The sequence below is a fragment of the Talpa europaea genome (genome assembly GCF_964194135.1).
Source record: "Talpa europaea genome assembly, chromosome: 5".
Lineage (NCBI taxonomy): Eukaryota > Metazoa > Chordata > Mammalia > Eulipotyphla > Talpidae > Talpa > Talpa europaea.
This window is the reverse complement of record NC_140071.1, coordinates 101,715,373-101,836,460: the sequence shown is the minus strand read 5'-3', so window position 1 is coordinate 101,836,460 and position 121,088 is coordinate 101,715,373. Positions and strand designations below refer to the sequence as shown.

The 121,088-nt window shown below is 36.2% G+C and overlaps 4 protein-coding genes across 4 annotated transcripts; all 4 read left to right on the top strand.

Annotated features, from left to right (window-relative positions):
* Positions 1-12,468: 12,468 nt before the first annotated feature.
* On the top strand, positions 12,469-26,914 carry ALB (albumin; the record flags this gene model as incomplete). Its single annotated transcript, XM_084233234.1, has 14 exons — positions 12,469-12,547; positions 13,230-13,287; positions 15,205-15,337; positions 16,121-16,332; positions 16,891-17,023; positions 17,848-17,945; positions 19,495-19,624; positions 20,926-21,140; positions 22,111-22,243; positions 22,931-23,028; positions 24,282-24,420; positions 25,003-25,226; positions 26,121-26,253; positions 26,873-26,914. 14 exons carry the CDS (start codon positions 12,469-12,471, stop codon positions 26,912-26,914), a joined length of 1,827 nt encoding a protein of 608 aa, XP_084089360.1.
* Positions 26,915-36,723: 9,809 nt separating this feature from the next.
* On the top strand, positions 36,724-58,371 carry AFP (alpha fetoprotein; the record flags this gene model as incomplete). Its single annotated transcript, XM_084234243.1, has 14 exons — positions 36,724-36,808; positions 37,237-37,288; positions 38,230-38,362; positions 42,074-42,285; positions 44,197-44,329; positions 45,828-45,925; positions 48,265-48,394; positions 50,536-50,750; positions 52,284-52,416; positions 52,928-53,025; positions 53,711-53,849; positions 55,283-55,506; positions 56,763-56,895; positions 58,327-58,371. 14 exons carry the CDS (start codon positions 36,724-36,726, stop codon positions 58,369-58,371), a joined length of 1,830 nt encoding a protein of 609 aa, XP_084090369.1.
* Positions 58,372-59,605: 1,234 nt separating this feature from the next.
* Positions 59,606-70,427, top strand: LOC311170591 (afamin-like; the record flags this gene model as incomplete). Its single annotated transcript, XM_084232984.1, is given in 13 exon segments — positions 59,606-59,630; positions 61,038-61,086; positions 61,391-61,507; positions 61,840-62,008; positions 62,227-62,413; positions 62,416-62,437; positions 64,156-64,271; positions 66,816-66,884; positions 67,666-67,783; positions 67,785-67,907; positions 68,764-68,831; positions 69,561-69,686; positions 70,225-70,427. Coding segments are annotated over 13 exon segments (1,392 nt in total).
* Positions 70,428-73,378: 2,951 nt separating this feature from the next.
* LOC311171119 (alpha-fetoprotein-like) lies at positions 73,379-113,238 on the top strand (the record flags this gene model as incomplete). Its single annotated transcript, XM_084233730.1, has 14 exons — positions 73,379-73,556; positions 74,619-74,670; positions 74,819-74,960; positions 76,781-76,992; positions 79,034-79,166; positions 82,638-82,735; positions 84,102-84,231; positions 89,991-90,205; positions 93,297-93,429; positions 95,016-95,113; positions 98,001-98,139; positions 100,048-100,274; positions 109,463-109,595; positions 113,194-113,238. Exons 1-14 carry the CDS (start codon positions 73,472-73,474, stop codon positions 113,236-113,238), a joined length of 1,842 nt encoding a protein of 613 aa, XP_084089856.1. The 5' UTR covers positions 73,379-73,471.
* Positions 113,239-121,088: the final 7,850 nt, after the last annotated feature.

Below are 121,088 nucleotides of genomic sequence, written 5' to 3'. Positions count from 1 at the left end.
AACTCATAACTGTGGTATAATCAAATTCAGAGTTAAGAAGACAATTTAGGGCCTCCTTTGGTGGTACAGCGGTTGAGCGCTGGGCTGCGAAGCTGCCGGCAGCCTGTCTAGCGCCGGTTTGTTCCCCGGCCTCTGGGGAGGGTCCCGCATGGCGCGACAGACCTCTCCTGTCCGCCCGCTGCTCCCCTTAGCAGTGTATTTCCAGTCTGCCTGTTCTGTTCCCCGCTCTGGCTCTGGTGAATTCTGTCACCCGGGCATCTCTGGCCTGTACCTCAGCTCTTGTATGCATAAATAAATAAATCTTTAAAATTAAATAAATAAAATGCCATAGTTGCCTAATCTAAGATGCACATTTGTTTTATCTTTGTAACATTACTAAAATTAGAAAGCATCTTTATTGATATGTGTCAATATTGATATTTTTTTTTTGGTGTCTCCTCCAAAAAGTCATTACTACATATCTATAATTGATGACACATGAAAATGGAGGAATAATGTAAATCAAATGGAATATGAATGATCACTTTTCATTTCAGTTTCATCAAAGATTGTATAATTAAAAATTAAAACAAATTAAGCAGAAATTTCTATGGAGTTTTTAAATTAATGAAACTGCAATAATAGTTCTTATTTCCCAAGATTTTTATGTAGACATATAAATGTATAATCAATCACATGTCACTTACTGGATTTTATGAAAACATGTTAAAAACTACCTGTTGAAAATATTTACTGTTGACTTTAATTATTTAGCGGTGGTATACTGGGAACACGGCCTTTTGCTCACACTTTTAAGTATAATGCCCAGCACTCTGCAGACACTGAGTAAGGATTTGTGGAGTGATTGACTAAAATAATGAATAATTCAAAAAATCATACTATATTTCAAAATGAACTTTTTTTTTCTAAAAATCTTAAATAGGACATATGATTAAATTCCATGAATGTATCTAAAAGTGAAATAAAAACAGAAAAACAGCAAATCCAGGTGGTCAGATTGAATCAGATATTTAACTTTCATTGTTTAAAGAAAATAACTAGTAGGAAAAGTTGAAAAAATTTATTGTATGTGCAAATGTATGTGATATTATGAGGTTACATTAAAAAAATGTTGATTTTGAGATACTGGTAATGTAACCAAAATGAAGGGGATTTTGAAAATGGCACTTACATCATGTTCTTCTGAGAACATCTGACAATAATTTATTTTTATGAAATTGTATGGATTATGAAAAAGAAAAATGAATGTAAAAATTAAATAGATTTTTAAATTATATGTGATATTGTGGGTTTTTACATGTATCCTGCATTTATGAATAATCTAACATTTGCTAAAATTTAGGGGAATATAGATCAATGTTCAAAGCAAAATTTGGTTTAGTATACTGAAATTGTCATTCCACAATGTACATATTGGTATTTTATTTTGTGGGGACAGTTTATCTTTTGTTTGTGAGTACTTGGTAACTGTCCAGTATGGTAATGTCAATCCCAAAGATTTTGAGAATCTGCATATAAAATAAGGCGATCCTGAGACATTCTTTATTGTCATATTTAGATAGAAAGTAAAGATCTTTAGAGAAATGATCTTGCTTGTGATGTTTTGGAGAATGATAAAGTAAAAATGTTTAGCAGTGGGCCTTAATTCGTTAAAAATAAATTTCAGTAGTATTGAACACCAGAAGAAACTTGTGAATAATATATAGTAGCCAATATCTCCTGCATTGGTAGCTATAAAACTAAGACAGAGGAGTAATTCACTACAAGGTTACTGCCTGTTAGTTGTAGAATAAATTAGCTGAACTGATGACAGTCCTGCTTTCATATTCATCATCTATCAGGATTCTGCTAGAGGCCTGGCAACTATTGTAGACACTTAGTATGCATATACAAAATTAAATAAAAACAAAGTTAAATTTTCTAATGGTTTTTAAATTGTTTTCCTCTTAGGGATTCAGATTAATTTTGGCTGCTTTAACTTTGCATCCTAAGAGTTTGAAACAGGGAAAATGTAAAAGAATGTGTAAGTGAACCTTAACAAATGCTCCCTAGAGTAACCTGTCCATACAGCAGTAATGAAGAATAGGACATGCGTAAATGGGCGAGGGTAATCTGTGTTTTCTCTCCTTAAAGCATTTCCTGTGTTTAACAACTTGAATTTTTCATTCCTATTTGTTTACTTGTTTTTTTAACACCATAATTTGTACATAAACATGTACCTGTGTGCTTACAATATATAATAACAATATGTGTTATTAACAGCCAACATTCATTGAGTACTTGCTATGTGCCTGGTACTTTCTAGACCCTTAACATGCTTTAAATCACAAAGTCTGGCAAAGTACTTCATATTCCTGATTTATAGTTGAGCAAACTGGGCGTAAGGAAGTTAGGAAACATGTCTACAAAATAGTAAGTGTTAGAGGAAGGATCACACCCAAGGAGTCTGTGTGCATAACTGCTGATATATAAAAGTGGCAACGGAAGATCTTCATGTTCTCTTTGTATATATTGGGTTTTTGCCAGCAGGTTAGAGAGAGAAAGAACTCCTGTAAATGAAATATAATGTCTCTGAGATAATTTTTGGAACTTGTGTATAATATGGCACCCATTGCAATATTTCTAAGAAATTTCACATTGAAAGAAGTAAAGTGATCTTTCTAGGTGTTATAAAAACTGACTTCATAATCCCTAGTTTTACTTTACCACATTGTCCCTTGGAAATCTCTCCCCACTAATATAGTACAATGGGTGCAGCTGAACATGTGAGAACCAACACAATATTTTTTATCATTTCCCCAAATTAGATCACTTTTGTATTTAAGTTAGTGTTTATTTTATTGTATTTATCACTGGAACTTTTCAGAGCTATTTGACTGTCACCTGTCTTATAGAATGTTGGGATTCATTGCTGAGCCTGTGCCCATGCATGAGAGCTCCTGGTTTCACAGCGGAAATGCAGCACTCAGCATTTCTCCTTCCAAAAACTGGGATACTCTCCGGAGGTCACTTTTTGTGTGGACTTTCTGTAATTCATTTGCCCAGAGTATACTTTTCAATGGACATAGTTCACTCTTTGTTGATTAGAGTTGTAAGGTATTTGTTATCTGCAAAGGTTTTGCAAATTATCTGTGGTAAAGGATTAAAGTGTAAACATCAGGTCATTTTGCCTTCAACATAACGCATGGTCTCATATTATAGTTTAAAATCTTTAAATTGATTCCTTATTTAATATATTGGAAGATTTCTACAAGATGCTTTGTTGTAGGTAGAAGAAATTAGCTATGGTCAGAGGTGATATTCAAGTTTAAGGGGGCATATATTTCTTCATATTAAAATTTAAAAGTTCTCTGAATGAATGGAAGTGCATATTGCCTAGATCTCTAGTAATTATGGATTATTGTCTTGTATTACAGATTTCTAACCTTATCTTTGGTTTTATTTTTTTAACTTTTCTTTTTCTATTTTCTTTCTTTTTTTTAAAGATTTATTTTATTTTTATGCATACAAGAACTGAGGTACAGGCCAGATGTGCAGGGCAGGGGGGAGGCAGTGAGAGGATTCACCAGAGACAGAGTGGGGAACAGAAAAGGCAGGTTGACTGAAATACACAGCTGAGGGGAGCAGCAGGCGAGTCAGGAGAGGTCTGCTGCGCCATGTGAGTTTCTCCCTGGCTGGGCATTGAACTTGTGCTTCAGTGGTTGTGGTTAGCTTCATAGGTTGATCTTAACCTCTTGCGCCACCAGAGAGGCCCTGTCTCTGGTTTTAAATTTGTCAAATCCTTAGGAGAAATTATTGTGCATATTCATATTTTTGTGCCTTTCAGAAAAGCCCTGCATTGTCTCTAGTACAATGTATACTATTTGGAGATATTTTGAATGAACTATTTATACAAATCAAGCACAATTATAGATTTATCTTATTCTTTGCATAAGATTAGTTTCAATATATGTAAATATGATCACCAAGATAGGTATTTATCACTAAATCAGAGAGTGCAATATGACTAAATAAAACTTGTTCACAGGGATGACCAAGTGATATCATACAGAAGCACCCACTTAGAACTCAGTAAAACTAAAAATAAATGAAAATAGAAATATATTATCTTTCCCATTAAAATCAGCTTGTTTTTTATTGTAACACATATTTGTGTAATCAATCAACAATTACATAGACAGTTTTCACCATATATTACCTCTATTTTGAACTGTTGGTGATACAGAAATGAAATGACTAGAGATTAAGGATCCTAGTGCCATCAGGGTAATTATAATATGATAGTTATAGTCCCAGCTGCCACTAACCACCATGTTTCATTGTGTTAAGTGTCTGAGTCTTCTTTACTAGATACTTTACACAGAGGTTTTTGGTTTTCCTCTTCACAGTCGACCCTTATTAGTTCCTCCACTTTTGGGCCCCTCCATGATGATATTTAGCATTCTGATCTCAGTAGTTCTTTCCTCTGTCTTTTCCTGAGTGATCAAATCTATCATTTAACCATAGCATCTATATTATCTATTTTTTTCAAATTTTTTTCCATAGCCAGGACTTCTTCCTTGAGTTCTATATTCATATTTCAAACTTAACAAGGTCATATCAAACTATTAATTACTTCACTATTATTATCATTATTATTGTTATTATTAACTACCTCTCTTAAGCCTGGTTTATCTTCTCCTACCTCCCTCTTCCCCATTCCCATAAATGGCTTCAAAATACTCTCAGACGTTTAGGTCAAAACCTAAGTGTCATTATTAGGTCCATCTTTGTCCTTCACACCTCACATCTGATTTAACAGTAAGAAATAGCAGCTCTGCTCCTAAAATGCATTCAGAATCTGACTGCCATCACCTTTATGATGCTCCCAGACCAAACACCATCATCTCTTGCCTGGGTTACCACAATAGCCTGCTGGTTTCCCTACTTCTACTGTTTCCCACTGTGGTCTATTGCATCCAGACAGTGATCTTTCTAAATTTGAAATCAGATATCATCATACTGCTGCTTAAGAATTGGTTTATGACATTGTGTATAAACCAGTAAACTTCAATCTTACTAAAGACTTAAGATCCCAGTTTCTGCCTCCCTGGGTACCTCATCTCCTTCTACTCTCCCTTGTTCACTGTGTTATAGCCATCCTAGCCTCCTTTTTATCCCCTCTTAGAGCCTCTTCACTTATTGTATATTTTATTTTGGTCTGAATAATCAGGATAGCAGAATGTCCATTTTGAATCCATATTTGAGACTTAGATTAAGTGGTACGTTAACCACCCTGCCTCACAGCACTCTGTTCGGCCCTTCCTACACAGACAACTTTAGAATCTCTAAATATCAATCTGTAGGTAACCACATGTTGTTTTGTATTCTTAGTAAAGTGGTCTTCAATGTATGTTTACAGGTGCAATTTCATTTGAATACTCTTGAGGTAAGAACATGTGCCGGTCCCAGCCTCATGATAATAATGGAATTGATATCCAAAAAAATTTTAAGTACCAATATGTGCTGGGCACTGTTTACACTTGATGTGCATTAATTAATTTAATCCTCATAGTGACTTCATGAGTCAACATTATCCCCAGTATGGAGGAGAGAAAATCAAGGCCCAGAGAAGTTGAAATAACTTGCTCAATTCCATGTAATCAGCAGAAGAACTAGAATTTAGAATTGGGAAGTACATTCCTCAGTCTGTTCTCTAAACCAGCACTTGTTTATGCCTCATATAGAACCAAGAATAGACACTAGAAATATGTGGGAAATATAGCAAACACTAGATATTCATTTGAATGAACTGAATGGATGAATAAGAGAGAAAAATGTGCAGTCACAATTCTGTGGAGTAGCTGTATATCTCACCCAGAAAACTCTAGATAATTATTACTGAAAGGATGCTCATTACTACAAGTGCCTTGTTTTTTTCTGGTTACTGCCTTTATGTGGCTTGCATTTGTATTTTTCATTCCAGTACTCTCTGCCTCTGCTTAATTCAGCAGTTTTGTATCTGAGTGCCCATCTGCCTTCAAACAAATTCCACAGATGTCTCATCTAACCTATTTAGTTTGAAAGGCAATCACCAGTACAACTAAACTGAAAACAAACTCAAACCTAATTTTCCTAAGAAGAGGTCTTTGTGTGGGTTAGAAGGACTTTGCTTTTAGAGTTATGAAAGAGTACTCTTTCCACGTCTTCCAGAATTGGCAAAGCAATCATTGAAATGAATCTTACTTGAAATATTCTAAAACAAATTTTACATAACTTTTTAAAAATAGTGAAGTAATAATAAATAGTGGAGTCTAGCTTGAACTTATTGTGAGATGCTCAGAAAATTGAAATATTCATGGAGCTTTTCATTCAAAATTCCCAATGAGGTTTCCAGTGCCTGTTTTCTTCTTAACTCACACTGCCTCCTTCTATTGACTATCTTGCTGCAACCACTGAGATTATTGCAGGAACAGTAAAGTGCCATCTCTCTGTGATACTTGGAGACCTTAATTTAGGAAAACAATAAAATAAAGCATAAAACAAAATAGATACATTCCTATGCCAGCTTCTGCAGCTCAAACCGAAGGAAAAATATTTCTACTGCCAATGCCAATGGATGTAGCTTTGTGAACGTAATGAAGTTTTTATTTATTTATTTATTTATTTTATTTTTATATTCCCCATACAATTGCAACCCCCTTATTTTGACCCCAATCCTTCCTTTCCCCGCCCCCCCACCCACCATAGTGTGTCTCAGGTTCATAGTTGTTTGCTGATTTTGATTTTTTCTTTCTTAGAGTTATTCTTTTTCCTGGTCCCTTATTTAGGTTTTCTAGATTCCTGCTATGAGTGAGACCATCCGGCATTTTTCTTTTTCTTTCTGGCTTATTTCGCTAAGCATGATCCCTTCCAGTTCCATCCATGTTGCTGCAAATTGCATGTGTTTATCTTTTTTGAATGCTGAGTAATATTCCATGGTGTATATGTACCACATCTTCTTGATCCAGTCATCTATTTTTGGGCATTTGGGTTGTTTCCAAAGCTTAGCTATTGTAAATAGTGCTGCTATAAACATAGGGGTGCAGGTGCTCTTTGGAATTGATGTTTCTGTGTCCTTTGGGTAAATATCTAGGAGTGGAATTGCTGGATCATATGGGAGCTCTATCTTTAGTAGGTTCAGGAATCTCCACACAGCTCTCCATAGTGGTTGGACCAGTTTGCACTCCCACCAGCAGGGCAGGAGAGTTCCTTTTTCTCCACATCCTTGCCAACATTTGCTGTTGCTAGTTTTTTTAATGAAGTTTTTAGAAACTATCAGTAGAGAGAATGACTACTATATATATATTTTTTGGGAAAGCATCATATATTAGCTCTATACACTCCTGATCCAAGTTCTGTGGGTTTATATCTTTGCTCTGTTGCTCACAGGCATCAAATCCTGATTTTATGTTCTTGGAGTTTGTGATAGGGATAACCATGCCCCACCCCAGCTCACCTTCCCTTTCTGCCCACCCCAGCTTCATCTGTATTATGAAGTGTCCTTATTTGTGTGCATGCGTAAACACCAACTTTTGTGTCCCAGTTTGCTCCATACCTTTCCAAGCAGCTGCCTTTTGGCGACTTCTCAGACCTAGGAGTAAATATATCAATGGTCTGGTCCTCCCATGGGAAAATGTACCCATGTGAGAGGCCCTCTCAGGAGCCCTCTCTACAGGAGAGCTTCAGGGCTGTTTGGACAGGGATTCCAGCGTTAGGATTCCTGGATCATGGTTTAAAACAAAAGGAAGACAGATTTTGGTAGGCACATACTCTTCATTTTGTGTACTTTGCCCTCTGGGGCGAAGCACAGTTGGAAGAGGCCAGAAGAAACCTGCTAAAGCAATGATTTTGGAGAATGGGATATCTTGCTCGGGTCCAACATCAGTCCAACATGCTCCTAAATATCTCTGCCCACTTCTTTCCATATATACACCATTTAGATAAGTCAATATCTCACCTTATGTTCCTAGGTCTATTGCATTTGTTGTGTGGCTGGTCTTCCTATGAGTACTCGTCTCCTGTCTAGTCTCATTCTCACACTGCAGCCTGAGTAATCTTTCTGAAGCATGACTCAATTACATTATTGAACTAATAAAAATCATTCAACTTCTCATTGTTTTTAGAATATAAAGCAAAAATATTGACTGTAGTTAAGGTGACAGAAATTTATCTATCTCATAACTCATTGCACACCGTGCTTCCCCCAGTTCTCTATCTATTTTTTCTGTTTCCTCATGCTCTTTCTTGACTCAAGCATTTGCACATTCTATCTTGTGTACCTGATAGGGTATTTTCTTCCCTCTTCATACCCATTTAAAAAAAAAAACAAACCTCTCAATTTAAGAGTCATTTTCCAAGGAATGCCCTCTCGGACATCTAGAAACAAGGTGTTGTTAGGTATGACCTGAATCAGGAACACTCTTTTATCACTGAGTATTTGGATGGCCTAGGGACTTTGTCAACCATATTAGATAAACTATTTTTCCTTGAAAGTTTTATAGCTTTCTATATATGCAATATCATTCTTTGGAGTTTTAAATAATAAAATGGCCAATCTCATCTTTACTTTTACTGGAAACCCAAGTAATTTCAAATTCTACTTTTCTTTTCTGCCTGCCAGCCTGCCCCTTTTTTCCTTCCCATTCATGCAAGAAATTCTACTGTCTTGTAAATATGGGCCTAATTCTTTATTTTCTGCATTTTTGTCTTTTATCACATATTTATAAATTACACATGTCCGTAGTCTCCTAATGTCCCTCAGTCCTCTGCCTACTCATTCCATTTCTTCAGACAAAGTTCCTTCACAAGCAAAAATGAACCCAGACCTAGAAAACGCAAATATGAAACTTTACAAACTGTTGAATTGCATAGTTAACTGAAGACATTAGGGACCACAGATCTTATTTCCGCATGATTCCCCTATTACTCTACCTTGTTTTCTACATGCACAGCAATTTACAATTTTACATTATAATTATCTTTCTCTGTGACTATCCTCCTGTTAGACTGTAGACACTTTGAAGTCAGGAACTATAGTTTACCAAACTTCTGTCTCCCCATAACCTAGCACGTACTTGGTATTAAGTAAGTTTTGAGTATGAATGAAAGACTAGGTGATGCTACTTAAGATAAGTACCAGGTAGTGTTTTCTGGATTATTCACTGTCAGCAAAAATACTGGTGTTCTTAAATAAATAGGACAATATTTGCTTTTTGATACCATCATTCTTGAAGTGCACCTTTTTTGGTGCCAATTTTCCGTGTAGCAACAGAGAAGAATTTGGACTCATCAGTAATAGTCATTTGCCTTTCAAGACATTAAATGCTGAGTCTAATTTACATAACTTTAATGAATGACTATCCAATGTAAAATCATTGGACACTTTATGGAAGACTTAGAAACTAGATTCTGCAGTCATACTTCTAACTCTTGGTTTAAATATTTGCTTTTTGGTTTTAAATATTTGCCAGAGACCTTTGATAACTAACTAAATATAGGAGTTTAAAAGCTTGCAGAACCGGATATTTAGAAATAAGTAACAAGTACATGGTTTTTATTCTTCTCATTATGGAATGTATATGCATATTAACAGAAGAAAAATGTAGGAATTCTTACTTTGGGAATCCACAAAATGCAAGTTTTCAAGGTTTACTTACTAATTTAGATGAAATTTAACAATGTAGATGTTAAGAATTAAATGTTTTACTTTCTCTAACAACTACTGATTTTTAATATTTACACACATGGAAAACATCTTATTGATACTATAAGAAATTAATTAGATGTTTTCAATTTTACATTTGAAAGCTGTAAGCTCCTCATGAAATATAGAAAAATCACTTAGTTTCTAATGTCATGATGAATTTTTCTTGACTGTTGACATTAACTATTGATTTAATATGTAATGTTACAGTGAATATTAAATGAAAAAAATATGCACAAAGTATATATATGCATGACAAAATCCTGGTTTTTTGAATTAATAATGCAAGTATATCCATTGATAAGAATTGCATGTTGATCAAGCCTCCCTTGGAACTCACAAGGAAAAGGCTAGGATTTGACATAATTCAAATGAAAGGGGTCTAATCTTTCTCAGAAGCTAAAAGGATAGCTGATATAATTTATCCACAAAGAAATTACTTTATCTTAGAAAGTTAAAAAGTTAGTATAGTTTCCTTTTTTCTTTTCTAATATAAGTATTTGGGCTTGAAAAATTATTTTCTTAAGTGGAAGTAATTCCACAGGAAGATATTCTGTTCATCTGTGGGCTGAGAAAAAACTCTGGCTCTGTTTTTCAGTACTCTATTGTGCCACTTAAAAAAAATTTGTCTACAATCTCTGTCATCTATCTATCCATCTGTTTATCTATCAAGACCTTCATCATCATCATCATTGTCATATGCTATCTATCATTTCCTGTTCCTTGCTTGATTAATTAGCACCCATTCCTGAAAATGAAATAAAATTAGAAAAAATATTGCTTCTCTTAGGTAGTGCATTATGTATTCATATATATGCTATAGGGCAACCTGAGTGACAGTTTTGCTTGCCTTTGTTATTTAATTAAGCAAAATGACTGGTTTGATAATAATTATTCTGTAGTACCAGAGATAATTGTCTTACTTGTTGAAATCTGTAATTCTTCATCTTTAGAGCAAAAGAGGAGAGAGAGAAACAGAGAGAAAGAGAATGTGAATTACTTTTTAGAGGTAGAGATCAGGAATCAGAACATTGGGGGGGAAGTAGGAAAGGTTGTTTGAAAAAATATTTTTTGAAAAATGATCTGTTTTGTTTTTAGACATAAATATAAATTTATTTGAAATTTAAAATAATATTAAAAAGGAGTATGGTATCTTTCCTTTAATTAAAAAGGAGAAAGTGTGAAACAGGAATGAAAAGGATATGATGCCTGTGAAAAAGTTCTAGAATTTTTAAACTGCTAGTGGTGTAATCACATCCTATGTGTATTAAGGTAACAAAGATCTCTGGTTTATAGTTGCTTGTTGATTTTGATATTTACTTTATTATAACTAGTCTTTTTCCTGGTCCCTTATTTAGGTTTTCTAAATTCCTGCTATGAGTGAGACCATCTGGTATTTTTCCTTTTCTTTCTGGCTTATTTTGCTGAGCATAATCCCTTCCAGCTCCATCCATTTTGTTGCAAATTGCATGAGTTTGTCTTTTTTTTTTAATAGAGGCATGTTTTTATTTATTTATTATATTTGTTTGTTTGGTTTTTTTTGTTTATACATGCACTGGGCACAGTCAGAAGCGCGGGAGGGTGAGAGAATTCACCAGAGCCAGAGTGGGGAGCAGAGCAGGCAGAAGGACTGAAGTACACTGCTGAGGGGAGCAGCGGGTGGCAGGAGAGGTCTGCGCACCATGTGGGATACTCCTCCGGTGGCCGGGGAGCAGCCGGGGATCGAACCGGCGTCGCAGAGGCCGCGGGCAGCTTCGCAACCCAGCGCTCAAGCACTGCGCCACCGGGGAGGCCAGAGTTTGTCTTTTTTGACTGCTGAGTAATATTCCATTGTACATGTGTACCACATCTTCTTGAGCCACTGCGGGGGCGGCGGGGAGGGAGTGGGAATTGTATGGGGACTATAACCAAGATGAAAATGCATACATTGTGCAAAAATGAAAAATGATGTAAAAATATATAAAATTAAAAAAAATTTAAAAAAAATGATAAAGATCATCATTACCATCATTTGTATCCACTTTCTCCCCCATGTCTCATGCCCTGAAAATCCCATGAGATCTATTCACATTGTATGAAAATTTCCTGTCACAGGACCTGAATCATATGTGGACCATAATTGGATTGGAAATGTAGAACTCCTGAATGTTCATTGCTGTTGTTTTTGCTATGGCTTTTCCTTAGTTTGCACGTGATGCAACAGCATCAGCTTTTTCACACAGAACAGTTTTAGAAGAATGAAAAGGAGAGAGAGAGAGACTGTGTATGTGTGTGTGTTGTGTAAATTTTTCATTAGTATTTGATAAAAAAATACTTGGAGTTAATAATAGATACATTTCAGAGCTTAGCTCTTTTAGTATGTCTTATCTCCAAGCTAAGTCACTGGTTTGGTTAAATTTTTGCAAATGTTGAAAACTAAAATGTTCAAATGGTTAATCTCAGATAATGGGACAAATCGTTTAAACTCTTATGTAAAATTTGATAAGATGTTTTACATAACTTTCATGAATTGACAAGATCTTGTAGAGAACACAGTTCCAGATGGCAAACATACGCAACTGATTTAGTCAAACATTTTTTTGGCAAGAATATCATGAATTTTGTAATCAGTTGGGAACCAATGAAATTCAAAGATGAGTCTAGTTAATAATCTATAATTATTGGTTAGAGAAGTATATTAGTACCAATTTTCCTCTCTTCATCCTACCTTTTCTCTTCTATCCACCTCACAAGGCTTTGGCACAATGAAGTGGGTAACCTTTATTTCCCTTCTCTTCCTCTTCAGCTCTGCTTATTCCAGGGGTCTGTTTCGTCGAGATGCACGTAAGAATTCTATTTTTCTATTATCCAAGTTTTATTTAAACTTCCCAGTAAAAGTTTCAGTAAACTCTATATCTTTAAAGAAGTAAGTTTCTGGACTGCAATGATATTTTGTATTTGTAACTCCTTAAAAAGTTATTTATTAATATATTTCTAAAGCCCTAGGTGAATGAAATGGTGATAATTGTTTAGTAACTGTAATTTCTTTTTGCACATCTAGGAATTTAGGGTGACTTAAACTTCACAGAATATAGTTGAAAAAAGTATTCATAACTCCATATTCCCAAAGCATATCCACTGTATTGATTTATGAAAAATCAAAATCTGTATTGTTAATCTTATAAAGTTTATAATTGTATTTTTCATTTTAAACTGTCCTCTTCGTAGCTATTAATAGATATTACAAGAGAAGTAGACCTTATCAAAGTTTGAATGTAAAGCTATAAATATTAAAGATTTTTCAAATAGTAACATTGGTGATTGAATAACTCCTGTTTAAATGCAAAAGAAACAGGTCACCATCATCCTAAGATTTTCTGTAGGAATCAGAGTCCAACATTTTGAAACAAATGAATACATAAGTCAGATGGAGAGAAACATAAAAAGTAATATCATAAACAATTGTTTTCTTTTAATAACTTTTTCATTTGTTTTTCCTTTTCCCAACTCCCTCCCGCCTCCCCAGACAAGAGTGAGATTGCTCACCGGTATAATGATTTGGGAGAAGAAAATTTCAAAGCCCTGTAAGTTAAAATATTGAAGAGTTAAATTTACTGTTTCTAATGTCATTGGTTATTATCTGAAGTTCCTATATTCTTATGTGATCAGACTTGACCCTAGAGCAGAACTGTCAACAGAATTTTCTGCACAGCATTGCAGCACTATAAATCAGTGCTGTCCAATATGAGCTACTGGCCTCATAAATTACTCTTGAGTTATTTAGATATGCAAATGCAATAAGAATAAAAATTTATATTTACTTTTTAGTTAAACCTGTATTATACATAAACTAATGGCTACTGTATTGGACAGTAGCTCTGGAACTAAAAAAAAATTTTATTGAAGTAACATTGGTTTGTAACATTATATAGGTTTCATGTGTATATCATCGTAAATTATCATCTATGTGGACTGAATTATGTTCATTACTAGAAGTTTAATTCCATCTTTTACCATACCATTGGCTCCTTTAACTCACTTTAGCCTCCATCCTTTCTACTTACCTTCTTGTAATTACTAATTTGATCTTATAGTTAAATGTTTGTTTTCCTTTTAGTTAATTGTTTTGTTTCTTTATGAACCACATAGGAGTGAAATCACATGGTATTTATGTTTTTCAGCTGACTTATTTTCCTACCCATAGTACCTTCTGGGTTCATCCATAATGTTGCAAGTGGCAGGTTTCTATCTTTTTTTTTAACAGCTAAATAATATTCCATTATATATATATACATATACCACATTTTGGAACTCTTATATAACCTGCATGGTGAAAATATTTTAGTGTATGTTTCCTTTTGCACATCACTTATTAAAAATTCTTTTCTCTAGTAAATAGATCTATGGTTTCTTGAGAGCATCTTGATAATTTTTAACCTAGCAAAAATGAGAAAATAGTTTATTTTCTTTTTTTTTAAGATTTATTTATTTATGCATTAAAGAACTGAGGTACAGGCCAGAGTTATGGGGAGGGGGGTGAGAGGATTCACCAGAGACAGAGCGGGGAACAGAACAGGCAGATTGACCAAAATACACTGCTGAAGGGAGCAGCTGGCCAGGCAGAAGAGGTCTGCTGCGCCTTGTGGGTTTCTCCCTGGCCTGCCGGGAATCAAATCTGCGCTGCAGAGGCTGTGGACAGCGTCACAGCTCTGTGCTCAACCGCCTGCGCCACCAGTGGAGGCCCTAGTTTATTTTTTAAAGTTAAACTTCATCCCACATTCTGATCAATTGAAATGTGTGTGATTTTTGCTTTTGGTTTTAAATCATCTAGGGCATATACAATACCTGCAGTCACAACAACTAGCTCTATTTAAAATGTCATTTTTTTGTTGTTTGCTCTTTATGTGTGCATCTCCTGCCATGCACACACTTATATTTATTTATTTTTATATTTTAATTTTTTAAAAAGATTTATTTATTTATTTATACAAGCATTGGGTACAGTCAGAGGCACGGGAGGGTGAGAGGATTCACCAGGGACAGAGCAGAGAGTAGAACAGGCAGACTGACGAAATACACTGCTGAGGGGAGCAGCGGGCGGCAGGAGAGGTCTGCGCGCCATGTGGGACCCTCCTCTGGTGGCCAGGGAGCAGCCGGGTATCTAACGGTGGTGCAGAGGCTGCGGGCAGCTTCGCAACCCAGCACTCAACTGCTGCACCACCGGGAGAGGCCCGCACACACATATATTTATACCTGATGGAAACATATATCTTCTTTCTTAAAAAGCCATAAAACGCTGGTTAGTTTTCATAAACTAGCTGATGTGATTAGACTATTATATAATAATTAGGTGTATAAGATATAGAATATACTAATATACAGTTTGTTTGCTAGCATAGAAACCTGCTTTGTAGAAAATTTTACATGAGATGAATTTATGAATTTCATGAATTTCTCAAAAAATTGTATTATGTTACATTTTTGTATGTCCTTTATTTCAGGGTGTTGGTTGCCTTTTCTCAGTATCTCCAGAAATGCCCCTTTGAAGATCATGTAAAATTAGTGACCGAAGTAACTGATTTTGCAAAGACATGTGCTACTGATGAATCAGCTGCAAATTGTGACAAACCACTTGTAAGTAACATTTGATTTTGAATATATTTCTTCTTTTAAGTAATACTGACCATTTAAAAAAAATCCCATTTTCATTTTTTCAATACTTACTAATTGACCACATTTGTAAGCAACACTCAAAGGTGGGTTTAGCCATTATTTCATCTATGATAACAACATTCTACTTCTACCCACAATTTTAGAAACATTTCATTTAAATCTATATTTCTCTTAAAATTTATTAATTTATCCTAAGGTGACATTGGTTTAAGTGGTTTGTAATTTAGTCATGTAGGTTCATATCCCTTCAGATATATGTTACTGGGCCACACCCATGTTCCAGACACCCATGGTCCTTCAACATTGTCCAGTGGGTACCCTCCACACTTTGCTGTCCTCTTTCCCTGTTCCCTTCAGATAGCCTCAGTTTTACAGTTAAATTTCTAGGGTATGTTTTGGTTGAGTTTTGTTTCTCTATATTCCACACATGATTGAAATCAATTAGTATTTGTCTTTCTTGTTCTGGTTTACTGGCTTAGCACAATCTTTCTGGTTGCATCCATGTGTTGCAAATGGCAAGAGTTCATCTATTTTTCATAACTATGTTGTATTCCATTGTGTATATTCCTTATTTAGATTACACACAGCAGTCTTACTGTATTTAGATGAAAATCTTTCATTAGTAAAAGCCTATTTTTAAAATTTGAAGTTTGATTTATTTTCATAGATACAATGTTGTAAAGCAATGTTATCTCAATAAAAAAAATACAGTAAAAATTAAAAAGATTGTTTTCTTCTATTTAGCAAACTCTTTTTGGAGATAAACTGTGTACAGTTGCATCTCTTCGTGAAAAGTATGGTGATTTGGCTGACTGCTGCGAAAAACAAGAGCCTGGGAGACATGAATGCTTCCTGCAACACAAAGACGACAACCCAGGATTCGGTCCATATACACGACCAGAGCCCGATGCATTGTGTGCTGCCTTCCAGGAAAATGAACAGAAGTTTGCAGGACAGTATGTTACCAGCTTTTTAGGCTTCAAATTTGAAAATTATGGAGTAGGTCAAGGCTCATTATAACAATTACTATGACAAAAATATTTTCAACATTAAGGTTGAGAAGCTTAAGTTCTGATAACAGTTTTCAAAGAAGTAATATTTACACTACAAATTTGACATGATAAAAACTTTGATAAAAGATTTTTGGATTTCACTGAAACTATATGATGTGTCTAAAAATTTTGAGATTGAATATTATGAAACTATGTATTTAATTATTCTCAGAATGATTTCATTTTAGTCAATTACGTATCACCAAATTGTACTAATTTAATATATTGTTTATGTATGCAAGCATATTTATTTACATATTTATATATGTAATATATTATAATTCATACACATAAACTTAACCTTTTCACTAACCTAAATAAAGGTTACCACATCCAAATTGAGTTTATTTAGTAATTAGATGTTTTTGGGTTTTAGAGGCTCTCAGGAGAATGTTGATCACAAATGTTCCTATAACACTGTCTGTTATAGATAAATGACTGTTTTTCTTTTTAAAAATTTAGTTACTTATATGAAGTTGCCAGAAGACATCCTTACTTTTATGCTCCTGAACTCCTTTACTATGCTAAGCAATACAAACAAATTTTGACAGACTGCTGCTCAGCTGCTGATAAAGGTGCCTGCCTGACACCAAAGGTATGCCTCAGAAAAAGACTAAAAAAGCCAATTCATAATCAAATCTCAGATTTTGGACATCTTATACCTAGATATAGGAAACTTTAGTCTCTGATATAAACTTCTCATGTTCAAAAAATCTTCCTGACTCTTCTCCCACCCAAAGCTCTTTGACCCTCTTTGAAGACCTCTCGTCTCTTCATCCCTCTTTCTTTAAGATTTGCCCAGTGGATCTATAGAAGGAATCATTGTGTATATATGTTAATATTCTGCCTCTTTTTATTGTGCTCATACTTATGGTGAAATAGAGAAACTCATTTGTAAAATTGCATAACAAAGGGCCACAGTTTTTGTTTATCATTTCATGATGCTTTTTCTTTTTTTAATTGGGTGGAATTCAAAATGGAGAATTTAACTTGCATTTAGGAGCCTGGTTCAGTCCATAAATATTTTTTAGGTACTGCATTCTCTTTTCTAGATATTTTATGGATCTTGTGAGAGTTGGTGTAGGAGGATTTGAAATAAAAATTAAATCAGTACTGTTTCCTGTGATGTTGGTGTATTTGTTTCTCTACTTTTCTTTTCACTTTCCTTCCCCTGCCCCTCCAGCAATGCCTCCATATTCTTGACTACTTTTCTTGACTACCTAGAGCCTTCTCTATGACCAGACTGATCTCTCTTCTTCCTACATAGTGAAATCATGAATTTCTAATAGCGAGAACCTGGCAACTTAAGTATAAGTTCTCTCTTTAAAATTTAATTTGGCTAGTCTCAGCTAAATGTATAAGGGGGTATTTCATACAGAATTTTTTCACCCTAATTTTTCAAATTCTTTCTTTTTGCAGATTGATGCTTTGAAGGAAGTAGTACTGACTTCATCTGCCAAACAGAGATTCAAGTGTGCCAGTATCCAAAAGTTTGGAGAAAGAGCTTTCAAAGCATGGTATTTTAAAACTTAGATTGTATTTTTACAGTAATATAAAGGGTGTCAGTTCAATTAACAAAATTAGACATTCATATAACATTTTACACAGGCTTTCACACACATCTTTTTGGTTGTCTTAAAGGTAGAAATATACCAGAGGTAAAATCACGCATAAATGAAAACTTGTCATTATTTTCTACTGTCTAAGCAGTCAAAGAATTTAGGGGGTGATCCTATTTTTTCTTCTAAGACTGATATTTAAACTCGTATTTATATATAAAGATTAGGGATCTTTTTCTAATATTCCACTAATTTTATAGAACAGGTGTCTTTAATTTGTATTTCCATACCCCATGCTATTATGTTAAAATATCTGCTTTTCTTTTTATGTTCTGACAATTAAATTCAGCCATTCAGGTCACTTCTCATTGCTCTAACTCTGTTCTTAGTCTCTTCTTTCTACCTGCTTTTATTTTACTTAGATAGTTCTAGGAGCATCCTTTAACATCAGAGCCAAGGAAACTTCCCCCCAACCCCATCCCCTCTTGCTAGTTAACAATAAATCAATTTGAAGAGGTGATAAAATGAGAATAATAGACATTTTGCAAGCTCTGTAGAAACTTTAAATTGAACAGTCTTTTCTTGTCATCCTTACCATCTGCACCACCAAAATCAACAAAATCAATAAGCAAAACAACTCCAGTATAAAACAATACACAATTAAATAGTCTATGATTGGCTTGGGAGAAGAAATATCTTCCATCAAATTTAGATGACACTATAATTCTAAAAGTATGTGGATATTTGCCTTTTACATTTTGTCATAGATCTTAGGATTTGTGCTAGATCAATAACTTGATAAAAGTATGTTTAATCAAAATACCTAATTCTGTAGATGTCATACAATTTCTCTTCTCAGAAACCTTTAGAATTCAGGAAGAATGTATTTTTATTGGTAAAAATGATAATTAAAGTACATATGGCATTTTTCAGTTTATAAAATGCTTTCATGTATATTGTCTAATTTAATCCTCACAACAGTCTTTAATTTGGTATGCTGTTGTGACCTGTACAGGCTGAAGCTCCAAGGGGCTAAGTAACTTGCTTAAGGTCACACTGATAATATAAATGATACAATCAGATCTGAGAGTGAGGCCTGGACTCCAGACCTGCAGCCTCTCAGCATGCTCTGCCTTATATAATCCCTCTTTGATCTCTGCTTTTATGAATGGCAGGACATATATCTAGCCTACACACTCTTACGATTAATAATTCTGCCTTAAGAAAATATTTTGCCCTGATTTGGTTCAGAACTAGCATTAAAATAAGAACCAATGAATTAATAATTTAAAAATTATTCTATGTTTCTTTGTCCAAGTTTTTTGTTTTAAGTAGCATTTTCTGAGTGCTAATTTAACCGATGGCTGAAGCCAGAAGACTGTTACAGTGACTGGTACATTATTTGAGCAGTGTCCTTGGCCGATTTTAGTGCCTCTTGCTGCCCTGTATCACTATCACATAAAATATAGCATGTTAATAATGTTTTGGTGGGGAATTTTCATTTTAGGTCAGTAAGTCGCCTGAGCCAGAAATTCCCCAAGGCTGACTTTGCAGAGATTTCCAAGATAGTGGGAGATCTTACCAAAGTCAACAAGGAATGCTGTGAAGGTGACCTGCTTGAATGTGCTGATGACAGGGTAAGGATTCCTAGTCTGCTCTTTGGTAGCTTAGATGCATACTTGGGAAGATGAATTTGCTTATCATTGATGATGATGCACAATGGGTTGAGATTGCCTTCCATGCCTAGTCTGCTCAGCCCTCTCCCTGCCTTGTAGTTCTTATATATACATTTTTTAAACTGGCTATCCTATTCACTAAATGATGTGATAAACATATTCACTAATTAGTAATCCCTTTAAGCTATATCTGAGATAAAAGGCATAAGCTGAGGGCCTCCCTGGTAGTACAGGGGTTATGACACAGTCTATGAAGCTATCCTCAGCCACTGCAGCAAGAGTTTGATCCCCAGCCAGGGAGCTACCAACATGGCACAGCAGACCTCTCTTTATTCACTTGCTGCTCCCCTCAGCAGTGTATTTCAGTCAATCTGCCTGTTCCATTCCCCACTCTGTCTCTAGTGAACCCTCTCACCCCCACACCTCTGGCCTGTACCCCCCAGTTCTTGTATGCATACATAAATAAATCTTTTTTAAAAATTAAAAAAGGGGGCCTCTCTGGTGGCACAGCAGTTGAGCGCAGGGTTGCAAAGCTGCCCACAGCCTCTGCAGCACTGGTTTGATCCCCGGCTGCCGGGCGAGGTTCCCACATGGCGTGCAGATCTCTCCTGCCGCCTGCAGCAGTGTACTTCGTCAGTCTGCCTGTTCTGTTCCTCACTCTGGCTCTGGTGAATTCTCTCACCCTCCCGCACTTCTGACTGTACCCAGTGCTTGTATACATAAATAAATAAATCTTTAAAAAAAAAATTAAAAAGGCTTACGCTGAAGTAGGACATCTACAAATGTAGATTTCTAAAATTTTTTGGAGGGTGGGTATAGCTGGAGAATGACTAATATTTGAAGAAAACTTTGGAAATTATGTACTTTCCCTCTCTATAATCTCAATTAACTTTGTGTTAAATATGCAGATAATTAGCATAAACATACACATAACTTTGTGTTAAATATACACATAGCACTGTTTCAATTTAAAAACTTCAGTCCTTAGCAGTTGAAATATAAAATCAATCAATTACTAATAGGTGTTCTATTACTGACTAGTTATTTTTTTAAACAAGTGGAAATGTTTTAGTAGTTCTAGCTGAATCTCCAGGTTAAGAAGCACAGACTGATAATAAGCTCATAGGAAACCCATTCCTTGTCTGTGTGTATGGTCTTAAACTCTGATGAACATGTTCTGTTCTGCCAACATAATGAAAATCTGGGGAGAAAGAATAGCATTGCCAATTTATACTGAACAATTTCCATCAACTTTCTTATAGGAACAGCTTGCCAAGTACATCTGTGAAAATCAAGACACAATCTCCTCTAAGCTGAAGGAATGCTGTGGGAAGCCAATGTTGGAAAAATCCCACTGCATTTCTGAGGTTGAAAGAGATGAAGCTCCTGCTGACCTGCCCCCAATAACTGCTGACTTTGTTGATGATAAGGACGTTTGCAAAAACTATCAAGAGGCAAAAGATGTCTTCCTGGGCACGTAAGTGGATAAGAAGCTATACTTACAAGGTTTCAGAATGTGGGAAGATAATACTAGGTTTTCCTTTAGAGTGCTACCATTTTCATGTAATCTGCAATGATTATCCTTCCCTTTCCCAGCCTTTAAAATATTTTTTAAAACTTAGTTAAAAAATTAATTAATATAGTTCTATCCATCCATCCATCCATCCATCCATCCATCCATCTGATGGCAGAAAAGAAGTAAAAAGTGAAGGCCAGTAGTATGGCAAGGCTGCATGCATTTAAATAACAAAATAACATCATATATATTAATACTATGTGCACTAAATAATATTTCATAAACTTTTGTACCCTTCAAAATTTCACTCACACAGATAAGAAAAAGAAAAGTTTGACTCTATCTACCTACCAACCTACCTATCAATCATAACCTTTTTGAGGTATAATCCAAATCAAACAAATTATACATAATAATGACAGGTGTCATTTATCAAACATTTAATATGTGTCAGAGATTGTGTACTTTGCATAGATTATGTCATGTATTTCTCACAACTCAACTTATGAAGTAACTCAACCTTATGAGGTAATTATTATCATCTCCATTCTACAGAGGAGGAAACTAAGGCTCTGTTAATTTTAACAAGTTGCTTAAGGTTAAATAGTAAGATAAGTGGCAGATCTAGGATTTGAAGGCAGGTAGCTAGGTGATTTTAACTCTGAATCCCAAGTCTTTTTTTTTCAATATATCTATATCTATGAATAAAGTGAATTACCATTATTTTATATCCTTGTTAATTTTTTTGCAATATAGGATTTTCTTCCCTTGCATGTGTGAATACCAAGTCATTAGACATTAAGATTCATTTCCTGGTGTTCAATCAAATTCAGACCTTTGGGATATGAGTTACTTTCGAACCTCATTATGTGACTTTTTTTTTTGTCATTTGTCCAAGTAAATCTGTTTTTTTTTCCCCCCCTGGAATTAGGTTTTTGTATGAAAACTCAAGAAGGCATCCTGAGTACTCTGTCTTAATGCTCTTGAGAATTGCCAAGGGGTATGAAGCCACACTGGAGAAGTGCTGTGCCACTGATGACCCTCCTTCATGCTATTCCAAAGTGGTAGGTTTCTTGAGGGGAAAAAAATGTAGCCTTTGACTGATGATTCCAATAACAAGGAAGAAAAATGTGCAAGATTATATAGTGCAATGTAGATCTTTTCTTGAAACATTTTTCAATTCTGTGCTCTTAAACATTATAAGAAAAATAATCTCAAGTAGAATGTTAAATTTTAGGTTGTCTAGCTTCTTTTTTTCTTTTTTGCACACTATGTTTCCATTTATTTGGAATCCATGAACAGGCAGAACTCATTGGAATATGGAGTAGGATGGTCATTGTTACCTTCTGCTTGACTAGGCTATAAACCTCATTTCCTCAATCAAACACTAACTTAGGTCTTGCTATTTTAATATGACTAGCCCATGTAGTCCATAGAGCAGTTCTCTGGAGTGAGTAACATATTTATCTCCATTTTAGAGGTACAGCTTGAAAATACATCAGATGGCCTGGCTCAAATACCAGCACTTGTTCTGCTGGCCCTGGAGTTTTTTAGCCACATATACTATAGAGTCTTGCCAATAAAATAAACAGTTCAGATGTATTGTGATGGATTTGGCATCATAAATCTATTAACATTGCACTGATTAAAAAAGAGGGAGGGTCTCATTCTATCTAGAGCTATGCAATCAACCTGCATTTGGTCCTCAGGTAGACTATTGTAAACACAATTTTTATATATATATATTTCAGCTTGATGAGCTTAAACCTCTTGTGGATGAGCCTCAGAATTTAATCAAAGAAAACTGTGCACTTTTTGACAGCCTTGGAGAGTATGGCTTCCAGAATGCGTACGTATTTTTATTCATCATTTAATATTTTTCTTGATCAGTTTGTAACCCTTTAAGACTTACTGTATAAATCACCTATCACAGGAACTTGAATCACAAAAATACTATATGTATTTCTTTCTCTATCAAGAAAGACTAGAGAAAAGAACATAAAATAAATTGATGGGATGGAGAAGCCTGTATTTGAGTACAGTTTAAAAGGTGACCTTTTGGTCCTCCTTGGTGGCTTAGAGGGTTGAGTGCAATGCTGTGAAGCTATCTGCAGCCTCTGCAGCACAGGTTTGATTCCTGGCCAGCCAGGGAGATACCCACATGGAGTGGCAGACCTCTCCTGTCTCGCCTGCTGCTCCCTTCAGCAGTGTTTCCGGTCTCTGTATCTGTTCTGCTCCCTGCTCTGTCTCTGGTGAATTCTCTCACCTTCCTGTGCCTCTGGCTTGTACCCCAGTTCTTGTATAAATAAATAAATCTTAAAAAAAAAAAGTGGCCTTTTGAAAATGTGAAGAAAAATACCAAATTTTAGGATGTAAAAACTAAGGCTGTCCCTTGAGGTTCAGAAATAGCTTATGGATGAACTAAATGAAGCAGTAAATTTACAAAGTCAAAAATTGTAGACCTTGAATAGCAGTAGCTCAAGCTATAATATACAGACTGACAGACTGATGTCTTGATCTAATAGAGCCTTCTCTATGGAGGCAAAGACAAGAAGGAACACATCATTCAGTAAGCACTTTTTTTGATCAGCTCCTACACGTTAACACTCTTCTAGCTATGAATGCTAGATGAATAACAACAATGAATAAGAGATTGACTCTTTCACTTGAGTAGATATTCAGCAGTGATTGGCATTCTTAGTGATTATTACATGTTGTACCAGGTATATTGCCTACTTTATTTATTTCATATTTTCCTTGTACCATCCTTTTGGAAATCAGGTATATTCCTTACCCTCTTCTAGATGAGAAAATTTATCCATAGCTTTCAAATTTAGAATGTTGATATAAAGCTCTCAGTAGGATTTATTGAAAGACACACTTAATAAGTATATTAATGTTATTGAATAATAATAAGGTAAGTCATTTTCCTAGGATTACACAACACAGATGAAATTCAAAGCTATACTTAACTAGTTGCTCAGGACAAGGGCTTCATAACCCCACTACCCTTTTTGTCAATTTAGACTAAGTATTCTCTGCTTTAACTACTGTGTCAAAGAGCTTGATGCCTGGTTGAAACACATGGACTTTTTGTTACAGGCTCATAGTTCGTTACACCAAGAAAATGCCCCAAGTGTCAACTCCAAGTCTCGTGGAGGTCTCCAGGAGCCTCGGGAAAGTGGGCACCAAGTGTTGTACTCGTGCTGAATCAGAGAGGATGGCCTGTGCTGAGGACTTCGTGAGTCTTTTAAATTATAACATAGTTAATAATGATGAAATTTGCCTTTAACTATTGACGAAGTTATCTTTCAGAGAAGTGGGGTGGACTAACATTTGTGTGTGTGTGTGTGTGTGTGTGTGTGGGTGGGTGGCAGTGGCAGCCAGGGCTTTGTCACTTGTTATGATTATCACAATGAGGGTTTAGATAAGATCCCAAAACTATACTGAAAAATTTTATGAGTTTTCAATGTTTCATCCTGGCCTTTTTAACTTTCTTTGGAGTCTTTTCTTTAGTGTATCAGTATAAGACTATTTCCCAATTTCCCACACATAGCAGTATTCACCTCAAGTTATTTTTATCAATTATTTTTTCAAGTGAATTATTCTTAATATGTAGATATATTTGAAAGGGAAAAAACTTGTAAAATTCCCTTATATTTTGTAGATCTAAAAGCAAGCGTATCACTGCTTCAAATCAACCTCTGATTTAAAGTTGCTAGTTAAACCATAACACTTCCTTTGGTTCATTGGAAAGTAGGAGTTCATGGGAATTTTTAAATTGTTCTTCTTTTGAACTTCTACCCTCTTGCCTGTTTTTTAGCTTTCTGTGGTCTTGAACCGGTTGTGCGTGCTGCATGAGAAGACACCAGTGAGTGAAAAAGTTACCAAATGCTGCACTGAGTCCTTGGTGGGCAGGCGACCATGCTTCTCTGCTCTGGAAGTTGATGAAACATATGTTCCGAAAGAATTTAATGCTGAAACATTCACCTTCCATGCTGATATCTGCACACTTCCCGAAGCTCAGAAACAAGTCAAGAAACAATCGTGAGGAGTATTTCATTACTACTTGAGTTTAGTCTGACTAGTGAGAACTGTAAACCGAAATAAGCCAGTTTTCCTGAAGTAGTGATTATGTTCCTTAAAAGAGAGTATTTGAGTATTGTCCTTACTAAGATGTTAAAGTGTTGAGAATAAAATAGGTGATTTTATTGCTTTTTGTTTTCTTGGGAAAAATTTATTATAACTTTTCCTATAAATTACTCAGAATAATCTTGTAGATAAAAGCTGTACTAGAATTATATTTCAGGCCAGGTCCAATAAAAAAATGCTGATCAATTAACTGAGCATTTGTGTAGACAGCAAATAATCTCATATAAATCATAGGAGAATTAATTTTTAGGGATAAATGGTAATTTTAAGTTTTTCCTATGGGCACTTATAGATGTGTCTTTTAGAATGGAACTTGGATGAATGTGAGTTCTGTGGCTTGACTCCCTATTGCTGAAACAAGGAACTAGAACTGCATGAAACTTAGCAACACAGAGTTGCTGATGTGTTTGCTGGGTTCTCATGATGGCTAGAGACTTAAAAGTAATATTGCAAAGTCTTTCATGCCTCTCTAGCACTATTATCTTAGAAGATATCAGTGAAAGAGAAGCAGCAGATCCTATGAGTTTTAATACTTGTATTTCCTTTGGTCTCCCCACGATTAACTTTGAATGGGGATATATGACAAAGACTAACTATAAGCATTCTCAGACTAACTATAAGCATGGATCATTTTTAGTTATAAATTTAATATGACATAACTTCTAAATCTGAATAGTGTATAAATGCAAGAAATAATCATTTCCATACATTTACTGAAAAGTTTACCATAACTGTCTTTACCATTCCATTTTCTTTATGTCAATAACCCTTTTATCTAATTTTATGCAGTGCACTTGTTGAGCTGTTGAAACACAAGCCCAAGGCAACAGGGGACCAACTGAAAGCTGTTATGGGAGACTTTGGAGGTTTCATTGAAAAATGCTGTGCAGCTGATGACAAAGAGGCCTGCTTCTCTACAGAGGTGCTGGAGATGACTTTATTTTAATATGTCTAATTTCCTTTGTTGTTGTATTTCATCAAGCTAGATCTTAGGAGTTTGTATATCAGAAGGACACTTCATACATGTGGGAAAGGAATCTTGTTCTACATACAATTGTTTGGCAAAATGATTTAGCTATTTTTTTTTAAATTTCCTGATGTGTTAGAGCATACTATTAAATGTTTTGTCATATTTTTTTCTGTTATGATGTTTATGAATTTAAACAAATAATTTTAAGGCCTGATGTCTTCTGGCAAAGGCATCATTAAATCAAAACATTGATTTACTTCATCATTTTCCTGAAAATTGTTAGTTTGGTTGAATCTGAGTACTTGATTTTATAGGTCAATGGGGAAGTTCATATTTTAATGTATGAATCATTTATTATTTCCACCTATGACCTAATAGGAATTTTTTATTCCTTTTGTGGACAATGGGTATCCTTGAGCTTCCTGCTAAAGATTGTAGTACTAAACTGGAATGAAATGATGTGATACATGTGAAATTACGTTGTAGTCACATATGGCTATAGAAAGGTGAATCGTTTTTCTTAATAGTGATGCTAATATTTCCCTCATATTTATCATTTCTTTGTGTTCAGGGTCCAAAACTTGTTGCTTCAGCTCAAGCCGCCTTAGCCTAAAACCAACATATTCAACAACTTCTCAGGTAAATGGATTTTTAAAAAGCAGTTATAATTGTTGTTATTAAAATAGCAAAACTCTATTTGTTTTGCCAAATGCCATGTATAACAGTCCCAACAACTGTCATAAGCATTTTATTTATAACTTATTTAGTTGTCAGAATAGTTACCTGACTGAGAACCATTATTATTGCCATTTCGCAGTTGAGAAAATGAAGGCACAGACCACAGCATACGTTAACCATTTACCCAGGTAGTGAGAGGTAGAGCTACAATTCAAAATTCGAGCCAGTACTTGAAAGTACCACTGTCCTGTTCTGACCAAATGTGGTAGAGCAGGCAGAATTATTCCACTGAACAATAGTTCAGCAGTGGGTTACCTTATGTCAGAGGCTGAATCACGTGGATGTGCATTTTTGCAAGTGAAAAAAGAGTTCAATAGCAATGACGTCACGTGACTCCACCTAATAGCTCAGTAACAAATTCATTTTATTGGAGAATCTGATACTTTATGTAAACTTCTACTTGCAGTGAATAATTTACTATTAAGTCTGTAATGTGTCAGCTTGCTGAGCTTTGATAGAATTTCTCTTCTTAAAACACCACCACACACTTAAAGATTTAAATTTTTCAACATAAGCATGGTTCACTTATTTTGGTTGAGGGAAATTAATAAAAATAGAATGAACTTTCTTCTTCAAAACTAGTTGTCCATCTATTTTTTAGCATGGATTATTTTCATGTTTTCCAAACTGGCTGTGATGTCTATTCCACTCCTAGTTTTAACTTACTCTTTGCCCAAATGATAATATCTACATATTGTGCATTCAATCAAGAAAGTAGCTTTGTATCTCTGCAAATGTAGTCATTTCAAGAAGTGATTTCTTTTAGTCTGAATTGGCAAGATTTTCTACCCAGAGGTCTAACTTTGAGAAACACTTTTTTTTTGTTTGCAATTAAGTACTTCTTACTTAGGTAAGAAGTAGGTGTTAAGTAAATGACTCTGAGGAGTGATGATGCAAATTCTGTGACTTTGCAGCCTGAGGGGTCTGATGATACCTGGTGTTGAAGAGAGGGCTTTATAATACAAGACCTCCCTCCTGCCTAACAGATATCAGCAGTCATGAGTTTAAGACAGACTTGAATGTGTTATCATTGGTGGAATTTTCAGAAAATCTAAGCAATTTGGCATTCATATAAATATATTTGGAAAACACATGATATTTAACAAACAGTACTTATATTTTTCCTTTTGTTTTTCAGCCTACCCTGTGAATGAGAAAGGGAAATGAAGATGCAGAACTTATTCATGTTTTCCTTCCCTGTTGGTATAAAACACCTTGTCTGAAGAACACAAATTTCTTTAAACATTTTACTTCCTTTCTCTGTACTGCAATTAATAAAAAGCAGAAAATAATCTAACATAATGGCCAAAGAGTGTTATTTTTTTTAAGATATATTGTTCTCTTGAAAATTTTGTGGGTTTTGTGGAAGTCCCACTTTTCTCACTCTCTCCTCACTTCATTGGATGACTTCTAGTTCCTTTCGGGCTAATTACTTTAAAGAGACAGTTAGTTCTCTTAGTTATGAATTATAAGCATTCAATGTACTACATCATTATGACAGTTCTGAAAAAAAATACTGTGGTATAAGTAAGGTATCTGAAATACGGCTTTTTCTTACTACTAGAACTGTAGAAGAAATAGTAAGGGAAAAGGAAAATAGAGATGATTATTAGGATTATTAATTGAATTGAAATGGGGCAAAACATCCAGTCCTAGAAGAGATTCAAGTCAATTTAGGATGACAGTACATGAAGAGTACAAGAAGTTTATCAAGTTTGAATATAGATTATTGAAAGAGGGAGTTAGGAGACATGAACATAGGTATAGTAACAAGTTACTAAGGTATATTGAGTTGAGGAAGGGTAAATTTGTCGAAAAATATTTAAAATGTTATACTCGATCCCAGGCCTTGTTTCCCTGTCCCCAGAGGTAGTCACTGATATGAGACCAATGGCTAGAATACCAATGTCTTAGAAGCCATTTGTAGCCTTATCAGTTTGTATATTTTTCATTTTAATAGAATTGGTTTCATACTGTACAGGCTACTCCACAACCTGCTTTTGTCCTTAATAATAATGTTTTGTAGTTTCATTTTTAAGTGATGCTTGCAAAATATTTTGCTACCAAGTTATAAAAAGTCCCTTCCACTTCTGGAATGTTATGCTTCGCACTCTCTACCATCCTTCTATATCCACTCAACCACTACTTTGACCTCCTATTGACTACATTAAATATTTTTCTTCCTTTGTAGGAATCATTGCAAAGGTCAGGGACCCCCAAAGGGGAGAAATGCATATAGTGGGCTCTGGCTTGCTGAAGATTCCAGAGACAATCCCAGAAACTTTTGAATAAGGCATTTCCATATAACTGGACCCATATGGAAATAGATCTGGGCACCCTGTCTTGATGGCATTGTTGATCAGGTACCAAAAGGAAACTTAAAAATTTTCGAGGGAGACATTTTAAAATGCAGGATTTCCATAACCCAGCTTTCCCTTCTTGGAGAGTGAGGCAAAGGAGTGGGTGTTAACTAGCTTTCTAGAGGAACTGATACTTGAGCCCAAGACTAGTCCAAGAGCTCACGTCCATGCTGGTTCTGAAAGGGTGGCCTGACAGTTGCGTTGCTGTGACTGACTGGCTGTGACACTATGTCTTTCGCTGCACAGAATGTCACTTCTTTCTCTGATGCCTTTTTTCTCTTTGAAGCTAATTTTTTTCTATTTGTATAATAGTTGTCAATTTATGTATACATTTTAAATATACAAAGTCTGACTCTAAGAGATGGAATTTGAACACATATGTTCTGACTTGGAAAGCAGGCTCACTTTTGGTATCAGTTCTTTCTGTTCAACTAAATTGCTTCTCACCAGAAGGGACCATGACTTAACCCCATGTATCTCCATTGACACTTAGTATACTTGGTACATAATGGGTAATCAATAAAAATTAGATGAATGTATTGACTTAAACCGTGAGCTATAAATATTCTAAACTACTCATTACCTATATTAATTTCCTGAACTTCCCAAACCATAACTATGGTAAATAGAATTTTATGTAAATTTGAAACATGCAAGTTTGTGCTTTAAGATAATAGTAATGACTCATTTTATTAAAAAAATGTGAAATAATGAAAATTCCCCCAAATTAAATTACATTGATAACTGCATATTCACAAATGATAGAGCATTTGAGTAATATTTTGTATGTGATGTCACTTTAGCATCAGTCCAATTAATCTAAACATCCAAATTATCTCTCTTGTGTGAGTTACTGGTGAAAAAATACATAATATTTGCATGTCACGCAAACAAAGGAAGTGCTGTAACATTAAGAAGCAAAGCTTTTGGAAAAGGAAGAATTTTTCCTGTTGAAAGGTTTTAAACAAGTAAAATGTAACACGTGATCATTGATATACATGGGTGCATTAATAACCATTTTGTCCAAGGTTATTTAATTGATGTGAAACATCTATAATTTTTTCACTGCTAAGATATAAGTATCTGGACAATCTGAAAAATACTGTATGAAAAAGAACAGATCACTTTTTCATATCTGCTTTTTAATACCACTTAGTTCTGTAGGTTGCAAATTTCTTCATTTATTCACTTAGTCACTTGATATCTGGAGACTAAGGAATGGTTCCTCAGAAAGTTGGTCTTAAGACTCTCTAGTGAAGAACTGTATTAAAGAGCATAATCACTGGAGAAGAAGGAGCCATATCACTGGGGGTATTGAAAGTGGCAGAGGACACCGAACTTACTTGGGTGGGTGAAGGTGCTCACCACCTCAGGAGGAGAAATTTGTTTTGTGAATTGAGGAACCACTCAGTTGAGTATCAGGAATCACAAACGTCTTACAGTGAGGGAAGGGGCTATCAACAAGGCTGATAAACCTTCCAAAAGTTCAGATAAGGTTAACTTCTGTCTTAAAGCTTGCCTTAGGGCAAGAAGCTATTCAAGGAAACAGAGTACTGAGTTAGCCCCAGTGATTATCAAGAAGAATATGTGCCAAAATTAAAATACCTCTACACTATGGAAAAGATCTCCCTTGTCTGCTTTTTAAAATCATAATAAGAAAACTATGTACACCACAAACAACATTCAGATATTCACGCCACTGTGTCTTGCCTCTGAAGATTGGCTGTTCTGAATATGGAACTTAATTTTATGACAGGGTGGATAACAGGTATATTGCCTGAGCTAAAACTGACAAAGATGATCCTGAAGTATTGAGGTTGAGAATGGAGATGAGATTTTTCTCATTTTATTACTCTTTTCTTGACAGAAATTGTGAGGCCACAGTGTAATCCACTCACAAATATTTTACCTCCCACAGAATACTGGAGAGAACATATGTTTTTATTCTTTTTTTTAGGAACATCCAAAGCAAACAACATTTTTCTAAATACAGACAACTTGTTCAGAAATATATAGTCCATGCTCTGGGAAGCAACATGATTTTTTTTAAAAACAATAGATAATAATTCTAGTATTATATTTCATATGTTTCCTATGAGAAAATAAGTAAATCCACATTTTTACAGGGATGTATGTAGGTGTATGTGTGCTAGTCAACCTGACACCAGAATAAAATACCATGGGCTTGGTAGCTTAAACAAAAAAAAAAATAATTTTCTCACATTTCTGGAGTTTGCAAAGTCCAAGTTAGGTTTGTGGCAGAGTCACTGCTTCAAGTCACTGCTCCCTTCCTGGTAGGTGACTGCCTTATCATTATGTCCTCATATGGTAAACTAGAGATAAGGAGAGAGAGAGAGAGAGAGAGAGAGAGAGAGAGAGAGAGAGAGAGAGAGAGAGAGAGAGCACATTCTGCTATCTCCTCCTCTAAGAATACTGACACCATCATGAGGGCCCTACCATCAGGACTTCATTGAAACTCAATTGCATTACATAGTTTCTATCTCCAAATACTGTTCAGTTGGGGTCTAAGGCTTCAGCATAAGAAAGTTTGATGGGATACAAACATTCAATCCATACAGTGTGAAATCTCTGGACCACATAAGGGATTTCTCTGAATCTTCTATGTCAATGAACCATCTCTCAACCTTACTAAGGAAAGGGAGCGTCCAGCAAGTATACTAATGATGGCATAAGACCAGAGACTCCCCTTACTATTTCCCATACTCTGTCCTTGCTATAGAAGCCGGAAAGAGAGGGATATTAAGTAATTCTCATCAGAGAATGTATATGTCATTACAAAGAAATATTTAGATGGTACTTTTCCTGGGCAAGTTAATTTTGTAGGACTTTTAGGAAATGCTCTCAAAGCATGGTTGTTTCTTTGAAGTACTTTATAATCTGCTTGCATATATAGATGGGATCTGTTGTTTTAAGGGTTCAGGCCTAGCCTGACAGGAGCATCCAAACGTATAAGGAGAAATGCTGTTGGTGAACTTAGACTGTTGTGAAATTTCTGTTTGACTAGTATTGATGTCTTTCTTTACCTTGCTGTCCTTGCAGCATTTTAAACCTTTCAAGTTTGGTAGGGAAATTGATTGCTTTTTCTAACTCTGACCCCTCTAACTTTGGTATAGAAGAGAGGGAAGACACACCACCCTAAAAATCAGAGTAAATATTCCTATGATGAAGGAAAAACTGCCTAACAGTTTTAGATAGAGCATGCAATTTGGATAGGCTCACATTAAAGAAAATTGATGGCTTGCTCCACTTGAAAGCAGTAAGTGGAAGGGGTGTCTAAGAGCCTGGGCTTGATGAAAAAAGATAAGAAAGGAAGAGGGGGAGAGACAAAGAAAGGAGGAAGTTGGTTAAGGCTGACATGAGGTGAGTCAGATGGTTTTGACATAAGTCTAAAAGCCTTTTTTTACCCTATTTGATTTCAAGTTCCTTGTTCCAAACTTGTATTAGGGGTTCTTTGAAAAAGTGATTGAAGAGATCCGATATGGGGTTCAGGATAGGGAAGAGATAACATGTATGAGACAGAAGATAAAGCACAAGTAAAGAGAATTCAGCAGCATCAGGAAATCAGAGCCAGAGGTGTCAAGGATATGTGAAAATAGTCCCCCCTTACTCCGAGTTCTTAAAAAGGTAGAGAAGGTGGTGGTGGCAATCCTGGTTGCTTTCCATAGGTGGGATCAGCATTGGGTTATATACACTGAAATCTAAGGGGCAAGATGAGTCCACTGAGCTAGAAAACTTTGGGAACACTCATACTGCTAGAATTCGGGTTGTATCTACTGTATATGGAGTTTCCTTTAATCTCTACAACTTGCAGCCAGACTCATCACTTTTTCCCAAGACCCTAAGTACTGTCCTCAGATCTGTCCCAGGACCTCTCAATCCTTAACAGAGAAAATATAAACATTTCAGTAATGCTCTTTGGTGACAGGAGTATGATGGTTGTGGTGTTCATGATGAATGGGGATAGTTAGTGCATAAATCCTGCCCACGACAATTTGATTTCATCTTATTCATCTTCTGCTTATAAAGATTCTTCTTTGTGTCAGACATTGTGCTAGGAGTCATGAAGATGAGTCCTCGAATAGTCAACTATCTAGGAAGAATTGCGTATGTTTACAAATTGATACAATGTTTATAAATTGATAAATGAGAAATATCTGGGAAAACAATCTAAAAGCTCTTTTAAGTGTCAAAGAGAAAAGGGTTTTCTCTAGGAAGGGCATAACAGAGATACAATCATAGAGAATTATTTGATATAGATCTTAAAAGGTAAATAAGTTTTCACAAGCATTAATGGAGAAGGAGAAGAGAAACTAAAAACAAAAAGAAAAACAACTTTCAACTAACATACCACTCAAACCAACCAACCAACCAACCAACCAACCAACCAGCCAACCAAACACTGATTCCCAGAAAGAATAAGTAGTCCAGTATCATGTGAGGGGAAGGCATTTTCTAGCATCCATATACATAGCTTAACTCCTTTGAGAAGTGTACATCTAAAATTTAACACCAATAACAAAGGTAATTGTGATAATCATTAGGTTACTTTTTTAAAAAGTCTGTTGCCAGACATGTAATACATTATTCTGTCTAGTCACACAAAACAAAAAACTTCAGGAGAAATATAATTTTGATTTTATATTTAAGAAAATTAGGAATATGAGAGATTAATTAGTTGCCTAATGTCATATGGCTAATAATTGGCATGGTCAAGGTTAGAATGTATCTGATACCAAAGTCCAGTTTACCATGCTATGTGGCTTATATGTAGTTTCAAAGATTTATCAAAAAGTCAACAGTGAAAATTAGAGTAATGGAAAAGCATTTGATGTGAACTATGAACTTAGGACAAAACTTTGAGTAAAGACACACATTGATCAAGGATTGTTTGCAGTAAGTAGACAAACTCTGGTTCAAAGCTCCTCTTTATTTTTTGTCTTCAATATTGGTGTTCCTCAAGGTAACTCTGTTCAACATCATCCCTCTCTCATCCATTCACATAGCTGTAATAATCCTCCACAAATTGATGATTTCTGAATCTCACCTCTAGCCCAAATCTTGTTCCAAAGGATAAAAAGTACTATTCAACTACCTACCCACTACTATACTTGGCGATCTTAAAGATACTTCTGCATGCAAATGAGCATATTCTGCTTAGTAATTAAGTAATTAACAAAATAGGCATATACAAGGAGTGTTGGAATAAACTGATCATTGTATCTTAAGGTCAATATGTCCAAACTTGAGCACATATTAAGTAGATCTTTTTGATTTTTCCCACCCATACTACTTCCCATACTACTGTTCTCATACGGGCCCTTTCCTGGACTATATTATTGCAAAACTTCTAATTGGACCATATTATTGCAAAAACTTCTAAGAAATCTTTTTGTAGGCTTCCTTTGTCTAAGGATGAGATATAAACTTGATTTTAAAAGGTTTTGAGATGTCACACTTATCAGCTTGTTGGAAATTCCCTTTACAGAGCAATATACACATAAATCCATATCTCTATGTATACATATATAAATTTTTATTTGTAAAGTTTATTTTGTAACTTTTGCAAAGTTTTAAACTTGTGACATCATAAAGATTTCAGAGTTTAGAAGTTGTGGGATTTGCCAAATGTAACCTCTTGCTTTACCTTAAATTGCTGTTCTTAAGTTAAAACATTCATAATTTATTCAGCAAATGTTATTGAGTGCTGATTAGGGACCAGGCTCTATAATAGGTTTTTGGATATTTTGTTGATGCTTCAATAAACTGTGTATAGTTCACTCCATAAAATGGGTTCAGTTCTTAGTAACTAAAGCCTTTGTTTTTATGTCATTTGAGTAAAGAGCCTATCTAGGGGTAGTAGAATTAATACCCAAGTGAGAAGACAAGACCAGCAATGCCTCTCATTGTGGAGTGAGGAAGAAGACCTGTTCTTTTTAGCTTGCTTCTTTGGAGATAAAACCTACCATGGCCACGTGCAGCAGAAAACAAAAATTACCAAATGATGTGAATTTTATTTAACAAGCATTGAAGAATCTCTAAATGCTATAATAAATCTTTGTATCTTTGAAATCTTTGTATTTCCTACATGTACTAAAATTTATATAAAGTGGTAGAATTTTGTTTAAATGTGCACCCCAGGACTTGCAGTATAATCTATTTTAAAAAAATAATTTCAACTTATTTTTTTTAATTTTACCTTTTAAAATTATATATCACCCTTTCATTGTATAAGTTTTAAAAAGAGAACAAAGGAGAGCAAGAATGGGAAATTCACTTGTAATCCTACCATACAGAGAAACTCAACGTTAATATTTTGTGGTCTATTATTTCTGTCTTTCAGTCTACACAATTTTTTGCCGGGAGGGAAAGAGGAGGTACCAGATCTGACCATTCTGTTTATATTATTTCCCCGTTTTCACTAAGTGATATATTATGAATATATTTCTGTATCAATAAATATTCTTTGACATAATTATTTTGGTGGATGCATATTACTCTATTTTATGAATGTACTGTATTTATTCTAGAATCAGGTGGCATTTGTTTAAGTGCCCTTTACTTAATATTAACATAATCATTTCTAGTTGCCAAATCAACTCCCAGGGTCAGTTTGGCTGACCTTTGCAATTTAACAAAGATACAAAAACATTTTGCAACAAATAAAATTATTATAGGATTTGGTTCATCTCCAGTGTTTGTGATCTAAGTTCTCTATGTTAAGCCAAACACAGTATACTTATACTTAAAAATGGGCTATTGACATACAAATCATGTGAAAAGTATTTTTGAGCTAAACAGCCAAATAATACTAAGGGAACATCTTCTTCAATGAAAGTCTGAGTTAGTAAAACAATATATACAATGCCTGGCATATGATAGATTTGCAATCAATATATTTTTTTGCAATCAATATATTTTTTAATAAATCAATGCATTTAGCATTGTTTTTTCTTTAATGCCCCATTAACTTTTTAATTTGAAAGGAATTAATTATTGTGCAATTTAGGAGAGAATCATTTCTTTGTCATTTGAGAAGACTATGTGTTATATTTGCAAAATGGAATGAATTGCAAGTTTTTTTCCCTTTTCCGCCCACAAAAAGGTCTGTGTCCTTGAACATAAAATGTAAAGAATCCCTGAGATGTTAATTATTGGCAAGTTGTCTCACTTGTAACCTAAGAAAATAATTGATGCACAAAGATTACTAGTTAACAGGATTGCTTAAAAAGGGTATAAAAGAATTTCAGTATGATATTCCGTATTCTATCTCCTACCATTGACATCAACAAAATAGCTACCAACCATGAAGTGGTTGATATCATTTTTTTTAATTTTCCTACTAAATTTTACTGAATCCAGAACAATGCATAGAAATGCATATGGAATAGGTAAGATATTGTTTTTATTTTTTCTCTATCAAAATTCTTAAATTTTCATGCATTCATTTGTCTTGATTTATTGATCATGTTTCCTATACCGTATAGAAGGTAATATTTAATTGGTGAATATCTAAATAAATGACAACCTTTTAACTCTACAAGAGGCTTACAAAAGTATGGTAGAGCTTAATATTATCCATAAATGGTTTAATTGCTCCATGTTGAATTCTTTTTTGTATATTACTAGGTCATAATCCTGGCTCCTTCATAAACAGACTGATAAAATAAGGAATCTCTCTCTCTCTCTCTCTCTATATATATATATATATACACATATATATATACACATATATATATAAATTTTTTTTTTTACTTCAGAAAAAAGTGTCATTATGTGAAGAGGAAACATTTTTCATGATTTTTTTTTCACTTTCCAGCTTCGATATTGGACTCTTCCAAATGTTCTGCAAAGGTGAATTTAGCTGACATGTAAGTTTTGCTTATATAAATGTATTTTAATACACAAAGCAATGATTATTTAATTCTGGTAATTAAAAGAAATTAGATAGCCTTATCCCTTTTTAAAAGTACTAAAGCAAATTGAATAATGTCAAAAAAAAGTTATTAATTGATATCGAGGAGATAGAATTATTAGCTTTTGTCTTTGATGTTAGCCTCTAGATTCCTTGAAACTCCATGGGACAAACCAAATCAGATTGTAAGAATTGAAGATTAGTGTCTCTTAAGTGGTAACCATATATGAGTTCAGTAATTTTTCCTTTCAATTCCAATAGAATAATAGTACTGTATTTTCTGCTCTGAATATTCTTTTAATCCTAGAAGCAAATAATGGAAGGTAAAATATGCTGTTTTCTGTTATTATAGAGGGTGTATTGTACCCTTGGATGCAATCTTTCTTCCCATTCCATGCTTCTGAAGTTGCCAATAAGTCATTTAAAATAATGTATTTCTACTACTACTTCTTGCACACAGAAACTTACTAGGCAATAGATTGGTTCAATCCAAAGCACTGCAGTCTTGAATTAAATCTTGATCATACTGGGAGTAGATACAGGCAGACGTCTAGTGAACAAGTCTTTCCTTAAATTTAATGGAGATATAAAGAACACAGGGAAACTCAATTATGGGTGCATTACAGTGGTGACCACAAAAGGAAGAAGCCCTTTTGTGAGAAATCTTCTTTGACTTTTAACAAATACAGATATATTTATAGCAGATAGAGACAAGAAGAATACTTACATTTTTTTCTGGATGACTAGAACTCATTTCACATAAAATTTTAGCAAATGTCATCCACTAAGGAGGTTATAACATAATAGAAAATAAAACCAAGCAGACAAAAAATAAGTTGAGGAAAGAAACTTTATATAAATTTGTTGCTTAAGCATTCAAATATATTTTTGTTTCAGAGCTACCATAGTTTTTGCTCAGTTTGTTCAAGAAGCCACTTATGAAGAAGTAAGCAAAATGGTGAAAGATGTATTGGCTGTAATTGAGAAACCCACAGGCAGTGATCAGCCCACAGAGTGTCTAGAAAACCAGGTAAGACCTTTTTTAAAAAGCACTGTGATAGTTGACTAAAATTTAGCATGCAGCAGAGAAGATACAGGGATAGCATGAGAAATACATTTTAATATTTGAAGACCTGTTGTATGAAAGTGACATTAGATTAATTCTCAATTGCTGAATAGAGCACAAGGTGAAACAATGATTACCTATTATAGAAAGACAAAACAGTCATGGACATTAAGAGCTAAGGTTCTGAAATAAGAGTTTCTGCATGGCCATGGGCATGTTAATTAACTTCCTTGAGCTTTAGTTTCTGTTGGAGATCCTTAAGGCACGCAGTGCTGAAACAGGGAAAACATCAAGGTCATGGCTAAAAACTGATCAGCTTGGGCCGGAAGATGACCTGTATACAGACCAAGATGTTCTTTCTTATGTCTACAAAGCTATGTCTGGGGGACAAACTAGATTTAAAAAAATAAATAAGTAACCCGATGGAACAAAACCATGGAGGTAAATGTGTGCCTGGACAAGGCCAAAGGCTAAAAAAATACTTCATTGTCTAGTAACTAACCTGAGGGAGTGAGTCACAATAAAAGTGAGTTACACTGGACACTCGGGATGCTTAAACACAAATGAGAAGCCTTGCATCCTGTGACTCCCTCTTAAACTCTACTTTGTATTTATCATTTCTTGGGAATTTCCATGGCTCAAGGCACAATCAGATTCCACACTCAACCCTGTTCACCAGAGCCGGACTCCGGCAAGTTTCCGTCTATAAAATAAGGGATAATAAAAGCTTCCACTTCAAGATTGCCATGGTAATTAATATAAAAATTGTAATAAGGGTTAATTTTTAAAGTATTCAGTGACAGGCATTTTCTAGGGACTTATAGACACATTGGAAATAAAATATTTTATGACATAGAACATAGCACTGATGAATCAGAATGGATGTTCAGTGAGCCAAGAGAACTTAGATGGAACTTATTGGCAGAATAGCTGCTTTGCTTACAAATATTAAATTATTTCATCTTTACAGTAATTGTTAAAGATAGATGCTAATGGTCTAGCCAAGAAAGCTGGAACACAGAGAGGTAGAGTAACTTGGTTAAGGAACTCATAACCGAGATGTAAACCATGTGTCTCCAGGACAAATACCCTTGGAATTAGCTGGTGTATCTTGGTGTACTCAGAACTGTACCCTGACCATGTCCTACATTATAGTGTATAGTACAAATGTGGATAGCACATTTGTAGGGTTGCCTGATTTAGCAAACAAACAACATGATGCTCACTTATGTTTGCATTTCAGGTAAACCATATAAACTTTTTTAATATAAGGATGTCTTAATGTAGAAGTTCAAATAATAATAATTATCATTGTTTTTCCTCAATATTGACAGGAACTTTATAATAAAAGAACTACCCAATGATGGAACAACTTATTCAGAGAATCCTCTGTCATGGTGGGTTCGTAAAGTGGCCAAAAAGATAGGAATAGTGTAGAGGAGATGACCTGTTACAGATTCTAATACTTTGATTTTAAGTATTTTGAATCTGTAATTGATAAAAATCTGAAATTGATAGAAATCCTGGTTTTGCTCTCCATTTTTCATTTGTCCTGATAATCTTCTGAAAATCTGTATAAATTAAACAAAATGCATTCTATGCTGCAACTTTAGTTCCAGTGGGAGGTTCAAAGCAATGTTACATTGGTGATTTATCATTATAAACTTAAAGACTTGATTTTTATATAGGTTATGAACTATATAGTTTATAAACATATTGGTTATGAATCAAATATCTTTTTTTAAAAGATTTATTTATTTATGCATACAAGAGCTAGGGTACAGGCCAGAGATATGGTGGGTGAGAGGATTCACCAGAGACAGAGTGGGGAGCAGAACAGGCAAGTGACTGAAATACACTGTTGAGGGAGCAGCGGGCGAAACAGGAGAGGTCTGCTGCGCCATGTAGGTTGCTCCCTGGCGGGCCGGGGATTGAATTCATGCTGAAGAGCCTGTGGATTTCTTCCAAGTGTGGTGCTTAACCCCTTGTGCCACCAGGGAGGCCCTGAATAAAATATCTTAAGTCCTACTACAGATTTCCAGGATTCTCTAAATATTACCAGTTATAAAAGCTAAACAAAAAGTTTTCTTTTCTCTCTTTTTTTTTAACAAAAAGTTTTCTGAAATAAATGAGACACATGTATTCCTCACAAGTACACTTCAGAATATTAGTGTCATCATCTCGTTTTGTTAAAATTAAGGCAATGACTATTTCAAATTTTATTTAATTAAATATGTATGACTGCTGAAAAGTGATTGATGCTATTTTTTCTATTCCTTAAGTTATTCTGATGTGTATGTGAAAATAATAACCAATTTTCTTCATGAATTCATACATTAAAAATACTTTTATTTAAAAAAAGTATAATATTTGGGCCTCCCCGGTGGTGCAGCGGTTGAGCGCTGGGTTGCGAAGCTGCTTGCAGCCTCTGCAGCACCATTTCGATCCCCGGCTGCCTGGCGAGGGTCCCACATGGCGCGCAGACCTCTCCTGCCGCCCGCTGCTCCCCTCAGCAGTGTACTTTGGTCCTTCTGCCTGTTCTGCTCCCTGCTCTGGCTCTAGTGAATTCTCTCACCCTCCCACACTTCTGACTGTGCCCATTGCTTGTATAAATAAATAAATATATCTTTAAAAAAAAATAAAAAAGTATAATATTTTTTACTGAGGCAACATTAATTTTTACAACATTGTATGTCATTCGGAGAGATAGTTTTATACCTTTTTAGGTGTATGTTGCTATACTATGCCCACCACCAAAGTACCAATATCCAATTTTAGATCAATGTCTTATTATAGGAATTCCCCACAGAATAATTAAGTTTGAAAATGGTTTAAATAAAAAAAAATCTTTTAGAGCATGAGGGCAAATTTTTGATAAAAGGGAAAATAAAATATTTCAAAATGTTTTTTGGTTGAACAGATGAGTGGATTGAGAAGATGCGGTATATATATATATATATATATATATATATATATATATATATACACAGTGGAATACTACTCAGTAATCAAAAAAGATAAACTCATGCCATTCACAGCAACACGGATGGGGCTGCAAGGGCTTAAGCTCAGTGAAATAAGTCAGAAAGAAAAAGAGAAATATTGGATAGTTTCACTTAAAGGAGGAAAATAGAGAAACCTATGTTACAAGGGATAGGGGGAAAAAAGACAAAACTAGCAGTCAAACTATAAATCAGAGATATTCAGCAGACGAGGGGGAGTGAGAGGGATCAAAACAGGAAGGAAGAGCACAAGAGTCGATAGTGATGGTTCACAGGTGTCTTGGTGGTGAGAATTTTATGGGGACAACACCTGAGAGGAGAAATCAAACATTGTACAAAAATGAACAATCATGTAAAAACATATAAATAAAAATGGGAAAATTGTTTTTTGGTGAAACAAAATAAATATTGAATGTTCTTTTTCTTTTTAAAATGATATAAATTTGTCTGGTAGTCATATGCATTATTCAAGGTTGGAAACTAAATCTCCATTTCCAAAAGGCATCAAGGAAAGCAACCTCCTCAGGCTGAAACAAAATATATTGAAAGTTATATGGGGAATTATTTTCTTAATCTTTAGTACTTAGTGAATATCAAAAAATTTTCACATATTTTCCAAAAATTTTAGGTGAAGCTAGTTGTATTTCTTTAAAAATAATTTTTTTTCTTATAGTTACCTGTCTTTCTGGAAGAAATTTGCCATGAGAAGGAAATTCTTGAAAAATATGGACTTGCAGACTGCTGCAGCCAAAGTGAAGAGGAAAGACATAATTGTTTGCTAGCACGCAAAAAGGCTGCCCCAGCATCCATTCCACCCTTCCAAGTTCCAGAACCTGTCACGAGTTGTAAGGCATATGAGAAAAATAGCGAGGCATTCATGAATCGGTAAGGATCCAGCTGAACGGTAAATTAAGACCCCAGATAAAGAGGCATACCTAGCAGAATCCAGTACTTCTGCAAATTATAGATGTACTCTAAAACGTGGAGAAGTAGAAATAGTGTTTGGTGTTACATCTGCTGAGGTCCTGGACTAGAAAATGAGGTGGACAATGTTCATTGTATATTTTGATTGCACAGCACAATAAATTGATGCAGTAAGGCAGGTCCTTGATTAAGGTCATTCCATTCGGGTTCATTTTGTTGCAATGTTAATGAGAAGGATTAAAATGGATTCTTAGCTGGGGCTACTGTCTTTGTGGAATTGGCTCATTCTCTCCTTTTCTGTGTGGGTTTTCTTCAGATAGTAGGTTTCCTTTCATCAGATTGACCGGCATATTTCACTTGTCCTAGTCTGAGTGAGTGTGGGGGGTGTGTGTGTGACCTATGATGGAATGTGTCCTCTCTAGGACTGGTTCTTCAACTTGGACCTCGAGTTTCCAGGATAGGCTGCAGTTTCCAGTGACCCTGAACCAGACTAAGCAGGTTGGAAATTGAATGAATGAGTGAATGAATGAATGAATGAATGAATACAAATCGTTGTTTGACATTAGACATGTTTGCATTCTTTAGAAGTTTGGTCATGTTTCTATGACCACAAATGTGCCATCAGAAATGAACTCTTTTGGTATCAGAAATTAACTCTTTTTGTATCAGTTAGCCTCTGGGAAAATTAGTGTCATTACATACCATTTTACTTAAAGTTGAAATTTGCTCTTGAGAAGGACTTACCAATAGACTACACACCAAATCACCAGCATTTCCTGTAGTCTTTTGAGGTACACCTTGCTTTTTGTCTTCTAATCTTTCAATTTTAGCTTGCCCAAGAATTTACTAAAATCATACAAAATGTCTCCTTCTGGACCAAATTGCCTAGAAAATAGAAATGTTCATAACCCCAAAATGTTTAAGGTTCACAAACATGGCTTACAATTATACTTTTAGAATGTTGTAGAAACTTATGTGTATGGTATAAATGATGAAATTAATGCTTATAAGCACCGTTTGAAGTATCCTTATCAGTTTCCCATTCTTTTTCCTGTTTCTTCCCATTTTGTAGTTGAGGGAATTGAAGCTTAGATGTTAAGACAGTTGACTTAGAGAACACCAGTAATACATTCCCAATATGGGATTTGATTCCAGATTCTCTGTTGGGTTAGCTTATATCTAACTTTTTTTTAAAAGATTATTTATTTATACAAGATCTGGGGTACAGAGGTGAGAGGATTCACCAGAGACAGAGTGGGGAACAGAACAGGCAGACTGACGAAATACATTGCTGAGGGGAGCAGCGGGCGAGACAGGAGAGGTCTGCTGCGCCAGTGGGACCCTTGCTAGCTGGCTGGGATCGAACCCGGCGCTGCAGAGGCTGCGGGCAGCTTCACAGCGTGGCGCTCAACTGCCTGCGCCACCAGGGGAGGTCCTATCTAACTTTCAATCACTTCTTTTTTGCTAAGCCAGAGAAATAGAGTCTTCCTTTAGAACATCTCCACTATGGAAAATGCCAAGGTGGATAACTACATTCTGCACTGAACAGGGCAAAAGAATTTACTTCTCTGTTTTACTTGTGGAGGTCTGTCCTTGTTGCCCCTGAAACATATCTGCATAGGATTATAAAAAAAATGCTTTAATAAGAATCATAGTGAACACTTCTGCCTATTTTGTTTTCATACTAGAACATGTTATATCAGCTATCAGATTTCCCCCCACCTTGGGAATCTTCAGTGAGAAAAATTTTTGGTGACATGTAGGAAAAATACGACTTTTTGAATTTTTAAACTAATTTCAGAGTCCATTTCCAAATAGTAGTGTTCTTATTTGTATGTGTTTTTAATCTTACTGAACTATTTCATTTTACAGCTATATCTATGAGATGGCAAGAAGACACCCCTACCTGTATGCATCTACAATTCTTTCTTTGGCTGTTCACTATGACAAAATAATTCCACCTTGCTGCCAAGCTGAAAACGCAGTTGAATGCTTCCAAACGAAGGTATTATATTTGTGTGGCTATCTGAACCAATACTTTGATCTGGCTATGACTCATATAAAGCAAGTTAAATATTGCGTGTAGAGCTCCATCTTCAGAATATATTTCAGCAGCCTGATACTCTTTGGGCTGTTTTTTAATTCAGTCATTTATTCATTCATTAACCAACAATTATCTTATTAGTCAGGAAGTGAATTTGGTGAGATAAAGAAAGATGTAGAGGTGATAGTATAAATAAAACAGAGAGGAGTAAGAAGTAAAAGAGGGGTAAAAGGAGATGGAATAGGAGGAAAACAGGAAGAGCACAAGGAAAGAGAAAACAAGGAAAGAGATTTATGAAAAACGATTTGCATTTATTATTTCTTTTAGTCCTTAGAATAAATTTGAAGTGTAAGCATTATTGTCATTTAACAACAATTGATTTAGAAAAGTGAATAGCTATCTTAGGCTAAGATGGCTAGAATGATATCCACAATTAATTACTTGCAACAAGAATTTCCTAAGAATTCCCTTCATTTCCACAATGTCAGGTTGAAATACAAACTTAAGTTTTTTGTGACTGTAAAGATATTTGAGAAATTATCAGATTTTAATCTGTTATAAAGCTGTTTAAAAGTACATTTATTCATTATCCCAATTTGAAAAGCTTTAATATTTTGGTTTTAAGGTATGTTTTGTAAATCTGTTGGGCACAAATGCATATAAATGAACTTAAAAGAATGAAGTTCTGCAAAAATGTATTACGTTTTTATGTTTAGCTTTCTGAAAATTATATTATTATTATTATTATTATTATTTTTGGTGGGACCCTCGCTGGCTGCTGGGGAACGAACCTGTGCTGCAGAGGCTGCGGGCAGCCTCACAGCCCAGGGCTCAACCGCTGCGCCACCAGGGGAGGCCCTATTATTATTATTATTTTAAAGATTTATTTATTTATGCATAGAAGAACTGGGGTGTAAGCCAGAGGTGAGGGGAATGAAAGGATTCACCAGAGAGTGGAGAGCAGAACAGGCAGATCTACTGAAATACACTGCTGAGGGGAGCAGCGGGCCAGGTAGGAGAGGTCTGCTGCACCATATGGGCTGCTCCCTGGCCAGCCAGGGGGATTGAACTCATGCTTCAGTGGCTGGTGAAAGGTTGATAGCTCTGTCTTTAACCCCTGCGCCACCAGAGAGGCCCAAATTGTATTATGTTTACTTAGGTAATGTTAGTCTACAACACTATAAGTTAAGGCTCTTGGTTCACACCACAACCATCATCAACATACCCATAATCTTCCACCAGTTCTTTGCATCTCTTCCCCAAACCTCCCCCTCTGGTAACTTCAAATCTGCAGTCAGACATCTAGACTTTGTTTTGTCTTCCACATATTCATTTGTAATTATTAGTAAAGAATTTTAGTAGTTTCATATTTTACCTATATCTAATTACCTATTTCTAATTATTAGAGCCTGAAAAAAAAATACACACTTTCTTGATGCCCTGTTTCTTCCATATCTAGGCCGCATCTATAACAAAAGTATTAAGAGAAAGCAGCTTGGTAAATCAACATATGTGTGCAGTGATAAAAAAATTTGGACCCCAAACCTCTGAAGCCATGTAAGTTTAAGCAATTTCTAGGGAAGAAGGTGACCCTTGCAGAACTTCCGTTTTACAATTTGATTTCTTCTCGTTGTCACTGTTTTAGAGAATGTAGTTTCCTTTGATGTGAGCACATGTCATTAGAATCATGAGGTCATAGGATTGGAAGGAAGTTAACACATCAATCTGCTAGCACTTGTTCCAAACTTAACTAATGTCTAGATGAGACGCTATTTAGAGAAGGTATTTGAGATTTGTATAAATATCTTTAGCAATTCTTTCAGATACTCTTAAGTTCTGGCCTACAATAAAATTATACCTCATCATTAGACCTAGAATCTCTATAAAGATTCTGAATTCTCTACAGAGTAGATTAGTCTTAACTGATGTATTTTTGGCTTAACAAGAAATTACTGATATTAATTCTGCTTCCTAGTTTACTATAAAGTTTGTTACGTCAATTATTGCTTCCTATGAAAATATTCATTTGAGGCAATCATATCGAAAACTATGTCAGGAAAAAAAGTTACCTTTGAAGAACTGGCAAGTATTTTAGCCGATTAGAACAATGAAACTCACTGAAGTTTCTTATCCCGGTTGCTAACTAGCTTAAAGGCAAATTCAGGGTTTTTTCATTGATCTCACACTTACACTTAACATATCCATTTGCCTTCTTTATCCTTGATAGTCTTTATCTATCTAGCTTCTACCTACTAACCTACCATCTACTTATCTATTTATCCATTCATCCGTCCATACATCTAATCTAACTCTGCCTCATTTTCTATCTTTGTTGTTTGGGAGAACTGGAATATTAAAAAACAAACAAACAAACAAAAAACAGTGGGATTATCCTGTCCACCCCCTTCATTTATAGACGTGAGTAACTTGAGGGCAAGAGAGAGATTAAAGCAATTCATCCAAGATCACACTACTGGTCACTAGAACCCAATTTTTCTAAATCCTTGTATATTGTTTTCTTCGTGTCTACTTGTTTACAATGTAGTGATTTCTAATTGTCTGTATCCTGACAAATGACATTTTGAGGACAGATGTAAGAATAAGAATTACCAGTGGTTTAGAACTGCACCGTCCAATATGGAAGCCTCCAGCCACATGCAGCTCCTGATCATTTGCAATGTTGCAGGCACAAATGAGGATCTGTGGTCTAAGTGTAACATATACCCCAGATTCAAAGATAGTATAAAAAGAAGAAAGTATAATATCTCATTCATAGGTTTTATATTGATTGTATAATGAAATGATTTTGTAAGTTGTGTTAAAAACATTGCTAACATGAATTTAACATGTCCCATTTTACTTTTTATTGTGCTTATTAGAGAATTTTAAACTCTATAACTTGTTTTAAATATTTTCCAACTTTTATGATGACTTATTTCTAATATAGGAAGCACCTGAGCTGCTAATCAAAGGGTTTTATGTATATGCATGATTCATCTTTATCAGTAACAACACCACCAGTTGTTCTAGGAAGTAGTGATTTCTCCTAGATATTTCTTAAAATTTATTGAACTATGTAGAAGGAATAATAATTCTTATTTTTTCCCTTTTTGGCCATACTACATGCTTCTCCATGTTTTTGGTCCTGTATCATTGATTTGCAAACATGATCCCTTCCCTTTTTTTCAGAAGTATTTTTTCCCTCCTATGGAAAAAAATGGTTCGTATTCTCTTGGATTTTTCCATTTCTTAATAATTCACCTTTTCAATTATTTCCCACTTAACTCACAACAATAATCCCAAATGTTCAGCATTAAGAATGAACAGCAAAAAGATAGATTCATTGGAATTCACAGGAAAGGTTTTAGAGAAAGAAAATTACTTCCAAACCATTTGGGAGTCAAGGTCACAATTTACAGAGCCATTCCTTAAAGGGTCGGTTTGGAACCAATAAGACTTATAACAGTTTCTCTTTTTTTTTTTCTTTTTCTTTTTGTTTTAAGATTTATTTATTTATGTATACGAGAACTAGGTTGCAGGCCAAAGGTGTGGGGGCTGAGAGGAGTCACCAGAGACAGAGTGGGGAACAGAACAGGTGGACTGGCTGAAATATACTGCTGAGGGGAGCAGCAGGCGAGACAGGGGAGGTCTGCTGCGCCATGTGGGTAGCTCCCTGGCCAGCAGAGGATCAAACTTGTGCTGCAGAGGTTGAAGATAGCTTCACAATGCTGTGTTTAACCCCTTGCACCACCAGGGAGGCCCTCTCTTTTCTTTTTCAAGTAACAAGAACAATTCAGATCTTTCTCTTTGGAGCTACAAATGTACTGATAGTCCAGAAATGTTATTTAATTTTCATAATCCATATTGATCTCTAATTCTTTCACCCTCACCACCAGAGTTACTACCGAACTGAGTCAAAAGTTTCCCAAAGCGAATTTCACAGAAATTCAGAAACTGGTCCTGGATGTGGCTCACATACATGAGGAATGTTGCCGAGGAAACATGCTGGAGTGTATCCAGGATGGGGTAAAAAGCCTTGCTTCCTAAACACATGTCTTTCCATTCTTTTTCTTTTTCTTTCATTCTAAATGGGAAAAGGCTGTCTACTTCAGTGGGTCACAGGGTATGTTAATTAACTGACTGGGTGAAATAACAGACTTCTTGATTAAAAAAATTAAACCATTTTATGTTGATCTTGCTATTCTCTTTTCAGAAGTACACTCCTCTGTGAGACCCAAGCCCATTCATTCACATTTTTAAAGGAGATGGTAGCTCCTCTTGACATCTCCATATAGACTATTGGGAGACAGACTATTTTGAATGTATTTGCCTTTCCATCCATTTGTTTTTTCATTTGACAGATATATTTGAATATTTTCTTTTAAGATTTATTTATTTATTTATATAAGCACTGGGTACAGTCAGAAGCGCTGGAGGGTGAGAGAATTCACCAGAGCCAGAGCGGGGAGCAGAGCAGGCAGAAGGACCGAAGTACACTGCTGAGGGGAGCAGCGGGCGGCAGGAGAGGTCTGCGAGCCATGTGGGGCCCTCCTCTGGTGGCAGAGGAGCAGCCGGGGATTGAACCGGTGCTGCAGAGGCCACAGGCAGCTTCGCAGCCCAGAGCTCAACCGCTGCACCACCGGGGAGGCCCATATTTGAATATTTTCTATGCACTAGATACTTGAGGGACACTTGTTATGGAGGCACAAACTGACTTCAAGTCATTTATATTTTGTTAGAAGAGATAAGACATGTGACCTCCTTAGATTAAGAAGGCATTGCCTTTCATTTACTGTTAGCTCCAAGACTGCCAGCACAATGCTTAGCATAAGTAAAATAACATGTTATATACTCATTTATCTATTATATGAATACTATAAAATATAATAGAAGAAACTATTTTCCAAAGTAAAAAAGTTAGCTATGACAAAAAAAGGTGTGAATAAAGAACTGTAGGTGAATTAAAAACCCAAGGTAAAAAAACAACAACAACAAACAAACCCAAGAGCAAAATCCTTGGGCATATCCTAGCCAGTTACTGTTAAGTAGTGTGGAGTTGGTCTAGTTTGAATCAAATTCTAGGCCTCCTAGATATTGTATGAGATGCTACTCTATTCCCAGGTGACTCCCTGTCTGGTCCATTGTGATAACTCTTCCACTAAGGAAGCTTAGAGTCACTGAAAATCAAGGCTGGAACTTTGTTTCCAGGGGGCTGTTAAATGTGAAGATAAAATGCTCAGTTCAGCCCAGTTCCATGGAAACTTGGTTGCGATATCCTTTAAAGTCAGCAGGACCCAGGCTGTAGGGGACACCTAAGGTGGATGAACAGCAGAGACTGCTGGGGTGAGGACCCCCAAAATAGATTTTCCTACTTTATTTATTTTTTCTTCTGTAAGTACCTACCTGCGTATTAGGGACATTAACAAAAAGTATTTTGTTTTTCTTTGAGGTCAGTTTTCTCAGTCTTTATTGGACAATTTTACTTATATATATAATGATTATTTTCATTAGTATTTCATTTTTTTGTGTGTTCATAACTACCCCTTTTTCTTTAAAGTGGAAAATCAAATTCAGTATAATATGTAAATTGGATTTCAATGGCTGAGTAATGAGATCTAATCGTCCCTGATGAGAATGCACAGAATTTTCAGTCCTATGATAGGGATTTGTAAACTTAATTTTTTCTGGCCACTTAGGTATACTGTCATTTAATTGTGTATAGACTGCCATCTGGAGGTCATGTGGGTTACTGCAGATTAGGTTTGCCGTCCATGTTATGACTTCAACAGCCAGTGTTGTCAGCAGCAAATTTCATTACGAATAGAATGATAAACGTCAGTGTGCATGCCATTTGATTTGAGGAGTACATTTATCTCTTGTTTTTCAAAAATCTTCCTATTAAAATATAATAATAGGTTTTCGCAGACAGCTCTGAAGAGAGAAAATTGAACCAATAGGGTTAGATAGAAGGGACTCAGGAAAGGTAAAGTAGGAAGAAAACAGTAAAATGGGAGGTAAGGTAAATGACTTCTTTCTACTTCAGTCTATTCTTCCTTTTTTTTCCTTCTTCCCTCCCTCCCTTTTTCCCTTCCTTCTTAGAACTATCCCTGAGGTCCTGAATTATAGAATAAACCTTAAAGACTTATACTTTATTTTTCCAATTACAGGAAAGAATTATGTCCTACATATGTTCTCAACAAGCTTTTCTGTCAAGCAAAATAGCAGAATGCTGCAAATTGCCCATATTTGAACTTGGGCTCTGTGTAATGCGTGTAGAAAATGATGAAAAACCTGAAGGCTTATCTCCAAATCTAAGTAGGTTTTTAGGAGATAGACATTTCAGCCAATTTACTTCAAGGGAAAAAGCGATATCCATGGCAAGGTAACACTCTCTAAATTTATGTTCACACATAAGTAATGACTATCATGTGACCCCACTGTTGAAATGGGGAGTGATGGATATGGTTTTTGAGCTAAAGTGTTAAAACAAATAACCAAATTATTGGAATGAGATCTATCTTATTCTTATGATATTCTAACACTGCTGTTATTAATGGTGTGACTTAGGAGTTTGTATTTTAGTTTGAATAAATTATCTAGAGTCAGAAGCATTGTCATTTCTTTATGAATCACTCATATGAAGGCCATCATTGGACTTTCAAATAAGATGTGGATATTTTTGTAATAAGGGCTCCTGATTAAGAATGCTCTTTTCCACTGTATACGTCTCCTAAATGCAGAACTCATTAGTTGAAGCTAGAGAGAAGAGCTTTTATTGGAATAGTTTATTTGCTATTTATTTAATAGGCTTTATTTTTGTAAGGAAGTCAAAACATGTTGAGAGACACTTCAGGAAAGTAGTTTGGTTGTAATATAATTGATAGGACATGCTCTCATTCCATTTGCCTTTAAGGGAAGCAAGGATTCAAGTTAATACATGTATCTTTATTGTATCGTATGTCTATAGTCACTATTAAAGGAGGGATTTGTGCAGCTTTTAGGATATTATACTTAATGATCTCCAAGGTTCTTTCTAAATTTAAGAGTCAGTTTCTAATGTAGTAATGAAAAAATGGCCCAATTTTCTTTTTAATATTCCCTGAGGATATTACTCTATTGTTGCATTAAGATTAGACATTCACACATTGTTTGCACTGCTAGATAACATTATGCAAACAAGAACAAAGTTCAGCTTTAAAAAACACATATTGATAATTTATTAGTGGTAGAACTAAATGCAGCCAATTTTTATAACTTGGCAATAGAATTAATAAATTGAAGAATTGTCTTTAAATTTATACATCCCCACTCACCCAAAGCTCTTGCTTGCTTAATAGAAGCAGTTCTTCATTTGAAAAGGTTCCTTGCAGTAGAAGTTTCCTCAGTCAAGACTTACCTTCCCCCAGACATGTGTGGTTTCCTTCATCCAGGTTTCCGTTTTGAAATAGCCACTCAGAGACTTTCTTGACCGCACACTCTAAATTAGGGGTCACCTTTCCTCTCTCACCTTTCTTCTTTCTCTGCAATGACTTACCACTGCCTGAAATTAGATGACCCATTTCTTTTTTGTCTCCTTATAATGTATGCTTTTGCAAAGTCAGGTATTACATTCTATCTATACATTATGGAATCGTAAAGAAATGTTTGCATAGAGTAGGCACCAGAAAAATATTTGTAAAAGAATGTATATAAAGTCCATAATGGAAAAAGCAAAGTGAAGGCTACAAAAGAATGCAAAACACCGTGTTAGAACAATTTGAGTGATTATGATTTGTGTTAATAGTTTTGCCATTCATATAGTTTAAATCCTATTTTGTTTCTAGGTTTATTTCCTTGAATTTTAAAGTCTGAATCCCATATTACACAGGAATAATTTGTTAATTCCAATAACATGATATTTTTATACATATTTCAGATTTACTTATGAATATTCAAGAAGGCATATTGAGCTTGCTGTCTCAGTAGTTCTAAGAGCTGTTGATGGATACAAGGAGTTTTTAGAGAAGTGTTCCCAGTCTGAAAATCCTCTTGAATGCCAGGATAAAGGGGTAAATTGCTCCATTTTTTAGGGGTAATTTGACAAACTGAATGATAATCTTCAAAATGTGGTTTGCTTGAAAGCATGTAGCTATTAACTGGTAATAATTTTTATCTATTAACCTGTTATCTACATATTAAGTAGTTATTAATTGGTAGTGACCAACGAATGGCTTTACATATATTAGAAATAAAAATGTTAAGTGAAAGTTCTATTCATTTTGGAACAGCTCCAGAAAGGCAAGAATTTTGTATAGATAGAGCTATAATCCTTTATCCAAAGATTGAATCCTGCCATCAAATAATTTTGTGATTCACAAAGTTTTAAGCTTAATCTCCCCAAAGTCCATTTGCTTTACTCTCACAATTCACATTTACCATGCTTAATATTAGAAAAAATTCTAAAGTTGTTTTCTCTAAGATTGGTATCATAATAGAATAAAATATAATTAGTCAATTTTTATATGTGAAGTTAAATATCTGGAAAGAGAACAACATATGTAATAATGTTTGTATTTTCAGGAAGAAGAAGTAGAGAAATATATCCAGGAGAGCCACGCATTGGCAAAGCGAAGCTGTGCTCTGTTCCAGAAATTAGGAGAATATTACTTGCAAAATGCGTATGTTCTTAAAAATACTGTTTTTAATGATTTAAAATTGTTAACTCCTGAAAGAAATATGAATTTAGTCACCCATCTTTACTTTAATTTCAGTTGCTATTTCAACTTGGAAGTCAGTATAATTTAATCATCCAATTTCCCCCAAAGGAAGGTCAGTTTTCCCAAAGCCCCTCTTTTTTAAGCATCAATATTCATAGCTTTAGTAGTAATAGCAAATGCTATTATCATCATGATACCTTTAACAGGTGATGATTAAACAAACCATGGTAAATCCCCTCTCTCAGGGAGAACAAGAATGGCCTGTGAAGTCTGATCTATGCTACTGGTTTGGTTTACCCGTACCAGGCTGATTTTTGCAAAAAAGATATCCATTCTGTCATGGCCTGTTGTAGATAAAACCGCAAAAAATAAAAAATAAAAAAATATATATATATCAAAATGAATGAGCAAAATAAACAAAATTAAATGCCCAGAATTCGTTTCCCATTGTGATAGTTGGGGTGACAAGAGTATAGGATGTGGTTGTTACAGAGAGTGCATCTCAAACATTGATCCAAATACCATGTGGATCAAACAAGTGAGCTGACTTCATATCTTCTCACATCAAAAGCGGGTCTTTGAGAACGCGTAGGAAGTCTGAAAACTTGTAAGTGACTCAGCAAGATTTGGTGGAAAATGCTTTCAGATTTCTCGTTGCTTACGCCAAGAAAGCCCCTCAACTGACCTCACCTGAGCTGATGGCCTACACCAAGAAGATGACGAATGCTGCAGCCACCTGTTGCCAGCTCAGTGGGGACAAGCGCTTGGCCTGTGGTGAGGGAGCGGTGAGTGTTTGGCTTACTCCCACCTGGTTTCTACCCCACTAGACTGGAAATAACCTCATAATTTCTATTTAAGGGAAATGGTAAAACTCAATGTGGAGGTGGCTTTACTAGACTTCTTCCAGCCATTGGTTGCAGTTGAAGGGAGCAAGTGTTCTTAGCTCTAAATGGTTGGCATGTGGTCAGGCTTCCTGACCTTCTAGAATGGCTGTCTGAACCAGCTTTATGTACAGGAGAGACAGAATAACCAATATGCCATTCAATTCATGATTTTTTTTTTTGGTCTACTAAATATTTTAATGTTAAAAAGAGAAAATTTTCACTTTGTAGATTAAAATTAGTCATTTTGTTTTTACCTATATTTCTATTTTGCTTTTGGTAGTACAATCGTTTTATTATGATTGGGGACAGATTGTTTGTGTTGACAGCGTATAGGGTAGAGAAGAAAGCAAGTCTCCCTCCCACCATCACTACCTCAGATATCAGCTGAAAATATAGGTGTGCTTCTGACTGACTAGCTATAGATCAGAACATCGCACAGCCCTATCCTCTTTTATGATGAAGTTGCTAAAATGACTCACAGAATTCAAACATTTCACTTACTTGATTATTAATCATTGTTGATTGATTTTCAACATTGCTTCTTCTGGAGTTCAGGGGGTGAAACTGAAAATCTTATCAATTAGGAAATTCCAAGATTTTTAGGAGCCTGTGCCAGAAACAAGTAGGAAGAGCAAATATATATTATTATAAATTGCACTATTATACCTTTGTGAAACAGGTGATCTACATAACTCATTCAACACTAATCTGATACAAAGTAGGCACACAAAAGGTATTGATCTTACTGAAAATTACTAGAAAGTGCTTAAGAATTACCTTGGAAGAGTGGAAAGTAGGACAATTCTAAACTAGGAAAGCCATATAGACACACAATGGCTCAATTTCTTTTTAATTAGGACTATATGTTAGCTATATGGATGTAAGCATGCATGTTTGTGCAATTCTTTCATTCAGACAGTGCTTCTATGAATCCCTAAAGTAAGATAGAAAGCTCAACTTTATATATGTGGGAAATGTAAATCATGTATTGATTTCCTAAGTTAAGGTAGACACTTTTGCCATCATCTGCCTCCTCCTTTGAAGTGTTTGTAATTGGAAGCATGCTTCAAAGAGCTGACATAAATGGCTGAAGGGACTGTGATCAACATCACCAATGAAACATCTTATTAAGAACTGTGACTTATCCCAAATAAATGATAAACAAGAATCTTTCATATGGCAGCATATCATCCTACACAGACAGAAAATTTTCCAGTGATACTAATTTAAAATGCCAAACATTAAAAATTATTGCAACAATTTCTGCACACCTGATTCTATTTATGGCTAATATTCAGTCTCGTTGTTTTCTTCTTTCTTATGCTCCTAACTAGGCTGACATCATCATTGGACAGTTATGCCTCCGGCATGAAGAGAATCCTGTGAACTCTGGTGTTGCCCGGTGCTGCGTTTCTTCATATGCCAACAGGAGGCCATGCTTCAGCAGCTTGGTGGTGGATGAAACATATGTGCCTCCACCATTCTCTGCAGACAAGTTCATCTTCCACAAGGATCTGTGCCAAGCCCAGGGTATAGCACTGCAAACGATGAAGCAACAGTAAGAAATTGTTATTTACTAACATGAGAAATACTGACAACATCAAATAACAAATGAGACTTCTACCTCACACAACACTCAGGTTATTACCTACCCCAAGGCACTTAAGTTGCCTTTCAAGTTAGTTTGTCTCAGTGTTTTCACAGCATCATTCTAGGTCTAGAAAGATTCACCAGGGCAGACCATTTCCTGTTTGTAAAAATAGTTTCCATTGCAGCTATTGTTGTGATGCATTTTGGGGTTGAGGGGAAGTGGACAATCTATTTTGGAGAATGAGGGAATGTCTTTGCAATAAGCGTGAGTACTTTCATTCTAAAGTAAATAGTTTTTCAAATGTTTTCCTCTTTGTGGAGAGGATAATTGTAATATTTGATTCAACCATGAAGTGTGGGGTTAAGACATGGAATACACATTTCAATTTAATATAGGTGGTGATTGTAATGCCAGTCAGTGGAATTCATGTGCTCCAAGTTACCATGCATGTTGATACTCGCTTTGTAAGCAGTCTTTCTTCTGCTTGGATAACCTATTCTTCCCTTTTTTCTCTGTCATAATCCAAGGCATGTTTCAAGGTACATTAAGAATGTCACCTCTTCTGGCAAGCCTTTCCTATTCCCCTGATTAACATTTATCCAACTGAAAAGTATTTCCAATGTGAAAGTATTGCGAAATGAGTAGTGCAGGCAATTAATATGGCCAGTGCTGAGGTAAAGGTGAAATAATTGTGGAGGGCAGGGATTTGAAAATGTGAGTCTATGAATGTAGCTAAGATATATTTTATTTTTTATAAATTTATTTATATTTTTAATTGAAGTAATATTAAGATCACCCCCATCAGGTGTCACCACCATAGTGCACCAACCACTGAATTATTCATGGTCTACCACCATAGTCCATTGTTCTTTCTTCCCTCTTTGTGCATAAGACATGCTTTAAAAAAGAAAACTGGAAAGCAAGTAAAAAAGGAAGTGAGTAAGAAAAGCACTGTATTTCATTATAGATAAATGTGGTGAAACTAGGAAATAATGTTTCATCTATAATCTGCACAAGTCCAGACCAGTGGAAATTTTGGCCTGTTCTGGCCTCAGTTTTTCTGACGAAAACATTCCACAAGGTGTAAATCTGGTGATGAGTTAATGGCCTGAAGGTTTAGGGTGGGAGTTGCTAGGTTCTGAAAATTGTCTACAAGGAAGGCTTTAGATAAATACCATTGCGTAACAGACTTCTCTTGTTCTTTGTTTTGTTTTAAATCATAGGTTTCTCATTAACCTTGTGAAGCAAAAGCCACAAATAACAGAAGAACAACTTGAAGTCATCATTGCTGATTTCTCTGCCCTACTGGAAAAGTGCTGTCAGAGCGAAGGGCAGGAAGTCTGCTTTGCAGAAGAGGTATGTGCAGCTCATTTTCACACTCCAAATACTTGGTATGCAATTTTTCTATAATGGATAATGTAAAGAAAACCTCATAAATCTGTAACTTCAAAATAATACTAGAGATATTTAAATTTCACTTAGAAATAGATTGGTGGAAAGAATAAGCATGATTTTTTCACTAAGTATTAGGAGAAAATATATTAAAACATGTTAAGAGATTTAGTAATTTTGATTTATTTCCCAGTAGTGGAAACTATATATTGAAACATAGTCAATTGATAACATAGTTAGTTTCTAGCCTAAAATTGATCAATCAAGCTAAATGGATTAGAGTTTTAATAGCAAATTAATTGTGCTAACAAGATATTGCAGGACTATTTATAGCACGTTTCTTAACTCATTTTGAAGTGCGATTTTGCATATCAACAAAGTAGAAATTAGGAATTATCTTAATCTATTCAACTTTTTTTTTTAAAAAAAGATTTGTTTATGCATACAAGAACAGGGGTACAGGCCAGAGGTGTGAGCGGGGGTGGGGGGATGATGAGAGGATTCACCAGAACACTGCTGAGGGGAGGAGTGGGCAAGACAGGAGAGGTCTGCTGCGCCATGTGGGTAGCTCCCTGGCTGGCAGGGGATTGAACTCTGCTCAGTGGCTGTGGATAGCTTCATAGGTTGCGTCTTAACCCCTTGCGCCACCTGGGAGGCCCTTATTCAACAATTTTAACAGGATTTATAGTTGGTTACGTTTTGTAAACCTGTGGTTTGTATTGCTAAATATATTTGCATATAGCATCATTTTATTTTAAAAAGGTATTCTAGCACTCAGCCTTTTGCCAATATATCTATCTCAGAATGTAAAAGTTTGGGTGTTTTGTTAGATGAACTCCCAAGAGATAATATTTAGAAATTCTGAGTTTTCCAAACTTTATAATCTAAATGAGTGTGCTTGAGTGTGTGCACTTATCTGTATATGTCTGTGTTTTTGGTAGGAGGAAGTGGGACACAGGTAACCAAATCAGATTTTAAAAACTAATAAAATAGATTTGATATAAACCACTGCTGATAAATTTGATATAGAAAGATCAATGTTCTCTGATTTAAGAATACATTCATTTAGATGTAGAGAACATTGACAAATAGTAGCAGAAATTCTCTAGAAACCTTTTGACTTCTATTACTGATTTGTAGAGAAAGGAGAAAGGCAGGGTAAAGATTAGTACAGATCTACAAAATACAAAATCTATTGTTGCTATGCATGGATTTTTTTCCCCCTTGGCTTCCACTGTCCCAGTTTGTTTGCTTAAGAGATGTGTGCCTTCATTTGAACTTGGTTAATCTATAAACCTGTGACTTTACCCTTCCACACTGTAGAGCTAACTGTACAACTGGTATAGACATCCTTTTCTTTATCTGATGATACACTTATTTGATCTTAATTTGCAGGGTCCAAAGCTGATTTCTAAAACTCGTGCCGCTCTGCAAGTTTAAATTACTTCAGGTAACAGAAAATTCAGACAAAGCTGAATATAATAATGTTGACTCTCACCAAATATTGATATATAGTGAAATTGCATCCTAAAAGCTACCATTATAAACATTTCTTAGCCATAAAATGCAATTCAGTAAAAGATTTATTTTGAAAATGCCAAAACTTTGTTATCCTAGCAGTATTAAAGTAATGACTTAACTGACTCAAAATTCTTTTGGTTTACTTCAAGGCTTCAGAGAATGTCATCAGATAGGAGACCTTCCTATCTATCTTTATTTTCATGATATGAAAAATAGAACCAGTTACTATTTGTACCTATTCATTTAATTGACACTCAATATGTTTTTGTTCATATTGCAGGGAGAAGAAGACTTTATGATTTGGTGTAAACTCTATTTTAATTCTAACTGACTTAAAGCATTTTGTAAATTAATGAAATGATAAAAACTCTTATGTAAGATTTTCCTATCATAGAAAATAAAGCATTTTCAAATGTTTTCTCTTTGTAGTCTGCTTCCTTATGAAAATTTAAAATATCTTTGAATAGATTTATATAGCATTGCCTGAAGCAGATTGTGGTAAAAAAAAAACAAAACAGAGCATTGGTTATTGAAAGCTATGAATGCCATCTAAGGATGGATTTACAACACTAAAGACTAGACAACTTGGTAAACTTAAAAATGTTCCCATCTAAGCAATGTTTAGTGTTGCCAGGACACGTTGTTCATTACATGACCACTCAAGTATTCTGACAGATAAACTGGAGATGAGAAAAAAAATAATGCATTTAGAGTATTCACCAAGAATGATGCTACTCAAAATTTAGAACCCCTCCACCCCAAATACAATCTTGTTCAATTTTTTTTCACAGACATTTAAAAATATCACTGTTAACTGCACTGTAGATGTTTGATTGAATATAATCAATATTTTCATCCATTCCTGGTTTTATTCCACATGTATCTATTGAGCAGTCATTGGATATCATGTCTGTTCTGGGTGCAGTCACTGTGTCCAGTTGCTCCAGTAGAGAAAAAAGCAACTTGTCGCAGTGCAAGAAGATATGATCATGAGAGAGGTGACAACAAATTGTTGAGTGAATCAAAGGGTGGTTGAGACTGATTGATACTGGGCATGGTCCCAGTGGAAAAGACAAAGATTTTCTTTGAGATTTTCTTTAGCATTCATTTCTTTGAGTAAAAGGAGTAGATCAAGTTATGAAAGGATAGCATCATGAATGTTTTTGGGGAGTTACAAGGTGGGTAGAAATAGAAAGGAATAGAAGATCAAGAAAGATATACAAGCTATCTAGAATAGAGCCAGATTCTCATGGGTTTATTCCAAAGGGTTTGGATAATATTTTATGGGTAACAGAGGACTGAGATGATATCTAAGCAGAGAAATGGATTCAGTGGCTATCTTTTAGGAAGACAACTCATGACATGTGATTGATGGAGAGTGGTGGTAGAGGAAAGAATATAGAGGAACCAAGTCTGCAAGTGATGCTGAAAAGATCACTCCACCCACAGGGAGGGAGTTTGTATATTAGCTTTGAACAGAAATTTAAGAATTATATTCATGTTTTGGCCTCTGCTCAGGAGAATACAATTATTCCAGAGAAATAAAATGAGTTTTCTCTCTTATTTGCTTTGCATTTTACATTTTTCTTTCAATTTTGTTGCAATAACTATTAACTATTAACTATTACAAATTCTGGTGTAATTTCAAAAGATAACTCATAGATCACAATAAGATAACATAAAATTCAACATAAAAACACTAAGCAAGAAAAATAAATTTTATTGCTGAAATTTCAATAGAGATAAAGCTATCAGGAAAATTTATGAACCAAATGACATTTGTTGAAATATATAAAGGAAAAAATAATGGAAACAAGGACAAATTGACACATACAATAGTACATTGGAGATTTTAAGCCATTTCTACATCTTTGAAAAGCCAAGGTAGGCAAACAATATCTCTGACAAACAATGTTGTAAACCAATGTTACCTCACTAAAAACAACAAAAACAAAACAAAACAGAAAAAAAAATGGGTGAGAACATATAAATGTCTCTAGTCAAGGTTACCAATGACTTCTATGCTGTAAAATCCAGTAGTTATTTCTGTCTTAAATAAACCTGATTTCTCTCAGTAGACTTTGACATGATTGATCACTCCCTTTTCCTTAAAACATTTTGTTCATTTCTGAGTTTTCCTCCAGTTCTTACTGGCTCCATCTCCTCAGTCATTCTTTACTGTATTTGTTCCAACTCTGACTTCTAAATGTTGATGTGCCCCAAAGCAGCTCTTCCTGAATTAACTCTTGTTTTCTAGGTGGTCTCCTCCAGACCCTGCATTTATATCATCTAGATGTTGACAACACATATTTTTTTTATCTCCAGCTTAGATTTCTTCTTAAATTTCTGGAATCATATATCACTTTCCTCCCTGATATTTTCATGCTTATAAGCATAGACAACTCAGACTTAGACTACTCTAGACCAAATCTTGCCCCACCCCAAATGTGCTTTTCTTTATCTTGTCTGTCTGGGTTTCCCACGCCAGAAGTCTTAGAACCATCTCTTGCTTAGTTTCTCTCTTCTAGTCACTCCTACATCCAATCTATGAGCAAGGCCAATTCCTAAATATGCTTGTTTTTCAGAGGATTTCATTATCAACCAGAAATTTATAGAGGAGAATGTTGAATATATGTGAGTTTTGTTAAACTCTTTTTGATAATAATGGTGTTTGTCAATCTTATTTGATACATTCCATAAATGTTAATATTTCTCAAAGCTAATTTAAATAGAAACCATATCAAAAAGTAAATACAATGTCAATCATTAAATCCAAGAGAAGCAATTGATTTGTCCAAAAGTTGTAAACTTTATAACCTTCACTCTTAGTTTCCTGAGTCTAGTCAGCAAGTAATGTTTTTATGAATTTTTGCTGGGCAGAACTCAAAAATGGAATTCTGCTATTGATTTTTTATGTGCACTGTGTGAACTGCTGTAGCACCATCCTCAATTTTGCTCAATATATTCAGGAAATATCATTTGAAGAAGTGAAAATGCTAGTTAAAAACATGATACAATTCAGAGATAAATGTTTGACTAACAAGACACTTCCAATGTGTTAAAAAATTGCTGTAAGTAAATTGTTTGCATTTCTTAAACAAATAAACCTATTTGCCAACCTTGTGAGAAATTTGGTTTGAAAATATAAAAAAGAGATACACTCTATGTCCCTTATTTTTATTTTGCGTTACATTGATATTTAAGTTAAAATATTTTCCCAGAAGAGATGCAATTTTATATTATTAATTGCACAGGAAAACTTGGCTATGAGCTTCCAGTCTGTGTTATGTGCACACAGGTAGGGACAGCTGATAGCCTGAAAAAGTGTATGGAAATAAGACACCCTCCTTCTCTCTCTTTTTGGGTATGTTTTCTACTCTAACATAGTTTTTTCTTGGCCTCCCCCCAAATAGAATCACCTTCTGCACCTCTAGAGAACTACTACCAAACATCAAGACTAAATATTTTAACAACACATTTACACTCTGACCCTTTCACCTTGGGAGAAGGGGAAAACGCCATTTTGTCAAGGAAATATAGGCAGCACAAAAAAAGAGTAAGAGGTTATAGGATAAAGGATAGGATAGGATAAGATAGGATAAAGAAGGCTTCCCAGAATGTGGAATGGTAATAAAGGGTGTGGTAAAGATGTTTTGATGGTAAGATTAGGAAAATTACAACCTTTATCCTAAAGGAGCATTCACTGGTCACTGTGTCAGAAGGTTGAGATATTTCCTGGTGAATAACTGATGTCCTTACTTCTCTGTTGTTCAGGATGAAATTTTACTGGAAGATACATGTGCTATGCAGGAGCAAGCACAAGAGTATAATTTTATGCACTGTTGCAATAAGGCTGACTTTGAACAAGGACTCTGCTTCTTTCATAATAAGAAAAGGGATGCAGAACTACTTCCTCCTCTCCCTACTTTGGGTTCTGAAGAGAAATGCCAGACTTGTAAAAATACAGAGAATCTTTTCTAAACAAGTAAGTTCAATTTTAATAGAAAAATTATCTGACTGAATTATTCTTAAGCTACATCCGATGTTTAGTACTCAGGAATGTGGTTGGTTTTACTGATTGATTAACTCACTCAGTATGTATTGTGTGCCAGAGTCTATGCTCAGTATTGAGGATATGAATGTGAACAAAATATCAGACCTGCTTTCAAGATCCTTCCACTGATGATGCATATTTTCTAATGTGATGAGCCTTACAAAAGAAGAAGCTGTTGTCAACTTGCTAGTGGAGGAAATAATACAGTCTTCCCAAAGGGAAGGTGAAGTTTTTACTGAGGGTAAATATTAAATAAATAAACGTTTAGCACAACTCTTTTTTCAATAATTTGGTAATTACAGAAGCAGAGACTTTTTTTGTAAAGCTGGTATGCTCATTGAAAACTAAGTCACAAGTGTGTTTGAATATATGTGAACATGGTTCTGGATCTCAGATGGAGTGTGCATGGGTGGGTGTTCTTTGAACATGGAAGACAGAACTACTGGCCATCTGGCAGCATGGGAAGGGGAGAAGAATGGCCATAGCTCAGTGTTCAGGACGACTATTACAAAAATCACTCTTATTTTGAAGTCATAAATTTCAGTGCTAATATTCTAAAGGAATTTTATTGGAAACTCCACAATGCTGACTTATATTGAAATCTATTATAAGCACAAGTTCCAGCCCCGCCAGGGAGCTACCCACATGGTGCGGCAGACCTGTCCTGCCTCACCCGCTGCTCCCTTCAGCAGTGTATTTCAGTCAATCCACCTGTTCTCTTCCCCACTCTGTCTCTGGTGAATACTCTCTCACCCCACCCCACACTTCTGGCCTGTACCCCAGCTCTTGTATGCATAAATAAGTAAATCTTTAAAAAAGATTTCCTTTACTGAAGTAACAGTACATTATAAAATTATATAGATTCAAGTGTGCATTTTATAAATCAACATCTCTATATACTACATTAAGTTTACCCCAAAAATCCAAACTTTTACTCTTTACCATACCGATGTCCTCTCTGTCCACACCCACCCTCTTGTCCCTTCCCTGTGGTAGCCTCTAATTGCTGTTATATCCTCAAAATTTATTTTTGTTTTCTTTTCATTGACAAGTCTTCTTCTGGCTTTCCATAAAATGGAATCGCCCCAGTAGAGAGGGACAAGCACAGCACATTGCATCACTCGCCTTCCCACCAGAATTAACTCCTTTGTTGGATGTATGATGTTTGAATAGCTTCTCTCATTCATTAGGATGTCTTTTTGTTCTGCCAAAACTTCTGTGTAGAAGTTTTTTAGTTTGATGTAGTCCCATTTGCTTTTTTTTGCTTTTGTTTCCCTCATTGGAGCTTAATCTCAAAGACATTTCGAAAGCTTTTGTATTTTTTCTTTATATTTCATGGTTTCAGCTCTTATATGTCAGTCTTTATTCCATTTTTTAAATAAATCTGTGTATGTGGTCATAGGTAGTGGTCTAGTTTCATTCTTTTGCATAGTGCTGTCCAATTTTCCCAACATCAGGTCTTTTATTTTCAGCCCTCCTCTAAGACTTTGGGATGCCCAAAATATTACCCTAGAATTCTCAAATGGGTCATGCAGCCCTTATAACATCTGTTAAAAAACAAGGGTTCCAACACTTACTGAAGCTATTATAATTATACTTTATTAGTAAGAACTCTCTTTTACCTTACTTGCTGTTCAAATTGTTTCCAGAAGTGTTGCTATATTTAGACAAAAATTCCCTAAGATTGAATTTAAAGTACTTACCTCTCTCCTGGAAGATATTTCTTCTGAATATGATGGATACTGTGAAGGGGATGCTGTGCAGTGTATTATGGCTGGATAAATACTCTTTAATACCAAGTAAAAATGCTGATTTTTGGCAGTCATTTTTCATTCTGAAATTACTCTAATGTGTGTCTGCTGTACCACAATAAAATCTGATTTCTAAAAAATTGCTAAATAAGAACACAAAACAAATACAATTAAAAAAATTCTATGTTAAATAAGTTCTCTATGGGATCATTTTCAGATTCCTCAGTAGATTGTACCCTGTATGGCTAAATGTCCTTGACATAATGTCTTAAGATTTCAGAATTTTTGAACATTCATTTAGGGCAGATTGAAATTTTCTTTAATAACACAAATCCTTTTTTAGAGATATTATAAAATACTAGTAAAGTTCAGGGAATGATTTGTTACCATTATCTTTTAGGATTTGCTTTCTCTAAGTGTCTTCAGGTTATTTAGGAACAGTATTTCCACATAAATGCATACATCAAATTAAAACAACTCATTCCCTCTGTTCTATTTCAAAGGTTGGTAAATATATATTTTGTATAAATATATAAAAATATTATAATTTAAGCGTTTAATGTACTCAAAGGTAAAACAGAATATCCTGACTTTTTAGCTGAAATAGACTTTTTGCTTAGTGATTTTAATGAATTTTACTATTTTAAATTAACAATAAAACAATATGTTTATCTAATAGTTTAAATATTAGAATACAAAGACGTTTTATTATATTTTATTTCAGTGGTGGACAGCAGATAGTCCCAAACTAATTCTGTCCCTCTATGTACTCCAATTAAAGAAATCTTCCTCTTTTTTTGGTATTGTTTGATTAAATACAATATACTGATTTGTGATTTTTTAAGATTTAATAATTGAGCATTTTTTAATGAAATTTGGAATTGAGATTAAGGGACCACATTATATCCCAAATACCTTTCTCTTTAAAACTATGGAGAATGGAGGCATCATACTCCCAGACTTCAAACTTTACTACAAAGCCATAATCATCAAAACTGCATGGTATTGGAACAAGAACAGACACATAGACCAATGGAATCGAATAGAAAAATCCAGAAATAAATCCACAGATTTATGGTCAACTAATCTTTGACAAAGGAGCAAAGAATATGCACTGGAGCAAAGAAAGTTTGTTCAATAAATGGTGCTGGGAAAACTGGGTCACTACATGCAAAAGAATGAAGCTTGACTACTTCCTCACACCATACACAAAAAACAACTCAAAATGGATTAAAGAACTAGACATAAGACCTGAAACCATAAAATACATAGAAGGAAATATCGGCAAAATACTATGTGATATGCACATCAAAGACATCTTTACAGACACATCACCCAAAGCAGTGATAGTGAAGGCAAAGATAAACAGCTGGGACTACATCAAATTAAAGAGCTTCTGCACAGCAAAAGAGACAATAACAAAAACAAAGAGAAATACCACCAACTGGGAGAACATTTTTGCACCCAACACTAATGATAAAGGACTGATCACAAAAATCTACAAATTGCTGATGAGACTCGACAAAAACAAAGAAAATAATCCAGTCAAAAAATGGGCAGAAGAAACTTCTCTGAAGAGGAAATGCAAATGGCCAACAGGCATATGAAAAAATGTTCAACATCACTTGTAATCAGGGAAATGCAAATCAAAACTACCATGAGATACCATCTTACACCAGTGAGAATGGCACATATTAAAAAAACTAGCAACAACAAATGTTGGCGAGGTTGTGGAGAAAAAGGAACTCTTCTGCACTGTTGGTGGGAGTGCAAACTGGTCCAACCACTATGGAGAGCTGTGTGGAGATTTCTGGACCTACTAAACATAGAGCTTCCATATGATCCAGCAATTCCACTCCTAGGTATTTACCCAAAGGACACAGAAACATCAATTCCAAAGAGCACCTGCATGCCTATGTTTATAGCAGCACTGTTTACAATAGCTAAGCTTTGGAAACAACCCAAATGCCCAAAAATAGATGACTGGGATCAAGAAGATGTGGTACATATACACCATGGAATATTACTCAGCTTTCAAAAAAGATAAACACATGCAATTTGCAGCAACATGGATGGAGCTGGAAGGGATCATGCTCAGCGAAATAAGCCAGAAAGAAAAAGAAAAATACCGGATGGCCTCACTCATAGCAGGAATCTAGAAAACTTAAATAAGGGACCAGGAAAAAGAATAACTATAAGAAAGAAAATATCAAAATCAACAAATAACTATGAACAAGAGACACTCTAAGGGGGGTGGGGGGTGGGGAAAGGAGGGCTTGTGGTCAAAATAAGGGGGTTGTAATTGTATGGGGAATATGAAAATAAAATTTAAATTAAAAAAAATAAAATAAAACTATGGAGGAATCAGAGGTATTGAATTATAGCTCATTCAAAGTACAATTTAATTCTCAAGTACACAAGATATATGCTGCCTCACCTCACATAGGTGAGATGTGAACATATTTGCAAAGACTGGCTTTTTGGCTCTATGTGGTTTGTTAGAAATATGGTACTGCCTGCCATTCCATTTCAAGCCTCATACCATTCCTTACCCTCAGCCTTCACCGAAGATTCCAGGCAGAGAAAACTTCTTAAACAAAGGCAGAGCAAAGGCTCAGAAGAGCCGGGTGTTTGGAAGGGGACTCAATGTATTTCACATGAGACAGTACAGAGAGTAGGGAGAATGTGCATCTTTATTCTAAAGAGTATGAAGAACAGACTAGAGGCCAGGTCAGCTTTTAAAAAATTATCCAACTAAAGTATAAATAAGATAACTTCAACCTCTGCTTTATTCCCACAACTTTACATAGAGGTCAGAAATTGGATGAAGAGTAGAGGGAAAATAAAGTAAGCTTTTATACACTATTTGTACACTAATTGATGAGTTGAACAGCTTATAATCAATAATATTCATAGGAAAATGTTAAGAAGAATAACTTCATATACTTAAGAAATCTTCACTTGACGTTTGCTGCAATGGTTCATTGGTTACTATTCTTTCATTATCAAATATTTATTGAGTTTCTACTATGAGCTTGACAATCTAGCTTCAGAGAGACTAAATCTAGGGTTGTAGATATTATAGAACATGACTTCGGGGGCCCTCATAGAAGTATCGGTGAACTCTTATAGGAACAAAACTACATTTAGAATCATAAATGTTGATATATCACAGGAGTAGTGGTAGAGTACTTAAAATATTAATACTAATAATCAATGTGATTTATAAGTCTTTTTCATGCCAGCAACATCTAAAATCCTTGAAATAAAGCTTATGTCAATATAAAATTTCATAAATATGAAGATTAACAGAAAATTAGGATAAATGTCACTATCATACTAAACACTGAAGCAATTCCATATGTTGCACACATGGTTGGTTTCGCATACAATCATCTCATTATGAAGAAAAATCCAGCCTTGAAGAAATTGTGAAAATAAAGTCAAATTTTCATTCTTATTCAAAACAAGATTCAATCTCCAGCAAAATCAAAAACTGCTGTGAAAAGAAAATAGCAGAGCGTGGAGTGCATAATTTACTCAAGTGGAGATGATAGACCAAAGGACTTAACTCTAACACAAGCAAAATTTACTGAAAGTGAAAACTTGTGTCAAGAACAAGATGCTGACCAAGAGAACTTCATTGCTGAGTAACTCTATATAGAAATTTATATGACTCTATATTAATTTTGGTCTATGTATAATATGTATATTGTATATATGATATATACATTTATAAGGCAAACAGAAACTTATGATTTGACCTATTGTGGCAGAAACTTATGATTTGACCTATTTTGGCTATTTGGATAAAAGAAGGAAACATTTAGGTCATTTGGCTTATGTGCTTGATAAATGAAAGCAATTTTTATTTTCATTTTTTTCTCTTCCATCTCCTCTATCATCACTATTACAATACAGATTGTATTTGATGTGTAGGAAGTAATGAGAGCAACAATAGGAATGCTGAGTCAAACCCAGAGTGTTAAGGTACAATCTTACGGGATGTGAACATTTGACATCAATAGGCTAGGAACAGGAAGTTGTGTTTGCAACATTTTGGTGGTATTTTTTTTTTGTTTTTGTTTTTTTGTAGATTTTGAAGCCTTTTCATTATTGAGATAACAGTGGTTTACAGCACTATATATGATGCAGGGGAATTGGTTACATGCACTAAATGTACAGAAATTGGTGGTGTGTTTTTAGGTGCAATTTTATTCCTGACAAGGGGTTCATGATATCATCTATTTAAAAAATGTACTTGATTCTCTGAAGGTATAGCACCTCTGTTTTTAGGATATAGGGATTTGTCCCACATATGGGGCTTAGAAGTCAGATGGAAACAATGTTAGAAAAACCAAGATTAATCAAGTGTCAAAGATCGCAGAACAAAACGGGATGAAGATATTTTTTTCTGCTTGAAAAACTTTTGTGAAGTATTGCTCTCATGAAACACAGTATATCTTTTTAACTTACGTTGAATGATACATAAACCTCTATTATCAGGAAAATGGTCAATAACACAGCTGAAGTGCTTAAGAAGACATTCATCTCTGGAGAAGAGAGCGAATTTGGTTTTTAAAACAATGAAGTAGTAATCCCATAAGATCTAGATTCAAATGTTATATTTCCATTAATAACAAGATGATGCTTAAATAGTCTTGAAACTTAATTTCCTCTGCTATAAAATAGCACATAACTTGAGGATGAAGTAAAGTTCAATGAGAAAGTGTTTATAAAGATCAGAAAGCCCATCTTTATCTCTTATGCCCAAAACTTAATTCTAGTGCTTAGCCCCTCCTAAGGACTTAGTGTTAGCTGGAAACCACTGCCAATGATTGAGAATGGAAGGCGTAATTGCTCTCATGTTTGATAAGTGACAGGATGAGGTAACTGGCAAAAGCATGGGGAGGAGGTCATATTTTCACCATCTCAAGGAGGATGTCTGAACACAATTTCAAATAGAATTATATACAATATTTATTTTCTAAAGCATTTACAAGCATAATCTACCATTTCTGATACACTATGAATTAAATAATTATAATAGTTAACTCCAATAATTTTATCTTCCCAAGTAAATGCATTGTTAGTTTAAGTTATAATATGGAAGAGAACTTTTGTAACCGTTTCAAAAGTTCCTCTTAAACCACTCCTTGATCAAACAAGAGGAGGAAAATAGCATTTGGAAGCAGACTCAGTATTAGAAGATCTGACTAGGCAAAAAGATAACAGGATTTGGTGTTGTACTCTTTCTCTGAGTTCTAATATACAAATGCTTTAAATATCACAGACTTATTTAGGATATTCAAAGAGACATCCAGAACTGTCCACACCAGAGCTTTTAAGAATTGCTGGAATGTATGAGGATCTCCTGACAGAGTGCTGTGTCACAGAAACCCCCCTGGACTGTTACAGAGATGCCATGGGTTCAGAGAATGAAACAAAACAAAACAACCCAACAATTAAAAATTGATGTCAAAATTTTACTTTAGTCAAACAGGCAGAAAATATGATTGACTAACCTGAGTCTACTTTAAGCTAGCGTGAGCTCTAACATCAGTTTGGGCACGGATGATGTTTTGATCTACAAATCTGGTGTATTGATACTAAAAGATTTGTATCAGACACTTCCTATTTTTATTTATGTACTCTGTTTTATTGAGTCATATTGTATTTAGCTATGATTGTAAAAGTAATAAGTGACTATTAAAGAGTTTTAGAGAAGTACCAAACTTACAAAGAAATAGAAAATTTCTGGTTATCATGGAATGCATCTTAAAAGTTCAGGAGGAAAGTTTCAGGAGACCCCAGTGCAATATTCAAATTTTATTACAATCACCCAAATTGATACACCCCCCCCCCCACACACACACACCACCATCTCCAAATGATACTCGTGATACTGTTAATAAGCATTTTGGAAACCAGGAGCTTCAGAAAAAAAAAACTATAATTAATACTATTTGACACCTTTGGGTCATGGGTTTCTTGTCAACTTGGTGAAGCTGAATCCTGAGATTATAAAAGAGAGACTACGGTCATTGCTTACAGATTTCTCTAATATGGTGGAGAAGTGCTGCAAAGCAGAGGACACTGAGCCTGAAGAGGTAGATCTATTCCTTTTCCACAGAAATTCAACTGGTATTTCTGGTCAAGCAAAAATTTGAAGTTCTTATAAGACCCTGCCTTCTCCTTGCAGTTTCTTTCTTTCTTTTTTAAAGATTTATTTATTGATACAAGAATCCGGGTATGGGCCAGATGCACGGGAAGGTGAGAGGATTCACCAGAGACAGAGCGGGGAACAGAACAGGCAGACTGACCAAAACACTGCTGAGGGGAGCAGGGGGCAAGACAGGAGAGGTCTGCCACACCATGTGGGACCCTCACCAGCCGGCCGCCGGGATCGAACTGGCGCTGCGGAGGATGCGGACAGCTTCACAGCGCTGCGCTCAACTGCCTGTGCCACCAGGGAGGCCCTCCCTGCAGTTTCTTTGAGGCCCATGTTTGAGAGCACAATTGCTCTACAACTTACTAGGAAACATCTCTCTGATAGCATTTTGCAATATCTCCTTGGTGATAACAGGGATAAGAAAAATGTCAGGAAACATGATTGCTAATTCCAGCAGTCCTGGTCATGTAACTTCAACTGCAGTTCAACATCTATCAGTGAGGGTGGTAATAATTATCCTTGAATTATATCACTGTTCCTACTCTTCTGTTTTGAAACACTCATTGTCTTAATAAAATAGTCAGACTGACTTGCAAAGGAACTCATGGCAGCTGAAAAAGAAGGGGAGCAAGAAGGGATTAGGAAGTAAAGGTTTCAGGGGTGTCACCTTTCTGGGCTTTGTACCAACAACGCTCAATTTAAAATACATGTGTATAGTGAGGGAGTGGAAAGTAAAGGAAGTAGGGGTGCATGCAATATGGAAGTGTGCACTCAGCACCCCTACTTCCTTTACCTTCCACTCCCTCACTATACACATGTGCACACACACTTACATGGAGTTTCATTCTGATTGAGAGTTCCCTTCTTTTCCAAATGAGTGCTTAATTTGTGGGAATTTTTGGGGGGGTTCAAATAATTAGGTTTTGAGGAATATGTTTGATTTAATTAGAGAGTATTAATCAATATGTATTATTTACCTGAGTGAGTGTGCCTGTTGAGGCCATATAAATGGAGGTATTTACTGGTTGTCGTAGAAAATTTGCAGTGTCTGTTCCCAAGTTCACTTAAAGAAAATGGTCATGTTCTCCTTGTACAATATGGGAACAGCTTAATTTTTCTTTACAGATTTCAAGGAAACATGTTTCTCTAAATTTAAATAATAAAACCGTTTTCTTCCTGTGTGTTTTTTATTACTTTTTTTCCTCTCAGCTTCCAAAACTGTCAACCCAAAATCAGGCTGCTTGAAAATCATCAAGGAAAAACTATCAAAGTTAACACCTTCTATCTTAATCAAATGTCAGAGGCATTTGTCACTTATTTAGTCTCCCTGGCTTTTCACCTTTCTTGTTTCAATGTCTGTTGCTGGTTCATCCCATGTGCCTGAAGCTAATGGACCCCGGTATTGATTGGTAATATTTCTGTTATCATCACTATTTATGGGGGGGCATTGCTACATCAATGCCAGTACTTCTTACTGTTCAAGCAGTTTTCTGAATAGCCCCACACAACAAATCCTCTGCTTTTCTGCTGTTGCACTCAGATGTTTCCACAAGAGAGGCTGGGGGACAATCAAATCTATGTGTGTTGACAGAGATGGGGTTGGGATGCGCAGACAAGCCTCAATAAACTGTTTCCAGAGTCTTGCTGCAGGAATTCCATAAGCAAAAAGAAAAGCAGTATGTTTGTGATTTCAAAAAATTATATAAAGAATGCACCCTTCTTTGTAGCTTTTGCAAGATTCATGCACAACCTTTAAGAACAAAATGTTGGGAGCATATAACAATGAAGTACATTGTCCTGGAAGGGGTATTTGGACCCCCACAGAGGCAAACATAGTTGCTACTAGAAGTACTTTACATACATGACTTTCTGTCACCCAGGTTATAGCAGTTAATATTCTTTTGTTGCATAAGGTGCTATTTTCTTCCCAGGTTGCTGAGAAAAGGAAGAACAACTTATCAGAGGTGTGGTGAAATTTCATTTTTTGACAACACATAGATATTTCCAGTCTTTACCTGAAATCATGTTTTTGCAGCAAACAATAAACACAAAATTATCAATTTAATAACATAATTAAGCAGTCAGATGCAGTCATTCTGTATCTTTTGCTCACTGGATAACTATCTAATTGATGAAAGGCAAAACTCTGCAACAGCAACTATATGGGAAGAGTCCTCATATAATAAACTCTGTGCAAACAATATATTACAAAGGAGTAAAGTAAGGATAGGAATGGTTAAAACAGCACCCAATGATCTTCCATTTCTGAAAACTAGGGGCTTTACTTAAATCTTAGAGGTTTTGTTTGATTGGTGATTACCTGATTCTCACCCTACACTCAAAGACTGGATGAAAGACAAAGGAGAAACCATTGAGAAAAGTTGGGAAACTGGCTTTAATACTACTTGTTGGGTATGTGGGTTCAAATTCAGACTTGAATTTCTGACTGTGAGTACATAAACAAATTATATGACTCTGAATATTAATTTTTATTCAAGAAATAAAAATTTTACTATCTAAATATAGTCATATAAAGAACCAGACTCATAGTAAACAATAAATTAGGTCCTGTTACTTGTATTTACTCCCAGTGCTTATGTTCCTGCCTCTCTCCAGGGTCTTGAAAATATGCCCAATATTGGAACTAGGGCCTAACCTTTAACTTGAATCTAGGGCGGCACATGTTTATCTTCTCTGCCACTTTAGAACTTTGAACATGTCGATAGGCATTTGCAGGAAATGAGATATTTACCAAAAATGTTTATTGATTATTATAAGTCCTACATCATGTAATCTTGAAAAAAATAAAAAACAAACAGACCGTCAGGACTCATTTTAAAATCCAGTATTCATTAATGAATGCTATCCATCAGTAACATCTCTTCATTGTCAAAAATTTTTCAATTTTATCAGTCATAGCAATCTGGAAAAATTATTCACTAGAGAAAGGTTAATTATTAATAGTAATTACTTGAAAAGAATATAAAAGGATTCTTCAGTTATCTCAAATGATCAGAGCACTTGAAAGATTCAGCTGAAATAATGAAGACTCTCAGACTCCTACTTTTTCTCATTTTCTTCAGCTACATTAAATGTCAAACTCTTCACAGAAGTTTACTAGATGCAGGTAGGGAATTCGGTTTACAATCTATACATTCTATGTGCCAGGAGATACGATATATGCCTAAAATGGTATCTGGAAAAGCATATCTTTTCAGGGTCAGTGCTGTTAACAGAGGGATTGAAAATTGTGGAAGAGATACAGGAAGAGAGTGGACATACTGAGGCAACACACAGAAGAAGATCTCAGTTTAGATTTACTTCCACTCAAAGTGAGAGAATGACCATTTCAAACTTGTATTTGAAATTGGTTAAGTTATTTTAGATAGAACAGTGTTTATAGTAGCAAGAATAATATTATGAGTTGCACTATTTATGCACCTTTTATGTGCCAGGTATTGTATTCAATGTTTCATAGATTTACTTTCATGTAATCCTAACAACCACCCAACGTAGTAGGACTTATTTTCATTTTATGGAGTGAGAAACAGAAGCTCAAGTTCATGTTAAGTATCAGAAGTCAAAATAAATTTCAGAGATGGAAGCTGAACTTAGAATAGCTATCTCCAAAGTCTTTCCTTATGTTAATGTAATGGATAATAGTTGTTTCTTTATAGTGAGCTGCTAAACTCCTTTGAAGCTATTAGTAGAAGGAAGACATTCTTTTCAATAGAGAACATGTGTATGTGTTGAAGATAAGAAGGGAGAGGTTTTCAAGATAATAATGTCTTTGCCAAAGTAAGCCTGGCAAAGTGTTAATCTTTAAGCAATTACTTCCAATGCTAAACTTTAATTTTCCTAATATTTCTTGGGTGAGCTTGTAAACTCCTAAAGTAAAGAATCAAATAACCAAGTTAAATTAATTCAGTAATACCAACACAAGTACATGTAATTTATTTGTAGGCCAATGATAGATTTCAGCTATACAATATATTTGAATACAAATATCACTACAGGATATAGTTAAACATAAATGAAGATATATTCTGGTAATTTAGTTTAATTAATAAACTGAATAAAATAGATCTGGAAATTTATGACTGAATAAATACAGATTTCTGAATTGTAAAGAAACATTTCAATTTGGAAAATTTCTTCTTACACAAATAAAATCTCAATTTTTTTCTAGCCATGCAGCACATGAAAAGCCAAAATTATCTGGAGGAGAATTTAAGAGACATGTGAGTTTATTATCAATAGTCTTTTGTCTGAAATTGGAAATCATATTAACTTTTTTTTGTGATAGGGTGGAGGTGGGGCAGTGATATGAGAAAGAATGATGGAGGAAAAGGTTTGAATCTATTCAATTCACATGGTGTTATGTTTCAGCACTAGCATTATGGTTGCTCAGTTTCTTCAGGAATTGCCTTATAATGAAGTACAAGCCATAGTTAAAGAATTGATAGATCTTACAGAGAAGTGCAAAAACGTCAAGTCTCATGATTCATTGGCAGGATGCTCTCTCCAATTGGTAGGTGAAACATATTCTGCTCTTCTTTCTGTCTTAGAAAAAAAAAAACAACTAGCTAAATTATGACAAAAAATTGATATTTTGAGGAGGGATGCTAAAATAACTAGTAGGAAATTTTAAGGCAACAATATGTACACATGTCACACTCAAAATATAATTTTTGTGGGTTTACGAATCTATAGCTTATCAATTGAGAATGTTTGCAGACACTCAAAAGAATGAATTATATCTTCAAATACCAACTTGCTTTATTTATAAGTTAGCTGCTCTGCTTTATCACTAGAACACTATTGTCTGACATCCTATATAAAGATTTCTGGGAAACTAAGAAACTAATTTAAAAGCAGGTTCTAAGAGAATATGAGAAAGAAGAAGTAAATGTTTTTATAGGTTCTTTCTTACCAGCGAGTAGAAAATCTTGGGAATTTCCATTGTCTCTTGTAAAGTATGTCTATCTTGTAATTAAAAACTTCTTGATAGACTCTAGTATGCTATTACAATCTACATTTTTCAAACTAATAATTCTCATGTGTAGCAATTTAAAACACAAATGAGTAGTTTTCTTCTTTATTTATAGATTTCCCCCCCCCCAATCTATTTGAGACTAAAACCTACTTATTTTTTACTAGACTCTTAGTGGACATATGAAAAATAACCAGTCTTATTGGAAACACATTTTAAATGAAGTACTTCTGCCAGTTGTTACTTTCACTTATTTTCTAGTGATTTCTTCTTATTTCCAGTTCAAAAGATGACCTTTTTCTGCCTTTATCCCCAAATCTGGAAGCAAATTATTTGAAGCTTACAGTATCCCACACTTTTACTACTCTCCAAAGATACTTGAAAACTGACTGAATTATTACATTTCTATTTGACTATTTGACACAAAATACACAGTGCTTCAGAGTTCAAGTCTTAAAATAAATTGCTATGGAAACCAAACTAAAACCAATTAGGAAGCAAGAAAAGTAAAGTACCATCTATTTCTTGGTGAATAGTTCTCGTTAAAAAAACCTTAAAATTAGGGCCAATGAGGACAATCTCTTTTCCAGTGTTCCCAGCTGATTACAATTGAGAACATTGCTCTCTGGGCCAGAGTTTTGATGATAGATCCTTAGAAGGGAGTAATAGGGAAGGACTAGATGTTGCTTTAGATACCCTTTGTCTTTTTAATTTTCTTTAGCCTTTGCAATAAATCTTCCAATGGTAGTATTTTGGAATCTCAAAGTATTTTGGAAACTTCTGCATACCAATTAAAGTAGGATCCCATTTGTTTGTTTTCCATTGGGTACTCTGTTCTCCAAAGCACTTTGTAAATGAGCAATCTGGTCAAACTGGAATGTTACTCAAAATGGCCATAAAAATTCTAGGTTGTCTTTAATAGGACTTTGCCATTTTGAAAAATATTACAGCTTCAGAATCACAGTTATTATACACGGAGTAAGTGGGTGTGTCAGAGGGTGGCATGCTCAACTCTGAACACAAAAGATTCCATTTCTAAAAATAATACCTTGAATTCTTTAGGCCCTGCACATTCATTTTATCTTATGTATATTTTACTACCTCTCAAGTATATGAAAATGAAAGAATTACATAGGAAAGGAGAAAATGAAAAATTCTATTTGGTCAAAGTCCAGCATACAGGAATGTAGATCTAAAAACCTAAAAGGATTTTTGTTCAAAAGAGCCATGTTCAGGGGCTTTTGAATGAAAAAGTACATTATGTACTCATTTTCCTTTTCTTTGAAATATTTTCTTAACTGTCCTGTGGGGAAAAATGTAGACCACACATGCTTCTCCTTCGTTATTTCCTCCTCCAGATGACTTCCTTCCTAGAACATATATGTAATAACCAAGAAATGGCTGATAAACAGGTATTTTCTGACTGTTGCAATGCAAGTAGTACAGCAAGACATAAGTGCTTCCTATTACACAAAAAAGATGATGCAGACTACAGTGATACAGTCCAAATCCCAAATCCTGAACGCATCTGTGAGATGGACAGAGAGAATCGAATGTTAATAAAGAAGAGGTAAGTCGTTTCACCTTGCCCTTGTCTTTGGAGAAGAGTATTTCCCAATTTAAAATAGCTTGGGTACCTATTTACTATAGTGCTATCCACTCTAGATGAGAATTATAGAATTAATTTTTTGTTTTTTGTTTTTTTATTTTATTTTATTTTATTTATTTATTTATACAAGCACTGGGTACAGTCGGAAGCACGGGAGGGTGAGAGAATTCACCAGAGCCAGAGCAGGGAGCAGAGCAGGCAGAAGGACAGAAGTACACTGCTGAGGGGAGCAGCGGGTGGCAGGAGAGGTCTGCGTGCCATGTGGGACCCTCCTCCGGTGGCTGGGGAGCAGCTGGGGATCGAACCCGCGCTGCAGAGGCTGCAGGCAGCTTCACAACCCAGCGCTCAACCACTGCGCCACCGGGGAGGCCCTAGAATTAATTTTTGGATTGAACTTTCAGATTATACATTAATACAAATATGTGGGCAGTGAATCTGGCCTCTTGAATATTTACGATGAAGTCAGTATTAAGGAGTTACTTTATATGGAAACTTTAATTTATGTTCATGCAATTATAAATATTCAGAGAAAAAGTGTTTCTATAAATAAGTGCCTCATAATTATAAGTAAAAAATTTAATTTAATTCTCAACCAAGGAAATAATAACTTATATCAAAGGAAAAATCAGCTGTTTGATCTTATCAAAAGATCTAGTATATGGATACACAAAAACATAATTATAGCTTTAGATTATCTCATCCTAGAATGTTCTTATCCTAGAATGATAACAACTATCAGGATTCTATTATATTCTGACTTTAGTACCCAACATTCAACCAAGTGTGACCCTTTGTTGCCATGCAATCGGGACATTTCATTTCTAAAATGGCTGTGATCATTAGAAAGCTTGTCTTTGGAGACAAGCTTGTCTTTGGAGACAAGCTTAAGTTTTTCCTTTGGAGATTTGAAAAGGATTGACCCATCTTGAATATCTTGTAAGGGTAACTGTAGCACAAAAATAAGTTCTTAATTGGCATATTATCGAATAGAGATAACAGGTATTGAATGGCTTTAGTGAAATTTAATACTTACCAAGAATGCTGCCATAACTTGGGATGCAGGCACATCTTGAAAATATCAGTTATGTTATTTTGTTTCTACAAATTGGGCTGATACAAACCTTTTGACTGAAATTCCAAGGACAGATTTTGGGACCCCAGGGTGTGAGTGAAGAAGGAGTAACATGCAAAGCATACACATACTTTTCTGTTTAATGCAGTTGCTAATGAATGAGGTTCCGTTCTAGTATTTGACTTATATTTCCCCTTTTGTGGCTTGTGGATGATTTTTTCTTTTCTAGGTTTTTGAACAGCAAAAATAATAATCCCAGAATAAGCTACATTACAATGTGTTGGTAAATTTCCTCTAATTTTCAGCAACTTCATATAACATAAGGTTCATTTTTCACTCATGAATCTGTCCAATGTAGATTGGTAAAAGGTCTGTTTATCACAGTCATTGACAGACTGACAAACACCCCATCTCAACACCTGCCTCCATGTTACTATGTCAAAGGCAGGAAATGATGGCAAATCATGCATTTCCACCAAAGCTATTTGGCAGTAACAAATAAAACAAATCATTTCTACTCAAATATCACTAACCACAACAAATAACACTGTCATTTCACTTCAGAGAAGGTGGGAATGGGCAATCTCACCAGTTGCCTCAAGAAAGGAGAACTGGAAATATCTGATAAACATCCCAAATGACCCCTTCCTCAATCACCCACCAAGAAAAGATTTCTCACTTTTAACCAAAAGAAAATGTTACCAGAGTTTTGCTATACACATCAGTTGTTATAAAAATTTCTCTACTGATGTTTGGTTAATGCAGTGAACATTTGATGCGTTTAAGTATAGTGCCACCTCACCTTCATCACCATAAATATTCTTGAAGTTCCATGTCAACAAAAGGAAATGAATACTAAGTTTTGAAGAATGGTATCAGCACATGTTTTTGAATTCCAAATTATACAGCATTATATTTGTCAAATTACAGGTATATTTATGAAACTTCTAGAAAGCATCCCTTCTTATACGGGCCCACTATTATGACCATATCTTCTTGCTATGAAACAACTATTCAGTCATGTTGTCAAGAAGAAAATAAGACAGAATGTTTCCAGACAAAGGTAAAATATTTGTATGCCAGCTGTTTTTGAGGGACTTGTTATGCCAACTGTGGACTCTGGGCCAGCGGCCTATGCATCACCTGGTGGCTTGAAAGAAATGCAGAATCTGAAGCTTTTCTCCAGACCTACTATATAAATAAGACTTCATTTAGCAAGCTACCCAAACAATTGGTGTAGTCATTAAACTTGGAGAAGCATGATCGAACATAGCTACTACTTCCTAATAAATATTTATATTTCATTTGCTTTCACTGCATAGCAAAGTACCCAAAACTTAGTGACTCAAAGCAATGACAAACATTTTGTTATCTTTCTTGAGAATCTCAGGGGCTGAAGATTCAACATCTTTCTTCTCATATGCACTGATGACATTTCCATGTAGTCTGTCAGCCTTGCTAGTTGGGGCTTCCTCACACTGTAGCCTCAGGGCAACTAGAATGCTTACATATGGCCAAAAAAAGGTCAAAATGGATAAAGCTAAAGTTGTATAGCCTCTCATGACCTAGTCTCAGAAGTTACTTCCATGTCCCCTTGTGAACTCCAATTCCTTCAGAAACCAATTCTGAATTTCCAAACAGCATGGTCATTTCTTTCCCTTTTGATTTCATACAAATTAAAAACTAAGAGCAAATGACCATACAGACATGTCTCATTTCTGAAGAATGAGCTTTTTCGTGTGGGTGAGTATTTTTTGGTAACTTTTGCTTATATCTTAAGTTACAATTTTTTTTTTAAAAGATTTATCTAATTAAGCATATAAGAACTGGGGTACAGGCCAGAGGTGTGCGGGGTGAGAGGATTCGCCAGAGACAGAGTGGGGAACAGAACAGGTAGATTGACTGAAATACACTGCTGAGGGGTGGAGTGGGAGAGTCATGAAAGGACTGCTGCGCCATGTGGGTATCTCCCTGGCTGGGAATTGAACTCGTGATGCAGTGGCTTCGGATAGCTTCATAGGTTGCCTCTTAACCCCTTGCACCACCAGGGACACCCAAGTAACAATGTTTTCTTACTCTTAACACTTTTCAGTGGAAATTTGTCCTTAATGTGAATCATGCCCCTGTAAAGTTACCATAAGCACAGGCTTTTAAGTTAGCTAAGAGTTCTGTCTTCCTCTACCTCACTTTGTCTATTTACAGTCTTGCTACTTCCAAAATATTTATTCTTAGTGGGTTCTTGCTCCTTCTTCAGAGAAAATGACAAGCTCAGTTGTGTAAAAATTGTGTGTATCGTCAGACCAATTTTATGTGTTAATTCTTCAGAGACGCTTCTGAAGAAGTAAACCTGTTGGTATTTGAGTTCAAATGAATATAATACAAAAAATAGGTAAAATAATTAAATGTATAATTAATTCTAAAGTACAGTTAATTGTTATTTAATAAAATTATTATTGTGCCAATTTTGTGGTTTGACTACTGCCTTTGTATCATTTTCTAAATTGTTCTTTAAAATAGCACTATAGGGCCTCCCTGGTGGTACAAGGGGTTAGGACACAAACCTATGAAGCTATTCGCAGCTGCTGCAGTACAAGTTCAATTCCTGGTGCAGCAGACTTCTCCTGACTCACCTGCTGCTCCCCTCAACAGTGTATTTCAGTCCATCTGCCTGTTCTGTTCCCTGCTCTGCCTCTGGTGAATCCTCTCACTACCCCCTCCACACATCTGGCCTGTACCCCAGCTCTTGTATGCATAAATAAATCTTAAAAAAAAAATAGCACTATAAGGTGCAGCTATACAAAGTAAAAATAACATATATCCAATATAATGTTTTAAGTTAAAAATTAATGCTTCTCTGAAATTTTAAAATATTATTTATATTTCTACTACACAGTAATATCAATTTTGGTATATTTCCATTTCTCCTTTTTCCATTCATAGGTTGCATTTAGTGTAGTGGAGAGAATAGGTGGGTGGGCATGAGGTGGGAATGAAAGAATTCACCAGATACGGAGTGGAGAGCTGAAGAGGCAGATTCATTTAAATACCCTGCAAAGGAGCATGGGGCCAGACTAAATGGGAGAGGTCTTTGAGCAAAGGATTTGGAAGTCCCCTTTACAACCTGTTTTCACTGACTTTTCATAACTGTGGGGTCAATTTTGGCCAGTTATTTGCTGGGATGTCTGATCTTGGGTGTTGACCTACGACACAGAATGTGTCCTGGCCCTGCTTCCACATTCATTCCTGGTCAAAGTGATGATCCTATGTTGCGACAGGAAATTTGTTGAAGAACACAGAAGTCGTGGAGCAAGTTTGCAAGGCAAGACTCTGCTACTTGAGCAGAAGTTCTTGTGCCATTTATTGAAATCATGCAGGCTAGTAAAAGCTGATCATGCAACAATGGTATGAGGAAGAGGGTCCCCAGGGTAGGATAGGAATGGGGAACAAAGCTTTACAAGGGACAGGAAAGGGGACATCTTGACTGACCCTATGACAAGAGACATTTGCATCAGCGAAGTATTTGATGTAATCACAGGCAGAGTTATCCTGAGACCACCATGGAGATAGTAATGCAATCAGGTCAACAGCAGCCTAGGTGTTCCCTGGCCTGCCTCATGATCCAGGCTATTCTCTGTAAGTAGTCAAGGAATGCTCTGTTGTGATTTGCAGATAGCAAATAGATCACAGTTGCCTATGAGTAGCCAGCTAGTAGCCAGCTCATAGGAATCCACAGTCCTATGCTTTGGTTCCCATAGCAACCTTACCCTTTATCTATTCAAGTCTCTCAAATCTACCTGCTGGGAAGCTTAGTTGCTGCTGCTCCCCAGCAGTTGGGGAGCTTAGTTTTTAACCTTATTAAGTGATACCCTGATGCTTAGTACTTAGTTTTAATTAGAGATTTAAAAGTACCTACTTTTTATTCGAATTATAAAATAATGTGCTGTTTTTTACTTAACTATCACCTTACTGTTGAGGTATCTTGGCCCCTAAATTGTGCAATCACAACAAAATATGCATTTTTTTATGCATAGATTTTAAAATAACCTATTTAGACAATTTTATTTTCAATAGAATTTCAAAAGTAGAATTCTATGTTATTGAAAGTGAACCCGTGGGAGGGAGGCACTTCGTGAGTATGTATTGCAAAACCAGAACATCTCTTTTAGGTAAATAGAAGGAAACCTATCCAAGATGACACTGCGAAATTTGAATAAATACAAAATACCACTGTAAGACATTACTGAAATTTATGTTAGTGTCTCTCTGAACTTTTATGTGCTTACTTTCTAGTTCTTATTTACATTCCAAATGTTTGAGGTTCTGGCACAAGTGATTTCTGGGGAAATAAGATGCTACTTTATTAAAAAGATGGTAAATGATACTTTTGCATTTGATGTCTTTTAAATAAGAGAATAAAGACTTTCTAGTTTTGAGGAGTTACAATTTTTTTTTTTTTACTTTTCTTTTTATAATGATGAGACTAACTTTTCTGTTATTTCCATATATCATTGATGAGTTATTTTTCTAATTACAGCTAGGACCCTTGGGGAACTATATTAAGGAAATATCTTTGAGGCATCACCATTTATGTGAAATTGGGATTAAATTCAACCACAAAGTAGCAAAAGCAGTGTAAGTTAACTGTTTAAATCTGTGGACTTTTTTGCTGTTGGATCACAACTTTTGATTAAATCTCTTTGAGAAAAATGACTTGACCTCTTGTTTAATAATCTCTCTGAGTGCAAGCATGGTTTCTTCTACTTGGTTCTTCATAGGACATAGGGCTCTGCATGAAATTGCACAATCCTCATCTCCACCCATTCTCTCTGGCTCAGTTTCTTCAATCACTCAAATCCCTTAGTCATTTCCTTGCTACACAAAAGATTCTGTACATTCAGATGCAGTCAATGAATTGTTCTGCATAGTAGAGGTTGGAGGAAAGATTTTGACTGCAATGTCATGTAGTACAGAAAAAGTGAGAGGTATTTTCTTTTGAGTGGTGATGGAAGAGTGTGGACTGGAAGAGAATTTGATGTTACTGACTGCCTCTTTCCTGGCCCACCCTTAAAGGTATGTGTCCTCTGTAGATCCAAACTTCTCCCCCAATTTAGAACTGTGGGCTCCCTGAAAGCTCATTTCTGTTTACAAGGAAGGCAAATTCTATTTCCAGAGAAATTACAAGGATTTTCTTAGTTGTCGTTAGAGGTGAAAGGGACTCATTTCTCCTATTTTTTGATGCAGTTACAAAGGTCTGGTCTCTCTTCCTGGCCCATCAGATAAGCATTAACAAGTTTATCTTTCCCCATCTCCTGCAATTTTCCTCTTTGTTTAGCAGGTTTGTCTTCTTGCATTCTAAAGTAAAGAAAGTTAAACAGCAGTTGTCGACAAAGCAAGCTGGTACCCACCCAAAATCTGTATGCCTGCAACAAAAGAACTTGCTGAATTTTCCTCTCTCCCCTTCACAGACGCTTGCCCACCTCCCCCCTTTTTATAAATCCCCTGCACTCTGCCAAAGGGTAGGATGGTGGTCGTTCAGACACAGTCTGCTGCCCTCCTCATTTGTTGGCAAATTAAACCACTTTCCTTTTCCTCAAACTCTGTTTCCTTTTATTGGCTGAGGGAAACTGAGGCCACGGTCGGTATCATTTTGACTTCCCAATAAAAATTTTTACTTAGTAAAGTCAGGTCAGATAAATTTTCAGCACTCATTAGCTTTACATTTCATTATCTGCTAAGCAACTCAACTTCTTTAAATGATCGTTTAAAGGATGAAAATGACCATTTTTTACATGATTATGAATTAAATCATGTTCATTTGTGATTTAGATCTTTGTATGACTGAGTGCTATCATTGAAGAAATAAAAAACATTTATAATATATCCTTCACCCTACTTTTGCAAATGTGTTGCCATTCTTTTGGTGACTCAATAAATCAGAACTAATTTTAACATAGAAGTAAATCAAATATTGTTTAAAATTACTTATTTTTCTTTTCAGGGAGTTGGTTCTGCTGACTAAAAAGCAACCAAAAGCTGACTTTTCTGAAATTGCCAAACTGACCACAGATGTTCAAAATTTACATCAGACATGTTGTGAAGGAAACACAGCAGCATGTGTGCTTGGCAGGGTAAGAACCTCCATTTTCTTAAAATTACCTCAGCCTGTAAAAAGTAATTCTTAAATAAGGACAGTAGCATATAATGAATCAAAGGTTATTATTTCTCGATATTACCAGTCGATGGTGTTTCCTGTCTCTTCTCAGCTCATGCAACAAAATTTCCTTCCTTCCCTCCTGCTCTACAGCAGTTCATTCCTTCCTTAGCCTGTTTCACCTCACTTTATTCTTTTATTATTCAATTGTAGAGCTGACCTCTAATTTGCTTTCGAATTGGAATTAAGTTTCATTATTGAATCTCAAATAAGTCCTAGAATTGCAAAATATACCTCTAAGCCATCTTAGCCTGGAGCAAAGCGGAAACAATAGGACACAGAGTGGTCAACTGGTGCAGGGGTATGAACAGTGCAGAAATCATATCCCTCACATTTAATGTAAAGTATTAAAATCCTAAAGAAGGAAAAAATAGTAATGGTCAAAATCCTGATGCGGTTTTAGTAAATCACAAGTTATAAGTCATGTTCCCACTCATTCTGCATGTTTGAATAATTTTCATTATGATAAAAAAAATTGCACAAACAAAGAACTAATGATGATTTCATGGAGAAATCCATGTCTTATATGGTAGGAAGTCCCTCTTGAAACCATTTTAGTATTATCACACATCAGATGTGGAGAACAACAAGATAGCAAGTCATCTATTGGAGTATTTCAATAGAATTCCTCGAATTCTAAGTTCTGCTTTGCAGGAACAGAGTTGGGGTCAGATCACAGCTATTCTTTGGCATCCATTCTCCAGGGTAAGTACCTCATTTCATCTCTACCACCCAGAAAGTCAAAGCTGCCACTGTCAATTCTATTGTGAATATAGAAAATAGAATAGAATACAGAAGGTTGTTCTGGGAATTGCTTTTTGATTAGCAAACCTCTTAGCTAGAAGGAATATGATCTTGCACACTCAGAAGGAGGCTGGTTCTTCAGAACAAGATATCAGAATCCTATTTGCATGAAGATTAGATGCATTTGGCAGAGAAGTAAAGGAAACTTTAGGGTTCAAAAGAATGCATGCATCCTAAGGAAAACAAAATACAGTCTCTAAAATCCCATAACACATACATAATACCCCTTTATCTATGCTAAATCGGTTATTTGAAAACAACTCCCATTATAGTTTTATGACAGGAATGCCAGAACAATCCACTGTTATCTAATTGAATTGGCTAGTATTTACAAGCAATACAAAGTAACTATAGATAGGTCTGGCATTTCAGTTTCTTGGTCCAGACTATATTGACCTGTTTTAGAGTCTGGTTTCACAAAGACAGTGCTTCTGTAATAAGAAATTTCTTATTCTACAATATTTTAGAGCTTGTTTTGTTTAAATTGATTAAGATGGGTCCTGAGCTGTATTAAGTTTTCTTTTACCTTTTTTAAGATTGCTCATTTGATTTTATCACTTTACTTATTCACTGGTGAATTATATATAAAGATTTCTTAAGTTGAAATTGTTCAAAGTAAATTTCAAATTTTTGCATTTAAATGTGGGCTTGATCTCGAACTTTCTTTTTTGACACATACTTTATCAGATCTTGCTATTCTGTCATGTTAAATTCCAAAAAATGAATTAGTTTTTTTCTTTTGAATTTATGAAATAATTTTAGTAATGCGACTGATCTGTTTTTGAAGGTTTAAAAGAACTTGTCCGTGAAACTGGAGCAGGGATGAAGATAGAGACCGATGTTTTTCCATTTCTTTTGCTTTAGATTTATTTTTAACACTTTTTAGATCATCCTCTTTATTCATGAATTCTATACTTGCCAAATTTTGTTTGTAGGCCCAAATCAACACTCACAACACATTTCTGGTCATTGATAAAGGTGTGCATGCTCAGAGCAGTGAAAAATTTTAGATATCTGCGTGCAGAATCCGAGTTAGGATGGAGCAAGGCAGTGCTCTACCTCTTACTTCACCTTTCATCCTGTGAACAAGTGCCTTTTTTTGTGATCTGTTTAATGTGATGTTTTTCACATTTTTTGTGTTTTTATTGGTGATCGCATTGTTTAAGACATTCCTCAAGCACAATGCTCACGTAATGTCTAGTGTTCTTAAATACAAGAAGACCATGATGTGTCTCAGGAAAAAAATACCTGTGTTAGATAGACTTAGTTCAGGTATGAGTTATAGGACTGATGGCTCAATGTGAGTCAATGTTAATAAATCAACAGTATGTTTTAGAAAATCTGTCTTTAAACAGAAACAGTGATAAAATAGGATTATGTTTTAATCTGTTGATGAATATGTGGCCAGAGACTTGCAGGAACCTAATCCTGAATTTTCCCTCAGGCCAATGAGTCAGGATTTATAGAGTTCAGTGTTTCTAACTGTTGTGAATAATGAGAATCAACTGTAGTTATTTTACAATGTATATTTTCACTTTAAAAGTCTCCATCAGCATTTTCTCACTTAGGATATAAAGCTCTGCATGATAATATTGTTGTTTCATAATTAAAATCATCAATTACATAATTGTACCTTCTTTTCCCCATATATTTGTTAATTTCCCCATATATTAATTAATTAACTTTATCAGGAAACTATTTAACTTATTGCTTGCTCTTTTCCAAGACAAAGTTCTTGGATTTATCAATTTTACCTGAGTTTCTGCTTTTAATTTTATTAATTACTTCAGGTTTGATTTTATCTCAGTTATTTTGTTAATTACTTTGTTTATACTCATTCTTAAATAGCTTTGCTAAAATATATCATTTGGGCCTCCCCTGGTGGCGCAGCGGTTGAGCGCTGGGCTGCGAAGCTGCCCGCAACCTCTGCAGCTCCAGTTTGATCCCCGGCCGCCAGCGAGGGTCCCACATGGCCAGCAGACCTCTCCTGCCATGCCCGCTGCTCCCTCAGCAGTGTATTTCATCAGTCTGCCTGTTCTGTTACCCGCTCTGGCTCTGGTGAATCCTCTCACCCTCCCGTGCTTCTGACTATACCCAGAGCGTGTATAAATAAATAAATAAATAAATAAATAAATAAATAAATCTTAAAATAAACAAACCAAATTGTTAAAAAAATATCATTTGAACTCTCATTTTTTAATAATATATCCCACTATTACTTATGTTGATTTAATTGTATTTTAACTAGAATATTTCTCTTAATGTTTTCAGGAACATTTTATGGGTTGTATACAATGAGTTTTGTTTTCTAGAATTTATGTACTTTTATCAGTACTCATATCATAAAATTATGCTTCACAACTCACAGTTTTTTACTATTGAGTGATATAAGTTAAAATAACATATCTATTGTATCACCCAGTCAGCATAATTCAATTTTATATGGTTAGGTTCTTTCTCTTTTCTTGACTTCACTGTAGTATAAGGTCAATGTTCTAGGACTGTATAATAATTGCTGCAGTATTAACTTTTTATTTTTTATTTAATTTTATTTTTAATACTAACTTTAAAAAGTGCTTTCTATGTGCCAAGCACTATTTCTAAGCATTTCTTTTACTCAGCAAGAACTTCCTTTGGTATTTACTCTGTGTCTGGCTCCCTTCCTTTCTTCTTAACAAATATTCACTCATTTAATTCTCACAACCTTAAGAAGTATTATTTTATTCCCAACTTACAGATAAAGAAATTGACACACAAAGAGGCAAAGTAGCTCATCTAACTAAGGTCATAAAGCTAGGAAGTAGTCATGTCAGGATATAAATTCCTAAACTCTGACTTTAGAGTTATAACAGTCACTCATGGCACTAATTTATTTTTCCAATGATGACTTGCAAAGTTGCTCTCTAGAAGACAGGAGATAGCAGGAGAAATTTTTCATCAATTTGGAATGCCTGTATGCTGACAACTTCTTCCATCAATTTTCTTCCCCTTTTCTACTAACTTCAAAAATTGGTATTCCCAATAGATCTGTTCTTGACCTTTTCATTTCTTATTTTACATGTACAATCAGAGACAGTTAGTCATTCAGCCAATGACTCCTTTCCCCTTTCCATTGTCTAGAGTAGTTTTGGATCATAAACTACATTTCTCATCTGTCTGCGATTGGGCGGGGCCACCTGACTAAGTTCTGGTCAGAAAATTTATGTCATTTCTAAGCCTGACTCATAATAATCTGTCCCAAACATGCCTAATCTGAGGGCAATGTTCAAAGTGACAGAGCATCTGTCAATCTGGTTGCTGAACTATTGTCTAGCAGCAATATACTTCTTTTCTATCTTTTTGAGAAAGAAATGAACTTGGGCCTCCCTGCTAGCTCAAGAGGTTAAGTCTCAGCACTGTGAAGCTATTTGCAGCCACTGCAGCATGAGTTTGATCCCCAGGCAGGGAGCCAACCCACATGGCACAGTAGACCTCTCCTGTCATGCCTGCTGCTCCCCTCAGCAGTGTATTTCAGTAGATCTGCCTGTTCTGCTCCCCACTCAGTCTCTGGTGAATCCTATCACACCCCCACACCTCTGGCCTTCACCCCAGCTCTTCTATGCATAAATAAATAAATCTTTAAAAAAAAAAGAACTTGATTCTAGTAAGCCACAGAGAGTATGTTAGATGTTTGACTAAAGCACCCACTTTCCCTGATCAGTCTCAACCCTTTCCATAGGTAGCTCTTTACTACTCTCTGATTCTCAGATACAGACCTTCAGCCCATTTCTTCTTCCCTCAGTTCTTAATGTATAGTCACAACTGATTAGAGGAAATCTCCATGTAGGTACCTTGTAGATGCCATGAGTCATCATATCTCTACATGCCAACACTCCTTTTTTCAGCCTTCCTCATCAAACCTGTTCTTTTCTCCTGAATATCAATTTCAGTAAATTGTGCTACCATCAGCCCAGTGTCCCATAATATTCTAGATTCATTGTCTTCACCCCATTCCTGCCTCAAATCTATTTATTGTTTATCAAGATCTTTTTTAATTTCACTTCTCAGTAGCTCTTAAGTCTACCAGTTACTCATTTTTTAAAGACTCATCATTTCTAAATTAAATTTTTTCAAACCTCCAAATGTCCTTTATATCATATTCTAGATATGTTATGCTCTCTCACCTCTAAGATTCTTTATATACAAATATAAATAAAAATAGAATGCTAACTGCCATTAGTCTTCAAGATTCTAGCCATTCAAGATCTTCAGTTCTCCCTCCCTCTAACTTGGATTACCAATCTTTCTTTTTTCTTCCAGAGCATCAGATGTATACTTCTCTTACAACATCTATTATAATGCATTATTGTTGTTGCTTAATTATTGGAATCTCCACCTACATTGTGCATTCCTTAAGAGCAGAGACTAGCTTATTCATACACATACATAATTATTTGTGTATATGTATATATAAGTAAATATGTAAGTATATTAGTAATATTATAGTAATATAATGATGATATATATTATAAATGACAAAGATAAAATGTTTCCTAATCTGGAATCCTAAAATAATAACAACAATACCAAGAAAATAAAATTCTTCATTTGTATTTTATTGAGCTAAACATGAGAACATAAATACAATCTGTCTCCCCTTAAGTTGTTCAAGAGATGTTAAAAGAAGCTTGTGATACTTGAGTAAGGTCAAAGAGAGAGGGTTTCCTGTAGAATGAGTCACTATAAAAGACTCTTTTTTTGGTCTTTCAGTTGTCCAAGGGTCAAGCAATATAAAGTACCAATTTCATTTCTGGTTTTCTACCAATAACAATAAAAATAAACAAGTTCAGCATGAAGACAACAAAAATAATTGCTTCCTTTTATGTTTTATAGAGCCAACTTATGAACTATACCTGCTCTAAACAGACTATTCTATCAAGCAAAATCGCTGGATGCTGTGAACTCCCAGTGCCATTCCAAGGGGAATGCATTATTAATTCAAAAAATGATGACAAACCTGAACTTTCATCCTTGCCACTCAGCAGATTTACAGAGGACCAATTTGTATGTGAACAACTTGCCGAGAGGCCAGACCACTTCCTACAAGAGTAATACAGCTTTCTGTAAAATCTTAATGATGGAATATTATATTTATGGATTCTTTGGAAGAGGTTGCAAACTTAAATGATGACAAAGGCTAGTCAATGATGTAAATGCATGACTAAATGAAAACAATAGCCAAGAGGAGATGCTTTGTGGAGTCCAAAGTAGGCAACTCCAGCTATTTGTTGCCTGCCACAAGGGAATGCAGGATTTAGGTGCTGGGTCTAATGCATTTTGGAAGACTGGCTATCTTTTGCTTTTTAAATGTTGACAAAAAAATACAGGAATACTAAAAAACATTGTGGGAGTCAAGTTTCCACAGTTTGCTCTGAGGTACTTTTCTAAGTCAAGTCTAAGTAAGAGGTTGGGATTGGTATACCTGATTAGCATTTCTGTTTTGATATATTTAATAACTGTTAACAAAGCCATAGTGTGACATTTAAAGAGCTGAGAGAGAATCAACAACTCTAGTGTCCATTCAGAAGGGCAAATGAATTTGTGCATAAGGCAAATTAATGTTAATATATAATATTAATACAATATTGTTTTATGATTTAAATATTTCCAGAGTCACTTTGTGAAACACTATTTGGAGGAACTAAATTTTGAAAAGCCCAAGAGTTTGAGTTTTCTTCAAAGTTATTTGTACAATGACTAATATTTCTAAAATTACATTTAACATTGGCTTATAAAAGTAAATATTAGGTGAAGCCACTTAGGCTTAAACTTGACATTTGGTACTGAAAAGCTGGTAGACACAACTTAGTGGAAATCACATTGACTCTGAGTTGGAAGGACTGAGTCTTAAGGTAGCTTTGTCTGCATTAGCTTTGAAATGTCTATCAAATCACTTAATATTCCCATACGTATGCATTCCAACTGTAAAATAAGGTGGCTGAGTAAGAAAACAGAGGTTCTGCAACCCTGTTCAGATCTCTCAAGAACCTCAGCCCTTTTTTTATTTTGTGAATGAAATACATAAAACTGATTTTTTTTTTTTTTTTAGTAAAACTGACTTCAAGTCAAAGATTTAGGAATCCTATGCCCCAATATTTTTCTCTGTCTCTAGTCTCCTGTCTTTACAATTCATCATTCTTGCCTAATATGAAAATGAGTGAAATATTTATAGTTTGAAGAAAACAGAGCTCTTGTTTATTATACATCTTCATAGTACAATTAAATTCTAAATATCCTAAGAAAAAGATAACAGAGGGTCCTTCTGTGATTCTATGAATGCTTTAAAAATATTCGAGAGTTCACAGCATTCAAAAAAGATAAACACATGCAATTTGCAGCAACATGGATGGCGCTGGAAGGGATCATGCTCAGCGAAATAAGCCAAAAAGAAAAAGAAAAATACCGGATGGTCTCACTCATAGCAGGAATCTAGAAAACTTAAATAAGGGACCAGGAAAATGAATAACTATAAGAAAGTGAAAATCAAATTCAACAAAAAACTATGAACCAGAGACACTTTTAGGGGGGTGGGGGCGGGAGGGGAGGGATTGGGGTCAGAATGGGGGGCTGCAATTGTATGGGGAATATAACAATAAAATTTATAAAAAAAATAAAAAAATAAAAAAAAAAAGAAAGAAAAACAACTTAGAAGATGGAGAGACTTTTGAAAGTAGTAGTGGTGGGGAGGCTCATTATTATCATTAGCCACAAAGAAGCAAGAAAGGTACGATTCCAACATGATTAAGGAACAAGTGAGATTATACCTGTATGTAAAAATATGCATCTTCAGAATCTAAAATAGCTCTACTTGAAATGTGGGAAATAAGGTTGAAAAAGAAATACAGAAATGAACAAAAAATGAGACAAAGTAAGAACTGATAAGGAAATAAAGAACTATTCCATGAGGTGTAGCAAACAAAGAGACTCTCCAGAGAAAATCAAACCTGCTAATACTTCAATCTTGGATGTCTGGCCTTCAGAGATCTATAAGAAAACAGATCCTTTTTTAAAATTAAACAGTCTGTAATATTTTATTATAGTACTCTGGCAAGCTAATATAAAAGCTGAAATTGATCAAGAAATTACAGTATAAGAATGCTGGGCCTCCCAGGTGGTGCAGGCGGTTGAGCACAGCACTGTGAAGCTGTCTGCAGCCTCTGCAATGTGGGTTTGATCCCCCACCAGCCAGGGAGATTCCCACAGGACACAGCAGACCTCTCCTGTCGTGCCCGCTGCTCCCCTTAGCAGTGTATTTTAGTTTATCTGCCTGTTCTGCTCCCTGCTCTGTCTCTGGTGAATCCTCTCACCCTCCTGTGCCTCTGACCTGTACCCCAGTTCTTGTATAAAAATAAATAAATCTTAAAAAAAGAATGCTACATAGTGAAGATAAAAAAAATAAGCTCTCTCTTAAAAGAGATAAAAGTGACTCTATGAAGAGGAATAACTGAAGAGAATGGAGATGGGAACTATTGTCTTTCAGAGCAAACTACATAATTGACTTAATAAATAGGAGCATGTATATGTCTGACAGCAATTAAAATTATACCTTGAAAGTACAGACTTTTCTTCACTGGCTAAACAAATGCAACATGACAAGAAAACACATTTTTATTACTTTAATCTTGGAAATTTCAGAGGTTCTGAATTGGTGAGCCTCCAGAAAACTAAATTCCACTTTAGCTATCATATCATTTTGAATTAGACAAAACAGCACAGTCAGAACTCTTTAAATATATGTGTGTTTATATATACATATGTAAATTAACCAAAGACATCCAACAAATATGCTGTTGTTATTGTTACAATCATTTAATTTTCACATTAAAGTTGAAGGAGAAAAAGAAAAAAAAAATATTCGAGAGTTCAAATTTCTCCTTCTTAAATCCCTCAAAATGTATAGATTATGAATGGACTACTCATGTTTAAAGGCTTATGTGGAAAAGAGGGAGACAGGGTGATTCAGTATTATCCAACACTTTCGGGCAATAAAACCTCTCTATCAGTCTCTTAATGTTTCCCAATGCCTTAAGGTCAGTTAAAATATTGAATGCATTTCATGGTCACAATCAGCTTTTGAAAGAAAACTCATGACCTCTGAATTTTACTATTTACTTTCTAAAGTTTTTCATACAATTACAGGTTTCTTTATGAATATTCACGAAGGCATCCAGAGTTGGCAGTTCCAGTGATTTTAAGAGTGGATACAATATATCAAAATTTATTAGGAAAATGCTGTAAATTAGAAAATCCTCTGGGATGCTACAGTCATGGGGTAAATTCTTATTTTTTAAAACTGTTATTCATAAATGATTGCAAACATAGGAAAATACCAATATGTTAGTAGTGCCATACTTTTGTAAGATAATTATGTGTATAGTCTTGTTAACTCTAAGCACTATACAAGAAATGTAAATTTCATTGAAGCCAAAGGTATCCCTGGCCCAATCACTGTCTTATACATCCTATACTTCATGAAAACTTTTCTGTACAATCTTCTTTTTAAAGTGAGGGTATGCTTAGCAGTAGCATGAAAGCACAGACTAAGGGAGTGGGAAGGTTGACTGTGCCACCAAACAGTCCTGGAAACTGCCCTTATTCAGGTCAGAAGCCACATTGTTCACAAGAAGTAGCTTCGATTGTGCATTTGGCATGAAAAGAGTTGGTGGCCTCACAAATCTCTGACCAGATGATCAGTTATCAGTGGCTTACCAGGAGTCAGCTGGTTCTGGTTTTTCTTATTCTAATCAGTGGTCTGCATATTTACAGAGAGTTGGGGGGTAGAGTGAAGGGCGAAGGCAACTCTTGTCCTGTATGGGCTGAATCAAGTATACCTAGCACCTTTCTGTTCTGAGAGAGAAGGATACATGAAGGTGATGTATATCTCTATACGTTGTCACTTTCATAACATCATCGATGGGCCTCCACAATAATCAACATGATAACAACACCTTACAGGAACATGAAGAGTTTACAAGGCAGTTTTGCAGCCAGACTTATTTGATCCTCATGCCAGTCTGATAATAAAGATAATGGCAGAATTACTAACTACATTTTATAGATGAGAGTATTGAGTTTCTGATGGTTCAAGTGACTTGCCCAATATCACACAGGCAATCAGGTCAGGATTAAAGGTTGAACCCAGGTAAATAGCTTATGAAACTAGTAAAATTTTCAATGTAACAAACACTGCTTATTATGATCAGGTCAACTGGAGCTGACTAGTTAGGACCATAACCAGTGCTCTTACTAAAGCGTTCAGTCGGAGCGGTCCACCGGAATTTTATTTGCATGGTTAAGAACTCTTTGAATTTACACTTATCTCTGAGAACTCTTTTTGATGCCCTTTAATGGCTCTTTATGGAGTGCTTTAATATCTATTCCGGAGTGGTACATATTTTTATTAAACCATGACTTCTTAATACGTACCTAAATTTCTATATTTATAGCTATATTTCTATGCTGTTTTTATCAAAAAGCTTTTTAGAAATAACAAATACACACATGTACACTTTGAGCAATTAAACTTCAATCTGCAAACTACTTTTATAGATCTCTTTTATGTTTGATGAATGATTTGCCTTATGCTTGTAAAATATGCCATTCGAACTCACAAATGAGTTTATTATCAGGGGAAACTGAACATCAGTCTTGTGGGCCCACTCTTTTTCTCCACAAAGTACATGACCACTCACTCCTGTTTTAGCAAAACATGATTTTCAAGATTTACAAACACACAAGTAAATAAAACCCTGGATTTAGGAAAACAGTTACATTGAACTATTATAGAAGATGGTTTTACAATCTGCAAGATATATTGTTGCAATGATAGGTAAACACTGATAAATACTTATTTTTCAGAAGGAGATGTTCCAAAGAGTGGTTCGTGAAAGCCATGAGAGTATAAAAAGTCACTGTGATTTACATAAGAAATTAGGAGATGGTAACTTCCATGACAGGTATGCTTCCAGTTATTGTCCAGATTTATGCTTTTTAGTGATTTTTTTAAAATGCCTGATGCCAAGATTTGCTGAGAGTCTTCATCCAACTTTAAAATCTCAGAGACCAAGGGAAAGAAGTCCTAAAATAACCTGGGTATCTTTGTTTAGGTAAGAGAGGTGTCTACATAAATTTGGGTGTTTATCTGTTGCCTGTCAGAAGAGTTTCCAGATTCTCACCTCTGTCCAGAAGTAGGAGAGCCAATCAGGTACTTGCTGCTCTTCCACCATTTCATTGAGGCTGTCTCCCTCACAGCTGAACGCTAAGTAGTGGGCTTTGCCTGTGGTTTTGAATAAGACTGCAAAAGATATCTAATCTATGTCCTTTGTCAGTTTCAAGTCAGTTCTAGATGGCAAATTTTGTATTGTCACCATTGAGAGGAGAGAGAAATGATGATCTTAGTTATTTGCCAAAGGGAATGATGTCGTTTTTGTGGAGTGCGGGGTTCTTGGGTTCACTCTGGGAAAGGTATCACCAGAGCTCCCAGTTCAGCGGCACATGGTGAGTTTCCCAGGCACGTTTCTCCATGTGACAGAGACGTTAGTCATTTTTAAAGAACAGGTTTATTAGGGAAAGGGAAAGGGACAGGTTTGCTGAGAGAGGCCTGCATGGTCACAGGTGGGCGGCCTTGAGGAGAGCTGCCTCCGCTGAGGGAGGTCAGTGAGGAGACATCCCGGCATGGTACAGGTCATGGGCAGGCAGGTGGCTGCTGCCCTGCAGAGGGAGAGAGCTGGTGAAAAGAGAAACCTGCATAGTTGTTACAGGGCAGCCCCTATACAAAACAGGTTGCCTGACTGTGGGTCCTCACACACGCGCTTAAAAGGACTTAACAATACTCTAGGCTGCTTAACTCCACCCTCAGGTCCCAGCCACCTTCCCTTTGGGGTGACGGGATTTGTCTTTCCCAATGTCTTGATGGATTTGGTCTGGAGTGCGGGTAGAGTCCACAAAGCCTGCATGGAATTAGCTCAGGACATCCTTTCCCCCTAACATAGTCACAGGTGGGCATTGGGAGTGCTGCCCGTGCCTGTGCAGAGACTGCAGGATATAGTCCTTTTCTCTTAGGGAGGGCTCACTCCTCCGTGGAGTGGCCTGCTTGTTGCCGATGTTGGGTAACAGGGAAAACTAGAAAGGGACCAGAGAGTCCAGGGTGGGCCCAATCTCCGTATCTTTACCCTTAGGCCTGTGCTCCACTCCCTATAGCAGTCTGATCCTGCTTGGGTCTCCTGCCTTGTGATAAGGCGCTGGTGCCTAAGAGTCACGACCTCTACAGCTGGGTTAATGGTCATGTTATTCCCCTCGACCCCCATCTCCTTGTGTGAGTCAGGTTTTAGTCTTGTGAGGCCTCCTTTCCGGTTTTTCTATTCTTGTCCTCCATCAGGAACATATACAACTCCTGTGTGCAGACAATGGTAAATCCGCAGCATTTCAAAAAAAAAAAAGCCAATTTTCAGTGATCTTTAAGATCTCTCTGTAGTAGTCTATTTAGGAGCAGAATATTGAGGAAAATTTCAGTTTGATATAGTTATAATATTGAGCTTAACTTAAATGTACAGTATAATGAATCCAGAAAAAATATTCTTGCTTTAGAGAAATATTTTTTTATGTTGTATACAGTTGTATACAGTTGTATACAGTTGTATACAAATTTCTTTTATGTTGTATACAGTTGTGAATGTCTAATTTGAGGATTAGATCTGTGGTTCTCAAATGTTAGCATGTTTCTGAATTAGCTGCAGCACTTGTTAAAACACAGCCCTACCACTAGAGCTTCTGACTGAGTAAATCTGAGGTGGGGCCTGAGAATCTGCATTTCTGACAAGTGCCTAAGAATGTTGTTACTGCTGATCCAGGGGTCACACTTTGAGAATCACTAGATTAGACTATTGCACTGAAAGTTAGATTCTTTCCTCAGCTCCATTATTATGTAAATACAACAATTGATTCTGAATTTTTGTTAGCCTCATGTCCATTTCTGTAGTTTTTCTCCTTAAAATCTCTCTGTCTCTATCCCTAAATTCTCAACACCTCTCTGCTAGTTTGAGCCATCACCATCTCTCACCTGAATTACTGAAATGGCGTTCAAATGTTTCTTTTCACTTTGCCTCTTGCCCACTTCCAATCCATTCTTTACACAGCAACATTTATCTCGAAAACAACAGAAATCTGATACTGCTGCTAAACTTTCTTCCTTGTCCTCTCTCTAATCTCCAACCCTCCCCCCAATCAAGGAAACAAAATCACACCCAATGGCTTCCCAAATACATTCCTCTCACTTTCACCCCTTAACTTTGCTCATTTTTAGTTATTGTCACATATCATTTCTTCCTGGAATGACCTCCCTAGGATGGGATTAGATGCCATCCTATGTGCACCTACAGCCTTGGTGCTCCCTCACGCCATCTAGTGTCTATCTCCCTCACTAGTGTGTGAGCCCCTTGAGAACATATCTGTTCGCTGATCATTATTGCCATAGCTTCCATCCCTGCACATTGCGAATGACCCAGAAAAGCTTTAATGCCCCGTACATACCCTTATTTCAGAAGCTGTTCATTCTAAATCTGATTCTGTGGCCATCCATATTAGTTCTTATATTGATAGTATCCTTTTAAGTAGGGAAAAGATAAATCAAAGTGGAGCAATGTGTGAGGTGGGGAGAGAATTCCAGATATACTGAATAAGTTATTGGGTCATTGGAACAAAGATGAAAAAATAGAATTAAACTCAATATAATATAATGCCTTGTTCATCCTAAATCAGAGACAACATCAGATATTGAGGAAACTGTAGAATTCTTCATTTGGGGCACAGATTCATTGCCAGGAATAAGAGGGTTTATTTTTTCAGTCTCATAGTACTTTATACTAAGAAGTTCCCACAACTACCTGCTGAAGAGTTGGTTATGTTCACAAAGAATATGGTAGCTTCTGCCACCAAGTGTTGCCCACTGAGTGATGGACAACAATTTATCTGCATGGAGGATGCGGTAAGCAAATCTGGGGCTTCATATTTGCCTGTTGGGCTTCTAATCTCTAACTTCTCTTAATTAATCTTATGTCAGTGGACACATCTATGAACTGTCAATAGTGCCTGGTAATTCTGTCCCTAGGAGACATTCTTTCAGGTCAGCTCATTCCAATCATATTTAATTAACAGGAAGGCTAAGACCGACTTTCTTAACATTGGGGATGCCAGATTCAGCAAGCATTTTCCTGGGTTATATCCTAGGGTCTATTTTGGGTTTTCAAACCAACAGAAGTGATTTTTCAGAAAAGACAAAGATAATGATGTAATGATGATTTTAAGTGAACTCATTATAACCAAGTCCACAGTGTTAAATTCATTAGACAGAACAACCAGTGTATTCGTTACAATGAGCAATGTCTTCCACATGGCAATAATTGGGTCAGGGCCTCCCAGGTGGCGCAGCGGTTGAGCATTGGGTTGCGAAGCTGCCCGCAGCCTCTGCATTGCCGGTTCGATCCCTGGCTGCTCCCTGGCCACCGGAGGAGGGTCCCACATGGCGCGCAGACCTCTCCTGCTGCCCTCTGCTCCCCTCAGCAGTGTACTTTGGTCCCTTTGCCTGCTCTGCTCCCCGCTCTGGCTCTGGTGAATTCTCTCACCCTCCCGCGCTTCTGACTGTACCCAGTGCTTGTATAAATAAATAAATAAATCTAAAAAAAAAAAAAAGAATAATTGGGTCAGTTAACTAGATTACACTTTTTCCTGAATCAAAATATTTGGAAAGTTGAATTCAGATACAGGCATTTGTGCAAATTGAATTAGAGGAAGGGCAGGTGTGGTTTTAGGGGATATTTCTTCCAGGCTATAGTGACACATGATAAATTATTTTCTTTCCTCACAATGGAGGAATCTGTATATGAAGTCTCTAGGTCTCTCTCAACACTGATGAGTTCTTGTTTGATGACAACTTTCTCTACCCTAATTGGCAAAATAGCTCTTTTATGCTTAGTTGGTATTTCCTTTGATAGCATATACATATTTGATTGCAAATTTAAGAGATTTATTGTTTAGCCCAGCCCTCCATTTGCTTTATTATAAACTTTATTGTTTAGTCACACCTTCATTGGGGAAGTCTTATGATTAGACATATCCCTAAAGACTTGTTATTAGGTGATCTCTTTGGTTACTTCCAAAATGGAAAAATTTACACATTAAATGTTGATGCTTACCGGCTTCAATTATTTCATTCCCACATATACAAGTGACAGGTCACTTATGGTCTTATAAAGGACAAGTGTGCAGAGAGCATCAGGATAAATATCAGGTATCACTTTGGGACTAAGGAAAGGTGACAATTTTTGAAAGAATCTAAAAATGACAGAGATAACTATGGTAGCATCCAAGGATTTTTTCATTATTTGTTTATTTTTATATTCAATTAACAAATATTTGGAACATCTACTGGAACATCTACCTCGTGCCAAGTTTGTGCTGTTATAGATGCCCAGTTAGAAAAAATAGAAACAAACTGGAGTTAAGCTATTGAAATAAGGGTGCCAATCATCAGTCTTACATCTGAGTCATATTAGCAATAATTTTAACTTAAGGCTTTGGTCAAGCCTTAAACTTAAGACTTGATTTGAAGTTAATGGCACACAGAGAACTGCCTAAAGTTTTTAAACTGAACTAAGGAGGAACCTGCAGCTGGGTGAGGTCTGAGTGAACTCAACTTGAGAATGATGGAAGAACAAAGATAAGGCTGGGTACCAGGCTGCACCAGGCATTCTATTTCTTTTCCCCAACAGTAAAATACAGGTGGAAGTTCCAGAATCTAGAAATTAAAAATACTTCAATATAATCTTATTAGCTATGGATTACAAAAAATGGCCACACAATTAATGGCTCTTATTTTAATCCTCTCCGGAGAAAGGCAAAGTTAATTCTTGGAGCTTTATGCAGAAGACATGAGGCTGAGCCCATCAACACGGGTGTGGGACACTGCTGTGATGACTCGTATGCCTTCAGGTCGCCATGCTTTGATGAGCTGCCAGTTGATGGAACTTACATTTCTCCATCTTTATCCTGTGACCAAGTTATCAGTCTTAAAAAGGACTTATGCAACATGCAGCAGAAGGAGATCCAAATGGAAAAACAAAAGTAAGAACCTTTTTTTACTTTGTTTTTTTTTATTGCTAATAAGGGAGTAGGTAGACTGAACTGTACACTGGGCAAAGTCTAAGTATTGTATAGCAAATGGAGAACCTAAATGTTGTGTTAAAGGTCCCAGGTGTGGATGTTTCTGGCTAACTTATTTGGAAGAGTAATAATAAGACTAATATCAGATTGGTATGTTCGCGTCCTATGTTGGGTGGACATTTTTATAGGCAGTAGAGGACCATGAAGGGGGAGGTGAGGAGAGGAGAGAAGTGGAAAGGAGAGGTGAGGGGAGAGGAGGTGAGGAGTGTGGAGGCCTCAAGAAGCCCAGATTTGGAACCATAGAATGTTTATGGTGGAAAGTGAGACAATTTCCTGGTCTGAGGCTATCAAAATGAGGAGATATCAGCAGACTTTCTATGTGTGACAGCAATAACTAGGGAGAGGGGATGTTCGAGTTTGGTGACATGTACTTCAGTGAGCTGTGGCTTTTAAAAGAGGATGGAAAGATATTGGAAACCGTAAACGGGAACTAGGTGGCAAGGGAATGGTGTTCAAGCAAAATAGCCCTATCTTTAGAGGTCTTCAGGAAAGCTGTGTCCTCTGGGAGCCTCATGTTTCATTTAGAGCAAAGATGAGGTTGTGGATAGAGGAAAGTTTTCTGGTGAGAAAGGCTCAAATTACATAGGAGACAGGGAATGGGTTAGGGAGAGCAAAGAGAGCAAGAGAGGGGTTAGATGAGGGATGGAGAATATCAGTATGAAGATACATGATCTGGGACTTAGACTTCTGACTATGACTGAAGTGGCTGAGGCGTGATGGCCTTGACATTGGAAGTAGCACATGTAGCACTTATAACCTCACAGCAGCTGGTTTTACCTTTGGTTATGGTGAGCAATCTACGATCAAAGTGGTTAACATTTTCCCCAGTTCTTCCTATCCCACCCACATAGGAGGTTTGGATAGAACACTTATTATCAGTTTTAGAAAAGAGACTAGGTGTTTATTGCTGCAGCAAAGAAATGTCTTTTTTTGTGGCATCCAGCGGATACCTCTTCAGTACCACTCTACTCCTGGATGTAGAGCTAAGGCATTCTCCCTTGGAATGAATTCCTCTGTTGATGGATGTGCTGTTACAGTTCCCAGAGGGAGTTGACCAAAGGTGACTGCTTCCAAGAAAAACCAAATGAAATTCCAGTTTCCTGAGCCAGCAGAATGCATTGAAAGCCCTAAACTCCTGAGAATGGGACAGTTCTTTTATTGTGACCTCCTCTCCATCCACTCTCCCTATCCTTCTCACATGCTGCTAACCCTCTCCGCAGAGAAAGCAGAGCCTGATCCCCATTGTTCCTTCTGTTAGGGGGAAAGGATGTCCTGTGCTAATCCCATACAGGCTTTGTGGGCTCCACCCCCACTCCAGACCAAAGCCATCAGGACATTGGGAAAGACAAATCCCGTCACCACCAAAGGGAAGGTTGCTGGGACCTGAGGGTGGAGTTAAGCAGCCAGGTTGGGTATAAAAACCAAACACGTGGGCCTTGGGGGTCGCTCGCTTTGTCGCTCGCCTCCTGGCCTCACGGCTCCTGGCTTTTGGCCAGCTCTTAGGTTAATAAAAGGTTTATTTACAAGGGAAGGGGAAATGAGGAAATGTACAGCTCAGGGAGAAAAATGGGAGACAAAGTTTTAAATGCGTCCTACCTGATCCGCTGATCTGGAATCCCAAATGGCACTCTGAGAGCTGGCCGCGAGCCAGGAGCTGTGAAGCTAGGAGGCGAGCGACAGAGCGAGCGACCCTCAAGGCCCACGTGTTTGGTTTTTATACCCAACCTGGCTGCTTAACTCCACCCTCAGGTCCCAGCCACCTTCCCTTTGGTGGTGATGGGATTTGTCTTTCCCAATGTCCTGATGGCTTTGGTCTGGAGTGGGGGTGGAGCCCACAAAGCCTGTATGGCATTAGCACAGGACATCCTTTCCCCCCAACACTTCTCCCCCAAGATCATTTGAAGTGAAAGCTTATTTCTGATTATTTATTTATTTATTTTAAAATATTTATTTATTTCTTTATTTATGTAAGCACTGGGTACAGCCAGAAGTGCGGGAGGGTGAGAGAATTCACCAGAGCCAGAGCGGGGAACAGAACAGGCAGACTGACGAAACACACTGCTGAGGGGAGCAGTGGGCGCGGCAGGAGAGGTCTGCTGGCTATGTGGGACCTTCTGGGCGGCCGGGGATAGAACCGAGGCTGCGCGCAGCTTCGCAGCCCAGCGCTCAACTGCTGTGCCACCAGGGGACGTCCCCTGATTAGTTTATTTATACTAAGACTTGCTCTTGCAGGGTCTAAATATGATTAGTCCAACAATACTATCTTGCAGGGTGAGGCAGTTTTTGCCTTGAGAATGAACACATTCTTGTGCTCAGCAAGCAAAATGTTGTTACTTGTTCAGTTTTATCACAGTACTTGCAATTTATAAGCCACCTGAGCTTTGAACTTCTTTCTTCATTTCTTAAGGTGAGATGACAAACTATCCCTTGAAACTTTCCAATAGAAACCAATGATCATTGTAACATTTAGCTATTCTTTCCATAGGCCAAGCTTGCTATAAAGCTCTAAGGGGAAAGAAGTTCTTTTTGCTTATAGAGAACAGGTTTTACTTTCTCTTGAGAAAGTTCTCTGGGCAAAGACAGGTACTACTTTATATATGTCATCTCACCAAATCCTTACCACAAAAATATGAGGTTGATAATAATATTATCCCATTTTAATTATGCGGAAACTGAGGCTGAGCAGGTTAACAAACTTAGCACAAGATGATGCAATAGATGATGCAATGAGGTAGCTATGTTGTTGACCTGGAATTTACAACCAACTTTTCTGACTCCAACTTTTCTGACTTATGTGTAATTACCGACACCTAGCTCTTGGTGTGCCCTCATCTCGGGGTGATAATACTGGTAATAACTTTTAAAACATGGAAGTTTTCATACAAGAGTGAGATAATAGAACATGTGAAATAATAGGAAGCATTCCTGTCCAGTGAATTCACTGTGTTCTCTGCATGAATTAAATGGTAGCACAGACACAGTGAGTGTAGAGATTTCTGGAACATTCATGAGGATCTAACTGTGGATCAAAGGTGAGTCTAGAAAATGCCCTCTGACTTCTTGGGATAGTAGCAAGGGCTCTCAGTGTGATTTTCATTTCTATATAGTTTTGGCTGCCCATTAAATCATAAATCCACAAAAGGATGAAAAGAAGGGATGGGGCTCCTAGGGTAGAGGGGAAAGGAAAAATTCAGCAAGCAGTAAAGAGAAAGTAGAAGTTGAGGTCATGAAATAATGTGAAAAAGAATTAGAAGTTCAGATTAAAGGAATTTAAAATACAATGAAGAAAAATATTGACTTGAAATGTTAAGAGTTAGGATAGTATATAAAGGCTAGAATGAACTTTAAGTAAAATAGTAGATAAATTTAATGTAAATAAAAAGACTGATACCATAGAAATGAAAAACTGAAAACAAGTAGATGGTATTGAGGACTAAACATAGCATTTAAGAATTTAAAAGGTAGATTAAAACTTTTAAACTAAAAGATAGGGTTGGGGGAATTTTTTTTTTTTAAATAAAAGCAGTCTGATTGGGAGGTCGGTGGGAGGAGGGAGGAAGGGAGAGAAGTAAATCCACTGTAGCAGATCACAAACGTGATTTATCTGTTGTTGGGGGACAAGGGTGCAGGATCGGAGTGCACAGTGTCCCCAACTGTAGAAATGACAGCTTTTATAGCTGCGGTGCCCAGGAGAGTTTACAGAATACCCTGATACCCTAGCTCTGAATATTATTCCACCACTTTCTGTTTACCCTGAGCAATAAGAGCCCTTCTCCTTATTTAAAAAAGCAGTTGCTAGCTGAGCTTCTGGTAACTCAACAACCTTGATTGGCTGCCCTCTATTGATCTCTCTGGGGAAGTGCATTTGGAAATGAGTTTGCCCAGCAGGGAAAAGCAACAGCCGCATCCTTCAGTGAGTGGGGTAAAAGATTTATTTTACTTGTGTTTGTTGAGTTGTGTAAGCTCTTTGTAGATCTTTAATATCAGTCCCTTATCTGTTGTATGGTGTGCAGATATTTACTCCCATACAGTAGGATGTCTCTTCTTTCGATTACTATCTCTCTTGCTGTACAGAGCTTTTTAGTTTGATGCAGTTCTCCTTTGTTTTCCTTGCCTCTGGAGATGAATCCTTAAAATGTTTCTCAGGTTTATCTCATGGAGTGTTTTGCCTATGTCAGGACTTACATTCAAGTCTTTTATCCATTTTGAGTTGATTTTTGTGTATAGTAGGAGACCGTGTAGTCTAGTTTCATTATTTTGCAATGGCAGTCCAGTTTTTCCAATACCATTTATTGAAGAGGCTTTCCTTGTTCCTGTGGCATTTTCTTTGCTCATTCGTCATAGATATGTGTGGTTTTATTTCTGGGCTTTCCATTTGATTCCATTGGTCTGTGTGTCTGATTTTTTTCCAATACCATGCCTGAAGTCTGGGAGTGTAATACCTCACTCTTTCCCTTTATAATCAGGAGAACTTTCACTATTTAGGGTTTGAGAAATTCAAAAATTCTTCCATTTCTTTGAATATCTTATCATTGGATTTTTGAACTCTGAATCAGATAGGAAAATAAAGATTTTTCCATGTCTTTGTAGTTGACTTCTAGAGATTTTCTCTCTCCCTGTGGTAAAATATTCTTTTGAGGACTCAGGTGCTTTTGTTGTGTTCTTCCATCTCCCCACTTAGTAGCTTTCTAAGGTGTTGTGTATTCAAGTTTTCTAAGGTGCGGTACTTCCAATTTTCCAGTAGGTGGCACTGTATGTCAGTCTGAAGTAATTTGTAACTGCCTGCTCTGGCTTGGAGGTGGGGTAAGATGGTCTCCATCATCACTAGTGAAACTGGCCTTTACAGCAGTACCACAGGCCTGTCTTTATAGTCTACAGGCCAGGCTTTCAGTGCTGCTTTACAGTATCAGCTCCAGTTCCAAAGGGCTTGGGGGCAGTGCAGCGCCTTTATGAGTGTTGTCTTCCTCACTGGGGATGCTGTGCAGCTAGCTCATGGCAGCACTTCTGAATCTATCTCCCCACAGTTAGGAGTAATCTTCCACACTAAGCAGCTCTCCCCTCTCTCTGAGTCTGCCCTATTAGAGGAGCAAGGGCTTGAATTAAGGTTTCAGCCTGGGGCTGTCTCCAGGCACCTTCTTTACTGACCTTTTGTTGAATGGAGGTGAATTTCTGCAGTATCTTTTGTCCTTGTAACATCGGTCTCCAAAGTCCAGAGGTGCTCTAGTTTGCCCCAAGTTGCAGAATCCGCAGAGTCTAGTGATCCTCTGGACTACTTTATCATCCTGGGAGTGAGGGAGTAAAGTGGCATTTTTTCAGGTGAGATCAACTTTAGGTTTACTTGGAAGATTGGATATGTGTAGAATAGTTGGCAAGAAACAATAATGCTTACAATATTCTATTTATTTTTAAAATACTGATTTATTCTACTATTAAAGTAATTCATAATATTACAGAAAATGTAGAAAATACAGAAGAGCTAGAACTACACTCCCACAATCACCCTCTATCATTTTATGATTCTAATTCTGAATAATGCAAATTTTGCACATTCATGCTACTACTTGCTTACACAAAGTTTCAGTTGCAGCAATTATCCCCAGGAAACCTCAGGGAGGAGCTTATGAAACTCTCTTCACCTCACCCACCCCCCAAGAATTCTCCAGGCATGCACTCCCTGGCAACACTCCAGTGCCACAGCGGATGCCCTCCTGCTACCACTGTCTCCCGCTCAACTGCAGACTATGCAGCATTCCTTGAAATGACACAGCTTCTCTCTGCTTTGTTATGAGAAGAAAATAATATCCTCCCACAATTCCCAGGATTAAATACATTCAGAAGGTGTCCCAGCAGTGCAGCTTGTACCTTAAAATGGTTTGCAATTCTTTAATGAAAATACTCCTAAGTACTTTCTCAAAGAGCATTGTGACTCAGAAATGAATCCAATGGACGCTCAGTTGGACAGCAGCAGATTACCCCTGTCTTCCACTGACCAAGCCTTTCTTACTGAGTGGAAGTCTGGGAGCCTGACATCTAGTCTCAGGATGAGTTTTCAGAAGCAGTTCCCAAACTTCTGGGAGGCTCTCCTCACTGCTTTGCTATATATGCCCAGATATTTTAGCCCCAAGGAGTTTGAAACCACTGTTATATACGTCAAATGGAGATGACACACAGCCTCTCTAAGGAGGTACCAGAAAGAATCACATGGGATAACCTAAGTAAATTATCAGCACATGCTTGGAACATAGTATCATTATAATCTAAAGATACAGGCTATTGCCATTATTTTCATTATAGTTTGAAAAAAATATAATGCATGCATTTTTGTCACTAATTATTCTTTAAAACAAGATGTAAATGGCTCTGTAATATTTCACAACGTGAGTACCAAAAAGACTTTTACAATTCTGTATTGTTGGACATGAAGATAGCTTTTAATTTCTGACTAACATGAATTGTCAAAATGAGTATTTTTGCACACAACTCTTGTTCCTTATCTGATTTTTTTTCTAGCTTTCTAGGACATGAATTTTTTTTAACATGAATTTAGTTAAAATGGTATAGCTTCTTTTGGCTTTGTCTTGCAAGAACTCAGACTTTGCTCTCCAAGCCAACCTCTTCATTGAGGTATTACCAGTTTCTGAAAAGAAATCATTGACTTGTGCGTCCCTATTAGTTTTAGTTATTGCTGCAGTTTTGTCTGTCTCAAGATAGGGGGGAAGGCGTGATGGTGGTGGGTGTGGTAGGAGTGGGAGACAGTGGAGTTAGAAGGGAACTTCACAAAGGCTGTCCAGTGGTTACCGTTAAGCCGGATGTCTCATTTTAGTGTTCAGACTGGGTTGGCAGAACACGGTCATGTGGATGTTTTTGTAAGATCTGTGGGCACCACTTGAGTAGGCTCGTCCTTGGGGGCTACAAAGAGCAGAGTTTCCCACATCCCCATTCCTCACTTATCTCTCCAATTTGTACTTCATGTCTACCTTCACTGTAGGTGGGTGACTTTGCTCATGACTGCCTGGTCTGAATTAGTGTCACATACAAGTTGGGCTCTTCGATGTTGGTGATAACAGGGCAGCAGGGTAAAGGGCATCTCAATCTAGGACCAAGATGTCAGTGAGACGCCTGGCTGTAGCCACCTGCCTGCATTGAGACAGCTGGGAAAGCAATGGGCATGTCACCAGGGCAAAATGAAACTGACAACAGTATGTCTGATTCTGTTTGGCTGGTTGCTTTTCTGCATCCTCTCGAGCTGATGGCAACAGGCACAAACTGAGCCCAACACTGGGGCAGCCCTTTCCAGGCAAACGGGGCAGCGAGGGGCGGAGCGGCTCGCTTTGTAACATGAGTACTTTGCCTCTTGGCACGCAAAGTTTAAAACAATATAGTTTAAAACAGTATCTGAAATAGTTGCTGGATGTTTGGTTTAGTTTTTCATTGAAATAACTAAGAGCTTTGGGATATATTTTCTTTTATGTCTATTCAAGGCATAAGTAAGGCTACTAGGCATTATCAATATAAATTTGAAAATGAAGACTAAGCAAAGGTTTTGGGGAAGAGTAAAATATCATAAATATACATTTTCTTCATGCCTTTGTGTGTGTGGTTACACCTCTTTGATCTAAAACAGTTCATAATAAAGATCTTCCTCTAACCATCAACACGGAAGAGTTGGAATACTATTCTTAAACAGACAGAAACCGGGCTACAATTTTAAATATTCAAGTGTTTGTAACACTGTGTTTATATAGTTTTGGGGTAAATGTTCTGTGAGGGAAATCTGAGATGACTTTCAAGCCATTGAAGTTTCAGATTATTTTATTGGTTTTATCTTTAATAATATACATCTGGGACCTCTAACTTTCAGCTGTGTTATACTTGTCATATTTATTTGGAAATTACTTGTTTAGAATAAACTCTGTTCATAACAAAATGTTACAGACAAAACTATTTAGTTCAGTATATAACCTATTTAACATCCAGTGCAATGAAAATAGTAGAACAAATGTTTACACTGGTACCAGTTACATAGATATCATTAAGTTTAATGTAATAATTATATTGAAAGAGTGTTGTTTTGCCAGCAAGTACAGGGCAGGTTCTCTACCTATTGGGGTGGTGGGGGAAGGCTGGCAGGTCTTCCAACTCCCAGGGAATCTTTATGCTTTCTTTTTGGGCTCTTTCTGGCATTGTCTTTTGTAGCAGCGGGAAGGCCACAGGGCAGGATCTTTATGATGGAGCAGACAGGGGTAAAGGAGGAATCTTGAGCCATTGGTGGATTTTTCAGGCTTTTATTGGGATTTTACCAGGTACATGGCAGGTAGGGGTGTGGGGTGGGGGTGGGGGCCGGGAGGCTGGCAGGCCACCCAGCCCCCAGCGAGTCTTTGCTCTTCCTGGGCTCGCCAGCGTTCTCATGGCCTATGCTTCTCTGCTGGGGCTGCTCTTTCACTTGTTCTTCTTCTCTCTTTTGCTCTGTTGTTCCGCTGGCGTCCCCGTGATGCCGCCCTTATAAGCCCAATCTCTCAGCCCAGGTGTACCCATCTATGTATGCCCACACCCTACTCCAGGTGCCCGCCATCGGGCATGCATTCAGGACCGCAGAGTTCCATCATTAATCCTAATGGCAGAGGGCAGAAAAGCCTGATACTTTACTTACTCTACATCTTGTGGCCTTGCCTCTCTGTAGTCCTCGTCCTCTCGTAGCCGTCCCCCGCTGTAGCTGTTCTTGTCTGTGAGTGACACTGCCCTTATATGCTCAGCCTCCAGGCATGCTTACACACACCCACACCATGCTCCAGATGTCCACGTTCAGGCCTGCGTGACTGGGTCCACTCTCCCAAGTGCTTTCTGCATTCAAGGCGGCAGGTGATAGCCACAGAGGCCAATGGTATAAAAGCCTGACCACTTCACTTACCCTACAGGTGTACTTGAAGAAAGCATGCAGACTAAAACATGAAAAATGAGTTGGGAGTTGTGAAAACATCAAGGAATTTTCAGGGCTTTTATACTTATGAGTGGGAGGGGAGAAAAGGCCTAAATTAGTGAGGTGGGTTTGCAAACTTGCTTGTATTTTTTGCTGCTCACTCCTGATTCAGGCTCCTCAGCAACCTTGTGAAGCAGAGACCACATGCTACCGAGATGCAATTCCAATCAATTGTTGTGGATTTTACTCACCTGGTGGAGAGGTGCTGCGAAGCAGAGAAAAGTGAAATGTGTTTCCAAAAAGAGGTATTCCTATTTCCTGTGTCCTCTCTTAGCACTGTTAGGATTTACTAAGATAAAAAATAGTAATAGAGGATTATTACAAGAAAATCCCTTTTTCTACCCCTATCATGAACTCAGACGTTGTAGGTAATAGTGTCTGAACAGAGGAATGCAAGTGTGGTTAAAAATAAAACAGAAGCAGCCTTCATCGTCAAACAGGCTGGCTCTGGTTAAGACTGGGGTTAAGTTTGCCGGTGGCCCTGGGAAATGTTTTCACAGGTAACAATTTTCATGAGTCCATTAATTACCATCAGTGGCTCCTTTCTACCTATTCAGCTAACTGGTACATGTGCTTATGTGAAAAGTAATTTATCTCTAGGTTAGTCATTGGGAGGCAAACAACGGGCCTCAGGTTAAATCTGCTTCACCTTCTGTTTATGTAAATAAAGTTTTATTGGCTCTCTGCCATACACATTTATTTACATGCTGTCTCAGTCTACTTTCTCTGGCTACAACACTGGAATTGAATGCAGCGTTGCAGGATTGAGCAGTTGTGACAGAGACTGCAAAGCCCCAAATATTTACTATTTGGCTGTTCACAGAAGTTTGCTAACTCCCAGACTAGCTGCTAAACAACAGAAAATAATCACCTATATACAGCCTATTTATTTCTTTAAAACCTTTTGATTTTTTGCAAAGCTTTCAGAAAACATGCTTCAGCCTGTGTACAACCCTATATCCACACAAGCACTTCTGCTAAGGAGGCTGTGCTTGTGAATCCCCAGGGGAATTTTCTTGCCAGGGTCTTGTTCCTGAGCATGAATACTACTTGCACAGCTTTTCATCATAGCATTATTGGAGTTGTCTTCAGTGCCTGAATCTCTTCAGTGTGGAGATGGGAATGGAGTCAGTAAATGTGTCAGGGCTGGAGTTTATTGAGGACAGCATGGCTCAGAGCTGGCTCCTTACTATTCCTTCCATAGAAGGAATAAAATGAGAAACTCAGTCATACAGGGCAAATTTGGATCATCCAAAGAAGAGGCATCTCACTTATCAAAATAACAACATGAATTGTGAACATTGGTAGGGTCAAAGAGAAATTTCTGTTCACAGAAATTCTCTCTTCTATGTTAATGAAGAATAATAATTATGGCCTAAGATATTTATTTATCAACCAATGGGATATGAGTATAGAAAAGTTTAATGTGAACTAGCAGAAATTTGGACAGTCTGAAATTATGGCTTGAAAATAACATAAGGCGTTTAATATAAAAATAAGTGAAGTTCTCTCAGCAATCCCTTCCAGGTCTACCCATGTTACAAATGGCATTTCTTAAATCTTTTTTGATCACTGAGTAATATTCTATTGTGTGTATATGCCACATCTTCTTGATCCAGCCATCTGTTTTGGAACATTTGGGTTGCTTCCATATCCTGGCTATTGTGAATAGTGCTGCCATAAACATAGGAGTGCAGGTTTTTGTGTTTCTTGGATAGGTTCCTAGGAGTGGAATCTCTAAATCATAAGTCAGAAAGAAAGAGATAAAAATTGGATGGTTTCATTTATGTATGGATTATAAGAAACTGAACAGAGGGTCAGTGCAAAGACAAAGCTTGCATGTTGACCATAGATCTGAGGCATACAGCAGGGGAGGGAAAGGGGCGGGGGTCAAAACAGGGGAGGGAAAAGCATAAGGGATTGTGGTGATGGATCATGGGTGCTATGGTGTTGGGAGAACTACAAGGACTATAACTGAGGGGAGAAATAAATTACTGTACAAAAATGAACAATGACGTAAGAAAATAAATTTAATAAAAAAGTGAAGTTCTGCTTTTAAAATGTGATATAACATAAGTTCATTTGAGAACTTGACCTGCTGGTTAGGTCATCTATACAGTCATGTGCAGACTACCTGTATGGTGATGGTGCCATCCTGGCGAAGCTGCAGCTAGCTTAATGTCACAGGGTTCTACCCCAGCAGCATCACACATCTCAGATCTACCACATCTCTTGGTAGATCATTTTCTCTTGCACTTGATTAAACTTGTGTTGTTTTGTTAATCATGACCCCTCAGTATATAAAATTCACTGCTAATGTTACTATAGGAGGTCACATGAGGTAATTGATCTGGATATTGGCAAGTTGGTATGTTCAGAGAGTAACTAGAATGGAATAAAAGGATTGAAAACCATGACACAAGGGACAGAGACAGACAGACTGGTGACTTAAAGATGGAAGCCATAGGATGGGTGATGTCACAATCCACTAAGCAAGATTATAGGAAATCATAGTGTAGCTAATTTGGTCTCAGTGTAAAGGAAATCTTTTGTTTTTCTTTTCTCTGCTTTTGGCATTCCATCATGATTTTTTTTAAAAGATTTATTTATTTATACATACAAGAGCCGGGGTACAGGCCAGAAATACAGAGTGGGGTGAGAGGATTCACCAGAGACAGAGAGGGGAACAGAACAGGCAGATTGACTGAAATACACTGCTGAGGGGAGCAGCAGGCGAGACAGGAGAGGTCTGCTGCGCCATGTGGGTTGCTCCCTGGCCAGCCAGAGATCGAACTTGTGCTGCAGAGGCTGCAAATTGCTTCATAGTGCAGTGCTTAACCCCTTGCACCACCAACATAATAAAATCTTTCTTGGGTCTTACCTGAGGATGTGGAGTAAACATTCCTTCTTATTTCATGAAGCACATTTCTTACTATTATAATAGTGTTCTTGATACCTTCCTTCTACCTTAAGGACACTGTTTTCCCCCACATTTATTATAACATATTAGAAAGTTGCCAAGGGATTACTTAATAAATGAGGTTAAGTCTATGGGAAAATTTCCCATACACATAGATTTTACCAAGGAAGAAAGATACCTTACATTCCAGAAGTATTAAAAAAAAAAAAAAGATTCCAGTCTCATTAGATAGGTTAGTTACAGTACTGTTTGAGGATGGGAGGAAGGACTAAATTAATAGACTTCTCAGCATTTCTTTGGGGCTCTTAGGAGAGAAAGACATCTACCCCTGTGTGTGTGTGTGTGTGCGTGTGCGTGTGCGTGTGTGTGTACATACCTTAGCTGCAGAGTTGTACAGTTCTAGCCCCACTTACCTAAAGAAGTTTTCACTTTTACCTACTTGAGTTTTCACAAATAATTTTTATTTGAATGAAGACAATACAAGTAAAAATTAGGGAAAATGACTGAAATTCATGTAGAATTCTGTAGCAGTGTAAGTGAAGGGGGTGGAGATACTCTTCTATATTAGAGCTTATCTTGAGTTTATGAACCTGATTATGTAATTATTAGCTACAACAGTTTTAAAATTCAAGGAGACATTGCTGTCGATGGCTCATTTTTTAATCCTGCGGCAGAGAATCTCACATACTTTATGAGAAGGAAGAAATTATTTATTTATTTCAATTCTGGGATCCTGAAAGTGGGAGAAGCTCTGCAGTTAATTAAGTCCTAAACTAAGGAATTAGTCCTATGGGAAATTCTGGGAGTTGGAACATTAGAGCCATCTCAGGCATACCACAGGAAAATCTTGAGGATTTACTATAGCTGTTGAGTGTTTTTCCTTATTTATCTTTCTCACAGATATACTTTGCTTTTTCTCCTAGGAGTCCAAACTGATTGAAAAATGCCAATCTCTCTTGGGAGGCTAAATGATCACAGAAAATGTCAATATTGGATTTTTTGCTGAAATCCTCATCTTATTTTTCAAGAATTATGAAACACATGTCTAACACTGAAAATAAGAATCAACAAAATGTTTCAGCTTCTCACAATATTACTCAAGAACACCAGTAGAGAAATTTTATTGTAACCCTTAAACAACTCATTTCATTTCCATTTTCTTCCCCACCCCCACCTACAAACTTTCTCCTTTTCAGAAGCAACACAAAAGCTTTACAAAAACCTCAGGTTGATGGAATGGGCTACCATGTCTAGCTGGGAACTGGCTGTGGGTTTCCACAGTGAAAAAGGCACTGAGTGCTCCTTTTCTTTATATTGTACTGACAATTATTATTGATGAACTGAATAAAATGTGCTTTATGATAAATAACTTCACACAGTTTTTCCTTTAATCTTTACCCTAAATATGTGATTGACCTTGGAACTATGGGGTTCCAATATAGTTATCTTAATTTGAGCTTTCAGTGATGATTTGTAAGTCTTCCCTTTGGAAGTCCTGGAATAAAGGATACAATGAATTTATCATTTGGATTTATTTTTCTATTTTCAGATTTTTTTTGTGTAATGAGATACTTAAAAACAGGCAATAATATCTTAATACTAAATAATTTTGATTAGAGAAATCTGGCCAACATGTAATTCTTATTGAAATGCTCTTTACTTGATTTTAGGTTTTCCTAATTTCAGTGATTTCAACACATACATACATACATTTCAACATACATACATTTCAACACATACATACATACATTTCAACACATACATACATACATACAACACATACATACATACATTTCTTTTTTTTTTACTTTTTTTTTTTTAATAGAGGCATGTTTTATTTATTTATTTGTTTGTTTGTTTGTTTTTGTTTATACATGCACTGGGTACAGTCAGAAGCGCGGGAGGGTGAGAGAATTCACCAGAGCCAGAGCGGGGAGCAGAGCAGGCAGAAGGACCGAAGTACACTGCTGAGGGGAGCAGCGGGCGGCAGGAGAGGTCTGCGCGCACATACAACACATACATACATACATTTCTTTTTTTTTTTACTTTTTTTTTTTAATAGAGGCATGTTTTATTTATTTATTTGTTTGTTTGTTTGTTTTTGTTTATACATGCACTGGGTACAGTCAGAAGCGCGGGAGGGTGAGAGAATTCACCAGAGCCAGAGCGGGGAGCAGAGCAGGCAGAAGGACCGAAGTACACTGCTGAGGGGAGCAGCGGGCGGCAGGAGAGGTCTGCGCGCCATGTGGGACCCTCCTCTGGTGGCTGGGGAGCAGCCGGGGATCGAACTGGCGCCGCAGAGGCCGCGGGCAGCTTCGCAACCCAGCGCTCAACTGCTGCGCCACCGGGGAGGCCCTACATACATTTCTATACATTAGATTTTTTAAAAATTTAAACTGAATACAGATTTCTTTTCAGTTTATAGATCCAAACCAAAATTCTAGAAAAAACAACAACAAAACACTACAATATCTAAAAAATTCCATGTCTAAGAAAATTCCAGATTGTTTCATTCATATGTGAAATATAGAGAAACAAAACAAAGCGTCAAAAAAAAAAAGCAAATCCTCAAAATCTGACTGCAAAATTGAGAATGCTAGAAGGGAGCAGGAAGGTGGAAAGGAAAATGAGGAGGGAGTCCAATGGACTGTTTGAAGATGAGGGGGCTATGGGGTAGTGGTGTGGAAACTACATTTAAAGAGGTTGAGCCTATACCTCTGAATCACATACAGTGTTGTAAATTAATATTAATAGATTTAAATAATAATAAAAATAAAAATTTTAAATGTAAAATAAAAATAAATACCAAATTACATCTTAATTAAATTGAGGGTAATCCTTTCACAATATGTAGATATTTCAAACCATGTTGTACACTTCATTTTGTTTTATTTTTATTCATGCATACCCACTAGGGTACAGGCCAGAGGTGCAGGGTGTTGAGAGGATTCAGCAGAGACAGAGTGGGGAAGAGAACAGACAAACTGACTGAAATACACTGCTGAGGAGAGCAGTGGGCAAGACAGGAGAGGTCTGCTGTGCCATGTGGGTAGCTCCCTGGCCAGCCAGCCGGGGATAGAATTCATGCTGCAGTGGCTGCAGATAGCTTCACAGTGCTGTGCTTAACCCTTTGTACCACCAGGGAGACCCATGTTGTACACTTTAAATGTCTTATACTTCTATTCACCAAATTATACTTTAAATATTTTTTTTTAAGACTTATTTATTTATTTGTTTGTTTGTTTGTTTGTTTGTTTATACAAGTACTGGGTACAGTCAGAAGTGTGGGAGGGTGAAGGAATTCACCAGAGCCAGAGCGGGGAACAGAACAGGCCGACTCACGAAGTACACTGCTGAGGGGAGCAGCGGGCGGCAGGAGAGGTCTGCGCGCCATGTGGAACCTTTGCCGGTGGCCAGGGATAGAACCGGCACTGCAGAGGCTGCAGGCAGCTTCGCAGCCCAGTGCTCAACCGCTGAGCCACCAGGGGAGGCCCCCAAATTATACTTTAAAACTGAGAAAAAGAAATAATTTCCCAAAGGAATTCTGTCAAATGAAATAATTATTGCTATGAAATATATTCATAGTTTAATAAGAGAAATTTATAAAGAGGTTATTCATAGCGAAAACCAAAGATCATGTTACCACCCCCAATCTCTGAGTTTAGCCTCAATTTATTTAAGTAAGTTGTATGTGTAGAAATAATATATCCAGTTAATTTCAAACATTTCCAGTTAACTAAAGGAAGTTGGTTTCTAATATTCTCAATTTTTGTAAAAAAAAGAGAAGCTCTACTTATAAATTTAACACAATCCTGTGATTCTACAAAGTCAACTCAGAGCTATCTTGTAGGAAGATGTAAAAATCAGTTGTTATTTGAATCTTGCATCCTATTTAAAAATGTATAATAAAGCCAAATTTCAACTTTCTACTGTCACAAGAGCAAAGCAAACTGAGATGCACAGGAGTCTGAGATTATACATTGTCATAGAGACCAAGAAAACTCATAAAAATAGTGCCCCGGCCAAAGACCAGAAAACGGGCAAGATTACAACAGATAGAGATGTGGTAGCAAGTGATTTAATTTGGCTGATTTCAAGAGAAGAATTAAGTAGTTGTGGGCTGTAGGACTTAGTGAAGAATAAGGCTACAATGGTGGGTGGGAACATATTGTAGTTTAGTTTTAACAGCTAATATTTATCACACTTTCTTGCAAAGTATCAACTTGCACAACTATTATTCCTATGATTTCCACAGCCATCTAAGAGGTAGATTCTATCACTCACACTTTACAAATGAGGACATATAAGGAAAGCCAGATTAAAGGACTGTTGTTTAGAATGAGGCCAAAGACTATGGTGGCTAAGAGGGTGGACACTGGAGTCATAAGTCAAATCCTACCTAACAAATCTACTAATGACCTTAGCAAATTCCCTAACCTCTCCATGGCTTGTTTTCCTCATCGATAAAATTGGGTTGAAAAAATAACTTCCTCAAGGAACTGTAATGAACATTGAGTTAATACATATAAAGCTTTAGTGCTTGGCAAATGGTAAGAGCTACTAGTTTAAACAATATAAAATTATTGCTTTTGTAGGTCAAATAGTCACAATTTCAAATATTAATATCTAATAGATAGCTATTATTAATTTAGAAGACAAATGGAAGCAATTGAAGGATGTTGTCTAATGGCATCCTATTCTTCTCTTTCCTTTTGCAAGTAGATGTCAAGAAAATAGTTACTCTTTCCATCTTTTGTACTTTATCAACTGCCTTGCAAATGGACCTCTTGAACCTCTGCTATTCCTAAAAGCAGTATAAATAGCTCTAAAAATTCCATAGTAACATAATTAAATATTTTACATAGTTAACAGATAATAAAATATACCATTGTATTAGGGAAAACCATATGGAAAAGATTCTACATTTTATCAGCAATGGATCAGATTTGTAAAATATATACATATATAAAATTAAAATATTTCAGATAATTCTACATATTATTTTATCATGCATTCACTAATTCAGTCCTTTATCCAACTGATTTTTATTATACACGTCTGTACATAGACACTATTGAGTATAGCAAAATACAAAGACGAATGCTACAGTACCCCTACCATTAATAAGTATAACATATTGTCTAGAATTGAACTAATATAACTGGTAGTGAAATATTTGGACCACCTAAAACAAGGATAAATGGTTTTGTGACAAAAGTTTATAGTTCTGTGCTATGCAAAGATGAATCTAAAGCGAACATATTTGTTTCAGAAGTTGTAGTAGTTATCTATTACTACATAACAAATTACAATGAATTTAGCAGAATACCATAACAAACATTTATCTCACATAGTATGTAAAGATCAAAAATGCAGGAATAGTTTAGCTAGGTTTTCAGAGTCTTCTCTTTAATTCCATTTCTGTTATGTAGACTTTTTACCAGGGCTACTCAGGGTATGGAAGTTGGGTCTCCCAAGGCCAGTGATCAAAGACAGTGTGTAAAGAAGATACGGTACTTTTATGACCTAGCTTCCAAAGTCACATGCTGTCATTTCTGTCTTATTCTATTCATTTGAATAGAGTAACTAATGCAAGGTGAAAAAGATTAGACTCCATCACTTTATTTATTTATTTATTTATTATAGAGGCATGTTTTATTTATTTGTTTGTTTGTTTTGTTTATACATGCACTGGGTACAGTCAGAAGCGTGGGAGGGTGAGAGAATTCACCAGAGCCAGAGCGGGGAGCAGAGCAGGCAGAAGGACCAAAGTACACTGCTGGGGGGAGCAGCGGGCGGCAGGAGAGGTCTGCACGCCATGTGGGACCCTCCTCCGATCCATGTGGGACCCTCCTCCGATGGCCGGGGAGCAGCCAGGGATCGAACTGGCGCCGCAGAGGCCCCAGGCCCCGCCCCGGGCAGCTTTGCAACCCAGCGCTCAACTGCTGCGCCACCGGGGAGGCCCCTAGACTCCTTTAAAGGAGGCATGTCAAAGACTTCATGGGTATATTTTGAAACTATAACAGAAATGATAATAGCATCTCATTTTAAAAACTTTTTGCATGTAGTAGAATTCTGTGCTTGCACTTACTGACATTTTTCTGGTAACTTTTTAATCAAAATTTTTCTGTTTCCTAATTTAAAAACTAACATGTTCATTTAGAATATTTAATAAGTATAGGATAAAACATGAATCACCCATAATTCTATTACCACATTAACATTTTTTTTATTGTTTAGTATGTATGTACAAATACCAGTATACACATATAGGAAAACATTTCATGGTTAATAAATATTTTGAGATATTTGTGTATACATTCTTATTTCAGTGTATAATTATAATTTACTCCTAAAATTAAATTTATGTAGAAAATTCTAATACCTTCGTAACATTCTAATGATAACATTTTTAAAGATTTATTTTATATTTATGCATAGAAGAGCTGGGGTATAGGCCAGAGGTGTGGGGGTGGGTGGGTGGTGAGAGGATTCACCAGAGACAGAGTGGGGAGTGGAACAGGCAGATTGAGTGAAATACAGTGCAGAGGGGAGCAGAGGGTGAGACTGGAGAGTTCTGCTGCACCATGTGGGTAGCTGCCTGACTGGGCTCAAACTTGTGCTGCAGTGACTGTCGATGGCTTCATAGTGCTAAGACTTGAGCCCCTTGAGCCCCATAGAGCTAAGCCCCTTGAGCCACCAGGGAGGCCCTGATAACTGTTTCTTTCCGTGTTTAAATTTTGAAGTTTTTGGACATTTAAGCTATAATAGGGAAAAAGAATTTTTTTATCAAAATAATTATCTTTGCATAATGTCTTTTTATCTCTGATTATTTTATTTCTGATTATTTTATCTCGAAGATCCTACAAGTGAAATTATAGGATGAATTTACTACTAAATTGCTTTCAAGAAAAGTTATATCCATTTGTATTATTCACAGTAGTTTGATGCTCATCTCATTGTAATTTGTTGTGTACACAACAAATTTCTTAAATATTAAGATTCAATAATTTCTTAATATTTGCTAATGTAATAGACTAAAAAGTATATTTCAATTAGCTTTGTGTTTTGTCAATATGCCAGTTATCTTACTGCCTCTCAGCTTTAAATTCATGCAGCTGACAGCTTGCATGATGTCATGTTTTTCACAGTAGAGGGCGCCAGAGAAGCATTATAGAAGGAAGTTGGTCTTTCTAGATTCTAAGAGGGCTCCTGGGAAGCTGACTTTTCCTCCATTGCTCTGCTCTGAGTAGCTTATCCAGTGTTAGTGCTTATAGGATGTTGTGTTTTCTAGCAGTTGTTCTCTATCCTCTTATTCAACTTTTGATTTAGTGTGTGATGGCATTGCATAGAGCCCCAGTGCTGGCCTCTGCCCTAGCTCAAGTCACTCTTCTCTCCACCTTCTCAACTTAGTATGTCCTTAGAGAGGTCCCCCAACTTTGTTTACTGCAGACCTCCACATACAGACACTATGGTATCTGGGTCTTATACCTCCAGCAAAACCGCAAAACCCTAAGTCTCCCTGCCCATCTGCTTCCTACCTCAGCTGGACCAATCAGGGTTGTTCCACCCTGCCCTAGGCTGTACCCACTGGGCTACAATCACACCATCTTCACTAGATTCTGAACCCCTCATTCTAAAATTTTCCTTTCTGGGTACTCTCCCTCACCTTTAGGATATCCCTTTGATGTCACTTTCCATCTTTATTATTCTCCCATTGCAGCTTAATAATTCTTATATGACACTTCCCATTTAAATTACTATGTGATTGCTGTCTCCTGATTGGACACAGACTAATACAGTTTATCACTGTTCTGTTTATTTTTCACATAAAGAATTTGTATTTCTTTGAGATTTTACTTTTTATATCATCTGACTTATCCTTCTACTCCACCCAATCCAAAGTTTGGTATTTTTCTTACTTATTTTGTATATTTTCATATATTTAAGATTAATTTTCTAAAATTGATAGATACAAGGATAAAGATGCAAACCTCTGTTTTACTCAAAAGACTTTCTAGAGCTGAAAATGATTACAGCATAATTTAACTTTTATTCAGTTTAGGTTTTAGTGACACTGACTATATTTGCCTTAAATATGAGTCCTATTTTAATTTTTATATTCTTCCGAGTTTATTACATACAAACTATGTAATATCAAACTATTTAATACAATGATTATGAGAAACACATAAGAGAATATGAAGAATGTTGCATAAAACTCCATTTTAATATATAGAGTTCACAAATAAAAGCACAAATGGTATATCTGGCATTTTCAATGTTTTTTCAAATTGGTTTAGCAGACTGTAAGCACCTTGTGAGTTGTCCTTAGAAAGAGTTATACTAGAGAAAAGGACAGAGCTCCTAATTCCTTGCCTAGCTTCAGCTATAATAACTTTGCATTGTCTTATACATACAGCAACAAATGATTACTGAGGCCCAAGTCTTGTCCTAGTTGGTGAAATATATTAAATGGTACATGTATTTGGGAAAATAAAACTAGTTGCTACAATTACACCATCTTCATTGAATTCTGTGGTATATATGTTTATGAAAATAAAACTAGTTCAACTGATCAAAAAAAAATGCTTAAGAGCACATTTGAAAAAAGGACCCATATTGAGAAAACTACAGTTTGAATTGCTTAACAGAATCTATAACATTTTCTATCCCAAAAGGCAGAGAACTCTGATGTTACAGATGACCAATAGTTCCCTATCCATATAGAGACCTAGATTTAATGAAAATGCTAGAATTTTCGAGGATCTGTAAAATATCTGTCACCATCAGAGAGGAGAGCATGTACTTTTTAAGA